Source organism: Pogona vitticeps, chromosome 4 (assembly GCF_051106095.1).
Source record: "Pogona vitticeps strain Pit_001003342236 chromosome 4, PviZW2.1, whole genome shotgun sequence".
Classification (NCBI taxonomy): Eukaryota; Metazoa; Chordata; class Lepidosauria; order Squamata; family Agamidae; genus Pogona; species Pogona vitticeps.
In genome coordinates this window covers 3,662,729-3,785,146 of record NC_135786.1, presented here as the reverse complement: position 1 = coordinate 3,785,146, position 122,418 = coordinate 3,662,729, and the positions used below count along the sequence as shown (strand labels likewise).

General features: G+C 49.1%; 5 protein-coding genes and 1 long non-coding RNA gene across 11 annotated transcripts; 3 read left to right on the top strand and 3 right to left on the bottom strand.

Annotated features, from left to right (window-relative positions):
* Positions 1-7,358: 7,358 nt before the first annotated feature.
* NRSN2 (neurensin 2) lies at positions 7,359-13,335 on the bottom strand. Its single transcript, XM_020814659.3, has 2 exons — positions 13,147-13,335; positions 7,359-10,009 (listed from the first exon to the last, which is right to left on the bottom strand). Exons 1-2 carry the CDS (start codon positions 13,333-13,335, stop codon positions 9,605-9,607), a joined length of 594 nt encoding a protein of 197 aa, XP_020670318.3. The 3' UTR covers positions 7,359-9,604.
* A 17,982-nt stretch (positions 13,336-31,317) lies between these two features.
* SOX12 (SRY-box transcription factor 12) lies at positions 31,318-48,275 on the bottom strand. Its single transcript, XM_072996633.2, has 3 exons — positions 46,190-48,275; positions 45,167-45,463; positions 31,318-40,020 (listed from the first exon to the last, which is right to left on the bottom strand). The coding sequence occupies exon 3, from the start codon at positions 39,571-39,573 to the stop codon at positions 38,599-38,601; it is 975 nt and encodes a 324-aa protein (XP_072852734.1). The 5' UTR covers positions 39,574-40,020; positions 45,167-45,463; positions 46,190-48,275; the 3' UTR covers positions 31,318-38,598.
* Positions 48,276-53,151: 4,876 nt separating this feature from the next.
* On the top strand, positions 53,152-80,716 carry LOC110090826 (purine nucleoside phosphorylase). Of its 2 annotated transcripts, XM_072996631.2 has the most exons (8): positions 53,152-53,277; positions 61,327-61,476; positions 70,231-70,407; positions 74,529-74,692; positions 76,313-76,416; positions 77,260-77,435; positions 79,052-79,242; positions 80,318-80,716. In XM_072996631.2, the coding sequence occupies exons 3-8, from the start codon at positions 70,385-70,387 to the stop codon at positions 80,575-80,577; spliced, it is 918 nt and encodes a 305-aa protein (XP_072852732.2). In that variant the 5' UTR covers positions 53,152-53,277; positions 61,327-61,476; positions 70,231-70,384; the 3' UTR covers positions 80,578-80,716. The 2 variants fall into 2 exon arrangements, with proteins under 2 accessions (XP_072852732.2, XP_072852733.2); XM_072996632.2 differs by lacking the exons at positions 53,152-53,277; positions 61,327-61,476; positions 70,231-70,407; positions 74,529-74,692 and adding an exon at positions 74,949-75,143.
* Positions 80,621-82,510, bottom strand: LOC140706466 (uncharacterized). Its single transcript, XR_012086088.2, has 2 exons — positions 81,544-82,510; positions 80,621-81,423 (listed from the first exon to the last, which is right to left on the bottom strand). It is a non-coding gene; the product is annotated as an uncharacterized LOC140706466 (long non-coding RNA).
* Positions 82,511-82,568: 58 nt separating this feature from the next.
* C4H20orf96 (chromosome 4 C20orf96 homolog) lies at positions 82,569-95,913 on the top strand. 5 transcript variants are annotated; one of them, XM_078392268.1, is made up of 11 exons: positions 82,569-82,789; positions 85,580-85,666; positions 86,711-86,849; positions 87,104-87,231; positions 87,546-87,704; positions 89,796-89,895; positions 91,053-91,210; positions 91,324-91,425; positions 92,966-93,052; positions 93,898-94,016; positions 95,616-95,913. In XM_078392268.1, exons 2-11 carry the CDS (start codon positions 85,601-85,603, stop codon positions 95,674-95,676), a joined length of 1,119 nt encoding a protein of 372 aa, XP_078248394.1. In that variant the 5' UTR covers positions 82,569-82,789; positions 85,580-85,600; the 3' UTR covers positions 95,677-95,913. The 5 variants fall into 5 exon arrangements, with proteins under 5 accessions (XP_078248394.1, XP_078248393.1, XP_078248392.1 ...); XM_078392267.1 differs by having other exon boundaries at positions 82,569-82,793; XM_078392266.1 differs by lacking the exon at positions 82,569-82,789 and adding an exon at positions 82,811-82,987.
* Positions 95,914-98,014: 2,101 nt separating this feature from the next.
* Positions 98,015-118,688, top strand: REM1 (RRAD and GEM like GTPase 1). Its single transcript, XM_072996625.2, has 5 exons — positions 98,015-98,466; positions 103,251-103,776; positions 106,528-106,610; positions 112,246-112,456; positions 113,859-118,688. Exons 2-5 carry the CDS (start codon positions 103,410-103,412, stop codon positions 114,134-114,136), a joined length of 939 nt encoding a protein of 312 aa, XP_072852726.2. The 5' UTR covers positions 98,015-98,466; positions 103,251-103,409; the 3' UTR covers positions 114,137-118,688.
* The last annotated feature ends 3,730 nt before the right edge of the window (positions 118,689-122,418 follow it).

Here is a 122,418-nt window from a genome sequence, read left to right as displayed (position 1 = left end):
TCCAGCAAAAAGGGGGAAATCTGACCCTGGAGAAGGAGGAGGAAGGAGGTTGCTGGGGTCACTTGAAGGGAGATTGCTCCCAGTCAAACAACGCTTTCCATCATATTCAAACACAACCCTGCATCGCCATCCTGATTTCACCTGGAGTCATCGGCTGTTCAAGGCAGAGCTGCGCTGTGCAGGAAAAGACTTGGCAACAGAAACATGTGCTTAACTCCCCGTCCGGTGCAAGTTTTAAAGAGCAGAGGGGCCTGTTTCTGTAGCGCATATGGCAACAGAACCTGAGAGGGTGGGGCAAGGGAACAGGAAAGCCCTTTCCTTCACCGTAAGCCCCCCCCCCAATTGCTAAAGGAAGTTCTCCCTCTCCCACACAGCCTGACATCCCCTTTAGAAAAGCCCAGCCAGGCCGGCTGGCTTTTTCCCACATGGCTTGGGGTCAATAGCACAGCCCAGGAAGTGACCTTTGTGAAATCCTTAGAGGAGACACTCCCCGTTCTGAGATGGGGAGACTTTTTCCTGTCTAACCCCCTCCCCCAGGATTTGGGTCAGAAAAACATCTAGATCTCAAGCAGAGAGGATGTACCAGAGTGGAAAGGATGAGGCCCCCTCCCTGCTGGCTGCAGGGAGTGGGAACTGACCGATAGCAGCAACCCTAAGAGAGCTTTCGAGCTTGGCGAGTTATTTAAGGAGTGGTTTTACCAGCTCCCACTCTCCCAGTGAGTTCCTATGGCTGAGCAGGGGAGTCGAACCCTGGTCTCCTAAGTCCCCTAGCCCATCGCTCTGTCCACTGCACCACACTAGGTAACCCATGAGACACCCGCCCGCCACTTCTTGTCATTCCCTAGGAGAAAAGAGCGGAGCTGCGTCACTTACTGCAGAACAGTTCAAAGCACATGGACCTGCAGATCTACTCCCTAGAAAAGGTTTTGCCTTGACGAGGCCAACCTCTGTCTACGGAGGCTCCTAACAGAAGAGTCTGGGAAATTTAGGGTGCAATCCGTTCACGAGAAAGGCGAATGCTTGGTCATGCCAGAAAGGTCCACTTTGCAGAGAGCCAACTCCCTTCAAGCAACCCTTCCGCCTTCTGGGGAATCACTCCGGCCCAGCCCCAAAAAGCAGCCGCCCGATGGCTTGACCAGAAAGGTCTCGCTTGGGCATGGATTGGGGCCAAGCTGGAACCCTAATCCCCAAATGTCATGTGATCACCAGGAAAAAGGTCTCACCATACCATGCTACAAGCAGTCCCAAATGCCAGGGGTATGCCCGTGGGATCTGCCCTTCCGGGTTTTTTTGGGGGGGGGGGTTAATGACCGCCGAAGAATTGATGCTTTTGAATTGTGGTGCTGGAGGAGGCTCTTGAGAGTCCCCTGGACTGCAAGGAGAACAAATCTATCCATTCTAAAGGAAATCAACCCGGAGTGCTCCCTGGAAGGACAGATCCTGAAGCTGAGGCTCCAATCCTTTGGCCATCTCATGAGAAGAGAAGACTCCTTGGAAAAGGCCTTGATGTTGGGAAAGAGGGAAGGCAAAAAGAGGAGAAGGGGACGACAGAGGGCGAGATGGATGGACAGGGTCACCGAAGCGACCAACATGAATTTGACCCAACTCTGGGAGGCAGTGGAAGACAGGAGGGCCTGGTGTGCTCTGGTCCATGGGGTCACGAAGAGTTGGACACAACTAAACAACAACAACAAATTCCCAAAGTCCCTTAGCCAGCCAGCTTCTCCAAACCCTGATTCAGAATGCTTCGCTGTGAAAGCTAAACGAATCTCCAGTTTCTGGAGCAGTCTATCTTGAGATGTCAGGCAACAGGGACACAACAAGCCCCCAGGGGTGGGTGGGCTGTTGTTAGAAAGGTGAGATTGACAGATGATATGAGCCCCCAACCTCCCCCAGGTCACCGCCAATCCAGCATAGCTGCCGGTATTTTACAAACCTGGAATATCTGAACACTTCTCCCTCACAGATTTGGCCCGAAATCAAGATGATGAGCAGTAGTTTCTATGTCCAAAACACGCTGCGCTTCCTCCTTGGCAATCGACAGAGAAAGGGGAGGGCCGTATCCTGCCCCTTAACGCCTTTAACAGCACAAAGAAAATCCAGTTCTGCAGGAGATCCGCATTTTGCTTCCAAACAATAAGCCATGTATCACATGTTGGAAGTACAGTACAGAAGCCAAAGCTGGTTAAAAAGAAATTAATAAAAGTTTGGCCACCCTCTTCTCTTCTTTGAGGCTAATTGTCTATCACTTTCACGTTAGCCCAAATCCTGTGGCTGAGCGTATAATCAATCGCCCTGTAGCAGGTCTGTTGAATCAATGAGAAGTGGGTGAACCAACTCCTCCATAAGTCCCATTGATTTCAATGGGCCTACTCTAACGGTGACTTACTACGCTAAAGTGAGTCCTGCTTGGAGCAGGCCCCTGTGAATCCATAGCAGGAGCTGATCCACCAAATGTCATCGTAAAGTTCACTAGAGTAAATGAGATTTACTAGGCGAAGCAACAGGATTTTGGTTGTGCGGAGTATGAAATCTCTCATTTTACAAACATGTTTATAAAGATCCTTAAACAACCAGACTTTTGATATGTACCTTTTGGGAGAAGCGGATGTAACTTATTTTGGGAAGAAGGACGGCAGTCTGTTAAGATTAGACCAGGAAGTGAGTCTTGCACCACCTTCATGATGGAGGTTTTCATCATGGGTGATGGCTCACTTTGCCAGATATGATTCTTTTGAGTGTTGTGGTACCTTAAAGAGGAATGAGTTTTATCTGGTGTAACCTTCCGTGCCCGTCTTGAGATGCACAAAACAAGGGGACACGATCCACGAGCACTCAGGTCGAATAAAACTTTTATTTCCCAAGTTCCAGGTTCTAATTGCTGTTCAATGCAAGAGCCGGCGGTTTCTCTTTCTGCTTTTCTTTGCAGTTTTCTTGCAATTCAGCGATAACGGGCTGGTTTGCTCTCCTGCCTTTCACCAGATGAAGCCGTGAGCGCCTCTTTGCCCTCCACGAACCGAACTCTCTTTCCCCCCAGAGGGGTTTGAACCCTGCCATGAAGCCCTGACTCACCTGTCCACACCCTCCCCTCTCGTCTCAGAACAGCGAACAGGATGTGGCCAACGTGGGGCAGCAATGGGTCTGGCCATGGTGGCCCTGACCCCATTCATCGCCACCCATGTTGAAATTGGACTCTTTCCTGGGGAGTGTAAGGTCTGTTTGCACATCCCGGGGTCAGACGGGGACCAAGCGAGGGCCGGCTTTATGGGGAGAACTGCCCGCTCGCCTGCTGGACCGGCAGAGATTTGTCAGGAAGCTCGCCCGGCAGTCTATGCTTCAGCAGGTAGAACACAACCGGTGGGGAATCAGTGTGTGCGCTCACTGTGGCATAGTGGAAAGAGTAATGGATGGGAGACCTGGGTTCAAATGTCCACTTGACCCTGGAAATTCACAGGAGTTTGGGGTGGCCCTGGTAAAACCCGACACCTTAAAAGATCCCACATACCTGGAAAATCCTGTTAGGGCTGCCAGAGGTCCGAACACATCCTGATCCGGCACGTGAAAACAACAACCAGAACCGACATGCTGTGGCACCTTGAGGACTAGCAGATTTATTTCAGTGTGAGCTGCCTCTGAGAAAGTGGATTTTAACACACCCACACCCAAAAAAGTCAACCTGCTAGACTTAAAGGTGTCAAACTAATCCAAGATGGAAACCAGGGACCCAGCATTTGAAACTCTGTGTGAATAAAGTGTTTAAATGATTTATGGGGGGAGGGGGTATTATTGTGAGGATGAAAGGGTGAGACGGAGACCCATTTACCTCCTACCTTGATCTCCATGGGGGAAAGTGGGGAAAGGTAGGGTGTAAATGGAATTGATAAATAAGGGCAGTGTTTTGGAATTATTAGTTATAAATAACAAGTAGTTTGTAATGAGTTCCTTTCTGCCATAACTAATAGGGATGTAACACTGGGACTGTAGTGTAACTCTGATTTTTTTAAAAATATATTTTTATTTTGAACCACAAGCCAGATGTTTGTAGCATACTCTTTGTTTTTTTAAGGTGGTAATTAGAAATTTTTCTTGTCATGTTTGAAAAACAAGAGAGTCCAGGGTTAGTTTTTCTTTTTTTAAAACGGCAACTATAACTGTCTGCTTTGGAGTGGGGTTAGAATTTGCAGGCCTAATTTCTAAAAAGTAACTTTCCAAGCTGGTAGAAGAAGTGCAACAGGTGGTGTTAACGACAGGTTCTTTTGGAAGTCATTAATTCATAGGATTCTTCTGATGGCACAGAAGAATTATAAACTGCGTCCCACACAATGATATTCGGGAATTAGAAGCATCTTTTCCACTGTTGGAATATGCAAACCACTTTAAAGGATCAGACCAAGAGTTAATTGTTCTACTGAAACCTTTTGTAATGAGGAATTCAGTGGCTGTTTTATTAATAAACAGAGTGTGTCTTTTAATTTTTTAAAAATCCAGAGAAAATTGGGGATGGTGGTATTTTTAACAAGCTGTGGAAGATGTTCCCCAAACTTTTCCTTTCCTGTGGGAAAATTCAGAGAGAAGGCAACGCTTCCGCCAGTCTCTATAAACAGGGCAATCCTGTGGGAAATAGCAGAGTTTCAGCTCAAAGCAGTTGCTAGATTTCTTCACTTTGACCCTCCCAAGGGCATAAAAGAGCATTTTAGCAAGTGCGGGTTGTCCCGGATGCCCACAAGCTTCCCCCTCGGCTGGGTGAGTCGTGTGCCACCAAGCCATGTCCAGCCAATGGCAACCCTGCTAAAAACAAAACAGTCTTTTGACACCTTTAAGCCGAACAGGTTTATTTTAGGGTGAGTTTTTTGTGGGTTAAAATCCACTTCCTTCTCAAGGGATCCCATGGTTTTCAGCCCTAATTCAAGCTCTGCCAATGAAGAGCTGTGGTTTTCTTTATCGAGTCAGTGCATCTCACGTTCAGACTTCCTCTTCTCCTGCTACCGCCTGTTTTCCCCAGCATCGCTGTTTTTTCCTGTCCGTCTCGTCTTCTTACCGTCTGCGCAAAGTATAAGAGCCTCCGCAGAAGTCACAATCACTTCTGATGAGCGTTACACCCCATCTTTTCAGGAAGTCCGAAATCTCTCTAAAGCCCTGTTCCAACATCACATTTCATAAGAAGTGGTCCCTCCCCCACAACACCTATTTTTTTTTCCATTTTTCAGCTTCCTGCCACCCGGATGCTAATGCGAGGACGAGAAAGGGACGCTCGACGATCACCCTTCACCGCTGGTTTGGACCAAGGTGGCTAACTCCAGACTTGGAGCATTTTCTCGTCTGGCCCCCAAACGATGGAATTCCCTTCCGCAAGACCTTTGTGCGGAACCAGAGTTGGACAAATTCAAACGGGACCTAAAAACTTACTTGTTCAACTTGGAACCTTTGGGGCTGACCATGGAAATAGGCAATTATTGGGATAGAATTACTGTATTTTTAATCACTAGATTGTTATAATATAATTATAATTATAATATAGTTATAATTATAATTTGTGGTTTTTCATTCTTTGTCATCCTTTTTGGGTGGGCGCAATTTTGTGCATTTAGATCTTTATCACTTTGTGTTTTGATGTGAATGGTTCGCCCGTCTGGGCTCCGTGAAGAAGGGCGGCTATGAATGAAATTCAGTATTACAACAACGAGGAAGAGGAGCAGATAGATACAGGGCCTGATCCGGGACATCCCATGGCAGCTGCCATCCAGATCCTGGGCGGGTTTTGGGCTACAGCTTGAAAATCCTTTCCTGAACCTTTTTGGACGTCCGGCGTGAGGAATCCCATCAGTTCTCGCCGCAGAAAGGAAGAAGCCTGGTCTAAATGGGCAGTGCTTCCAAGGTCTCATCAGAACTTCATGCGTGGTGCCCTTTCCTCTGAGCTACAGGGGAGCTGGCTTGGGAGCAGGATGATGACCCCTGGCAAGAACCCACCAGAGCCGCCCTGTGGCTAGGGGCCGAGGCCAAGGAAGAGGGGATGTTCCCGGAAAAAAAAACTGCCATGGAAAGCATCCAGTCCCATAGAAAGCAAACTCTCCAGCAACCTGGAATGGATGGAATTATTGGTGTAAGACCCCCAAGGCCACCAGTTCCACTGGGGGACAGGAGCGGGGGACTTCAAAACCACAGGGGGGCAGATTTTTGGGGGAACATTTTTCTTCCTCCCCTGTCCCATGTTTGCACCATCTTCCTGCAATCTGGGAAGCTCACCTTGTTCGCAAAGGTTTAGCAATTCAGTGCAAGGATAACACAACATTTCGTGGAACGAGAGAGGCAATGTTAATCCGTTTCCACTGGTCCTTTTTTTAGTGCTGGAGAAACACAACGTACAGAGATAAAATAGCTGCCGATCAGTATTAGAAACACCAGCTACCCCTTGCCAGCTGTGCTGGATGGCAACATCCGTTCCCTTGGTCATCCATGGGCCACCTGTGAACATTCTGGCTGGGGATAATGGGAATTGTCATTACCCATCCAGAGGGGGCCAATGGTAGGGAAAGGCGATCTATAATGAGGGACCCAAATATGTGGGCCCCTATCAGGGCTTGGACATGACACTGTACTACAAATCCCATAATCACCAGTTAGCTAGCTAAGGATTCTGGCAGTTGTAGCCAAAAAGAGGGGAAAAGAGCCAGCCGTAACCATTCAAATAGGAGGAAATAAATCGGTATTGTTGAAAGTTCTGGGGACGTTCGTCCCAGGATATAAACCACATGGCCACAAATCAGTACAACAGAAGGTATGGAAAGTATGGGAAGAAGTAGAAAACCTTTCCCTCCTATGACCAGGGACAAAGTCAGCTTCTGCTACTCCTGCGTCCCTCCTCCAGGATTCGGGGTAAAGCTCCCCCTATTGAAGATGTGTTGAAGCTGGAAGGAAATCTGCCGATCAGATCTGTTCCCGGATAGATCCTGTTTGGGTTACCCTCCTCAAGCAGATACGACAGAAACAAAATAGACACCTTGAGGACCAGGAGATTTATTTCACTGTGAGCTTTCCTTGGTTACAGTCCCCTTCCTCAGACAGAAGGAGTGAAACGTTTAGCCACAGGTCTGTAGCCACTGGAGATGTGGCTGTGGCAGTGAAGACAGAAGCAGTTCACAGGTTGCAAAATTTGCAAAGTGTCTGTAACACAGCAATGATCTTTCAGCCTGTTAATTACATAAACATCCAGGCAGTAGGTAAAGTGATTAGCGAGCACATATTGGCTGCCAGGTTGTGGGTGATTTGCAGAGAACGTGATTTTAGCAAGTGGCTTGTTCTTCTGTCTGATTCCACATTTGATCCTGAGGTCAGAGTTTACCCAAAGGAAAAACAAAGACTGCAAAGAAAAGCCAATTTATTTATTTGGATAGTGAGCCAAAAGCCTTGGTCTTTATTGAAACCTTTAGATGCGTACTGAAATTTATGGATGTAGGCCACTTCCTCTGTCTCCAAAGTGAAGGCTCCTTTTGTAACTCTTCTCCCCCACACACACACACACATACTGTACTACTTTGAGAACACGGATGGAATATCCTGAATGGCTGAGTTCTTCTGAAACCAACTTTTGTGGGGGTTTTTTCTTTCTTTTTCTTTTTCTTTTTTTTTCTTTCTTTTTTTTTTTTTTTTGCCTTTTTTGATCTTATTTCTGATGTCAAGCAAAGTGTCTTTCCAAAAGAGCCGCCTGGCTTGCTTTTCTCTTCCAGCAGAGTGTGTGTTTTTAAAAGGTGTTCCTGAAGGCCTTAGGCTAACAGTTCGTTAAAACTTGCACCAGATAAAAACCACAAGGCTCCTGTTTTTACTTCTACCCCCTTGAACTTTACAAGATGTAGAATTCTCTCTCTCTCTCTCTCTCTCTCTCTCTGTGTGTGTGTGTGTGTGTGTGTGTGGGAAACCAGCTAGATCAAGGTGAGTCAATAATGTCTCTGAATATCTCTCTACTCTATTTAAGGACTGTTTAAAAAACAACTAACCTGCATCTTACAGAAAGTCAGAAAAGAATAATGATTTCACAAAGACACCCACACACTGTCTATTTGCATCCTTCTGTTCTGTCAGCTGACGCACGGGATGAAATTATGGTTAGCTGACAGCTCAAAGAGGAAGCGAAGAGGTGCTATATGAATCGATTGTGGGATGGAATTTTAAAATTTTAAAAAGAGGATGAAAGGACCAGAAGCTTCAGCAATGGCAAGCGAATAAAACCCAGGATTCTTCCCTAGCAGGTTCACTGCTCCTGAACTCTCTACATGACCCGAAAGGAAGGAGACTGTGGTCCAGGCCCTGGTTTCCGTCTGCGGTTCTTCAGCTGAAGATATTAGACCTGGCGACTGGGGCCCACAGGGTGCCCTTCATGGCTGGACAACAGGCAGGAATTCAACTGGTGTAGGCATTTCTGGAGCAGAGAGGACGTCTGGTGCCATGGACGCTTTGCCAGTTGAGTTTCTGCTTGTCCTACGGCTGCCGTAGACTTGCAGCTTCTGACCGGTGGAGCTGTGACAAGCTCTGCGTCACACCAAACAGAAAGCTTTTGTAGGAAAAGCAGACGGAAAGAAAAATAATCAGCTACTTTTCTGAGAACTATTTGTGTGTGCGTGTGTGACAGAGAGAGAGAGAGAGAGAGAAAGTTTCTTTTTTTAGGTAACTATAGTAACTTCCTTTAGGGAGTCGGTCCATCTTGTATTCGGCCTTCCTCTTTTCCTACTGTCTTCCACCTTTCCCAGCATTAGGGTCTTTTTTTGAAAAAATCCTGCCTTCTCTCGAGGTGCCCAAAGTAGGACAGCCATGGTTCCAACCTGTTTGCCTCCAGAGATAGATCAGGCTTGATTTGATCTAGGACCCACTTGTTCGTCTTTCTTGGCTGTCCAGAGTATCTGCGGAGCTCTCCTCCAGGGCCACATTCCAAATGTCCAAATTCCTTGTCACCCTTAATACACAGGGACACCATGACTCAGAAACGACTGGACAGAGCATAACCACAGTTTGAGATCACATCCGTAAATCCGTTTCCCCTTTCCCTGCTTTGCTCCTTTGGCTCTCGGGTGACCCCAAACTGTGACGTGGGACCCCAGGTGACTGTGGGAGTCTTATCCAGGAAAGATCAGAAGAGAACCTCCCTTTTCCAACACAGGCTACCAGCAACCTTCAGATAAAGCCACCATGCAGGGCCCTACACTAGCAAAGGGGATAGCTAGGAAAAAGACTCTGATCCCTCTGATGAGAAGGTGAGTTTCCAGTTGTCCAGCTGAGCCTTTCCCGAGATCCACCCAAACGCACAGGCTGGTGAAGTGGGAGACTCTTTTCTTCTTCATTCATTCATCAGGATCCCACCATCCTGGCTGCTCCACTAGGAGATGATTGCTTGAAAGATAGCTGTTCCGGATGGACACCAGAACTTTGGGGGAAGTCGCTTTTTCAGACTCCAGCTCCCTGAAGCCCCCCACCCACCCAGCCAGCCTGATCGGTTCCCCTCTTGGGGTTCCAAAAAAAGTAAATTTTGTCACAGCTCTGCTTTCACGCCATGACCCAAAAGGAAAAGAAAAGGGGTCTGGGTTGTTCTCGAAGGGTTCCCTCTGGGTGCCTGGCATTAAGGGTCTCTGCTCGGCTGGATCCGCTGCGCCCAGGATGCTCGGAAGGGCACCGGTGGCCCCTCAAGGAGGGTGCCCCATCGCCTGGAGGACGCCTCTCGCGCCAGGATGGGAGAAAGCTGGTCCTCCTTGCCAGCCTCTTCCTCACCCCTCTGGACCCACGGGCTCATTTTGCTCAGCCCAGAGGAGAGAAGGCAGGTGACCAAGAGAGCGGCCCCGAGGGCACACAGCGCCAGGCCCACGGCGCGGCAAACCCCCAGGGCGTGGTTGTACTCCGCCGCCTCTTGATCGAGGACCAGGAACTCGGCTTCTCCAATCCTTTCCAGTTTGTGGGGCAGGAGGGATCCTGTGGCCAGGGCGGCTGCTCCAACAAGTAACAGCAGGCTCCCCGCCGAGAAACTGACCTTAGAGTGGAAAGGAGGCTGTTAAAAATGACTTTCAGGTTAAACGCGGCATGATTTCAACAGGGTGGCTTGGATGGCACAGAGAGGGCCCCCCCCCAAAGCATTCACAACAAACAGAACAGGCACCCACTTCTCCATCACTTTCAGGACACAAGAAAACTCACTTGCCTACGCACCTCAGTGCACTTTGATGTTGTTCAGTTAAGTTAATGCACTTGGAGTGGAGTCAGCCAAAAGGGAGACAAGAGTAGAAAAGATGTATGTTTTATGGCACGACGGGAGTCCTACGTGGGCCCTTCTGTGAGAGTAAAACATCCATGTAAATAGGGCTTCACTCCTAATCCTACTGACGAGGGGCAAGATCCAGTGTCTTCGGTAGGTCTTAAATTTATTTATTATTTGATTTGTTTGTTTTATTTACAGGTGGCCTTTCTCCCGAGAAGGGGACCCAAGCCGGGTCACAAATATGAAAAGAATACAATGAAAAGCGTAATTAAGTTGAACATTAAAAAAAAACTAGTTAAAATGGACACTCATTAAAACGATTAAAGGATGAAAAGCAAATAAGCAGCAAAAACTGTCTTGCACTTGAGTAGATCTCTTTAGCACTGCTCTGAAAATCGAACAAACCGGCCCACGCTGGCTCATGAGGGCCAAACAATAAAGGTTAAGAGGAGAAGCGTTCCGTATTTAGGGTTTTGAACGGCAGCTCCTAGAAATGGAATCCAAGAAATGGAATCTATTTTCAGCCCTGCTAGATTTCAGCAAAGGGACATGTCGCAGGTGAAGGCACAAAAAGAACAAGATGATATCTGAGAATGTGCAGAGTGCTTTCCCCCCAACAGAGGAACCCTTCTACCCCTCAACAGACCAAATGATATGGACCAAGTGGATTCCCTAACATAACATAGGTTAGGAGAAATTCTTCCAGGTGAACCGTGGGCAGCCAAAGATCTTGAGCCGCCTGACGGAGAGCACCCCTTGGCATCTCCTCGTACTCAAGTCAAGCTGGGCTGTGACGACCCCAAAATGCCACAGGCACCTTTTCTTCATCTCCAGCTGTAAATCCACAAGCGGAACAACCATGCGCTTCCCTTTCGCAACATCCCCAACCAGATGCCAGATGTGGCCCGCCTCCTTATGTCTGATATGAGGGCTGGAGACCCATCCATCTTTCGCCTCCATCTCTGTTTCAAGCCACTCTTGACCATCCGCACTCCAAACCTATCCGTTGCCCATGTCCGTGGCCAAAGGACTTGCGGAACTGGGGTTCCAAAATCTAACTTTCCCCAGCTCTCCAGAGGGATTCCAGCAGGTGGAGGTGGCCCGAGTCCCCCCCCCCCAATTCTTCTGTGGGCCCCATATCACATGACCCAAGCATAGACCCATAGGGCAGTGAACCTCTCCAGGCACCCCGACAGGATAGTGCCAGCCACAGCCGGAGAGCTCAAAGTGTGTTCTTGCACGTGGCCTGGCAGGATGTGACCTCTGGAGCCGGGCCCTCCTTCTGGCTAGTGCTAAGATGTTTATTTATTGAAGAGCGGCTAGAAAGCTCAGTGGTTGAGGTCTCCGGTCACAGAGCCAGAAGCTGGGAGTTCGACTGGGCTCCATGATCCATGGGGTCCCTCCCGGCTGTGCAGTTCTACTACTACTACTATTATTATTTATTTGATTTATCTACTGCCCCATTAGTGCAAGCATTAGACTGGGAGGTTTCCAACTTGAAAGCATACCCCGGCCGTGGTCTGCAGGTGGCGCCAGAATCATCCCAAAGACTGACGGTGGGACCTGGCTGGAGGGGGGGGGGCGGCCGCTTGGGCACCCCCAGAGTTTCTGGTGTCATCTGGTCCCTTGGCATCCCTCTGACCCTCACCTTTCCCCCTGCCTCCTGCTCCCTCCCTCCCTCTACCAGACTCTCAGACTCGTGTTTCCTCTTTCCCTAACGACTTCTTAGCTCAGGTTCCGAGGAATGATTTCTCTTGGATTTCATACGGGCTCCTGCCACCAAAGACTGCCCCGTGGGGTCCCTTCCACCTCGGCTTGACCCTCACAGCAGCAGTCCCTGGAAGCTGGGCCAGGCTGAGAAGGACGGCCCGTAAAGTCACCCGCAGAGTTTCACGGCTCATCAGGGGCCAGAACCTGGAGATTCCTCCCCCCACCCCGGCTCCCAGGCCAGCACGCCCAACGGTGGCGCCACGGGATTCCCTCTGCTACCGCTTCGTTTCTACTCCGATCAGCAGCTTTGGTCCATTTTTCCTTTCCGAAGGGAGGATGCTGTCGGATGGGAGTTGTAGGGTATTTGGAATGTGGAGGAGTTAGAAACGGCTCCCAGATCCTCAGAGGTTGCCCGTACCTGCTTCAGAGCAGGCACCGATTAAAAAGACATAAGGAGAGAAGGGCAGGATCAAACCAAGAATCTCTAGAATAGAATCATGAAGTTGGAAGGGGCCTAATGAGGCCACGGAGTCCAACCCGCTGCTCAAGGCAAGAATATAAACCAAAGGAGATTGGCCAGGTGGTGGTCGGAATTTCTCTTGAATGCCTCCAGAGTTGGAGCGTTCACCATCACCTCCCCTTGAGGTCATGGGTTCAATTGCAGCCCCCGCCCCCAGCATCCCTCTACCATGGATCTAACAGAGCTAACACTTTTCAACACAGTGCCACAAAATGGTTTTTTTCCCTTACATTACTCTCCCACGCCCCCAAAAAATGTCCCAGGTCCCTCCCAGATGCGTTAGACTACAACTCCCATCACCGTATTGGCCATGGTGGCTGATGGGAGACATAGTAGATGTTATCTCGAGGCCACCAGGCTTCCAGATGTCGAGGCACGTTTCTGTTGGCCTGCCTGAAAGGAGGACCGAGATCACAAGGAACCCACCACCCATCTGCAGTGCTAGGAGGAAGGGAAAAAACTTGCTTCTGAGTCACCCGGATTAACAAGGCTTGGTGGGAGGCCAGAATAAAACATCCTTCTGCTTCCAAAAGCAGAAACATGCTCAGAGACACCTCTTCAGAAGCCCCTTCAGGATGCTCCTAATGGGGGAAAGGTACTCTGCTCATGCTCAGAGAAACTCGCTCCACCGTTCCAGAAATCAGTGCAATCTCGTATCAGATTCCGGAGTTCATACGCTCACCTTCCAAAGGACGGAGGTCCATCCAGGAGTGGCCGGACCGGGCAGGGACTCCTCGAGGTCATCGTCCAGACTGGCTCCAGTGCAGTCCTCATAGAAAAGATGCAGATAGGAACGGACGCCATACCACTTCCCTCGCTCCACGTTGGGGCCCCGGTGGCAACCGCACAAAGGCTCGTCCGTTGTGGGCATTGGATCTGGGTGCAACACGGACCACAACACGCCAGCACAACTTTAGACAAGTAGAATGGCCAATGATCTTGAGCTTCCAATTCATGGGAAGAGGAGACAGGAATGGTATCGCCTATCGACTTGTATCTGTGGTTTCTGTGGCTGGGAGGAACCTTTCTGGGCTGGGCGGCTGTCAGTCTATCCAGCACGAACCAATCGTTCCTTCCTGCTTCAGAATTCAAAGACAGTCCCGCCTCTCCACTCAGAGACCCTTTCCCTCTCTTTAGCCCTAAAGGGTTCGGGACCTGGATACCTGACAGAACACCTTCTTCTAGTAAAGATCTTCCCAACCTACTCAGTCTTTCCAAGCCAGGCGGTTGAGAGCAGTGGCCCCAAGAGAGACACGGAAAGAGAAGGCCAGAAACCGGACCTATAGTTTTGGCTGTTTTGACGTTGTGTTTGGTGTATGCGGATTGGGATGTTTCATTTTGGGTTTTTTAATATAATTTTTATGTTTAACGTTTCTTACAGTGTTTGTTTTATCATGTTGGGAATTGCCCAAAGTGGCATTGATAGCCAGATGGGCAGTGCAGAAAATGAATGAATAAATGAATAAAGTGTTTGTTAAGTTTTGCTGTTGATCTGTTCACAACTGTAAGTAATGAAACCTTTTTATTCCTTCTCCTATAAATGTTCTCCTATAAAAGTGCCAGTTAATGAGAAAGGGGTGGAATATCTGGGGAACTTGTAACTATTCTCCTCTGTGGACCTCTGTACTTCTGCTGCATAGCACAGGGCATTTTACTAGAAATTCAAAATTCTGCAAGAGAACTTTCTCTACTTGAAATTCTAAACATCCGGTGCTCAGGCTACACTGATCTCCCCAAGAACACTGAAATTTCCAGACCGGCTGGGAATATCATTTCTTAGACTGGAGACGCAGTTGGCATGGGGTCCCTTTGTCCAATGGGCAGAGCACCTGGTTTGAACACACCAACGGCCGTGGGTTCATGAAGCAGCTTTATATTGGAAGAGGCTCTTACTCCTATCTTCCACTGCCGGGAGGCAGTGGAAGATAGGAGGGCCTGGCGTGCTCTGGTCCATGGGGGTCACGAACAGTCAGACACGACTGAACGACTAAACGACTAAACAAAACGATTACTGTATTGATTTATCTCAAGGGAGGCCGGTGGTGAAAGAGCATGAGAAGAGATGCGCTGGATGAGGCCAAAGGTCCCCTTCCTCCACTTTTTATCTTCCCACATTCTGTTTGCAATAGGACCAATTGGTTCTGGGAGAGGGGGGAGTTCACCAGTAGGGCATGAATGTAAGACCATCTTCCTGCCCATGGTCCACAGCAACCAATACATCCCATCATTCGGCTTAAATGGATGACCCCAGGGTCTAGCATTATGGGCTACAGAAATTGTAGAGTTGGACCAAAGTCCAAGGAGCATCCCACCGACCCCTGCCAATTCAGAGATCCAGGGCTTTATAAATACATTATAAATATATATTAAAAATAAACATATATTTATAAATAAATATAGCCACCCACCCTCTGTTTAAACCCCCTCAACCACAGAGAGCTTATTAACAGTGCTTTTTATTTGGTTTTACTTGTTTCAGGCAGTCCTTCGCACTGTGGATCAACGATGCCCACCCAGGAAGGGCCTTGGGATGATAAGAGATGGGAGGAAAGGATCTCTCTGCCTCCTTTTTGCCTGTCCTTCCTGTCCTTTTTATTGCACTCCCTGTGAGCATCTCTCCAGCCTTGGTACCCGGGACCTTTGGCATCTCTCTCTTGCTCAGAGACCTCCCTGCTCAGAGGGTGGGCCAGGCAGGATAAAAAAAGGAAGGGGCGGGAGATATAAATGGGCTTTCCAGGAAGATATTGGTTCTCTCTTTCTCCTCCTCCCCATCTCTCTCTCTCCCCCCCCCCCCAAATACTCCAGCATAACACTTGGGCTAGGGACGTTTTGCTAAACCTCTCAGACCAAAAGGATAGAGAGAACAGCCCCTTGGCTGCCCAGCTCTAACCGCATGGCCAGAGAGCAACGCTGCCTCCTGCTGGCTGGCCATAACTCCCACCCACCCCCTCCCCTTGCAACTGTGCACAGCCCCCTCCCCTCCCCCTGGCTTGCCTTCTGCTCCCTTTTTACCACACCCATCCATTGAGCCTGCCTGGCTCGGCCATGGGCTGGCAGCATCCCACCTCCCTGATTGGCCGTTGCCATGGAAACCGCCTCACACAGGGACCAGGGAGGATGGGTGGAAAGGCAGCCATTCCCTCTACATCCTGAGAAGGAAGGCAAAGGGCTGCCTAAAAAGGATGTCGGGTTGTGATGGGGGGGGGGGGAGACGACGACGACAGGGAGAGAGGCCTGGACTAGGGGTGTCAGGCAGTTTGCCTCGTTTAGGAAGGAAGGGGTGCCATCTCGTGCCCAAATTGTTTGGATGCTATGGGAGGTCCTTCTTTGATCTATAGAAAAATAAAACCGAAATGTCAAGAGAGGGGAATAAAAATCAAGACCGCCAGTGGTTTGAAGGGGTTAGAGAGCTGGACTAGTGCTCAGAAGATCTGGGATCCAGTCCCCCCCACACACACACCTAACTTTGGTCGCAAAGCTTAAGTGATCTTCCACAACGACGCTCTTCTGGATGACGGGTCTAGCTCAAAAAGGGGGCTGTTGTGAGGATCCAGGGGCGAGGGAGTGAGCCGTTCATGCTGCCTTGACCTCACTGGAGAAAAGGCAGGACATTATACCGCTTACAAATAAAGTGAAAGCAAAAGGATAGTCATGGAAGGAGGAGGTTTGTATCTTTGGGACCGGCCAGCAGTCATTGTGTAAGATGGCCGGTCACAACTGCTGGTAGCCAATGGCTACCTTTAATCAGCAGGTAGGAAAGGGGAGATCAGCCGACGGGACGTGCGTGGCATGCCACACCGTGATTTACAGATACAGGAGTCCTGTCTTGATATGGCCAAGTTTTCCCTTTTTGCTCTAGAGCAGTGGTTTTCGACCTTGGGTCACCCAGGTGTACTTGGACTGCAATTCCCGGAAGCCTCCACCACTAGCTGTGCAGGCCGGAGTTTCTGGGAGTGGCAGTTCAAGAACACCCTGGGTTGCCCAAAGTTGGGAGGACTGGCTGGTCTAGACGTTGAGACTCAGAGCCTAGAAGATGTAATGCACGGAGGGTGGAGGCTCTATTTCAAGTATAGCATTGGCTACAGGGAGGAGTGGTTAGATAGTTGGGTCCAAGCCATGTCAAAGATCGTGTCGTGGGTGTTAAGATGGCCAGGAGAGGCAATTCTCTGGGTCCTAGCACCTTCATAGGTGTTTCTGATGGGGACGCCGGAGAGACTTTGGAACTCCCTCCCACAGGAAGCCAGGCTGGCCTCCTCTTGGCTGTCTTTCCAGGCAAAGACCTTTCTCTTCAGGCAACCTTTCCCTGAGTGATGGCCTACATGAGTGACCGGCCACATAGCTAGCTCCATGAGCAACTTTTAGATGGATTGCTATGCATCGCTGCTCTGACTGGGTCTTTAGCACTGCTTGTGTTTACCCTCTCTCAGAGTGGTATTTGTTCATTCCTTTTTAGAATTTGCACACTTACTGTTTTAGCTTTAATATTGCCTTTTAATGATGGGAGCTGCCTCTTTACACTCATTGCGCTTAGCTTTAAATATTATATTTTAATGATGCAAATCGCCGTTGGGTATTCATTGTTTTCAGCTTTAAATGTTGTCTTTCAAGGATGCAAGCTGCCTCAGGTCCTTTTTAAGGAGAAAAGTGGGGTGAAAATATTTTAAGTGAATAAAAAATAAGTAAAGCCCTTTCTACAAAACGGGGACCTGATCGCACCAGAAAGGGCCACTCGAAGGAGAGTGATCTTAGAGCGACGTTTCCGTCTGCCAGGGAATCGCTCCAGCTCGGCCCTCAAAAGTTGTAGCACTACGATCTGGAAGAGTGATGGCTGCCCGAAGACCACCTGGTCGGCTTCATGGCCAAGGGGGAATTGGAACTCGGGTCTCCTGAGATCCTAGTCCATTTCAAAGGCACCCCAACTGATTTCCCTGAATGCCCTGTTATCTTATCTCTCTGGAAGCCGGATCCCGGCAGCGCACGGTCTCCCTCTCAACATGAGTCACAGTCAAACTCACAGCTTGGCTATTTATTCTCACCCACCTTCCCGAGGCTGCTTAAATGTCACAGCTCTTGAAAAGCATCTTCCCCCTGGTTGATCATGGATGTCAGACACACGAATCGTAGCTAGCAGCGAAAGCCACCCTTGGCAGAGATACAGCCGGGCTTTTTCTGCCACGTTTTCTTCCTTACCTGTCTTTGGGTGCTGGGTGACTCTTAACGCATCCTTCCGCCTCTAACCGGCGGGTTGACGGCTGCAGGTGCCGGCTGTGGCAAAACCAGACGGGGCTGCTGCCGGATCACAGGAGATGCAAGCCGTCTTCGATGGCACCAGATGGCGAGGAATCAAAGATCTTTCCCCCCATCGGTACCCACAGAAGGGGGCCAGGTTACACCAATCCGCCACAGGGTAGAGGTGAGTAAGGACTCACCTTTTGCAAGAGCAGTTAAGGGCTGGTAGGCAGGAGAGCCGACTGGCAAGCGCCGCGCCGGAGTGCTGGCTCCGTCTGAGTCACCGTCGGAAATGAAGCCTCCCCTTTTCCATGGAGAGGCAAAGCTGCTCATTCAAAGAGCCGAAAGCCTTCCTCCTGCTCCTGGCTGAGTCACAGAGATTAACCAGAGTGTGCCCACCTCAAGTGGGCATCGAGCATCCTTAGCTTAACCAAGCAGGCCGAAGCAAAAGGCACTTTCTCTCCGGAAACGGATGGACCCAGCTTCTATACAATCCAATTATCTTGTTAACGGAGGCTGAGGGTGTCAGAAGCTGGCCACGCGACATGGCAGGAAAGATTTCATTCTCCCCGGGCGTTAACCAGCAAAGAGCTGAAGAAGTCTGCATCTGGGGGACAATTCCACCTGCAAGTGAAGCCACAGCAGCACCAGAAAAAGATAAAAAGATGGTGCATGGTGTGGGAGAGCCAGCGCACCGTGGCAGAGGAGAAACTTTACTTTGTGGCTTCAGCCCTTCGAAAGTGGGAAGGATGACCTGAGCGAACAGACACCCAATTTGTAAAAGAATCACACCCACACAAGGAAGCTTGTGTTTATCAGGGGAATGCATGTGGAATTCGGAAGCCCTGCTTCTAGCTAACTAACCCTCAGGGGGTGATATCACAATTTGGACACCTTGTCTGGTACGATCCGTTTCCAGGCAATTGCACAACCTATGGGGAAAGTTTCTCCAGCCAGACCCTGATCCGTGGCCAAGTTGGACTTTTTTGGGGGCTGTACAGCTTCTACGTTTTGGAGCTGGGCTGGAGTGACTCCCCGGCTGGTGAGCAGGTCCCTCTAAGGGAGGGGGCTTCCACTAAAGCAACCCTTTCTGGCACGATCGGATGCACGCCTTGGCAGCCGCTGGAGCACACCCTAAGTTGGAGATGCCAAGCACCACACCGGCACCCTCTCATCTCTTGAGGAAAAGGGAAAAGGTCTCTTTATTGGAGGGAGAAAAGAAGGAAGGGAGTGAGATCAGAGGCCTTAAGAATAGCAATGTCAAGGGGGAAGATCAACACCTGCGTCAGGGCAGGTAAAGGAGAGACCATGAAATATGTGGAAGTTCTCCCGCCGTTTCTCCAGGCAAAGACAGCTTTCTTTCCGAGTGTCCGCAGAGTTGGACCTGGGATTACTCCCAGCCCAGAGAAGGGCCAAAGTATATTTCTAGGTGTGGAAGCTTTGCTTCATGTGGAAAAAATAATAATAATGGGACAAAACTTCCATCTTAAACATGTTTTCTCTTACATCAGTCATGTGGAATACTGTAGGATATGTCACTGCTCATTGATAGTGACTTCTTACAAATACTGTAATGAAAATATTCTAGCCGTGACAGAGTGGGAAGCAGGGGGTGATGAGCTCCTATATTGGGGGTGCCTTCTCCCTCCTCCTCCACCACCACCACCCTGGCCACCTCTTGGGTGGCCCTGAATTAATAGGAGCTAGGAAGGTACAAGATAACTATTAAAGATCAGTAACAACTTTCGGAGACATTCTTAGGAAGCCTGATGTTGTTTTAGATGTTAGGTCTTGTCTAGATCAGGCTAATGATCCACATCCCATTCTGTCTCTTGCTTGCAAGTGGGTGTGTTCTAAAGGTAAAGGTAAAGGTTCCCCTTGACAATTTTTGTCCAGTCGTGTTTGACTCTAGGGGGCAGTGCTCATCCCCGTTTCCAAGCCATAGAGCCAGCGTTTTGTCGGAAGACAATCTTCCGTGGTCACATGGCCAGTGCGACTTAGACACGGAACGCTGTTACCTTCCCACCGAGGTGGTCCCTATTTATCTACTTGCATTTGCATGCTTTCGAACCGCTAGGTTGGCGGGAGCTGGGACAGGCGACGGGTGCTCATTCCGTTGCGTGGTGTTCTACTAGATTTAATATCCAAATACCCAGTTAAGAAGCAACTTCTTTTTAAGAAAACCAACTCTCCTTCATCAAACTGTTTTTTTTAAAAACCTATTAAAAGAAATTTAAGAAGTGAACTTCCCTGCTGGAACATCTTCTCTGCCAGTGGAGTCTGGTTTGGGTTTTTTTGTGGGGGGTGGTGGTTGCTGAAGGTTTCCTAGAGGTTAACTGAGACATGACCTTCAATGAGAAGCATCATATTGCTAAACTCTGACCCACCCCACCCCACAGAAGACAGATTGAAAATAAAATCTGAAATAAAATATGCCGAAAGAAGGAACAAAAAGCAAGGAAAGTCATTGCAATGTGGGAGACAGGAGAAGCAGAATGTGAGGGGTGGACAAATATCATTAAAATCACTGTACATAGGGGAAACGAGCGCTCCATCTGGAAGGTCCCATAAAAGCTACCGGCCTGGGTTACAAAGCACCTCTCATCCCATCCATCTCATGGTTGGGTCAACAAAGACCAAGCGAAAACACAAAACCCAGCATAAACAAGTGTTTGAACCATGCAATATTCCGTTTCCACCCATTAGTGAAACCCCATGCCCATGAAATATAAAATGATTTATTTATTTAAATTATTTTACCCCAGCTTTCTCCTTAAAAGCACCCAAGGTGACTCACACCCTTGAAAAACAATATTAAAGCTAACAAAAATAAGTATAAAAATACATTCAATGCAGTAAGGCATAACAATCCATTTTGAAAACCCCACCTGGTAACCATTCACTGAGCGAAAACGTGCCTTGAAGAGAAAGGTCTTTGACAGTTTGCAGAAGGACAGCCAAGATGGGGCCAGGTGGGCCTCCAGTGGGGGGGAGTTCCACAGTCTGGGAGCAACCACAGAGAAGGCCCTCTCTCGGGTCCCCACTATAAGCGCCTGTGAGGCTGGTGGGACCGAGAGAGAGGGCTCTCCTGATGATCATATAACTCAAGCAGGCTCATCAAGGGAGATGCCGTCCTTGAGATAGCTTGGGCCCACATCACTTAGGACTTTATAGACTAGAACCAGCACTTTGAATGGTGTCTGGAAACGGTGGAGCTGCTGGAATGGGGCAGTTATGTGATCCTCATAACTGGCCCCAGGTAGCAATTTGGCTGCTACATTTTGGACCTGCTGAAGTTTCCTGACCCACATAGAGCACATTAAAGTAATCCAGCTGGTATGTACTGTAACTAAGGCCCGTGTCACCATGGCCATATCAGACCTCTCCAGGAATATAACTAAAAGTTATAGTTAGCTCACAACAGGAGTAAGTTACATCTTGCTAAATCGCCCCATAATACAACTTGAGTTACGCATTCGTTGTTGCAAACGGATCATTGCAGGTTATTTGTTTTATCACGTTCAGAGAGACAGCCATGCTGGTCTGTTTCATCAAGACACGAATCACAACACAGACCAAAAACAAGAATTAATGTGGCATGATCAAGACTGGCAAATGTCTTTCATTGGACACTTCCTGCCCATTCAACGGCTGGATAGCCTAGCGGTTAGAGGTTGGGAGTTCGATTCCCACTCTGTGCCTCCTTGAGAGGGGGCGGGACTCTGTGATCCATTAAGGTGCTTTCCAGCCCTGTCGTTCTCAGATTATTATTCCAACCCACTTCCGGAAGGAGCAATGCTTTAGTTTTCATTCAGGTTTGTATTATTGTCTTGGACCATCTAGCTGGCATCTACGGTTTGAAAACAAAGAAAGCAAGAAGCCAAGCGTTTCCTTGCGCATTCCGCCAATGGGGAAAGAACACAAAGAACACACCACACACCAGACAAAGATCTGCACCTCGTTGCTGTTTCTGGATGGTCTGAAATCAGCCCCGATCCCCCTTTGTGAACCGAAAGCTTCCTGAAAATCCACCCAATCCAGGTGGCGGCTTCATCATCGCCAGGTTCATGGCTCTGAAGCCTCGTCTCCCCGTTGCTAGGAGATGGTGCAGCGGATGGTGGGCCAGGATGCTCTCTGTTGCCGGGATGCTGTTGCTAGGAGGGAGGGAGGGAGGCTGTTTCCCTGTTGCCAAGATACTCCTGTTGTGAGGAGGGAGGGAAGGTGTGGCTTGTTGCCAAGGTGCCTGAGTTGAAGCCAAGGGCTTTGAAGTCGTAGCAACAGCCGGGGAGACCATGACCTCTCTCGGGGTCCCCTGCCCCGGCTCTCCAGAGGGCACCTGATTGGTTCCAAGCAGGTCGCCAGGTCGCCGTTACCATGGGACCCCATGCGGCTGAGCCGTGGGAACCTCTCCATCCCATTGCCCCTTTGGTGCTCCGTTAGCCCCGCAAGGTGGCCGTGCTGGCTAGGGGATGATGGGAGTTGTGGTCCAAAAGAGTCGCTCTTCTGCACCTCTTTTTAGACATGCGCCTGGCTCACCAGGAGGAGGAAAGAGGGCTCCATGCTTGTTCTCTGGTGCCCACTCAGAGGGGAAGGGGCAAGCTCTCCCGCTGCCTGAAGCAAAGACCGACCGCCCCCTGTCACCGGTGGTGGCACAAACCGACAGAGAGGAATGGAGGTGGCAGCAGAGGGCGGCAGGTAGAGGTTGTGGCACACCTCCAGGGGAAAGAGGGTGGACGCACTGCCAGGGACAGCAAAGGCAGCATCACCTGCCCCTCCTCCTCCAAAAAAAGCAGGTGGCCACGGTGGCATCCACAGAGCCATTGAAGAAAGTTAGCTTTCTTCAGGCGGCTGTTTCCTCAGTACCTGTTTCTGAGGGTCCTTGAGCAGGTGTCTAGAAATGTCTAGCAAAACGGTCAAGTCCCACAGCACAGATGACCCCCCACGCCACGCCACCTGAGGCAGCTGCCCCCCCCCCGTGAAACATATCACCGGACTGGCTCTGCAGCCAATGACCAAGTACTCCAGGGCTCACTGGACTTAGGACTTTCTGATCATCAGGGGCTTTGCCATTATCCACCCCAGACTCTAGGTTTCCTTGGCCCCTCTGAGCTTACCACAATCCTTCCAAAAGCTATATTGTTCCAGCTGTCCCTGTGGTGATGCAGAGTATTTAAGGGTGATTTGGTCTTGAATCGGCAACTGAGAGCCTTACTCTAATTGAGGTAGACTATCGGCAGCCAATACTATACTTTCGGGTTCTCCTTATGGGAGAACAGTCATCTATGGGGACGGTCATGAGAATCCCCTGAACGTTCACATTTACCATTACACTGTTGGACCCAGCTCGGTTCCTTTCATAGCTAGGAGGCTTGGTTATGCTTTCCTGGGAGGAAGAGGGTGGTCAACGGTGGCCTCTTTTCCTGGGCCATCACAGCCCTTGATCCTTGGCCTCTAGAATGGCCTGGCTGAAGGGGGAGAGGCCAGCAAGAGGATGGCCAGGAGGAGCGCCTTGGCCGTTGGCTCCCTGGTGTCCGGAACATTTTGCCTTGCCTCTTGTTTAAAACTTTGAGTGGCTATTTCCAATCTGTCTCATTGACGAGGAAGCAAGCAAGCTTCTGCTGATGCATTTCTTGCATCATCAGGGCTCGGAACAGGAGAAGATGGCTCTGAGGGGCCTCTTTAGAGACTTGTTAGCAGGGACTCATCCTGTTGTGTTCTAAGCACCTTTCCTATATCAAACCCAGCTTTGTTTGGTCAGCCCGGAAAGTGTGGTGCTTGTTTCTGTCCGGACTTGAAAGAGTCTAAGGGGAGGAAATCCCTTTGCAGTGGAGAGACCTGGAGATCAGGCTGAAGTTCAAAGTATCAAGAGCTTGCGTAGCTTTGCTTGTCTCTTCCCTCTCCGTCTCTCTCAACTTAGCAAAACTACAGGATTAGGCCTTAATCAACCCTGAGTGCTCACTGGAAGGACAGATCCTGAAGCTGAGTCTCCCATACTTTGGATATCTCACGAGAAGAGAAGACTCCATGGAAAAGACCCTGCTTTCAGGAAAGTGTGAAGGCAAGAGGAGAAGGGGACGACAGAGGATGAGATGGTTGGACAGGGTCAGCAAAGCTACCAACATGACTTTGACCCAACTCCGGGAGGCAGTGGAAGACAGGAAGGCCTGGCGTGCTCTGGTCCATGGGGTCACGAAGAGTCGGGCATGACCTTAAGGACTAAACAACAACATGTATGTATGTATGTATGTATGTATGTATGTATGTATGTATGTATGTATGTATGTATGTATGTATGTATGTATGTATGTATGTATGTATGTATGTATGTATGTATGTATGTATGTATGTATGTATGTATGTATATGCTTTGTGTTTTTTTCCCCTGAAAGCTTCCAATGTAGACAAGAACAGTCTTATTTCTTTTCTGACAATTAAAGCCGCAGGTAGCAACATAAAAAACGAGACAGGGTTTTGGTGATGCTTTTGAGCCACAAAGCAAGAACTAAAAATACCTGCCTTTGTGTTTGGTGCTGCTTTGTAGTTTTGCCGAGGGTTAAGATGAAAGCTGAAGCTCCAGTACTTTGGCCATCTCATGAGAAGAGAAGACTCCCTGGAAAAGACCCTGATGTTGGATAAAGTGTGAGGGCAAGAGGAGAAGGGGATGACAGAGGACAAGATGGCTGGACAGGGTCATCAAAGCTACCAACATGAATTTGACCCAACTCCAGGAGAGGCAGTGGAAGACAGGAGGGCCTGGCGTGCTCGGGTCCATGGGGTCACGAAGAGTCGGACACGAAACAAAAACAACACATTCATCCTGACCGTGAACTGCCTCGGAAACTCCTCCAATCTGCATTTCCTGCCTGGCGTGGCTGCTCAAATCGGGCACACAAACAAGGCACCAGCTGCCGGGTTTTAATCCGCTGATGGGCTTGAGGGGGCTTGGTGATTCCCACCCGAAGTCTGCTATGGAAAGCGGGTCAGTTCTTCCCAGATCCTCGTGTCTGTCTGTTGGCTTCGGAGCCCAGCTCTGTTGTCATGAGTCAACAGGCTAGTGCCACCGCCCTGTTGCCGTGGAGACAGCTTCCTCCCAGGGATGCTGATGATGTCACCGGGATGCTGTTGACACAGCCCACGAATGATGCTCCGGTTGTGGCATACATTTTCTAGGATATATATATATATATATTAAAATTAGAAGTGGAAATCTTTTGATTTGGGGTTTCATCCCATAGATTTCATCTAACCTCATAAAAATAAAAGCAACATTGGTTTGAGAATGATGCTACTTGAATGGGATGATGGATCCCTTTTATCTCTTATGATAATGAAACTGAAAAAGGGAGGATTAAATAAACCAGAGCACTGCCATGTTATCTCCATTTATAAGTACAGTCTTTGTATCCCTAATGGTTGTGTTTTATTAACCTTAATAAGCAGACTAGAATTTTGAGGAATCAAAACAGTTATTAATGGATTATTAATTGCATATTAAATTATTCCTCAAAAATATTTTTGGCTTCCTTTTTTTTTTACAAATCTATCGTGCAGCTGTTTGGTGGTATTTATTTCTTGCTGAGTGGTGGTATGGTATCACATTGATATTATACCATACTAATACTATATCAGGATTGTGCCTGTTTTTTTTTTTAACTCCAACCATTCACAGAGCTACTGATGAACAGAGTATGTTGCAATGGAGACCCACCAGCTACTGCCTCCTTCTCCCCTGTCTGCATGGGCTGAGCTAGCTATGGGAAGAAACCCTTGATTTGGGTCATAGGAGATCTCCCCCAAAGCCCCATCACTCACAGGGCCAGCCACTGAGGACTTATCCCCTGCCCATGTTGTCGGCCGGTACAGTGCACCAACATCGCAACTCATGGGCCTTCGTGTTACCCAAGTCCTGGTGGTGTAAAACGAGGAATAAATCTTTCCGTCCGCGACACAGATGGACTGGCATTTATCCCACTTTCGATGAAGCCGTCACCTTGTCTAGGGAAGTGCATTCCCGGTTCCATAAAATGTAGAAGGAGCAAAGGCCGAGGCCTGCCACTGTCAAGTTTTACACAGCAACCAAATCAGACGACACAGGAAGCCCACAACATTTGTCAGGCCTTCTTCTGCTCCCCAGCAAAAAACAGAATGCTCGTCCCTAGAAGAAGCGTTTGGGTGCTACGTGGCAAACCATGTCTTCCTTTAGGATACTATTGGTGTCAAAACAGGTGATGGTGGTTAGGTAAAGATTCCCCTTGACATTTAGTCCAGTTGTGTCCGACTCTAGGGCGCGGTGCTGATCCCCATCTCTAAGCCATAGAGCCAGCGTTTGTCCATAGACCGTTTCCGTGGTCACATGGCCAGCGCAACTAGACATGGAACACCGTGACCTTCCCACTAAGGTGGTCCCTATTTATCTACTCACATTTACATGCTTTCGAACGGCTCGGTTGTCAGGAGCTAGGACGAGTGACAGGAGCTCACTCTTTCACGTGGATTCAATCTTAATGACGGCTGGTCTTCTGACCTTGCAGCACAGAGGCTTCTGCAGTTTAACCCGCAGTGCCACCACGTCCCTCCTTGGTGGTGGTTACCCTGTCCCAAAACATACAGCCTTGAGAAACCTTAAAGTCTACCCAGTTTGCTCAGCATGTTTCTGTGATGTGACTCAAAAGCCACTGAACGAAAGCTCAAGGTTTGTGAGTCTTAAAGGTGACGCAAGATTCTGTTGGTTTTCCTGTAAGAGTTGCTTAAGTTGCTGCAAGTCAAGGAGAAGGCATCAGAGCACATCCTGGCTGTGCAGTTGGGCGAACAACCGGGCGCACAACCAGGGACATGACCAAGATGTATCCCAACACTTCATCAGTGGCCATGAATTGTGGCAAGTTTGACAAACACCAACAGGATTCTAGCCTCTTTTTTTCTGATAAAGGAGTAGACCTCTTTTGTGGGCTGAGGGGTACAAAGCCCAACTTTTGAAGGCCACGGAGAATGTACGTAACATGTCAGTGTAAGCAATTGCTCTATGTTGTCATCCCTCTCCATTTTCCATTTCTCTTTTCTAACCCCCCCTCCCCCAAGATTTCTTGGCTATTAAGCATGTGCGGGTCTTCCTGGGAATGCCTTTTGGAGGACAGGGGGCTTGTTCATGTAACTTCTTAAAAAGACATTCTTTTGCAAACAAGAAAGCTACCCTGCTAACCCCTTCCTTCTTTATATTGTAAAGCAAGCAAGGCTGCAGCAGCAGGGAAGGGACCCCCTCAGGATTGCTCAGGGCCACCAAGAGCAAAGGGACCATCTTGGTCTGGGAGTCGCTGGGCATCTGGACAAAGAGGGAGTGGGTCACACCCAGATAATGTCCTTTGCATCATGGAGCGCAAGGCAGAGATTCTCCCAAGCCTCTGCCCTGTGGAAGAGGATAATCCAAAGCTGTTAGGTGGATCCTGTTAGTATTTTTAATGTCAATCTAAGAGTCTATTTCTACCAATTCTGAAAGTTCTCTCTTTTTTACTACAACTCCCAGAATCCTCCAGCCAGCCAAGCTGAATGGGGGATTCTGGAAACTGTAGTTCATAAAAGGAATGCTGTGTTGTGTGGGGTTTTTTTTTTGTTTGTTTGTTTGTTTTAAACCATATGGTTGTATCACACAGGCCAGAACAATGGCACAGGGTTCTTTGGCTGCCTTGGTGGCTGTGATGGAGAAGCCAAATCTTTTGACAAAAACCGCTGAATTTTGTCAGGCGGAAGCTTCACAGGCTGTTCCCCCACTTCTTCAGATATGGTGGGCAGGATCAGTAGACGGCCATTTGTGCAGTAATGTGCCCCGAGAATGAAATGTAATGGACATGTGGGAAGGTTACGCTGTTGATGGTCAGCCAGTAGTCCTTAAGGGTCATTCGTGGTGGTGGTGAGATTAATTCAAGGGCAATTGCTGGGTAAGGAGGACATTCGCTCATCTACGCTTCCTGTGACCTTGCTAATGAGTTTTCATGACTACTGGTTGATTGTAATTGGGCTGCAGCCCCATCCCATGTCATGTTCCGCCTTCTATGGCTGTATAAAATGTCTGTTCTTCTCCTTACCTGCCATCAAATCGCTTCACAACCCTACGAAGGAACAACCTTAAAAATCTCCCCGTCTTCAAAAAACCACAGAACTTTGCGTTCTTTCGGGTACTATGGTCTTACAGCTACCCTCTGAAAAGGTGATGCTTCTGTTTTCTGATGGCTGTGGCTAGAATCTGGAGTGGACCTCTCACAGAGATGATGGATGGGCCTTTTGGAGATCAGCCCTGATGTCAAACTTGTGGGATCTACAAGATTCCTCAGCCAGACCCTGACGCAGCCCGTTTCCCCCATACACGTAGAATCCCAAGTCTTTGGAGCTCAAGGCTGGGTCAGGAGCACTGCAATCCCAGAATTCCCCAAACCCAATGTGGACTGGTTCCAGTTGTGGTTCTGGTTGTGACATCACCTCAAGTCTCCTCCGACGTATGGCAACCCTTTGAATGAGTGACCTCCAGAATATCCTGCCGTGAACAGTCCTGCTCCGCTCCTACAAAGGCAAGGCCCTCCGTAGCTTCCTTTTTAGGGGGTCCGTCCGTTTCGTGGAGGATGGATGAACAGGTGAGCAGCTGGTGTTCAAAGGGAGAGAGAGAGAGCGAGCTTCAAGGGCTTTCCCACAGAGTTGGCCAAAATGGGAGGCACCCCTGCACCAGTTGGGGGGTGGGGTGGGGAGAGGCCCAGGTGGCCAGAGATGGGGACATAAGTCCTGCGATTCACTGTCAAGTTGGTCTTCATTTACACGGGGGTCTCAACTGGGGTTTTTCTCTTCTCCCCTCCCCCCATGACCTAGACTCGACTCGTGTCTTGGAATCTACCCACCAACCCCTTTTTTTCATAGGAGCTCACCCTTAGGACTCGGGACTTGGTACCCAAGACCAAGAAGAAGACCCCGAGACCTGCCAACCTCCCTGCAGGGGGCTCCTGAGGAATCCTGCTGGTGTGCCTCCAACGACCCCGCTACGGCAGGTTAAAATCAGTTGAATTCCTACGGCTCTGTTCGTCACCGTCTTGGGAATAGTTTTGAAGAGGTCATTAGAAGGATCCCTTAGGAAGCTCGAGTAGGTCCCCCCTTGAACTACGACCACGGACCTCACCAAATCACAAGTCCCAGGATCCTGTTGGGTGAACCATGGCAGGTCATACAGAGGGGGCGCAACTTACTACGGCTAAATGGGGCATATGTGTTCGGCTTGGTCTTTTCATACCTTTGATTCCACCTGCAGTGAAACATGGACTTTATGCAAGCTAATGTTTGCACTAAAGACCCCTTTTTCGCCCCACCCCATGGCGAGTCTGGAGGGCATTAGATAGTCCTGGGGCCTACCTTGCAGGATTATTGTACAGTAGAATAGTCCAGCAAGGTGATGAGTGAATGTATGTGAAGTCTGCTAAGTGGTTTGGCCAGTGGAACAGCCAGTTCAGGGGTGGAGAGCCAGGGGCTTCATGGCCAGGTACCTTTGGGCCCTCACTTTCTCCAGCACGGCATCCTCTCAGGCTTTTAGACTACAACTCCCATCATCCAGAGCCAACACTGCCCAACACAACAGGTGGGCATGATATAGAAGGCAGCCGAAACAAGACCAAAGGTTTTTAAAAAGCCTTCTTTTCTGGAGCCCTCAAAGAGTAGGCTTGTTCAGATCCCCCCTCCAAAAAATATCTTTAATCCAAATAGGCTTTCAGGCAAAGATTTTTGGGCTGCCACTCTCAGAATTCCCCCAAGCAGCGATGTTGCCATTGGGAGGCATAGTCCAAAAAAAAAGAGTAACTTTTCCAAGTGCTGCAGTCTGCGTCCTGTGTCTCAATGTTCACAACACACTCTTGCATGCTTCTGGAGAAACGTGCCTTACACCAGGCCACAGACCGATGGGATCCTGACCCATGTCAATGAGAGAGGGAGAGGGTCCTAGTGGTTGGAGAGCTGGGCTAGACCTGAACGATCATCCCCACCAAGCCACGAAACCAGCTAAGTCACCTTGTGGATGCTGCCCTCCTCTTTCTGCCTGATCTAACTCGCTCAGTTGTTGCAAAGATTAAAAAAGGATAGCGAAAGCCATGAGCATTACCTTAATGCTCATCTGGGGCATGGGGGTGTGTGTGGGGAAGACGGAAGTTGGGTATAAATCTGACTAATTAATACATACCACTGCCGAGTGTGCTGCTTATAGACCACTCCTAGTGCTTAAAGAACTTTCTGAGCGTTTGCAGTTTAATGATGTAAACGACACATTGCGTTTCCCCCTCCAGTGAGCTGGGCACTATTTTACCAACCTTGGCAGGACGGAAGGCTGAGTCGATCTTGAGCCAGGGGCCTTAGGCCAGGACAGAAATTGGGTTGTGAGCAGAGTCGCTACTGCAGTTTTGCAGTTTAACTTCTGTGCCACAAGGCTCACCGATAAACTAGCAGGATTTTGCATCAGCAGGCCACTTTCCAGGAGATGGTAGAGCGAAGAGATACGAGCCTGGTGTGTTTATATGGGGGAGCCTCTTGAATTTAGGCTGCCCCCTAAATCTCCTACTGCGGCAGACCCCTTTGTACCCAGAGACCAAAAAGGCTAGGAAAAAACGGTTTTCAACCTCTTCCAATGCCTTTCATGATTGCTTGATCTGCAGAAATTAAAAGGCAATTCTTTTCCAGGCCCTGGGCAAGTCCTTATTACCTGGGAAAGCCTCTTGCAGACCGTGGGCACTGGAACCATCTCCTGTGAAACATTTGGCAATCTCGCCTGTTTCTGAAAACATCTCGGAGCAAAAGTTAGGGCCAGGCCTCTGCGCAATGTCCCGCTTGTGAGTTTTCCCCACCAAGAACGGGCTTCTGATCCCTGATCCCAACCATTTTATTCTCGCGCTGGTTGACTGTAAAAATGAACCGCAGGAATGGGACTCAGAGACACAGAAGTGGTGTAAGGCAGCGGTCAGTCTGCAAAAATCTTTTTCCACCCCTTTCCCACCTCCTGTTTGATAGTTGTGCATTTTGCCTCCCATTCCGTGTTTCCGTTTTATAATTTATGCCTCCTTGAAGTCTGCTGTTGTTTGTTAATTTCTTATTGAATATGTTCTTTTCCTTGGTTTCAACCTCTCTGTAATCCGCCCAGGATAGTTCGTGCACGAATGGGGTGGGCAGTATAAATCTAACAAATAAATAAATGGGGGAGGTATTGGTTCAAATCTGGATTCAGGAAGCCACGAAGATTGCTGGTCAAATTTGTGGGGTACGTGTGATTTTGCTTGGCATCGCCTGCTTCTTTTTTTGGAACGAGAGCTGCCGGCCTCTCTCGGCAAGAAGTTTGGAGGTGCGTCAGTCGTCCAGAATGGTTTACACCAAATAAAACCTCTTCGTCTTTATAAAACCCTGCAAGTCTCTCTATTCTTACACCTCACAGGTGACCTGGGGCCGGTGATTCCTTGCTCACCTGCCTTCTTCCCACTCCTCTCTCCCTCCACGGGGTTCTTGTGAAGATAAGTGGGAGACCGGCCACCGATGCTACCCTCTAATCTTCGGAGGAAGAAGGGGCAGGGTCTAAATAAAATTGCCATCAGCCACAAAGACACCAAGACAGGAGGCGTTCAAGACCAAGAACACACTTTATTCCAAGATTACAACCACCATTTCACCATTTCCCGAGCTAGTCACATAACCACACGGATGGACTGGGTGTCGCTAACGTTCCCACTTTTCATTTCCTACAAGCCTATTTTTCTTCCAAGACAATGATCACCACTAACACGACATTTACCAAGAAAGAAATCCACAGCGCTTAAAGCACCATTTTGCAGGCAGAACATGATTATTATTTATTATTCGTTTATTTCATTCTGGTTGCTGTTCTTGGCACCTGCAGAAAAACTGTCAAGCGTTGGGAGAGGTTTAGAATAAAGGAGTGGGGCGTCCCCCCCCATAGATGCCCCTGCTGGCCACAATCTGTGGAGTTTGTACCTGAGAAAGAGTATGTTTTTTTTCTTCCAAAAAAATTAACATATTTTATTTTAGTTTCCAACAAACCACACGCCCACACACGCACACACACAGAAGCAAATTACAGGCGCAAGGAACGCAAAGGAAAACTTATGCACAGTGGAAGGAACCAGAGGACCGGGGGGGGGGAGAGTCTCCATACATCTCTAATGCACTAATGTCGCACACATTTTTCCATGTGAATTCACCACTGAGCACCACTTTTGTTTGTTTGTTTTTCTCCCGTTAGAAACAACCCTCACCCCCCCCACCCCCAAACCCACCCACCCCAAACCCAAATTATAAACTGCTCCGAGAGAAAAGTCAGGGCAAGAGGAAGTAAGAGCTTGGAAGTTATTGTTTCAGACTACAACTCCCAGCCTCCCCCGGTGGTCATGCTGGAGGGGGGATTCTGGGCTTTGTAGTCCCTGGAGTAGCATATATATATATACACACAGACATATATATTTTCTCCAGCTCTGAGAGGAAGCGTTGTGAAGTTTGTGCTTGGAAGTCAGAAGGAAGATGGGGACAAGGCTGGGAGAGGCCGGCCCCATCTCCACGGTTGTGTTAGACCGGAGCAGGTTTGGTCCTGTCCGGTCCCGAGTCCTGAGGAAGGTTTTGCCTGATAAGTTTGTAAACTCTGAGTAGCACTTGAGGCCAGACGGAGAGATTGGCCCTGCGGGCAAGGCGAGAAACGCACCAGTTCAAAAAGCGAACTGGGGGAGGAACAGCAACAGAAACACTGGCATAGACGTCAGAAGAGCTAGCGTCGCAGAAGGTGTCCTTATGCACGTTCGGGCATTCGCCGTGGGCCATCTGAGCTGGGTTTCGGGGTCCCCTTGGGGGGGAGGGAACCCATCCCACCCTATTTCTGCAGACTGAAGCTCTTGGCACCCGAGGCCTTTCCTGCACGGGCCCCGGGAGGTCCATTTCATAGCCAGGGCTTTGCCCTGAGATTTATGACATCATGGTTAACAGACAAGAGCACCTATAAGCATGTGCAGAGCGCATCCTCTACACATCAACACAGTGAGTAGACACGGGTTTCGACGGGCAGAGAGAGGACAGGGCTTCCGGGTCTGAGTGTGTGACCTACAAAGCAATGCTAACCCCCAACACCTCACGTTTTAGACAATCCGTCCAACCCAAAAGCAGAGAATGGGAAAACGGACGTTCACTCGATCAGGGGGGCTCCTGGTTTGGGGAAACATGGTTTTGGACATTAGCGGCCGGGAGAAAATGATGCAAGAGATCGGTTTCCTAATGCGGAAATTGGGAATTTCACTCTGGCCACATCAAAGGCAGTCGGGTGAGGGGGTGGGGCAGGGCGATCCGGTGGTCTTTCCCATCCACCATTCCCAGTGGCAAATGGATCCACAGATGATCAGGTGCGCTGCAACATGGCGGGGGGGGTCAGGGTGGTGGTTCATGCAACAGGAGCTGTGGTGGTGGTGGTGGGGGGGTAGACTCAGCTCTGGGTTCTCCCCCAGGATGAAGGGGCCTTCCCGGCGACGGCCCCCTCTTTGGATGAACAATTTTGTGGAACAGCTTCGATGCGAATGTATGTACCGAAGGTGCCTTCTACCGGATCCTGCTTTCTGCTCATCTCTTCTGATCACTGATTGCTCTGCAAAGTCTCCATCACAACCATCTATCTCAGCCTTCTCTAAATCCCATCACTTCCAGCTAGCACCTGAATTAAGGGCCATTAGCTTTTTAAAAGACCCATTGATTTTTTTTTAAAAGACCTTTCCTAAGGAGATTCCACCTCCTTCTCCTCCTCCCACCCATCAGGTGCTTGGCCCTGGCCTCCCTTCACAGGTTAAAAGGATCCACGGGGTTCATTTTTCAGATCTGATACCCCTACCAAAAATTTCACCTCCAAGGTAGCATGCATTTAAATTCTGTGATAGAGTCTTCAGCTTTAAACTGGGGGGCACTCATCATGACCACTCCCAAAGAGAGCGCCCCAAAGCCACCAGCTGTTTCACAAGGAACACCTCTGTTCCAGAGGTTAGCAGCAGGAGCAGGTCTTTTGTAAAGTTAATGGGTCTTAATTCCTCTCTCAAGATTACACCGCTCGTATGTTGTCATCTGAAAGTCCATCTTCCCAGATCCACTCAAACTATTGTGAGGTGTCCAGCCAAAGCAGAGAAGGGACTCTGAAGGGGCAGTGCATAAATTCACTGCATGCCTGCTAATAGTAATATTTTCTTACATCCCAGTTGAGAGATTCCAGAGCTGCGGTCCCCCCTAAAAAGTAAATTCTCCAAGCTCTGCTGCCATTGATGCACACTTATTGTGATGCAAAATAGAAGAGAAATAGCTGGAATTTGGGCTCGTAAAAAATGTGACATTCCCTTTCCATGACAACTGGGGAAAACCAACCATCGCCACCCTCTTGAGTTCAACTGGGATCAGGGAGACCCAGTGTCAAAATCCTGCTCAGAGATGAACCTCGGTGGGTGACCTCGAGCCTTATGTCTTATCTCTGGCCCTAACCCTATCTACTAGGGGTTTTGTGAGGACAACACAGAAGACACCCTGAACATTCCTCTGCACCTTCGGACAGGAGCCAGGATAAAGCATCAATGGATCCATTGTGAGCCGTCTGGTGGATTGCTCCCGGGCGAAGGGGTTGGGTTATAAGGCAACGGTGTTCAAACGAGACCCACCAGCTTCCTCTGGAGGGAAGACCCTTTCAGCGGGAGCACAGCCCTTTGACCTTTGGCAGGGAGAAAATCCAAGTCCCACTGTCCGAATGAACTAGGCCAATGGACACTGCTGGGACGTGGTAATCCTGCCTGGCCTTGCAGCTTAAGGGATCCTCGTCTAAAAGAGGAACTTCCCCAAAACCTTTGTCAGAAGGCATTGGGGTATCCAGGGCTGGCCAGCCTCCCTAACTCTGCAGAAAGGGATGGGGGACTTCCATGCCGGGGCAATGCCTCCCTGTCAAAATCTCAGGGATTTGTCTCACAACCAGGGACCGGATGGGCTCAAGGAGCCAGCCCCCCCCCCCAGTGCCACTACGAAGCCTGGGAGATCCCAGAGAGACAGAAACACAGCCCAGTTTCTAAGATTAGCAAATCGAATTAGCAAAATTACTGGGGCTAAAATTAACCGGGAACGGAGAAAGCCCAGGGATAGGAATTAAAAGCACATTGAAAGCCAGGGGGCAGCTGCTTTGAAGAGGCAGCCATGGACAATCCCAAGGCCAATGTTCCAGCCAGGAATCTTCCCACAAAGAGATGGGAGTTGTAGTCCAACTTATTTGGAGAGCACCCATTGAAAGCAAGGCCGGCTCCCACTGGTTGACCTCTCCCTGGAAGTTCTATCTCCTCCTCCCCCTGCACTTGAGCTCACATCATTGGCTCCGGGCCCTGTGAAGAGTGGGAGGCAACACAAAAAATGGGTCCACCCCAGGGCTTTGTCTTGCTCTTATAAAAATAAAAATGAACCACACAAGGGTTCATCCCAGTCGGTGGTGGTAGATCTAGCAGGGCAGCTAGCCCAGGCTAGTGGGGGTGGATGGCCATCCAGGGGTAGGATTTCTCCATTCCTACATGCGAGGAGGAGAAGAAAAAGCTACGAAAAGCCAGTGATCTTTTTAACAGTCGATTTCCTGCTTTACAGCCTCTGAGCATTTGGGCGTGTTGGCCCAGACTTGGAAACACTCCATTTTTTGGACTTCACCTCCCAGAATGCCTCAACCGGCTGAAAATGCCTTCTCAGGCTGCTCTACGAGAACGCGGCATTTCTGAGAAAACCTGGAAGGCACGCGTGGGAGAGGCATGGCCCTCTCCAGATGTTGTACAACTACAACTCCCAGCGTTCCTCACCACTGGCTATGCTACAAGGAGTGATGGGGGTTGGAGTCAAGCAGCATCCTTTTTGCCTAGCCCTGCTGCAGGAGAATCGGTCCTGCAATGAATGCACCAAGACAGGGCTACCATATGCAGCATTTCTGAGCCCCCACGGAACTGCTGGATAGCAACAGGGGTCCAGAGGTTGGGCGCTCAATTCCTCCCTGGGCCTCCTTGACAGGGAGCTCAAAGGGTCCCCTTTCCAGCTCTGCAGTTCTAAGATTATTACTGTTGTTGTTGTTGTTGTTGTTGTTGTTGTTGTTGTTGTTGTTGTTGTTGTTGTTAGAAAACATCTCACTACAGTTAGCAATGACTCTACTGGGAAAGCTACCCTTGCCACCCTGAAATTTGCTCTCTCGTTGCGAATTCAGTTTCCGAAAGACCGGATTAAAGAATTCGGAAGAGATGAAACCGCACGCTCCCTTTCCCCGGCAACTTTAAAACTGTGCCGAAGTTTTAACGCTAACCTGGAGACAGCAACAGGCCGTGAAGGATTGGCTTCAGACCAACAAAAATTGTTCAGAGGGTGAGAGGGATCCCGGAGGGTGTGAACTGACTCCAAGAAAGAGGTCAGCTTCTTCCTCCAGGGAAAGGGTATTGAGGGCCAGAAACTTGTGCGGGTCCATTCAGGTTCCTCAACCAGGTGCTCTTGCACGCCCAGTCCGAAGTCTGAACTTTGGCCCCGCCCTTGCAAAGAGCTGATTGGCTTGGCTGGTGGTCCTCCCGTCCCCCTCCCTCCCTCTATTCTAGAGGCAATGGCATCCATGAGGATTAAACTGGGGGGAGGCATTATGAATACTATTTAAATAAGATGCAAAGGCCAAGTGTCTCGGAAAAGCAAAAGGTAGCCTGTATCTTCCACCAGCCCCTAGACAGCACAGCCAACGAAGAGGGATTCTGGGAAGTGAAGTCCATCAGCACCCCTGCCTTTATGAGATACATCCGTTCCAACACCCGTTCGGGTTCTCTCGGGAAAATCCCGGGATCTGCAGCTTCGAAAGGGCACGGTGAGGTCTGCTGAAAGCCATTCCTGGGGACCCTTTGCGGAAGGAGAGGAAATCTATTTTAAAATCCCCTTTCAGCTTTGGCTGGGCATGCCCGTATATGGGAAGGGTGCAGAGAACCAGCGATGGAAGGTTTCCAAAAAATATAAAACCTTGCCTTCTTTTGCAGCAATAGAAGGAACCTGGTCATGGAAGAACCAAAGGCTACCTGGAGACTGTAAAAAAAAACACCTGATTCCATCTTGGGGAAATAGTTACGCACCAAGGAACTCAGCTTTCTCTGCCTTCCCTCTTTGGACAGAAAAACCGAGACCGCAGGGCACTCAACCCCCACCCCCACCACCACCACCACCCCCCTGGTTGCTTCCAAAAGGGAAGGCTTCCGACAGGGGACTCTTACCCTGGCTGCAGCTTCTCACTGGGCTTTGGGACCCTTTTTTCCCTCCTTCTCCTCCAGCGGGGCTCCTGGGTTGTTGCGCCAAGCCTGTAATCTACGATCCACAGCTGGCAACCAGCTCTGGGGAGGTGCGCCCACTGGCGCAACCCCAGATTCCTCTCGAGGTGGCTGGCCGGAGGAGGTGGAGAAGAACCAGCAGCCGGAGCAGACGGGAGGAGACCCTACCCATCAGGCAAGGCTGCTCCCTACTTAACCAGCTGCCATGACCTCTCCTATCCTCGGCGCCACCGCTCGGGCGGACAACTCCGCAACCCTGCTCCCGGGAGCAATCCAGGCAGCTGGATTTGACCTTCAGTGAAAGTCACGCCTTCTGAGAGGGACAGGTGGAGTGCTCAGGTGTTTCCAAGTGGGCTTCAGGGCAGAGATCCGGCGGTAGGCATCTCGAAAATCTGGAGGAGGTGGCAGCTCAGGGAGTGGCAGGGAGCAGGTTAACAATATGGTGCGTGGGCATCAGCTTTGAACAGAGCATGCAAAAAGGAAAGGACCCCTTCTTCCAGCTGGGTGGCACACCTCCGGCCAAAAAAGGGTGGCGGTGATCCTGGGGAGTGGCAAAGCTGCCACACGTATACACGAGGGATGCGCCTGCGTGTCTCCGGGATCCATGTGCGCACCACGTGTGCGCAACTTCGCTTCACCCACCCCAAAGCGAACGCTGCCCACCCGGGCACAGGAATGAGTTTCCGTGCATTGGCGACGCCAAAGTCTCGTGAAACGAAGACCCGGAAGCCCTACCCACGTTGGGTGCCAGGGAAGCTGGCGAGCCGAGCGAGCGAGCGAGAGACAGAGAGATATCTGCTTGTCTATAAAACGGGATGCATTGCAGTGAAATGGGAATCGTTTGGTGCGCTGTGCGGGGTTTTTTTTTTCCTCTTCTCTTTCCTGGGAGCCATTTCAAATGGAACAGAAGGCAGAAAGGAGAAGGAAAAGGGAACCCACCCACCCCTTCCATAAGTGACAGCCTACTCTCCAGACAAGCCTCGAAATGGCATCGGAATCAAAGCCAAACGGAGCGTCAAGCCACTGCCCAGGGGGCAGAAGTGGACGGGGTGAAGGAGAGCGAGGGAGCCTTAAAGGGGGACCCTGGAAGGGGGAAATGTGGGGTGGAGGCTGAGAGCGTCTCTCAGCCACGGATGGCAGCGCAGGGAGGAAGCAGCTGCACCAAAGAGGAGGGGGATTCAAAGGGGAGGGGGGGTAGACGGCTGGAGCGGGGTACAATGAAAAATCTGATTAGACAGTCAAATTTCATGGGTAAATAAACACTGCGTCAAGCCAGGAGCTCTCTGTGGCATGTTGGGGGGGGGCGGCAAGAGGTGAAGAGACGCCCAGCCCCACCGCCAACGCCAAGGCGGCAGATGCCGGCAAAGTGGGTGTGTGCCGGATGGGGGATGGGTGGATGAAAAGCTTGCCTCTGAATGCAGCCAAGGCAAGAGAATGGAGATATACCTGATTCCTGCATTGTAAACAGCTGGCATTCTTTTCTTTTCTTTCTTTTTTCTTTTCTTCTTCCCTATTTTCTTTCTGATACAACCTGATTGCGGAGAAGTGAGAAAGTTACCTGCTGGGACTCAGTATGTGAACACCAAGTCCGAAATACTGGACATCAGCCAGTCTCCGGCTATCATCTCAGTCACCTCCGGGGTGCAATAGTCCGGGAACTCGAAGTGAGAAGGGGTCCCCCCCAAGGGGAAGAGGTCGAGGTCCTTGTCAAAAAGGGACCAGTCCGGAGTTCCGCAGGGCACGTTCGGCTGGGCTCGGCTGGGCAGGAAATTCAAAAGCTCCTCTTCCAACTCTTCGTCCGAAGAGGCGAAGGAAGACGGGGGAGACCTGGTGGACGCCGGAGAAGACAGCTCGGAGGACCTGGCGGGTTCCAAGAAGGGTTTGGTCAAGGCAGCCGCTTCGTGCTCTTTCAGGTCCTCCGCGTGGGACCCCCAGCCTCCTCTCTCGCCCGTGGCCGGCAGCACGTGCCAGAACTCCTTGCCGGGGGTCTTGGGGCTGTCGTCGAAAGCGGCCTCCAAGAGCCGGGCTTCCAGGGGGTCGTCGCCCAATTCGGGCGTGGAACGTCCCGCCTGGCCACCGGAGCCGGCGTCCGGCTTGGGCGGCTGCCTTCGTCCGGAGGCCACGCGGCCGAGGAGGGAAGGCTTGATCTTCACGGGGACTCTCGGGCGGGACTTGGCGCTCCCCATCTTCCCCTTCTTCCTGGGACGGTACTTGTAGTCCGGGTAGTCCGCCATGTGCTTCAGCCGCAACCGCTCGGCCTCCTTGACGAAGGGGATCTTCTCGGAGTCCTGCAAGAGCTGCCAGCGCCGGCCCAGGCGCTTGGAGATCTCGGCGTTGTGCATGTCCGGCCACTGGTCCATGATCTTCCGCCGCTCATTCTGAGACCACACCATGAAGGCATTCATGGGGCGCTTGATGTGCCCGCTGGGCGTCTTGCACCAGCCGGGCTCGCCTTTGGCATCTTTCAAGAGCAGAGCATCCCTGGGACACACCTCCCTCTTGGCTTCCGTCCCCCGGTTCCTCACGTTCCTTTGCTGGACCATGCTGTGGGATGCTGGTTTTGCTGCCGCTCCTCAAGACGCTCCCCAGACACAACCCCCCCACCCGAGCCGGGGTTATTTTTTCATCATTTGCTGCTGGTGGTGGGGGTGGTCCAGCGGGTGGGCGGGTGAGCCTCGCCGGCTGCCAGCGGTGGGGAGAGATCGGCGTCCTCGTCCACGCCCCCCCCCTTTTAACTCAGTCTCTGAAGCCGCTGGCTGGCACACTGACAGGCGCGGCGGTGGCACCCTGAGAGCGTCGCCAGCGTGCCTCCGGGAAAACCCCAGACGGTCGGACGGTCGGTCGGTGGGGGAGCGGAGTCTTTGGCAAAAACGGCAGGAGGGCAGAAGACAGGGGTGCGCGCGTGTCAGCTCGGGGCCGGGGGCTCTTCCCGGCACGGCATCGCCCACAGATGACCGAAGGAGTCACGCCTTCTCGACAGATGCTCAGCCCTTGGAGTAAGAGGAAGAGAGGGGAAAAAAAAAAGAGAGAGAGAGAGAGAGCAAGCAGAGAATGAATGGGCGGGCAAAGGAAAAGGGGGTCGCGCAAGCAATCTAAGGATCGGTGCCCTCTTTGCTCCCACTGAAGACGGCTCCCTTTCCTAGCCCTGCCGGCTCACGCCCACCTCTCTCTCTCTCTCTCTCTCTTCTCTGCTGCCTTCTCTTATAGCCCAGCCTCGCTGACAGCCCCCTCCTCTTCCTCCTCCTCCTCCTCCTCCTCCTCCTCCTCTCCCCCCCCCCCTCCCAGACACTCTCAGCCCCTCCCCTCCCGTCTAGGAGCTGCACACATTGCTGCTCAGAGTAAACACCAAGGTGCTTATTCTGTCAATGGGAAGCCCCGCCCCGCCCGGGACGTCATTGGTTGCGGGGCAGGAATGGAACATTTGCATCCCCCAATAGGGTCGCGCTTGGAGAGGAGTTGCTGGAGAGAATGCCAAAAACTTTCTCCTGTGCAACCCCCCCTCCCACGCCCCCCCACCCCCTTTGCTCGCTCCCCTCCCCCGGACACAGGAACCCTCTCTTCCCAGCCCTACCTAAGAGGAGACCCTCCCCCTTTCTCTCTCTCTCCCCCCACTTCCCTGCCCCTATTAGATGACCAGGAAGGAAAGCTTTGCAGACAGACAGATGGGGGGCTCTGGTTTTACAGCCCCATCAAGTTACTTTTTTTGGGAGGGGGCAAAAAGAGGAAAGGCAGCAGAAAAGGGGTGCTGCTCTTTTACCAAGGTAGCTCATGCAACCCCGGCGGGGTTTTCCAGGCAGGCCTGGGGAAAAAAATGCTTCCGATTCCTAAATGCAAGAAAGGGAGAAATCAGATGGGACGGGGACTAGAATCCCTGTTTTTAGGGACGAAGGGAGCAGCGGGGTGCGTGTGTCTGGCTGGGCCCGAGATTGGGAGCCAGTTTGATCGGCCAGCAAGAGAGAGCAGGGTTTGCGGCAGGAAGGAAAAATAATAATCATCCACCCATGTCCCGCGGATGTTAAAGCCAAAGTTGCAGAGAGCAACAGATGCTGGTAACTGTATCTGCCCAGAGAATAGGAAACTGACATTTTCAGATGACAGCATCCAGCATCTCCCAGCCAACTATGCTGGGAGTTATAGTAACCCCATGCTGGCTAGGGCTTTTGGAAGCTGGAATCCAAAAATCTCTGGGGATTCAAGGCTACGAAGCACCCTGGGTAGCTGCTCTAGCCTTTATTTTTGCATTAACAATAAACACACTTCTATCCGTGTTGGATAGCTCAGTGGTTTAGGTATCTGGCTGTGGAGTCAGAGGCTGGGAGTTTGATTGCCCCACTCTGCCTCCAGGGAGGAAGCCAGCCTGGGTGGCCTTGGGCCAGCTGCACAAAGTCCCAGGGCACCCCAGGAAGAAAGCCCTGGAAAAGGGCCACCATAATTCCGAACCCACTTTGTGCCACTTGATTATTTTTAACCCTGTGCCTTGGAATGGTACAGGGTTAAAAGCTTGTCCTTCAGCCATAAAGCTTCTAATCCTTCCAATAACCCCGCAAAGCACAGCAGTGCTATTTTCTCCATGTTGCAAACTGCAGGTGAGAAACTGTGACTTTACAAAGGCCCTCTGGGAAGTGTGTGGCAGAGATGAATGGGGAAGAGGTGATGACAGACCGATTTCAGCCTGACATCAATCCGAGGGAACATTCTGGAGTAGATTATAAAGCAGTCACGATGCAAGCATCTTTTAAAAAAACCCTGCACTAATAACTAGAAGGCACCAAGGATTTGTCAAGAACAAATCCTGCCAGTCTAATCTGATCTCATTTTTTATAGGGTAACCTCCCTGGTAGACAGTGGGAATGCTGTAAACATAATATATCTTGATTTGAACAAAGCTTTTGACAAAGTGCCCCATGACGAACAAAATAACAAGGTGATTACTAGAAGCCAGCATGTGTTTGTTAAGAACAGGCCATATCAAACAAATCTTATTGCCTTCTTTGATAAAAATTAGTGGACCAAGGAAACACAGTAGATATAGTATATTTAGACTTCAGTAAGTCATTGGATAAGGTAGACCACAACCTACTTCTGCGTAAGATAGAACAAAAGTGAGAGATACACAGCACAACTACCAGATGGATTTTCAGCTGGCTGACCAACCGCCCTCAAGGTGTGGTCCTCAACGGAACCACATCGACGTGGAGGGACGTGTGCAGTGGGGTCCCTCGAGGTTCTGTCTTGGGCTCAGTGCTCTTCAACATCTTCATCAATGACCTGGATGAGGGGGTTGAAGGAGCACTCCTCAAATTTGCTGAGGACATCAAGCAGGGGGGAATTGCTAATCCTTTGGAAGATGGACTCAACATTTAGCAGGATCTAGGCAGACTTGAACCTTGGGGCCGATCCAATAAGATGCAGCTCAGTGGCAGGAAAAGTAAGGTCCTGCACTTAGGCGGGAGACACCAGAGGCACAGGTACAGGATAAGGGGTACCTGGCTCAACAGGAGTACCTGTGAGGGGGATTTAGGGGTCCTGGTTTACGGGACCACTGCCTAAGGATGAGCCAGCCATGCGCTGCAGCTGCCAAGAAAGCCCACGAAGTCCTAGGCTGCATCAACAAGGGGATGGAATCAAGGTCACGGGAAGTGAACGTACCCCTCTATACCGTGCGGGTGAGGCCGCACTTGGAATGCTATGTCCAGTTCTGGTCACCACAATACAAAAAAGACGCTGAGGCCCTGGAAGGGGGTGCAGAGAAGAGCCACAAAGATGATCTGGAAACCAAACCCTATGAGGAAGGACTGAAAGAAATGGGCCTGTTTAGCCTTGAGAAAAGAAGACTGAGGGGAGATAGGATAGCAATTTTCAAATACTTGAAAGATAGTTCTACAGAGGAGGGGCAGCATCTGTTTTCAATCGTTCCAGAGTGCAGGACATACAATAATGGGCTCAAGTTACAGGAAGCCAGATTTCAGCTGAATATCAGGAAAAACTTCCTTAACTGTTAGAGGAGTACGACAATGGAACGCATGACTCTGGGAGGTGGTGATGAGTGCTCCAATGCTGGAGGCATCCAAGAGGAAACTGGACAACTCTGTGTCTGATCTGCTTTGAGCAGGGGGCTGGGCTTGATGGCCTTACAGGCCCCTTTGAACTCCATTGTTCTATTACAGTATTCTATGGTGGAGCAGCTACAGCAGACTGGAGACTGAGGGAGCTCATTCTAGCTTCTCAAAGCAGCTGACAATATATTCAGCAGTAACAGGAACACTACTTCAAAATTAGAAAAGTCGCAAAATCCATGTGATCAATCCCTCCCCTAAAAAAAAAAAATCACCCCCACCCCCACCCCCAAGGCAAACCACTGATGACTCCAAAGTCTGGCAAATGTTTTCACTCCTTGCTAAAGAAGTGCAGGAAAAAAAATCTGTTTTTGAGGACAAAAGCTTTTCCTCTAATGGGGGAGGAGGGACTAAGGAGCCCTTGGGACGGTGATTGGGGGATTTTGGGAATCGTAGTCCAGCCAGGAAAGGATGCCAAGCTCTGGATCAGGGTAGGAGAGTTGATGGGAAAGGAGTACGACAAGGAGTCCCCTGGTTTATTTAACTTGTATGCAGAATACATCATGTGAAAGGCAGGACTGGAGGAATCCCAAACCGGAATTAAGATTGTCGGAAGAAATATCAACAACCTCCGATATGCAGATGATACCACTCTGATGGCAGAAAGTGAGGAGGAATTAAGGAACCTTGTAATGAGGGTGAAAGAGGAGAGTGCAAAAAACGGTCTGAAGCTCAACATCAAAAAAACTAAGATCATGGCCACTGGTCCCATCACCTCCTGGGAAATAGAAGGGGAAGATATGGAGGCAGGGACAGATTTCACTTTCTTGGGCTCCATGATCACTGCAGACAGTGACAGCAGCCACGAAATCAAAAGACGCCTGGACCCCTTATTTTCTGGCACCCACAAGCTTAATTTGCTTTCATTCAAACTACAGAACTGAATGCTTCTTCACTGGGAAACAGCCGCCAAGTAAGAGTCCTTCTACTGAAATCTAACCCTGATCCCTCAACACCCGGACCACGTAAAGCTGTTTTAAGCAGGAGAGAGTCTATATAGCGAAGAGTCCCCAGCAAACCAACACAGAGAATAAACCCCATCCATTAAGCCTCTTTCAGGGAAACTGATATTACATCTGGTTGTAATAGAGTTGACGGCACAGTCGTATGCAGGCATCCAGTGTTGGAAAAGTTCTTTTTTTGGGGGGGGGGGGGGAGATCAACAGCTCACAACGTCCCTTAGCCCCCAGAAGCTCTGCCTCCATATTTAGGGCCAGTTTGTACCAAATGCTGGAGGAAAAAAACAAAGAAAGGGTACCCAGGCCTTCAGCTTGCCTATAAGAATCATGGCAGAGAAGGAAACTAACACCTTAAGGCTTAGAAGGGTGTAGAAAGTTACTGCCAGCCAAGATATGCAAAGGGGGTGGGGTGGGGGGTAAAGAGGTCTGGCTGGAGCATCCATAGCAGAAGGAGGCCTCGCTCTGCAAGCAGAGTCTGTGGAAGTTAAGCTTTGCATTCCCAGAATATCCATCCTTTCTGGATTTGGGGGAATTGTATTTAAAAGAGAAGCGGGGCACCATTTCAGACTGTGTGAGAAAGAGATGCCGCTCCTTTCTAGATCTAGGAAATACAAGATCCAGTTGCAGGTGGCTGATATTTTTCCCACCCTAGCAAGGCTCCTGTGCCTTTAGCAGATACCTGTTAACCCCCCTACATTTTGCTCTTGTGAAAAAACCACGAACAATGAGCAGGCTAGACCCAGCGCAAGAAAACCATCGCTCCCCATCCCATCCCACGGGCAGGGAGCAGCTTTGGTCGGGCCCTAACTGAGCAAGGCCAGTTGCTCAAGTTTTTGTTCAGGTGCACTCTTAGGTCAGTGGTTCCTAAAACTGGGGTCCCCCCGAGGTTCTTGGACTGCAAGAAATCCTGGCCAGTGGAGTTCGTGGCGAAGGCTTTTGGGAATAGCAATCCGAGAACATCTGGGGATCCCAGTTTAAGAACCGCTGCAGTGGTCTCTACCCCCCCCCCCCACTCTCTTCTCCCTGCAACCTCCACTGCATTCTGCACATGTGTTTGGTACCTCCGGCCCCTGCATCTGCTGGTCTTCAACGTGCACTCTTCCTTCCTCCTCTTGACTCCATCCTCGTGCTTTGGTGGGGTCTTCTGGTCCCCTCCTTGGAGTTGCTAGCTTGGCATCCTCAAAGCAGGGCAGCCGGCCACTTCCCTTTAGACCCAGACTTTTAAAGCTCCTTCTTCCTGGCTCATCCTTCCCCTCTTCCCCAGTGCATAGCCTCAGGGCAGCTCCTCCTCTGCTTGGGGGGCTCCACCTCCCCAGCTCCCATTCTTTAACCCTTCATGGCAGCTGCAGAACTTGGCCCTTTAAAAAAAAAAAAGAAAGAAAGAAAGAGAGAGAGAACCACCACAGCTAGGAAAACCCCACCTTCAGGGGATTCTGGGAGTTGTAGTAGAGAAAAAGAATGATTCCAAACTCCAAAAGCAGGAGTTTTTTTTCAGGCTCCGACCAGATGTGGCCAAGCATGGTTGGGTCAAGGAGGCAGGCAGGATGGGGAAAAAATAAACTCTAATAAAGCAGGGGAACTCTCTAGATTTGCTCCCCAGCTGACAGGGAAAAAGTCCGTCCGTCCTGCTTGTTTCTCAGGACCGTGGAGTCCATGCTGACTTTCTGCAGAGCAAACTTGAAGGCATTAAGTCTTGCAAGTGCTCTTTCCCGGCAACTGGGGTTCAGCAAAGCTAGTTTTTAACTTGTCTCGTAGGGAACCGCAAAGCTCAGCGAGGCTCTGAGTTTGGATCCGAGGGTGCAAGCAGCTTTCATCCGCTCTTCTCCCGCACTTGTATCTACGGAGGCTCCCTTTTCCAGGCAGCTAATCCAGAGCCAGAAGCTCTTCCCTTTTTTTCACCTGGCCACTGTACAGACCTGGATCGGTTTTGCCGTTGGATTCAAATTCATTTCAGCCCAGGCGCCTCTCCTGCGAGAACCCCCAACCCTTCTTTTCTATTTATTAGCTGGCTGACCAGGGAAATATCAGTCGGTCCGATTGCTGGCCTTGATCTCCAGAAAGCAGCAGGTTAGCTTTACACCTACCTGAGGCTGTGCTCCCAATCGTTTTCTCGTTGCCTTTTTAAAAGGAAAGCCCAGACCTCCGTTGTCAACCGGAACACAAGGAAGCACATCCTGTTTGGGGCAGAAGAGAAAAGAGTGCATCAGGGACCTGTGGACTTTGATTCGTGTTGCTTTAAAGTCAGATGTTCCTCTGTGTTCCAGGGGAGTTTAATAAAAAATTAGTGGAAAATGTGCATCCACCATGCTTTTCTCTTCTATGTTCAAAACTTATCACCCGCTAACAGTGATGCAATCCTATTGCATGTTTATGCTGACGTAAGTTCTGGGCCAAGTTCAAGGTGCTTATGTTAACTTTTAAAGCCCTTGATGATTTAGGACCTTGTTACCTGGCTGAGCAACTCTCCCTCGAAACATCTACCTGTCCCACCTGTACTTCTTAGATTAGGAGGCGCCAAGTGGCCACCCCGAGGGAGGCCTGGAAATGGGTCACTCAAAAGTGGGCCTTCTTTGTGGCGGCCACTTCACTTTGGAACTCCCTGCCACTAGAGGTGTGATTAGTCCCATCCCTCGTGGGTTTTAAGGAAGTAACTCAAGACCCGGCTGTTTCCCCCAAGTCTTTCAATAGCTTGCCCCTAATAAAGTCATTTTATGTTTCTCTTCTGCACCAGTCTGCCATTAATTTTCCTTTTGTTTTCCTGTTGTGGTTTCTGTAGCTATTTCTGGAGCTTACTGTTGTTTTATTATTGATTGATTGATTGATTGATTGATTGATTGATTGATTGATTGATCTGATTTGATTTGATTTGATTTGATTTGATTTGATTTATAGCCCGCATCTTTATGCATCTGGTCTAGTCGACCACTCTGAGCGGCTTCCAATTAAAAAATATATATATACAAGAAATGATAGAGATTTTACAGACAGACTATGACATATACGATAATAAAAGAAATAATAAATAAAAAGAGAAGAAATTAGGTGTTGACAGGAGGGAAGGCCTGAACATACAACCATGATTTTAATTGACTCTTAAAAGTGCCCAGCATAGGGGCAGCACGAATCGCCGGAGGAAGGTTATTCCAGAGGCGAGGAGCCACCGCCGAGAAGGCCCTATTTCGTGTTCGTTCATTCCAGGCCTCTCTCGGCATCAGGCTCCTCAGCCTCACCTCCTGGCTGGTGCGGGTGATCCGGGTAGATCTAGTTGGGAGCAGGCGTTCCGCCAAGTATCGGGGTCCTAAACCGTTTAGGGCCTTATATGTAAGCATTAACACTTTGAAGTCAATGTGGAAACGGATGGGCAGCCAATGCAGCATGGCCAGAGTAGGAGAAATGTATTGGTGTTTTCTCACTCCCGTGAGGAGTCTGGCCGCCGCATTCTGCACCACCTGGAGTTTCCGCATCAGCTTCAAAGGGAGCCCTACGTAGAGCGCGTTACAGTGGTCTAATCTGGAGATTACAAGCGCATGTACTAAGGTCGTGAGCGCCCCCGTGTCTAGGTAAGGACACAGCCGGGCAATCCGCCAAAGGTGGAAAAAGGCGGTGCAGACAACAGACAACACCTGCGTTTCCATAGTGAGTGTCGGGTCCAGGTGTACCCCCAAGCTGCGGACCCCACTCTTGTTATAAATCTTTATCGTTTGCGTGTCCTTCTGTCAGCCGCTCAGAGCAGTGGCCTACCTACTAGTTGGGCAAGATAGAAATGTAAATAAATAAGTCCATGGGCCTGGCTTTCAGCAGAGAGTTGCTACCAGTGAGCAAGTTAGTGTAAGGGTTTCCTATCACACGTCAAATCACACGACTGGGGTGTGATAGGAAATCCTCCTAATGGTTTCTCAACTTGCACCAGTTTGCCAATAACAGTTATGGTGGTGGCATTTAACACAGGCAGAAATCACAAAAACATGATTCTGGTGGTTATCTTCTAGGTTGAGATAATCTGACGTGAAAAGCAGAGCACCACGCGATGTGGTGGTATTTTTTTTTTAAGAACCAACCCTATTGAAGAGCATAAAAAGATCCTTGATTTCCCGAGACAAGGAAAAGCTGATCTCCGAGACCCTGCCACTAGAACCGAACAGGAAAATGTTTGGGGGCTTTGGACTACAATCCCCAGAATCCCACAACAAGCATGACCAGCTGCCATTGCCAATTGTGGGATTTGGGGAGCTAAACTGAAAAAAACAACAACAACATGTGTTTGGACTGCAGCTACCAGAATTCCCCAAAAATCCTCCAGGTAGAATTCTGGGAGTTCCAGCCCACAAGCACACACATCAAGAAACACCTCAATTTCACTCACCTGGTGTGCTTCAGAGGCTGCATGTTTTCTCCAGCATGGCTTCCTGTTGTTAATGTTCAAAAAAAAGGACACTGCTGTGGTAGCTCCCAAAGAGCTACAACTCCCAGGAAGCACTGTGCCAGATTCCTTTCCTTTCCTTTTTTTTAAGGCTGGAGAACTCCATGTAGCCTCTGAGTTGGAGTCTGGAGGAAGGAAGGATGGACACGTCTATGGACAAGACTAGGTGAGAGAGAACAGACATGCGGAGTACATGACAACTTTAAATGCATGTGCTTTGAAAGGTGATAAAAAAGATATACAAGCTGGATGAGCAAAGATGTACTGTATATTATTCACTGAAAATACCTGAACCCCTTTCCTGGTATTTGAGGGTTGAGATTTTGCCATCTGTGGGGGCAACACAGACCTACTTACAGCATACAAACCCTTCAAATATGCATACATTTTGCACACAAAATGGAGGAAGATCGGTCGCTCTCATGTTTGCATACCTATTTGCTAACTGCACATGCTTTTTCAGCCTCACTGCTTTCTGCAATTGTCTCCTGTCAGGCTGAAGGCTTTGCTGGGCGAGTTGTAGCTGATAAATATGTATCAGGCTGCCCATCTGGGAGTTCACATCCATCGCCTGATCGTGCAGGGTGTGGGAAGCCAGCGGCCATAAGAGCAATCGCCCTCTCTGCTGGTATGACCTGCACCGTTTGCCTTCTCTGACCCCACGGGCCCTCTGCTAGTGGCTCCCAAACTTGGGCCCCCAGAGGTTCTTGGACTACAGCTCCCAGACATCCTAGCCAGCACAGGTAATGGTGATGACTTCTGGAAGTTTTAGTCCAGGAACATCTGGGGACCACTGGAGGAATGAGGTTGCCAGGTGTCTCAAGGTGATAGCTGACATATTCGGGAATTGCTAGGCTTCTCTGGCTCTCCAGATAGGGTAAGATTTGCCGAATGAGGAAAAGAAAGTTAAGTTTTTGTGTGCCAGCGCCCCGATCCACCCATGCCTAAGGCTCCAGCCCTGACTCGCTCACTGCAAAGGCGTATCGTACAGGTTTCATGCTTTTTCTCTCTCTTGCAATCCATGCCTGCACTGCCTCTGTGACATCACAAGGCCCCCCACTCTCTGGTCTCAGGTTTGGCCTTGGAAATTTCATGGTAAAGGGTCCTGCTGAACCGGCAAGAGGGGAAGTGTTTTGCCCCATTGCCGGCTGTGGGATTCTGGGAATTACAATTTTCCAACGACACCTTTAATCAGGCATTACCCTGATTATGGAGTTTGGAATTTAAGTACATTCTAGGGTCCCTCTGTTTCAGAGTGTTTCAGGATCACGTAGAGATTGGCTGCCAGGAATGTGCCTTGCTATCTCATCCAGAGGGGGAAAAATGAAACTGCTTTTGCGTGGATTTGTGGCATTTCATGTAAATAAGAGATACAGCTTTCTTGCTTCCCATAAAGGTGCAAGGAGACACTGGATCCTGAGTCTATATCATTCTATAGGGGAAAACCCACAAAACAGCATGTTCCTGTGCATAAAAACGAGAAATGCCACTGTACGTAAAATTAGACAGCAAAGTGAAGATTCATGTTGCTCTACTTTCTCCCAGGTTTACCCATTTTCAATTTGCAAAGAAGGTTATGGATAGAGGGCCAGCAGAGAGAAGTGGTTAGAGTTGAGTATTGGGGCTCAGGAGTCCCAAAGGGTTCAAATCTCCACTTGGTAGTGATTAGAAGCCTGAACCGGGGTGTGTGTGTGTGAGAGAGAGCATTGCAGCGTTTTGTTGTGAGCAAAACTCCTATAATATATGCTTTATTCCCAGCTATTCATCTGTACAACCTATAAGAACATTTACGGGTCAATAAAACCAAGACAGTTCCTGCCCTTAGGGTCTTACAATCTGAAAGTAGATTGCAGCTGTTAAAATACAAATTTAAATGCATTTACATTTAATAGGTAAGCAACTATCAAGCTAATCCCAGAAGACCCCAGCCTTGCTGAGTCACTTTCCCTCAACCTCAGTTACCTCATGTGCAGCATGGAAAGAAGCGCTCCCTTACTCACAAGGTGTTGTGAAGGCTGCCATGCATCCTGCCAGTATAAAACTGAGATGCTCCATGCTCAGACCAGTTAGCAGCCTGAAGCTAGCGGATGGATTGTCCCAATAAAGGAAACCGTGGTCTTGAGTTTGCAAGAGCTGAGCAGAGCTGTGGAGAACAGGACATTCTGGAGGTTAGGAATTCATATTCTTGCTGTAAATCAGAGTCAACCCGGCAACACAGAACAAGTTAGTGACTAACATGAAATCCGTTTTCGACGACTCAGCAGCCTTGCTGTGTCTGTCCCTGCAGGTTCGAGTATCGTAGTAGCTTAAAAACTAGCATATTTATTTCGGTATAAACTTCAGTGGCTTACAACCCTCTTGCTCAGACATATCTGGTTAATGTCAATCCAGACCCTGACATGGTTCAAGTCTCTGAATTTATCCCCTTCCTTTCCTGACACAAGCCACACAGTTGCCGGTCCCCCCTCCGATGTGGCTACCCCTGTCTGGCCCATTCAACTCTTCATCAGCTCTATCCCCACATTTTTAATTTATTACCATATTTTGAGCAAAGGGAGACAGCTCCTTTCTGAAGGAACGCAGCTGGTCTTAACAGCAAGCCGTTGAAAGGTTTCTTAAGTCCTTATGCTCAGATTTCTCTTCCCCTTATCTCTTTATTTCAACAGGATGGGTTGAAGGGGGGAAAAAACACTCCCAGGCTTTTTGCCTGCGATTTCTCACTACATTTAGAAGATCAAAAGAAGGAAGAAGGGCATTTCAGTTGGAAAGGGGCAGAAGAAAGTCTGCCAGGGCAAAAGCTGTAGATACATATTGGGTGTGTATGTGTGTGTTGCTTTAATGACCAATATCACTGAATCAGTTTGGTATTAATGATTTTTATTATTAGTTGTTGTGGGTTTTTCGGGCTCTTTGGCGGTGTTCTGAAGGTTGTTCTTTCTAACGTTTTGCCAGTCTCTGTGGCCAGCATCTTCAGAGATGATAATAATCTTTATTATTATTTATTTAATCCTCCTAATGATGATCCAGGATTGGGATTTGCTTAAACCACTTGTTTTTGGGAGGACAAAAGAGCCATTACTTGAGGGTGCAGACAAAAAAAACCCCTCCAGGTGTGGCCAGCTGTGATAAGATGAATGACCCCGACCCCCCCCCCTTTCCTGGACGCCTCCAGGAAGTGCCCAAGGCGCCCTCCTGATGTTGCCTGAGCGACTGGGAGCTTCCTGGGTCAGGTGCGCCTCCCATTGGCTGCTCGGGCGGCGGAGGGCTTCCCGGAGCAAGAGAGGCTCTGATTGGCGGCTCGGGAGACGGCGAGGGACGTCGGCTTGGCGGGCGCCGCGGATTGGCTCACGGGCGAGTGATGGGCGGGTGGTCCGATGGCCGCCTCCTGCGGAGGCAGTTTCCGTGGCAACAGGAGTTTGCAAAGGAGAAGGCCGGGGCCTAGGCCACGGCGGGGCGAGGGACGGAGAGGGCATGGAGTGGGGAGTGGGGAGCTGGCGGGCTGGCCCTCCTCCTCCTCAACAATCATTGAACAGTTTCCAAGCACTACACAGAGATTATTAAATGAGGCAAATCTGTAGTGGTCCCTCCATAGAGATAGATGTGCTTCTGAAAAAGCAGGGGAAATTCTGGTGGCCTGCTAGCCTGTGTTCAGATGTGACCTAACAGCACCATACAGGATGTGCCTTCAGTGACTGAGGAAGGGAGAAAATAGATGCAAGTGCAAAAATCAATGCCCAGATCCTTACAGCTTCCTGGAGATGGAAAAAGGCAATAGGAAATAAAGCAGATTAGATTAGGCCTCCTTCAGTCTCGAGAGACTCTGGTCACCTGCTCCGTATGGAGGACTTAGAACAACATCTAGTGTGGCTGAGGAGGCCAATTCGAGAGTGACCCTCCCTTCCACACTGAAGACAAATACAATCTGTACCCCATCCAGCTCCCCGATTTTGCTGGTTTCGGGGCTGCCTCTATACCTCGGCCTGCTGGACAAGGGTCTCTTCAAACTGGGAGAGGCCGTGATGCACCACCTGCCTCCAGGCTGAACACTCGGATGTCAAGGTTTCCCGTCCGTTGAGGTCCATTCCTAAGGCCTTCAGATCCCACTTGCAGATGTCCTTGTATTGCAGCTGTGGTCTCCCTCTGGGGCGATTTCCCTGCACAAATTCTCCATACAGTAGATCTTTTGGAATATGACCAGCAGCCATTCTCAGGACGGAAGAAGCTGGTGGTCCTCTTGGAAGATAAGGTCCGGCAGCTGGAGGCCTGTGTTCTAATCTCCACACTATTAGGGAGCGGGCCGGGTAGGTGGGGCTCATCAGCCTTGGAAGGCAGCCCATCTAGGAGAAGGAAAACTCCAATTCCAAACCTCCACTGCCCTGTGGCTATATCCCCTGATGGAAAAGGCTTCAGGAGTTAACCTCGAGGCAAAATCCGGAGCCGGAGTCCCGGAGGCAGTTCGTGTCGTTCTGGCAACTCCTGCGACATTGCTGGAACCAGTTGTTTTGGCTCTTGCCTTTCCATTGGACTATTTCAGTGACATGGAGAGGGAGAATTTGCTGCTTAAGTAACAACCTGTCCTCCATATTATTTTACCCAGGCTTCATGCTCTGGAGAGGATGCTCCAGCTTCGCATACAGTGTTGAAACAACACAGGAAGTAGCAGTTACTGGTTATAAGTCTTTGCTCAATTGGCGTAGAGCATGATGCCAGGGGCTACTTCTGATGGTGGGAGAGAACATTGCACCTCACTAGGTAAGCTACCTCCCGTCTTAAGCTGGGCAGCCCTCAGCCAGTAAGGTGCTACCTCGCCATGGTCTGTTAACCTCCTGGGGTATGTGGGATTTAGGGTGAAAGCCGACAAGCAGATTGATAACTCTGCACCATGCAACAATCATAAGAAAACTGCCCTAAAGTTGGGCACCTGGAACTTAAAGCAAGACTGAAAATTGGTGTCCTCATATTTCCAGGGCCTGAGGGTGGATGCGTTTAAAAATGTGGATTTATTGTGGGATGCTGAGCATGGAGATGGACTAAAGCAAGTGAATGAAGACCAAGGAATTTTAAAGCAGGTCAAATGCAAGAAAGGCCGTGCTCCCATGTAGTGGGAAACAAAAAGCAATGATGGTTCCAGCTGATTAAAAAAAGTAAATGGGAGAAGAAGTGTGGGATGAAGAAGGTATTTCTTGAAAAAACCTGGGCGGCTGGTTGGAATGAAACACCCCCTCATTGTGCAGAGCTACAGTATTTAAAGTCAGACACCCATAAAAAAACACCCCCACCATGGAGAAGCCTAAAAATTTTATTTAAGAGTTTTTTTCATAACAGCAACAACAACAAAATGTTCCCCTCTCATCTAAATTAGGCCTTGAGGAGAATTAGGGAGGAAGCCATGAAATTCTAACATTTTTAGAATATTTATTTTTTTTATTTAAACTGTTTTTAATCTGCCTATTTGCTTAAAAAGGGCCCAAGGCAGCTTACAATAATTAAATTATAATATTTAAAGGTAACAACAGTGAGTATACATATACTAAAAAAGATGAAATGAGTACAATATTAAAAAAAAAAAAAACACCAAAACACATTCAAAGAAGTAAGGTGCAACAAACCATTTAAAAACTCCACTCAGATTATCATGAAGGGAAAGTTTGCCGGAAGAGACAGGTCTTGGCCTGCTTGTGGAAGGTCAGGAAAGACGGAGCCAGGCTGGCCTCCAGTGGGAGGGAGTTCCAGAGTCTGGGAGCAGACCAGAGAAGGTCCTCTCCTGGGTCCCCACTCTAAGCGCCTGTGCGAGGGTGGTGGGACCAAGAGGAAGGCCTCCCCTGATGAGGCTCATAAAAGGAGTTGCCGTCCTTGGGCCCCAGCTTTTTAGAGCTCTATAGGTTAGAACCATCACTTTGAATTCTGCCCAGGAACAGATTGGCAGCCGGTGGAATTGCTGTAACAGGAGCGTTTTGTGATCCCTGTTGTGTCCAGCCTCAATCAGCAATCTGGCTGCTGCGTTTTGGACCCGCTGGAGTTTCCATAGGCAGCCCCACGTAGAGCGTGTTCAAGTAATCCCACCGGGATGTAACTAAGGCATGTGTCACCAGGGCCAGATGAGACCTCTCCAGGAATGGGCGCAGCTGGCACACTCATTCTCATTGTGCAAAGACACTGGTGGCCAAAGCCAAAACTTAGACTCAGAGATGAATCCAGGAGTACCTCCAGGCTGTGCACTTGGGCTTTCAAGGGGGGGGGGTGCCATCCCCTCCAGCACAGGCTGCATCCCTATTTCCTGATCTATCTTTTGACTGACCAAGCGCATCTCTGTCTTGTCTGGATTAAGTTTCAGTTTATTCATCCTCATTACTGACACTAGACACTGATCTAGAGCTGAAGCAGCTTCCTTAGGTGGCAAGGAGAGATACCCGTGTCATCTGCACAGTGGTAGCAACAAACCTCAAAACTCTGAATAATCTCTCAGCAGTTTCGTCTGGATGTTAAATAGCATAGGGGTCAAACGGGAACCCCCCAGCACCACCTCTTGAGTTCTCTCCTCCTGGAAGGATATGTGCCACTGTGAAACAGTGCCTCCAAGTCCCATCCCAGAGAGATGGGCCAGAAGGAGTTCAATGGTCTCAAAAGCTGCTGAGAGGTCCAGTGGAATCCACGGGGAAGTACTCCCCAGGCATAAATGCTGTGTATGCTAAACTCCAGTAAACCTCCCAAGGGCAGATTATAAAAATAAGATAAAATGCAACATAACAGTGCCATCTCAAGGGTGCAAAGATCAAAACTTGGGCTCTAACAATGGGATTAAATTCCTAGGTTGGGCATCTGCTCAGACACAACCTCTTCCTTTAACTGCTAGATAGCTCTTAGGTCTCTGGCTATGGAGCCAGAGGTTGGGCGTGCAGTTCCCCGCTGTGCCTCCTTGAGAAGGGCCGGACTCAGTGGTTGTAGGGTCCCTTCGAGCTCTGCAGTTCAAAATACATCATTACGATTTTATTATTATTTCATCCAGATATCCAGTCTCACTCCTTGAAAAGACAAATGGGAAGGCTTGCAGGTCCGTTTCCAGCCTCCCGCTGGTGTATGTGTATATAGTTAGTCTCTATAGCTGTGTCCTTAAACAACATGTTAACATGTAAACATTAGCAAGGGACACTAGCTCTGTGCATCACTGTTTGTAAAGCAGAACTGCACTTTGAGTTTCTTTCAGTTGCACTGCTCACCCAGTCTGAATCAGAATTTGGAAATGTTATCTTTCCCAGACGACAGCTCCCAGAATCCCCCAGCAATTATTCCTCTTCCCAGCCTTCACATGAAGGCTGCCCTTCTCTCACATGGTGTATAAACCATAAAAATTCAAGTGGCCCTTTTAAAAATGACCAATTCATTTAGCACATGGTTAGGTAAACTGTGCCCTTCGCCACGTGCATGAAGTACTACTTCAAATGCATAGGGTGCGCCAGAGCTTGTGCCATAATAAATTCATTAGTTTTGTAGGTCACGGCAAGCCTTTTTTTGCTGTTTTTGCTGGAGCAGACGAACTTAGCTACCTCCCACGCACCTCTGTAGGAAATTGTTACGCTATGTGTAGTCATTGGTAGCATGCTGTGGGTGCAGGATTGTATGCATGTCTTGTGTGTGGGAGGGGATGATGTTGAAGAGCATAGCTTTGGGAATTAAATGTGGTGAGCCATTGGTTAAAAAAAATCATGGAAAAAAGCCTCTTCTGCCCAAACGGTACTTAATGCTGTGCAGAGATATATCCAACGACTGTACCTTATTTTTAATTGCCATGCTGATTGCTGGAGCTGCCTGCCATGCAGCTGAGCCTGCAAAGGTAACTTTATTAGAGCAGATAGCCCAACTGAAAGTGACGAGGTTTTAGATGGACAGAGGATGCTGCTCCCTTTCTTAGCCAACCAAAGATGGAATCAGAAATATATGAGCAACCATTTCAGGATGGTGCTGGGGGCAGATTAATGTCGATAGGCCCGTTGCAGAACTTCCAGGTTAGGTTTTGACAATAGGGAGGGCATAGGTGGTTTATGGTCAAAGTATAGGTGACATCTCACTTCAAATATCAAGGTGGGGTGCCCTCCCCCACCTTCTAGTCACAAGCCGACTCTGGAGCTGGCCTTCAAGCCACCTATGACTGCTCTTATGTCTGATAAAGTGGAAATGTCCATGAAAGCTCACATTAAAAATATATAAAAGTTAGTCTGAAATGTGCCACCACGTTTTGGTATTTTTTAAACTTTTGATTTCTATTTTGCTTTTACCTATAATGCTATGACTGAGTGACTTCCAAAAGTCGTATTGTTAACAGCCCTGCTCATCTTTGGCAAACTCCAGCTTGTGGCTTCTTTGATGTAGTCAGTCCATCCCATATTTAGTTTTCCTCTTTTCCTGCTGCCTTCAACCTTTCCTAGCATTACTGTATTGTATTTTCCAGTAGTCTTCACGTGATTTGTCCATGGTAAAACAGCCTCAGGTGGTGATTTTTATTTTTATTTTGCCTTTAGAGAAAATTCAGGCTTGATTTGATCTAGGATCTACTTAGTTGTCATCTGGCAGTCCAAGGTACCCCACAAAGCTCTCCTCCAGCACCATATTTTCCTCTCTCTTCACTGATCAGCTTTCACATCTCTACATAGTCATTGCAAATATAATAGTATAGATTTTATTTATCTATCTATCTATCTATCTATCTATCTATCTATCTATCTATCTATCTATCTATCTATCTATCTATCTATCTATCTATCTATCTATCTATCTATCTATCTATCTATCTATCTATCTATATCCCACCCATCTGGTATATTTATACCACTCTTATATTGGCCTTGGTCTCTAGTGAAACATCCTTACTTCTTTTCTACTTCCTTCACATCCACCTTTCCAAGTCTCTCTCTTCTTCTAGGTTCTTGGCTGCAGTCTCTATTTTGACTGATGGTTGAACCAAAGTGTAGAAAAATGTTTTACTATTTCAATGTCTTCATTGTGGAAAATTAAAATTAGGTAGTTCTTTTGTAGTAATGGCTTTTGTCTTCTCAGTGTTCAACTGTAATCCTGCCTTTGCACTTTCTTCTTTAAATTTCATCTCTAGTTGCTTCAAATAATTGTTTCTTGCTGCCAGTAAGATAGTATCATCTGCTTATCTGAAGTTATTGATGTGTCTTCAACCAGTTTTCTCTTCCATTCGATCCAAATCTAATCCAGGTTTCCATATGGTATGTTTTGTATATACATAGGTCAAACAGATAAGCCAATTAAATCCACCCTTGTTTGACACCTTTGCCTTTAGGAAAACATTATCTCCATGTTCTGCCTTCCCGATAGCTTCTTCTCCACAATTCTGGTGATGCATCAGGACAATCGAGTACTGTTTCTTTCAGAATAGTTGTACCTGAAATATTCAGGAGACCAGAGATCAGACCCCACTTTGCTATTTTGCATCCTTGGTGACTCCCAGACAGTTGCTATCTCTCGGACTGACCTACGTCAAAGGCGTTGGAAAGATAAGGTCAGAAGCAGGAAAATAACATATGCTGCCTTTTGCTTCTGGAAGAAAAGGCAGGATGGAAAAAGAGGCTAACCAATAAATAATGAAGAAATAAACACCAGAACAACTAAACAATGTCCCAGGGGGGCTGAGAGGTCAAAAGCAGATTCTTTGGTGCCTTGCTTGTCTTTCGGCTTCCTTGAAAACATCCAGCTACCCTGTTTGGCTCTACATCTAAAGGACCTCTGGATCCATTGGCAAAATGGATTAGGTGCAGCTGGTGCAACGGCTGCAGGCACAGGTTTGTGGAATTTGTATTTTTAAAAAAATCCATGTATTTCATCTCTACACCATTTCCCTAACCCTGGAATAACTTGCAGATGCACACCAAGAGTAGCTTGTTTATTGTTGTTATTGGTGGTGATTATGATGGTGTTCTTATGTTGTTCTATTCTCGAAGGCTTTCACAGCCTGGATCCGATGGTTGTTGTAGGTTTTTCGGGCTGTTTGGCTGTGTTTTTAAGATTTTTATTCCTAGGAAGAAAAACCTTAAGAACACGGCCAACAGCCTGAAAAACCAACAACAACCATTCTTATGTTGTTGTTGTTTTGGGTTTTTGTGGGTTTCTGGAATTGCTCCTGCTTTAATCTGGCCTTAACTTCTGTTGTGATCTAGACTGGCTTTCTCTTGTGTCCTTCGGCATGCAGCACCGACAGCTGCCCTGCTGTGAGAAAGGCTCTGTATGTTTCCTTCTGAAACCAAAGCCCTGGCATGGAGCGTCTTTAGCTGCCCCTCTCTTGGCCGGAGGGAGACCGACGACTCCACCCCAGGCGTCTGCTTGACACTGCAAGAAGGCCTTGGGAAACCAGAGTTCTCTGGGTCAGCCGTGCTGCAAGATGCCTGCTTTCAGACAGCTCCGTGGGGCTTTTTCCGCCCCCTCAGCCATCTGAGCATAAACTGGGGCAGAAGAGAGCTGTGCTCCATTACATCTCTTTTGACATCCAGGCAGCCTTTCGGAGGAACATGGAAAGGAGCTGCTTCTCCCTGTTGCGTCCCTGGCTGCACCTGTCACTTTAAGTTAACTCCTTGGGAACTGAGGGTTGCAGCAGAGCAGAGCCAATCTGCTTTTTTCTTGAAATGGAGTTTATGGGAAATGGACGGGGAGGGGTGGTGGTGGTGGAACAGAATAGCAAGGAGGGTGGGGGTAGTCCAGGGCAGAACCTAGGTGACTCTAGGATGACATCACCCTCAGCCAATCACAGCTGTCCTGCCAGGCTCAGGGTGCAGATCCCCTCTCCAGCTAATTTTTTTTTAAAAAGGAGGCACCTTTTTTGGGGTGGTATGCCAGGATCCCCTGGAACATGGTGGTGGGACACAAGCACCCTAATTTCCTAACCTAGATCACTCAACATGTCAGCGGGTGTGAGTATGGGAAGCAGCCACCTCGAAGATGCCTAGTCAGCCCCTGATGGGTTCTGTTCTCTGCAAAAATAAATAAATAAATAAATAAATAAAAAATAAAAAAAATCTAGTGTCCTGGTTGAGATCCTGATGTGTTTCTACCGCTATTCAGTCTCTCAAACAAGGGGCTAAAGAATTGGAAATAAAAAGGATCAAGGACGCGCAAAGGAAAGAGAAGCGAGAAAGCACAGATGTAACATCTCAACGGAATCTGGAATAAATCTGAGAAGCCCCCACACTGTTTTCATGTCTTCTGGGCTTGTATTGGGCTAGTCAGCCACTGCTCAGCCTTAGCCGCTCACTTCTCTTTCCCCCCTAAATAAATGGTGAACCTGACTCTGATGGAGGTGGTCATCTTCAAAAATGAAGGATCCGCTCGCTGTCTGGTTCGATCTGGATTCCTGCCTTGAGCAAGGGGGTTGAACCCGATGGCCTTATAGGTCCCTTCCAACTCCATGGTTCTGTGATTCTATGAATCACAGCTCTGATAGCAATCGGTTTCTCCCCAGCAGTCCACTGGGTAGAATGGAGAGGAGACAGCGCTACCCATCCGGCTTTCCCTTTAGCCACCCAGTGGCCAGATTTGCAGAAAGGGGGTGGGTGGGAGGTAATACAGCAAGCACAGAAGTCAAGGAAATATGGCAACTAAAAGTAAACATATTTTATAATGATAAACAAAATGCAAAAGCTAAACAAAAATATCTAGCTGTGGCCAACAGTGATCAAATGAGAGCTGAAAGCCAAATATGGATGCATTGATATACCACCCCTTTAGTGCAAGCGCTACTCTGGGCAGTTTACAGATTAAAATTTAAAAACCCCGCAAGACACTCATGACAATTCTGTCGATTCACAAGTATAGGTCTAAAATGCATACAAAAAAGAAAAATAAAGAACAAGAAAATAAAATAAATATTAATAGCATTTGGAGGATCAGTTACTGAAGACAGCTTTGTATAATTCTGTTTTCACCGGTTTCTTGAAGATAAGGAGGGAAGGAGTCTTACATACCTCAGTTGGTAGCTGTGACCAGCTACCTGGCTAATCGCCTCTGGACCTGCCTTGTGTTTTTTCCCCCCAAGGGCTTTCCTTCAGCCCAAATCATAAGAGCCAAGCAGTTTTAAAGTGAAACATAAAATAAAATTCTTTATTTAGTAAGCATAACAGTTATAAACTCTCATCAGCTTGAAGTTTCATGTATGAACAGTATCAACTTTTCATTTTAGAACAAGTTCTCTTATATACAAAGTAACTATAATAAATGCGGCCCAGAGTAGACTATGTCTAGATGGGCGGCATATAGATGCAATAAATAAATAAATAAATAAATAAATAAATAAATAAATAAATAAATAAATAAATAAATAAATAAATAAATAAATAAATAAATAGCTCTGTGGAAACTCATACTGTACTGTATTCCTACTCTGAGACACTCTCTAGCTGATGCATCTTAACTCTCTCTTAATGGTCAACTGACCAAAACTCTTCTCTTGTCTTCTCCAGATTGGTTCTCCTTTCAGCCAACCATGTTCTTCTTGCATAGATGAGGGTTCTCTCCCAGTGGCTTATTCCACTGATTGGGGGCCACCACCAAGAAGGCCGAGATCCTTGTTATCGCCTTTTTAGCCTCGGTGCGGCCTCTTTTAGCACATTGGTTGAGAGAATTGGGTGAAACCAGTAGCTGGTTTTCTGAGATCTAGTAGAAATTATATATCTGTGCAATGCACACGCAATGATCAATAGTAGGAATATGCTGAGTAATCAAGCTATGTGACATGCACATAATTAACAGTTGTGTGTCATCAAATCAGTTCTGACTCATGGTGACTTGTTCCAGGTTTTCCTAGGTACAGATGACTCAGCAGTGGTTTACCAGTTTCTTCTTCCGAAGGCGTTCCGGGGCCGTGTGGCTTGGCCAAGGCTATGTAGGCTGGTGCTTCTCAGAGGAGACACAGACAGACATTGGACTCCCTGCCTCGGCCGCCAGGTACCCAACTCACTGAGCTACCCAGACAGCTATGCACATAATGTGAATTTACTAATGCTAAATTACTAAACGGTCATGCAGAACATCTAACAGATTTCAACCTAATGGAATAGGCCGTAAACATCCTCCCCAATGCACACTCTCTAGAGTATGTGTGCCTGCTTATTATTATCCTTTTCCAATTCTGTGCAGTCTGTGTTATGCACCTCACATACAAGGTGATAGCAGAACCAATGTTGCCGTAACCAAAAGGTACTTGAGCCCAACACACTCATGGGAGTGGCTTCCATTACTGACTCAATCCATCTCTTGTCTTAGGTCTTCCACATTTTGTACTGCCTTCAGCTTTCCTTAGCATTATAATGTTTTCCTAACGCCGAGGGAGGCCCGGAAAGAAAAAAACAAGACACCGGGCCTTCTCGGCAGTGGCTCCCAGGCTTTGGAACACGCTCCCCCCTGAGATTCTCTTGGTCCCCTCACTGGGCATTTTCCAAAACCAACTTAAGACCTGGTTATATATACAGGCCTTCCCTCCAGATTCTACGTAATTCTCTTTCTTTCTTTATCTATTCTGTTTTTGAGTTAATGTTAGGAACTGTTATCTTATATTGATTGTTTTTTATTATGTGTTTGTGAGCCGCCCAGAGTAGACTATGTCTAAATGGGTGGCATATAAGTTCAATTAAACGAACGAACGAACGAACGAACGAACAACAAACGAACGAACGAACGAACGAACAAATAAATAAATAAATAAATAAATAAATAAATAAATAAATAAATGTCCAGTGAGTCTTGTTGTCCTATGATGTGCCCAATGTAGCTTACATAATTAAAAAGACAATATGTAGAAGCTAAAAATAGTAGGTATACAAATATTTAAAAAGAATTAAACAAGTATTACATTAAAATCAGTAATAAAATCAATACTAGAACATATTTAAAACAACAGAGCACAACCATTAATTTAAAAAACCCTCTCAGAGCACAATTTATTAAGGAAAAGCCTGCCTGAAGAGAAAGGTCTTCACCTGTTTGGGGAAGGTCAGTCAAGATGGGGCCAGCCAGTGGGAGGGAGTTCCAAAGGCTGGGAGCAGCCACAGAGAAGGCCTTCTCCTGTGTCCCCACCAAATGTACCTGTGAAGGTGGTGGGACCGAGAGAAAGGACACCTCTAATTATTTTAATGCCCAGGCAGGCTCCTAAAGAGAGATGCCCTCCGACCAGGAGCGCCTTTGTCTTGTCTGGATTAAGCTTCCGTTGATTCGCCCTCATCCAGTCCATGACTGACACCAGACACCAATTTAGAACCAAGACGGCTTCACTGGATTTAGATGGGGAGAGAGAGTTGGGTGTCATCCACATACTGCTGACACTGAACCCTAAATTCCTGAACCACCTCTCCCAGCGGTTTCGTGTAGATGTTAAATGGCCTAGGGGACAAAACAGATCCCTGAGGGACCCCACAGGCCAAAGGCCCAAGTGTTGAACAGGAGTCCCCAAGCACCACCCGCTGAGTTACCCCCTTGGAAGGATTTGAGCCGCTGTAAAACGGTGCCTCCGAGCCCCATCCCAGAGAGATGGCCCAGAAGGATACCATGGTCGATGGTATCAAAAGCCACTGAGAGGTCCCGCAGAACCAACAGGGACACACTTTCCCCTGTCCAGTTCCCAGCGTAGGTCACCCACCAAGGCGAACAAAGCCATCTCTGTCTCATAACCAGGTTTGAAGCCAGACTGAAGTAAATCTAGGGAATCTGTCTCATCCAGGAGAAGCCACAAGCCACTCTTCCTTTGCAGGCCTGAGGGGTGTTCGAAATATGGCTCTAAATATGGCATTTTGTGTCTGCCGTGACTCTAGCCAGCTTCCGGTGGCGAAGGACCACGGCTGGATTCTGTGTTAAACCCCTTCCTAGACAAAGACCTTGATTCATGGCTCCCTCTCCTGGCCAACTCATTAACTGCCAGGCGCTGCTCGCTGGAAACTGGCTGGACTGTTCCATTTTGGAACTTAAGAGGCTCACTACATGGGCTGTTTGGAGTGCTGCCGGAGCAGGCTGCTGTGCTCTTAAAGACGGTGATCGGACAATGTCTTTCCTAGAGCACACACAGACACCCGAGCGTTCTTACATGTACCTTTTTGGTGCCTGTCCAAGGGTTTCTGCGTTTCTGGTTTGGATTGGTTTCCAGTGTCTGTGATCCCTGTGGAAGGGATGGCCACTCTCGAATTGGCCTTCTCAGCCACACTAGACACTGTTCCAAGACCTCTATTCAGATCAGGTTACCAGAGTCTTTCAAGACTTGAAGGATGCCTACTATTGATCACATCATGGGTCTGTGATCCAAAGCAAGCCTCCCTCCTTCAATTTTTCCACTATTTATTTATTTATTTATTTATTTATTTATTTATTTATTTATTTATTTATTTATTTATTTATTTATTTATTTATATCCCGCCTATCTAGTCGATAGACCACTCTAGGCGGCTTACAACAAGGGATACAACAATAAAAACAACAGAATTACATAAAAGAAAACTTTTGACAATTGGGTTAAACATTAGGAAAGAAAAGAAGAGGGGATCAGGAATTAACTAGGAGGGAAGGCCTGCCGAAACATCAATGTTTTTAATTGCTTTTTGAAAATACCCAGCGAGGGTATTAATAAGTGAGCCACTTCAGGATATTGGCAAATTAATCACTTCCCCTGTCTTGGCAGAGGAGAGGGGAAGTTTGTTTGGCTGTTTGTAGACTATCGCTGATGCACTACATCAGATATATGGCTCTGGCTCCAGGCGCAGGGTCCATCCGCGCTGCTCACTTCCCGGATGGGCTCCATGATGCAGAGTGGTGGGCGGCTCCTGGGCTGCTCTTTGGGGCCAAGGACTGACCGTTGCTGGGACAACGGCCGGCTGCGTTGGGCAAGGAGCCCCGAAGAGCAGCCAGGAGCCGCCCACCAATGGCCAGCTGCGCTCAGTTCTTGGCCCGGCAGGAACGGGACCCAGCAGTGGCCCGGCCCCGCTGCATCCCTTTCCCGGTACAGTACTTTCCTGTACTGTAAAAGTTAAACATCTCCCTGACCCCTGCTCTAACCATTGGGGCAAAAGAGCTACAAAGAAGCAGCCTCTTCGCCACCAACAGTTAGTATATTTGAATTTCCTGCCCCTTTTTCCTGCCTTTTTTCCCGTTCCTAAGTCAAAGCTCCATTGGCAAATGAAAGCAAAATTTTGCAAACGGAGCGATTCGTATCTCAAACTGTTCGTAGGTCAGAGCATTCGTAAGGCAAGGCGCAACTGTAGAAAGAAATGTAGTGCTGCAGTTCAAAACTGTGTAAACACGGTTAAATAAATAGACCATGTGACCGCTGGAAAAAATGTATCTGTACAACAGAGGGGTGAAAAGAATCAGTATAGCTGGGGTCCTTTTCTCTTGATTGAGCTCATGGAGTAATTAGGCTTATCCAGGGATCTTCAAGTTAGCAGTCTGGGAAGAAATTATTTGTTCAGGCTGCGGAGACCTCAGTTGGTTGTGACCGATCTACTACCAGCCAGATCAGAAATGCAGTGCATAGTGTACAGAAAGCTTGGCTGAGAGATAAGAAAAGCATCCAGCCAACATGACCAGCCTATTTATCTGGATTGTTGGGAGAGAGACAAGCCCTATTGTAGGATTCAGATGTTGTGATGAACCAACCATGGGGATGGAAGGTCCGTGTTTTGTTCACCTCACAAGAGGAGCCACTGGGCAAGCATGCACCACCCCCTGGGCTTGCTCTCCGCAAACCAGAAATAAGCTGAATTTTGGCTTAGGAACTTGAGTGCAGCCACTTCCATAGAGAAGAAGAGAGATGTGAGCAGCCTTGAGGTTTGGAGGCAGCTTTGCCTGGAATAGCAACTTGGTGACAGTGGGTTGAAGAAGGAAGAGGTCTTGTCTTCCTGTCTTGCTTCTCAAACCTTTGCCTGCTCACGCTTGGAAAGAAGATGCTTCACTAGCCCTTAAGCGGAGCTCCGAGACAGTCCCTATAGTCAGGAAACTAGCCACAGGCTGTTACACTTTCTCAAAGAGAGACTCTGATGGCTCGAAAAAGCTGCAGCAGAAACGACTAGTGGAGAAAGCAGGACATTTTCTGGAAACCCACTAAACACATCTATAAAGATGCCGGTTACCTTACAGAGCGCAGCGCAGTTTGAAGAGGGTTTGACTAAACCTTGGAGGCATCCGTTCCTCGTTCAAGGGGCCGCTTATCAGTCATGCACATTTGCTAATAATTGTTGGCCGAGTTATTTCCTGCAAACTCACATGTATAACATTAACTTGAAAACAGACTCATGTGCTGCTACACCCTAGAACAGAAATTGGTTTAAGAGCCATGGGCCTTTCATTTAACATGCTTTAAGTCTGCAAGAGTTCAGCAGCGCTGTAAATAATAGGAACTCGGATGTTCGGAAGTTGCCATGAAGTCAGGAGGACTTTGCCACAAGAATCATGGGGTATACTGTAGTGCTTTGTGTTTTTTTGGTCTGCAACAGAGCTGCCTGAGGATCAGACAATACATAAGAGAAGATCTATGATTGCCATTTTTGTTGGTTAGATGCTACTTATAACATTATTCTAGAGCTTGGAAGCATTAACCTCATGAAGCCTTGGAAGTAAAACTAATTCTCCTTAAGACAGCCTCCTGATCTTTGCCCGTGTCAGAAGCAGCATTCATTTGGATTGCAGCTTCCAGGAAACAGCAGCAAGAAGATGCTGTTGCAATTGCTTGTAAATGTTATTTTTTGGGGTACAACTGCCAGAATATCCAGGTAGCGAGGCCCAAAGGCATGCTGTGCTTGGATAGTAAAACCATAGGTTGGATCTGTTAATTTCCTGGGCTGGAATTAGGAGAACTCAAAGTGAGTTGCTATGTTTTGGGCACTTAATAAGAAGACAAAATTAGCTGCAAAAGACAATATTGCTAGGAAGAGTTGGAGGCAGCAGGAGAAGAGGAAGACTGAACACGAAATGGATTGATGCAATAAGGGAAAGCATTAACCTTGAGTTTGCAAGACCTGAGCACGGCTTTTAAGGGCAGGACCTTTTGGAGGTCAGTTCATAGAATCACTAGGGGTCAGAGGTGACTTGATGACAGATTGACAATTCCTAGAATTCCCGGGCCACCTTGGCTGGCTGCGCAATTCTGGCAGTTATAGTCAAAAACAGCAGTGCTTTCAAGTTCTGGATAAAATGCAAGTACAGTTTCTAGATCTCCCGCATCGTGTGTACTTTGGCCTTCCATAATGCTCATTCTGATTATCTAGAGCAGGGGTCAGGGAACTTTTTTACCTTTTACCCCTAAAAAATTTATATACGTATATACATTACCCCCCCTTGGCTCTTGCCATCCGCAGCCAACCCCCCCCCTTGCGCTCACTCGGGACCTGCCACCGCCGCCTGGGCAGCCAGTCTGGAGCCACCACACCACTAGGAAACCACGTCCTTGGCAAGGGGAGGTGGGCCCCGCAGGACCAGCAGGTCCACCGGCCATGAGCTCAGGTGAGGCGGGGCAGGAAGGGGGCCTCCTCGCCAGAGCACCAGGCGGGTGGGCGCGGCCAGGAAGGAGAGCCCTGACCAGGGCTCCCACCTGGTCAAAGAGTCCAGCTGGCCCGGTACACTGCCCTCCCCCCCCCCCACTTTGGAGGCAAGGAGGGCAGGTGGGTGCCCTGTGCATTTCCTAGCCGGGGCTCACTCTCCCCACGACGGAATGTCCGCCTACACACAGCATCGTCGGAAATAAAATGCCTGGGAGTAAAATGCCTGCCCCGCCATCCTCATTACCCCCAGGATTTTCATTTTTACCCCACTTGGGGTAATTTATCCCTGTTCCCTGACCACTGATCTAGAGCCTCCAAAAACTGCCCCATCTGTTCTCCTGTCTATGCATCTGGAGTTCCTTTCTGCTGCTGCTCTTGCATGATGGGACCTCCTCTGCAGTTTATGAGCCCATGTGATCCCTACCCTCCCAAGCACCAGAAAGTGGGATCACAAGAAGCTTCTTAGGGCCTGCATGACTATCTCCTGCTGCTGAAAGCTAGAGGCATGCATGGCACCCGGCAGGAGGCAAGTGGAGGCAGTTCCTTTCTAAAACGAAGCACGCTGAGGTCTGAGTCAGCATGCTTCATTTGAGTCCAGTCTCTTGGACAGAGATGGTTTTGCAAACGCTTAATTCCAGATGCATGACACCGAGCTTCATGGGGAAGGAGAAGGTGGCACTCAGTGCATGCTTAGAGGCATGGCTGGTTGGGGAGATTTGGGGAACTGTAGTCCAGAGAGCTCCTTCACGGATTGCTGCCTTGTTGTGGCGAAGGGGCTTGAGTAACTCAGAGAAGCTATGGGCTTTGCCGTGTAGGGACACCCAAGATGGACAGGTCCTAGTGGAGAGTTCTGACTCAACTGGCAAGCCACTCCAGTGTCTTTGCCAAGAAAATTCCATGGACAGAAACAAAAGGTTAAAAGATATGAAGTTGGAAGATGGGCCCCTCAGGTCGGAAGGTGTCCAACATGCTACTGAGGAAGAGCGGAGGACAAGGACAAGGCAGGCGGTGCATCACGGCCTCTCCCAATTTGAAGACACCCTTGTCCAGCAGGCTGAGGGAAAGAGGCTGTCCCGAAACCAGCAAAACCAGGGAGCTGGACAGGGGACAGATTGTATTTGTCTTCCGTGTGGAAGGGATGGTCACTCTCAAATTGGCCTTCTCAGCCGCACTAGATGCTGTTCCGAGACCTCTAATTAATGTGTCTCTCCAAGAGGGCAAGGTTCCCCTTGCCCTCAAGGAGACACTCATTAGGCCCATTAGGAAGAAACCAAATTTGGCGGCGGATGACATTGGAAATTATAGGCCCGTCGCCAATGTTTCCTTCCTTAGCAAAGTGGTGGAGAGGGTGGTAGCAGACCAGCTTCAGACGCTTCTGGACGAAACCAATGCCCTGGACGCATTTCAGTCGGGCATCAGGCCACGCTATGGTACAGAAATGGCACTGGTCGCACTGTTGGATGACCTGTTGAGGGAGGCCGATGGGGGCAATACGTCCTTGTTGGTCCTCCTTGACATCTCAGCCGCCTTCGATACCATCGACCATGAGCCGCCCAGAGTAGACTACTGTATGTCTAGATGGGCGGCATATAAATGCAATAACTAACTAACTAACTAACTAACTAACTAAATAAATAAATAAATAAATAAATAAATAAATAAATAAATAAATAAATAAATATCCTCCTGGGGAGGCTCTCCAAGCTGGGAATCGGTGGCCTGGTGCTTGCCTGACTCCAATCCTTCTTGGAGGGCCGTCCCCAGAGAGTACAGCTTGGTGAGAATGTTTCGGCCCCGTGGAGTCTTAATTGTGGGGTTCCGCAGGGGTCGATCATCTTTCCAATGTTGTTTAACATCTATATGAGGCCGCTGGGTCATCAGGGGGTGTGGGGCATATGCTGATGACAGGCAGCTCTACATCTTCTCACCTACGTCTTGAGGGTGGGCGGTCCCTCCATCAGCGGGTAACTCCCTTTCTTTTGGGGGAACGACCATCACCGCAAAGAGCGAAGATCGCAGCTTGGGGATACATCTAGACCCATGGAAGCCCAGGTGGCATCCGTGGCCCGTTCCGCCTATTTTCATCTATGGCGGATTGCCCAGCTGCGACCATATCTTGATGGGGGGGCTCTCACTACTCTAGTCCACGCGCTCGTAATCTCGAGATCAGACCATTGTAACGCGCTCTACGTGGGGCTGCCTTTGAGATTCATGCGGAAACTTCAAATGGTGCAAAATGTGGCAGCCAGGCTCCTTAGTGGGGTGAGAAAATATCAGCATATCTCCCCCATCCTGGCTGCTCTGCACTGGTTGCCCATTCATTTCCACATTGATTTCAAAGTGCTAATGATGATGTACAAAGCCCTAAACGGTTTGGGACCTTGATACTTGGCAGATCGTCTTTTCCCATTCAAGTCTACCCGAATCACTCGACAAAGCCAGCAGGGACGGCTGAGGGGCCTTACGCTGAGGGGCCCGGAAGGAAAGAACAAGAAACCGGGCCTTCTCGGCAGTGGCCCCTCGGCTATGGAATAGCCTCCCAACTGAAATCCGTCTGGCTCCCTCGCTGGGCGTTTTCAAAAGCCATTTAAAAACCTGGCTATTTAGGCAGGCCTTCCCTCCAGTCCATTAACTGACTTTCTGTTTCTTTAACTATTCCATCTTAGCAGTGTATATAGAAATAAGTGTTGTAGGATTTTATTATGTGTGTTATATCGTTGTATTTTATTATTTATGTAAGCCGCCCCGAGTAGACTTTGTCTAGGGGGCGGGGTAGAAGTCTAATAAAAGTAAAAGTAAAGTATTCAGAGCACGTTACCATAGTCTCTCGAGACAGAAGGATGCCTACAGAGATATCAGCTTCCTTCAAGCCAGTGCCCTGGGCTCCAGAACTTTTGGACTACAGTTCCCATCCCCTTAGCCAGGTAGGGGTCAGGCTTCTTGGGAAACCATGGCACGTCAAGAATTCCTTCGTAGTGCTGGTAATACAAAGGAAGCCAGTTAATCATGGGTTGATCACAAGACCTTTCACTCCTCTGGGACCCACGGGACAGCTTGGCTGCGTCCCAGAGAAAACTGAGCGGGTGGTGGAGGAAAGACCCACATGGAAAGGGTCTCGCCTTTCAGATGCACAGGCTCCCAGAACATCAAACCCTGAGTAATCAATGGCATGTCTTTCTCTAAGGAGTGGCAGGAGGAGGGCACCGAACCCTCTTTATATATCAAAGAGCTGGCTTGCATAACGCACGGAGACAGCGGAGACAGGCTGCTATTGTCGGAAGGAAGGGAGTCCCCGACTCCAGTTCTCTGCTTCTCTCCTCTTTCTGCTTCTGTCCAGGATGGAACCGAGTGAGCGCTTCAGGTAAGCAGAAAGGGGCTCGTTCTCTCTGTTGCAGAAATCGTGGAGAGGGGGGCACGGAATTAGCTGTGTGTTCTTGCGGCATCTTAAAAACAAACCAGCTTTATTTGGCATACACCTCTCCCTGGTAAGCATCCTGTTTCCCAAAGAGTCTAAGTCTCAGTCGAAATGCTCAAGGCAGACATTTCTACAGAAATATTCCTTGCATACAAATGTCTCCTCCTGAGACTTCACTCCGTGCCTCCAACCAAAGCTTAGAGCAAGTGAACTTTTTTTTTGTCTTTGGGTTTCTACTGAGCTCTTTCTTATTTCCTTCTGTTTGCCCCTCCTTTCCCTGGGAGGGGAGTTTTACTTAAAAGAAAGCTTTCTGTCCCATTTTCTAACCTTGGGATTTGCATTCCACTAAAGAACACCATAAGAACTGTCCCGCTGAAATCATGGTGGGATAACGGTTGATGTGCCTCCGAAATGATGCTCAGTGGGGGTGGCTCCCAGGGAAATAGGGGTCGGGGGCTGGACCCTGTCGCTTCCCCTCTGCAGGTGAGTGGCAAGGATGGTGTTTCTTATTTCTCAAGACCATTCAGCGGCTCAGGCAAATCACAGACAGGAGAGAGGGGCATTTCTGTTTTTCTTTCCCTTTAAAGAGAAAGAAGATCGCTCTAGGCGGTGCTAATCAGGGTTGCTTGAAGTGCAGCGTGGAAGCAAGGATCGCCCCAAACGACATACCGCAAAACCTCAACATCACCCTGTTTTGGCACAAACTGGACCAATCCAGGGCTGGGAGAACTGGGCCATCGACCGGCACCTGAAGAAACCTGGAGGAGGGTTGTGAGAGCAGACACAGCAGTTCCAGGTCGAAATACACGGGTGTAAGCGCCCCCCCCCCCGAATCTCCCAAGGTTGCTCACTTCTGTGTTTGATCCTACCTGAGATGTCACTAGAGATGAGCTACATACACACACTCCTGTATCTTGATGAAGGCTCACTTTGTTCTTCATCATTGCAATTCTTCAGGGACTTTGCTCCCCCTGCATGCGATTCAGTTAACAGAGGTACCAATTACCAAATAAATAAATAAATAACTTCATGGTTTAAGGACTTGAGATCAAGGGAAGAAGTTGACAGTCTGGTGTCCTCCAGATGTGCTAGATTTGCAGCTCCCAGCTGACTTAAAAGCCCAGGCAATATCAATAATTTCCTTTATTCAGGCCTCAGTTTTTCCTCCTGTAAAAATGTGATCTTCGTTATGCATTAATCCAAGTGTCTTTCAACTTATTTTTCAGGCCCATTTCTCTGTCCTTCACAAAGTGCAATTTAAGCAAAACTTACTTGGTGGCTGTGTGCTGTGCAGAAGGTCAGAGTGCATTTTTCTACCTTTGGTAATTTGTAGGGCATGCGAACCTTCACAGAGCAGCAATGCCACTCCCCATGTTAGGGCGAGACATACTTTTTTTTTCATATTAATATTGCAACGTTTTGCAGAGGGAAAGGGACAGAGGGCAGAGAGGCAGGAGGGAACCATGGGTTAGTGCTGGAGACCTTGACCAGCCCAGAAAGCTCCCTCCCAGCCTAACCTACTAAAGGCAGCATGCCAGGTTGCAAACACTCCAAAAATATATAATACCCGTGTGGTGCGCGAGCTGGAGTGTTAGGACACGAGGTGTGGGTTTGAATCCCTATTTGGCCATGAGACTGGCTGGATCGGTCACACACTCTCTGAGCCTCGCCGACAACACAAAGTTCTTGTGAGGATGATGTAGGGAGTTGCAGAAACCTTGTCTGCTTACTTGAGCTCACTGGAGGAAAGTGGTGGGGGGATAAAAACACAACTAACCCTAAACAAACCAATGTTGTATAAAGAATGCGGGATCACTGAGGCTGAATCAGATTGAGGCTCTGATCCTACACCGTGTTTCCTATAGTTGCCAAATGGGCACCCACAAAAGGACAATCGTTTTTGGAAACCACTTCTTTTGGTGGTGATGGTTATGATCATACTGGCCAGAGGATTCTGGGAGATATAGTGTAAAAAACAACTTTTCCATGCTTAGTGGCTTCCTTTTGTTCACTGCCTTCCCCAGAAATCAGTGTTCTGAGCTATCACTATCTCGTGGGAATGCTAGAAAGGATTAAGTGTGCTTAAATCTCAAAATGATCCTTGTACTCACCCTTTGTTTTGGGAGATGTTGCAGAAGTGGACAGGGCAGGGCAGTGGTTTTATTTTTTTAACCTTTTAAAAATACTGTAAGCCAGTGCTTCACCTTGGAACAGCCCCAGCTTCAGAAACATGCTGTGCTGATTTAGCAGTGAATGATTCCCTGTTCACAGTCTGAAGCTGTTGCATCACAAACAGTGAAAGGGAAGGAGAAAGAAAGTGTGTGTGTGTAGAGAGAATGAGAACAAGGCCAGAATCCGGTTGGGTTTGTGCAATGTTAACCTCAGATTGCATAACGCCCATCCTTCCTTCCTTCTTTCTCCCTGTCCTTCCTTCTGTCCTTGTTTTCACCTTCCTTCCTTCCTTCCTTCCTTCCTTCCTTCCTTCCTTCCTTCCTTCCTTCCTTCCTTCCTTCCTTCCTTCCTTCCTTCCTCCTTCCTTCCTTCCTTCCTTCCTTCCTTCCTTCCTTCCTTCCTTCCTTCCTTCCTTTCTTCCTTCCTTCCTTCCTTCCTTCCTTCCTTCCTTCCTTCCTTCCTTCCTTCCTTCCTTCCTTCCTTCCTTCCTTCCTTCCTCCTTCCTTCCTTCCTTCCTTCCTTCCTTCCTTCCTTCCTTGTTTTCACCATCCTTCCTTCCTTCCTTGTTTTCACCCTCCTTCCTTCCTTCGTTTTCACCCTCCTTCCTTCCTTTCACTGTCCGTCCGTCCGTCCGTCCGTCCGTCCGTCCGTCCGTCCTTCCTTCCTTCCTTCCTTCCTTCCTTCCTTCCTTCCTTCCTTCCTTCCTTCCTACCTACCTACCTACCTACCTACCTACCTACCTACCTACCTACCTACTTGTAAGCTGCCCTAAGTACATGCTGTCTAGGGGGGCAGGGTAGAAATCTAATAAATAAAAATAAAATAAAAACTCACCTACCTACCTACCTACCTACCTATTTATTTCTTCTTCCTGGTCTCCGTGAATCACACATATGGGCATTTCTGAATATTCTAGAGCTTAGGAAAGAGATCTGTTAGAAGAGCAAAACAAATCACAAAAAAACCTCCACTGTGCCTGGCAGCACAGGCGCCCTCTCTCCTCCGTTCCTGCGAAGGAAGCCCCAAGCTAGAGATTTCACAGATTCTTTCTTCAACCGGCCTTCCTTGTCTCGTCTGCTTTTCTTCATAAGTTTAGAGAAAGAGAGACAGATTTTTTTTTTATGGTCTTTTTCGTTCCTTCCCCCCCAATCTTTCCCGCCATTCTTTTCTGGCCTCGAAGGGACCATTTAAGAGGTACATGGCATGCAGCTACAAGATCGCCCTCACTGACAGCTGTGCAAGGTACTTCTACTCCCTCAGTGAGGGGCACCAGCCTCAGTTGTGCCCCAAAATCGACAGTCCCGCCTGTGGCCAGCAGGCCTTTTGACATACTCAAGCCACACGCTTGGTTGTGCATTCAGTTGCGTGCTTGGTCACACAACCAGAGAAGAGCAGGGCCGAAGGGAAAGCAGACATGCACACCCACAAATCACATGTGCCATTTTCCTTATGCACGTAGGATTCTAGCCCTCTGGGTCTATATCCTGCACGGTAAATAGTTTTCTACTGTAAAGTTCTGGGTTTGCAATACCCGTCTGCATGAGCATAATACAAGGAGGGGTGGTTGTTGCGCACACCGGGTGTTGGGTTGTGGATGGATCACTCCATCAGATGCTGCAGCTGGGCATGTGCAAATCAAGCCAGAGAAAAATGGCATGGTTCCACAACAAGATAAAGATATTTGCTCTTCTTGTGAAATACAAAAGGTTCCCAGTAGCAATGGGCCTCTGGTCCTCCATCCTGTTGCATGCTGTCTGGGGGATACCAGGAGAGACCTAATTTTTCAAACTACTGTATCTCCATCTTGAATGCTGAAAACAGATTTGGGGCTAAGCCCAGCCCGACCCTGACGGTTTCAACCTGCAGATCGCTGTGTTTTCATTCTGTCTTTCCAGCTTTGAACGCTGTCGAGAAACAGCAGACTGGCTGCTCTCCCGTACCAGCCTTCGGCCTGAAATTGTCATCATCTGCGGCTCCGGGCTGGGCCCGCTCGGGGACAGCTTGAAGAATCAGGAATCTTTCACGTATGCAGAGATCCCCAACTTTCCACACAGCACAGGTACTACGCAGGTGAACAGCTCCTTGCACTGCCATCTCTCACTGTGGTTGGCCTCTGCCTTGCCAGCCAGGACTGATGGTGCACCATCGGGGGGGGGGGGGGGGGAGAAAAGAGAGAAAAAGAGATTGGTTCTGTGTCGCGGCTGGGTTAGCTGTCAGTTTTCGATGGCATTCTGACACAGGATGCTAAAAATCCCTTTTTTGCCTTCCTTCCTTCCTGCCGTGCAAACTCCAAAAAGCAGAACTTCTCTGGAATCTACCTTCTGATTTAAAACTAACTCCGCTTTGTGCTGAAGTGAACACAGGATGCCTGGAAGACCACATTTGCTGAGAATGGGGTTCAGGCTGAAACTGGAATGTGTGAGAAGCAAGGCGGAGGTTTGGCATGGCACACATGTTCACTGGAAGAGTAATGAAGCTGCCTAAAGATACCGGGGCTGGAAGCAAATCAGGTGCACAAACGCACAGCTGGAAACACACAAACACACAGCAGTCAGTGGGCGGGGGGTGTCCGAGGCGCCTGTTGCCTTGGTCCAAGACCTGTAAAAATGCAATAAAATTTGCACATGAATTCAAAAGTCTTGAGGAAGGAAAACACTGTGTTTTGAAGTGAGGGTGCAAGCAGCCCTCTCGGTCTGTTGCCGCAAAGCTAAGGACGAAGGCTGAGGCACCTGAACACCTTAATAAATTATAATAAAATGATTCTAAGTAAGACACTCTTTTAAAGCAATAATGTCATTTTAAAGAAATAGGCTATCAAAGGGTATCCCCTGGTGGAAACTCCTTTCTTTGCTACCCACACAGTTGCCAAAAGCTTACCTGAAAAGGAAGGTTTTTACCTGCTTTTGAAAGGCCAGCAGGGAAGAGGCCAGCCTGTCTTCCAGTGGAAGGGAGTTCCACAGCCTGGGAGCAGCTGCTGAGAGAAACTCTCGCTTGTTAACTAAGGAGATGTGCCTGGGAGGAGGATGGGACCGAGATAAGTTATAGCTCAATAAATTTACGAAGGCCGCTTTATCCGGTAACAATGTCCGTCCTGCACCCCCAGAGGTGGGAAATGTTTGCAGGGGGTGAGCTGGGGTGTTAGATTACGGCTGCCAAATTCTGACAACCCAAGTGTCCACTGGGATTCTGGGAGCTGTAGTCCTTGATACAAGCATTTCCCATCTCAGCTTTTCACCCTCACGTCTGGCAGGGAAATCTGCATTTCACGCTGAAAAAGATGGAGGATGTGCTCTGTTTAGGTTTGGTTTTTTTTAAAAAATGAATATGTGTGATGTGTTGCCAAGTCAAACCTAAATCATAGCATCCCTAATACAGCTATGAAGATACATGAGATATTTAAGGAGTGGTTTTATTAGTTCCTTCCTGCAGTGAGTTTCCATGGCCAAGTGGAGATTTGAACTCAGATCTTCTGAGTAAATAGTCCATCATGACATCACCTTTGGTATATGAAAAACAAAGCACTGGGGATTATTTCTCCCCCCCCCCCTTTCTCAACTTCTACTTGTTTTCAAGAAACTGAATGCCTAAGTTCAGGCTTAGGAAGGGTGTGGTAGAGAGATAAAAGCCACCCCCACTTCTCCCCCTGAGCCTTAATGTCGTCTCTTCCCTCTTTCTCCAGTGGTAGGCCACGAAGGGCGGCTCATCTTTGGGGAGCTGAAGGGCACGCCGTGCGTTTGCATGAAGGGGCGCTTCCACATGTACGAGGGGTACCCCCTCTGGAAGGTAGGTAGGTGGGTTGGTCGCTGTGATATTATGGCTTGGCTGCCTCCATCATGCCCAACTCGGGTCCCCTCCAGAACTAAAGACGCCAGGATCAAGGGCCACCTAGAACAATGGGATGCTCTATGGCTCCCATTAGCTCCTGCTAGCGTACGGCTGGTGGCCATTTGACTGGCTGGCCACCGCCTCCGGAGATCTGCCCATATAGGGAAAGCTGAGATTTCTTTTGAGACAGCCTCGCTCAGATTGTGGCACAGAATCTCTGCTGACTTGTGTACCACATTCAGGGGCAGCGACTACAATATGAAGCGATTATTTGTGCACGTTAAATTGCCACGGCTTGGGGAAAGTTACTTTTTTAGACGGTGGATTTCCAGAATCTCTGGCAGATGGCATTGGCCGGAGGATTCTGGGAGTTGTTGTTTTAAGAAAATGGGGTGGGAAGGGGAGAGAATTAAAACACACGGAACCCGCTGTGAAAATCCAAAATGAGGGTTTCTTTTCTTGTGGTCCTAAAAATATACTAAAATATGAGCTTTCCAGGCTTGTGAGAGTCTGAATCAGGTTGGGCGGTAAAAAGAGCAGAGTTGAAATTTAAAAGATAAAAAAAATTAATCCTGGCTGGATTTTGGAGGCTGCAGTTTTCTGTCTTGTCGTTAAAAGTTCCTGAATGGGGAGGACGAAGTTTGAAAGAAAGCTGCTCTCCAGAACTCTGTCAGTTGCCTTGAAACAGACCAGCACAGCACGTCTGCACTTTGTCTGATGGATCTGTGGAGAAAAGGGCCACTTTGTCCCGTTACGTGGCCGCTGACGTTCCTTTTCTCCCCTGCTTGCTCCCTTGGCCAGGTCACCTTCCCGATCCGTGTCTTCAAACTCTTAGGTGTCGAGACGCTTCTGGTCACCAACGCCGCTGGCGCCTTGGCGGACTCCTACCACATCGGCGACCTCATGATTATCCGGGACCACATCAACTTGCTGGGATTGACCGGGCAAAACCCTTTGCTGGGACCCAACGAGGAGCAGTAAGTGAGCCCACACAGAACAAGAGTTCTCAGTCAGTGGAATACAAACAACTGAATAGTCCGGGTATAGAATGACAAAGATGTGATTATCTTTTGGCAGAATTGCGTTAGGAAGCACACAGCGCAACGGCCTTGCAGTTTGCTCTCCACACGATCTGCACAATCTCCAGCATGCAACTGTGTGACTTGGAGATTGGCTTGTTAAAGGCAACAGCGATTCTGTGGGCATATGTGTGCCTGCCTGTGAGTCCTTCCTTACACAAACATTGGCGGCGGTGGGGGGGGGGAAGGTAGCCATGTGCAACACAGAGGGCTGATGAACAGGATTTGGGCCTTTCGTGTTTAACAATGACCATAGCAGCAAAATTTATCCTCAGCACAGTTATTGCAGCTTCCCACTAGTAGCAAAATGATTATGACAGTGTTTTTCTTTTTGTGTGTGTTTACACTCAATAATGCTACTGTAATTTTTAAGTCCCAAGAACTGACTATAGCAAGTGCCTTTTTCCTGAATGGCTCCTGACACAGTGGCAAGAAGGAGAGCCAAGAGGGGGCCAGGCGGGCCTCCCGTGGGAGGGAGTTCCACAGTAGGCTCATAAAAGGAGATGGGGTCGTTGAGATCGCTTGGACCCAAACCATTAGAACCATCACTTTGAATCCTGCCTGGGAACAGATCGGCAGCCAATGGAACTGCAGTGACAGAGTGGGTTTTTTAAATCTCTGTGACCTGCCCCAGTCAGCAATCTGGCTGCTGACATTTTGGGCCCGCTGGAGTTTCCTGACACTTTCCAGAAGAAGCCCCACATAAGACTGTGTTGCAGTAATCCAGTCCGATGACTGCCAGGGGTGGAAGAGTTCCATCGAGGGGTGTGTGAGGTTCTGCCACTGGGTACAAGTCATGCTCACCCCAACATTTAAAAAGGTACTGTTTCATTAACCGTAATCAGCTGCTGTCAGTGACGTTGTTCCCACTGCCCTGGCAGAGCTCCATAAGAGGATACAGAGCTATCAATTATAAATATAACAATACCATGCCTGTTTATAACAATAGCATGCCTGTCAGCACATTACCGGACATTTTGGGGGGAGACTGGGCTTTTCGTTTCTGTAATGCAGGGTTATGTATGGTTTTTTGGCACAGAGGTTACTGAAAAGCACAAGGCCAAAGGCCGAAAACTCGTGACTTAGACCATTCCGTTATTTATTGATGAATTGGTTGATTGATTGATTGCTTTAATTTATATTCTGCTCCCATTAGTGCCGTGGCACTACTCCAGGTGGCTCACAATAAAATACACAACCGTAATAACATAATAAAAACCACATGACACTCTAACGAATGAAAACAGAGGGCCCCAGAGCAAGGATGACACTAAGAATAAAATAAAACATGAAAATAAAAACCGAAAGTAAGTTACTGGACCGAGATGCAAGGTCAACCTCAATTCAACCAGGGCCAGGGCAGAAAAAGCCTCCCTGAAAAGCCCTGTCTTCCATACCCTCTTGAAGGTCAACAGGCGAGGCGAAGCAACTCTGGCAGCTGGCTCCACAAAGATGGAGCAACTGTGGAAAAGGCCCTGCCTTTTTCCCCCCTTCCTTCTTTCTTTCTCACCCAGGTTTGGGCCCCGATTCCCTGCCCTTGTGGATGCTTACGACAGACAGATCCGTACACTGGCCATGGAGATAGCCACGCATCTGGGCTACGCCTCATTTGTCAAGGAGGGCGTCTACTGCATGGTCGGAGGCCCCAATTTCGAATCTGTGGCAGAGGCTCGCCTGCTGCGCTTACTCGGGGCAGACGCTGTAGGTAAGAAAGGGCACAGCAGAGCTTGGGGAAATCTGCCTTGACCGTAAACCTCCTAACATTAAATTATTAATGAAAACTCAACCATTGGACTCCAAAGAAAAATCCACAGTTCATTCACTGCTTCGGCCAGAATCCTACTGGTGTTAGTGTAAGTTCTGCATAACTTACTGCAGCTAATTGCGGCTTACTGATGAGAAGCCAGGACATGTCTCGGAGTCAGGGGATGGTCTGTCTCTAGTCGCGTCTACCTGACTGTGTACCTGAGGCATGCCCTGGGACCTCATCCCTTAACTGTGGCAAGTTACACAAACCTTGTGTAAGCATCAGTTCAATTCTGTCCATTAACTAACTGGTCATTTTAAATTTCAAAAAAAACAAACTAACACTATTTAAAGTAGCCTCAAACGCCCAGCCTCGTAAGAACAAATCTCTTTAACACATGTTAATTGTTTCTTTAAAAATCAATTCTATGGGCATTGAATGCCTAAGAGAAGAATTTTCAATACTGTGGGTTCTCCATAATTTTCACAAACTCGTCCTGTGCGAATGGGTGCCCTGACCCTTTCAGAAGTAAAGCGCACAAAGACAGGAAACACGGAACGGAGAGATGATTGCTAAAACAGATGCAGAACCCCTCGTGTACTTCCCTGATCCTCAGAAACCTAAGCTGCAACGGAGGAGCCATCCACACAAACAATTTACATAACTTGTGGAATCTTACTTAATTTGTGCAAAGAAAAATTCATTCATTCTCTTCTCTTGTAAAAACAGCCACCAAATCATTCTTTTGCCAGGCAAACAAATAATTTTGTGTTGCCTCATGCTCACATGCAAGGCTCAAAAAAAAAAAAAAAGCAAAGACTTATGACTTTAGTTTGGAATAGCCATTAATAAGATTGGATAACCTCTAAAGGCCTGGACAAATTAAAAGGTGATGTACTGAGATATAGCAAGGTGCACCATGGCACGGGGGCGGAAAAAGGGGGATCAGGCAGATTCATGCGGGACAAAGCAATCGGTGGGTTTTCACTGTAAAGTCCTGAGCATATATAAAAGCCTTGCTATCTCCTTGTAGGCATGAGCACGGCAGCAGAGGTGGTGGTGGCCAGGCACTGTGGATTACAAGTCTTTGGTCTCTCGCTGATCACCAACAAGGTGACCATGGACTACGATGCTAAGGAGAGCGTCGACCACCATGGCGTGCTGGAAGTGAGCCGGAAGCGAGCTGCCATTCTCCAGACGCTGCTCACAGAGCTGGTGGGCAGACTGGCCTCTAGCAAAGGCCGCAGCAAGGAGCAGAAAGGAAGCAAGGCCAATTACCAGAATGGAGCCTAAAGGCAGCTCCGGAGGTCAGCCTTGGACCCCAAGACACTTCGGATGGAGCTTGTGACTTGGGTGTGCAGAGCCACACACCCCTTTTTTAATTTATTTGTTTTAATTTCCAAAACAAAAACAAATACAAAAATACAAAATACTTACTATGCAATCTAAACCATAGTGCACCCCCATACCCACAGGACCCTTTGGAGCAATACTTTTAATACGAACCTCCTTCCCCAAATTGTACTGATTGTTGCTTACAGGCTTTCCCCTTTCCTTTCACTAATACAAATTCAATAAATCTACCCCAAATAGCATAAAAAATATTTGAACTTATTTCCCCTCTTTTCATCTTAAGTTCAGTAGTCAATTTATCATTTAATGCAGTGTCCCATACTTTATTATACCAATCTTCTAATTTAATATCATTTTTATCTTTCCGGAATCTAGCTATTAATATTCTAACCCTTGTCATAAAATTGGAAATCAATTCCTTTGAGCAATAATCAAGTTCTATCTTATCAAAAATTGACAACAAAGCAATTTTAGAATTAAATTCAATATCTTTCCAAATATATCACATATTTCCTTAACAATCAGTTTCCAAAATTTCTGAATCCATTTACACTCCCACCACATATGATAATATGTGCCAATTTCTTCATCACATTTCCAACAGGCCTTAGAATACAAGAAGCGCCCCTTAGAATCCAAACAAACCCTTTGCCGAAAATCCCAAATGTTCACATCGCCTGATGGGTGTGGAAGGTTTTCTTCTTTCTTGGTTTTGCCATGAATTGTCTTTTCCATCTGTAGTCTTGCAAGGCCTGTGACATTCAGAACTATAAGCCACTCTGCTCCCTAGATAAAGGGTATAAAGATATATTTAACAATAATAATAATGTGCCATCAAGTCATTTCTGACTTAACAGCAACCCTTTCCAGAGTTTTTAAGGTAGAGAATGCTCAGACGTGGTTTACCCTTCCCTTCCTCCAGGGGGAGCCCTGGGACGACGGCGCAGCTGGCCCAAGGCCCCCCGGGCTGCCACTACTTCCCAACCTCTGGCTCCACAGCTGGAGACCGAATCCACTGAGCTATCCAGCAAGCTAAAGATATATTTAAACTGGTTTAAACTGTAGCCGCTTCAGACCAAAAGAAGCTGGCAATGTTATTGCCCAGGTTGGGCAGGCGGGTGGATCTTTAAGCCTGTTATAGCAAAAATAAGCCCAAGCTGCCTTGTTCCTTACAGAGTAAACAATAGGACACAAACATTCCTGGGTCGTCGCCCTTCCTCGACATCACCTGCAAACATATCCAGGACTCAGGAGTTTCCTACAGTTCGTCAAGGGAGGGGGGGGGGAGTCACAGCAATTAAATCATTTCCCGCTCAGAAATGTAAAGCCCTCCTTGTTTTCAGCTTTAAATATTGTCTCTTTGGGGACAATATTTAAAGGACCTCCCTGGGGTCCTTTTTAAGGAGAAAGCCTGGGTAAACATATTTTAAATAAATCAATAAAGACATTTTCAGGGGGAGGCAGCGATGCTGGACAGCCGCAAGCAGGAACAGAGGAGTAGGATCCTGCTGATCACTTTGAAGCCCGTTTGTGGTTTTCTGCTGCATTTCCCACCCTGTGGTGTCCTTTTCGGGTCGACGGGCAGAAAACAAGGGGGCTCTCCAGCTTCTCCCTAGCCTAAGACGGACTCCAACTCCCATCGTCGTCCCTCCCTTCGCGTTTGGGATGATGGGGGCTGTAGTCCACCCCACTCTGGAAAACACCGAGCGAGGGCGGGACCCCATGTTGCTTTACTCCGCAGCCACCCCTTTTCAAAAAAGGCGACGTGGGAATGGGACCACCCAGACACGTGCCCCAAAGGGGGAGGGTGCGCATGCGCGGAAGCGGGGGCGCGGCCAAAAGCTACTGGGCGGGGCCTTTTCCCACAAGCCACTCCCCCCGCCCACCTCCTCTCAAGGGATTGTGTATTAATTATTATATTTGATATTAAAGGGGCCGTCGTGTTTTTCTTAGCCGTGGGGGCGGGGAGAAGGAGACCCGAAGAAAGGGAGGAAGAAGCGGGGTGTCGGTGGGAAAGGCGTCCGGTAGCGCCAGGCGGGGAGAAGGCCGCGCCGGGCCCGCCGATGTTTGCCACAGAGTGAAGCACTTTGTAGACGGTCCCTGAGGCCGGGCCCCGGAGGCGAAGCTCCGCCCGCGACGCCGCTCGGCTTCCGTAGGTCCGCTAGTCGCCATGGGAACCGGAGGCTCCGACGCTTCCCGGGTTGCTAGGAGACGCGGGGACGGGGAGGAAAGAGGGCGGCGGGGAGGCGGACGAGGGGCCGGGGCTGAACTTCGCGAGGGAGGATAAAAGACCCGCGGAGGAACAGAAGGGCGGCCGGTGGGCCCGCAAGTAGAACCTCTACGGTCAGGGGTAGGCTACCTGCCCGGGTGGGGGGGAAGAGAAGACAAGTGGCAGGGGGAAAGGGCTTTTGGCCCAAGGCCTGCTCGTGGGCCTCCCCTTCCCCCCCACCCGGAGGGGGCTCTCTTGTTGGGAAACCACATGCTGGGCCTTTGGTCCCCTTTTTCCCCGCAGTAAGGAAGGGGGGGCAGCAGGAGGAGGGGGACTGCCTCCCCCAAGGTGTTTAGAAGGCAAGAGGTTGGGGAGCCCCGAAGGACAAGGGCTGGACTGTAGAAATGTGTGTGTGTGTGCTGGGGGGGGGCAACAGTTGGCTTATTTCTGCCTGCCCCCCCCCCTGCCTCTGCCTTTCTGCGTGGTGCCCTCTGTCAACTGGGTCAGGGCAGGGTGCTTGGGGAGGATGGACAGGGTTCCTGGCTCCTCAGGGAGGGGTGGGCTGGGGGGGTTGACCTTGTTTTCTTGGGTCAAGAAGCCACAGGAATCCCAGAATAGAAAAACAGAGAAGGTAAAGGAGGCAAGGAAGGATCCAGATGGTGTGGTCTACTCGCAGCGGCAATGTTTCTGAACGGCTAGGTTGGCAGGAGCTGGGAGGTTAACCCACTGAGCCGCCGGGCTTGTTGTTCGGAAGGTCGGCGGTTCGAATCCACACGACGGGGCGAGCTCCCGTCGCTTCTCCCAGCTCCTGCCAACCTAGCCGTTCAAAAACATTGCCACCGTGAGTAGCCGAACAGGTGCCACCTCGGTGGGAAGGCAACGGCGTTGGATGTCTAGTCATGCCAGCCACGTGACCACAGAAAGTGTCTACAGACAAAGTGGGCTCCGGCTTACAAAAACAGGGATGAGGACCGGTCCCTAGAGGCGGGCACGGCTGGACTTCACGGTCAAAGCGAAACTTTACCTTTGAAAGGGGTGATCGGGTGGGCAGTTAGCAGAAGAGGCCTGAGAAAGGAGCAAATAACCAGCAGTTATTTGGTGGCAGATGCTAAAATCTGGCACATTGAAAGGGGCTAATGCTGGTGGTGCAAAAGCCGGGGTAATAACTGTGGCTGAAGAAACTGAGCTGAAGCAGATGGCTAGCAAGCCTCTCCATCAAGAAGGGGTGCTTGCACCTTCCCCGGGGGGGGGGGTTGGACTCTGGCTGCCCTAATCCCTTTTGATTGGCTGCATTGGCTGGGGGCTGCTGGGAATTGAACCCAGGAAACCTAGTGAGCCCAAAGCTCCCCACCCCGGCTCTAGAGAGTCCTCGGTAAGCTAACAATGCTAGACTCGCGTGAGCAAGAAGGCATACTAATATTGACTTCTGTGCTAGGCTCCTTAAACCTGGTGCCCTATAGATGATTGGACTACCAATGGGGGTGGTGAGCCCACTGCTGGCTGAGGAATGGCAGGAGATGGAAGCCAACACATAGGGAGGACCCCGAGTTTCGAGCTGTAACAAGATATAAATGAATCATGAATCATCAGAGTGCTCTGGTGTGGTTCCCAACCATAGGCCACTCAATTTTTCTTGGACTGCAATTCCTAGAAGACTTCACCACCAGCTGCATTGGCCGGGGCTTCTGGGAATTGCAGTCCAAGAACACCTTGGATTACCCAAGGTTGGGAAGCACTGCACCAGAATATTAGTCTATAAATTGGGGTGGCACCAAGCTGGTCTCGGGAGATCCATGGTTTATCAGCCGCCAGACACCCAATTTTGAACCAGGGCTTGGAAACATTTCTAATTGGGGGCTGAGGGGCCATGGTGGCTGTGGGGGAGGCCATTCAGAGGGGTTTAGTCCAAGCAGTAACTGCTCCAGGCTTTGTTTTGGACTCATGCTGTCATGCTTCAGAACATTTCCAGGACCGTGCTTCGGAAAGGCTAGACTGAGGTAGGATGTCAAAGACAGCACCCAGATCCAGTTTGTGCCAGTGTAATTATGCCCTGGAAAAGCCCCTGATGTTGGGAAAGTGTGAAGGCAAGAGGGGAAGGGGACGACAGAGGACGAGACGGATGGACAATGTCACCAAAGTGACCAACATGAATTTGACCCAGCTCTGTGAGGCAGTGGAAGACAGGAGGGCCTGGCGTGCTCTGGTCTATGGGGTCACAAAGAGTAGGACACAACTAAACAACAACAACAATTATGCCAACAGAATTTTGCCCAGTGCTTTAGAGTTGGTTTCTTAGATTGTACTGCTTGTTTGGGTACCCAACTCATTCCATGTGTCATATCCCTAGTAAATAATTTTGCAATGCTTATGTGCTTGTGACACTTAATCTAAGGGGCTTATTCATCACAATGTCAGCCATGGAAGCCGAAGGCACAGAGGATGCATGCTGTCTCTTTTAAGCATTGTGTGGTTGCTGAGACAGGACCGCAAACCTCTGTTGCTTTTGTTGAATCTCCTCTTGGCTGCGCTTTACCTGACAGACTTCCTTGTAGTCCCTGCTTGTTTTAAAATACGTCAGAATGTAGAACTGGAAATGTTCTGTCGTAAAGAAACAAGGGTCTTTCTCAAAGGAACTCAGCTATGCTGCATCTCCCTATCAGACAGTCACGAACCTCAGTGTCTTTTCCTTTTCTTGGAGAGATTGGAGTGTTGTTTATATGTGTTCTTTTGCAGTGTCTCTTTCTGGCTCAAAAAATGTCATCCAGCAATCCAAACCTGAATATTCTGCCCAGAAGTGTCCTCAGCACCTTAAAGAACCCTGTGAGTCCCAGAAAAGTGGGGGGGGGGAGGTGGCTTTGCAGCCCTAAGCAAAGAGGTGTATGCGGTGGCGACAGCATCTTCTTTGTGGATTGTCTCCTGCCACCCGTGTTCTTTGTGTTTTGTTCTGGTAAAGATGTTATGGATGTATTTCCTGGATTTGTATTCTGTTCTCCCTAAGGTGGCTCACAGTAATATTAAATGCTGTGCACTAAAGGGTCAGTATATAAATGTGAGAAAATGGAAATGAAAAGAGAATAGAGTTAAAACAATAGCCACTATTAAAACAGAATCGAATTAATAGCTCAGTTTACAACATACTACAGTTTAAAAACAAAACCTTAAACAAAATACAGCCCCCAGCTGGTAACAAGACCCATCCTTAGCAGCTGGTCAGTCGGCAAAGGCCCGGTTGAATGAAAGAGTCCTGGCCAGCCTGCGGCAAGACCACATGGAGGGCTCCAGCCGAGCCTTCCTCACTAGAGAGTTCCAGAGCCTGGAGGAATTTCCAGATGGACAAAGGAAGCTTTCCTTTCAGAAGGGAAAGGCACCTGGCTTGTCATTCTCCTCACAGGCATTTTGTTCTTAGTGTATGCCTTGAGTGGTGCCTTGAGTTGCGAACTTAATTTGTTCTGGGATGATGGTTGTAACTCAAAGCACCATTTCCCATAGGAATACATTGAAACACGATCAATCCGTTCCGGCTGTTTTCTGGCTGTATCTCAAGGCGCTGATTGTATCTCAAAGCATTACAGTGGTGCCTCCACTTATGACCATAATCCGTTCCAGAAGATGGACGTGACTCGAAATGGTCATAAGTCGAAGCACCATTGCCCATTTCTGGTCATCTCTCAAAGCACCGGTTGCAAGTCAAAGCAAAATTTTACAACCGGAGCTGGTGGTAACTCGAATTGGTCGCAAGTCAAGACGTTCGTAAGTTGAGGCACCACTGTACTTGTTGTGCATTTACAGAAAAAAATAGTCTGTTTCGTTGTAGATTGTCTGTTTCCTCTCTGTGAGCTCATCTTTTTCTTGTCCTGGGTTTAGGATTATAGTCCGTGGCAAAGAAAAAATGTGGCCAAGAAACAAGCCTTAAGGTTAGCTTTGCCCCCCGTCATGTTGCCAGAAAGGAAAAAAGAAGAAAAGAAGACGGGAGGAAGATGGACGCCCGAAGACAAGAGACCAGGTGGGCAACGATTCAGGACACGTCTCTCTGACCGCGCGTCTCTTAACGGCAAAAGAGCTGCCGTTTGTACCACTTTTTCTGATACAGAAAATGGGTTCTCCATTGGGGAGGAGGGTATTCAGCCGATCACGTATGGGAAGCGTCCCGTGTTTTCCTGAGATCCTTGTAGCTCTTAGTCCGTTTCCTTCCCTGTTTTGCACAGGGACTGTGAAAGGGGCCACGTCGAAAGGGAATAATGTTGTGTTCTGCTCTAGTGGGGAAAACGGGCCCAGGCTTCACTCTGAAAACAACATCCTCCGTGAGACAGAAACCTGGCTGGACACAAACCATGACAAAGGAAATGAAGATGGCGAGGAGTCTGGAGAACATCAAAATCTTGCAGGTACGTGAAGGTCCTATCCTAAGCTTGAACTGTAGGATCTGGTGCTGTTGATACAGGTTTAGGAAGGGCCTGGTGAACCAACCACCTGTGGCTGGTTGCCTCTGTGTGTGGAAAGTTTCAATGGTGTCTTTCTGGATTTTGTGATGGGACACCCCTGTTTTGGTGATTGAAGCCCCTTTTGCAGGGAACGTAGTATGGGGGTAGAGATTTCTAGGCATCCTGTGGCATCCTTCAGTGTGTGGGTGGGCTAAAAAGAAGCAGAGAAGAGGAGACGCAGGCCCTTCGGGTCACCCCTTCCTTGAAAAACATTTCAGCAAATTTCCAGGAGCAAGACGTTCAGCCTGGAAGAACTGAAGCGACACTGCAGTGTGCTTCTGGAGAAGAACAAGGCGCTTGTGGAGAAGATTGAGATGATGGACGCTGACACTGCCAGCCGGGCCAGGGACCTTCTCCAGCAGTATGACATGTTTGGGGTAAGTAAAGCTTGGTTTGCCCAGAGATGTAGATTCTAGGTTCTTCCCTGATCAGCCGTGGGCACATTTGGATGTCAGCTTTCCATCCGCTCGGCTGGGTCCTATCATGCCAAGCAGGGAGCCTGGGAAGTAGGCCTCTGTTTCCCTAGGATGCTCTTGTCCGACCACCGTCTGGATGGCACAGTCCATGCAGGTCCCACCCCAGCCCTTGCCAGCATCAGCCACAATCTGCAATGACGGCTCAGTCACTGAGAAATGAGACAGAGGCATATTTATTTATTTAAAATATTTCTATCCCACCTTTCTCCCTGAAAGGACCCCAAGGTACTAAAACAGTATTTAAAAGCTAAAAAAATATATACAAATATTAAAGTGTTATATTCTATTGAAAGGGTAACTAAAATCAGTATTAAAACACATATGGCTGTAGTTGGTGGGGAACTGTTTTGAAAGGGTAGCTCCTGAAATTTAGACCTCCTCTTCAGCAAGTGGCTCTCCCACAGTATGAAGCTGTTTTATATTAAGACATGTGGGTCCATCCGGGGTCTGGTGCTGGCTCCCTAGGCTTCCAACAGGACCAGCCGTAGATTGAGAATTTTCTGGTATTCATAGCAGCTCCTCTTCAATAATGCAGGAGTTCCTGGAAGCTCCAAAGAGTTTTCTTTTCTCTGTCTCAACCCGCCTGCACTATCCTCCACACTCTGTCCCCTACCACTGGCTGATCTGCTGCAAAGCCATGGAACATTCAGGCCAAAAATATCTCAAAGTAGCAAAAGTATTTAGTACAGTGGTGCCCCACTTGACGATTACCTCGTTAGACGAGGAAATCGCTTTACGATGAAGTTTTTGCTATCACTTTTGCGATCGCAAAATGATGTTTTAATAGGGAAAAACCCCTTTACGAAGATTGGTTCCCTGCTTTGGGAACCGATTTTTTGCTTAACGACGATCAAAACAGCTGATCGTCGGGGCTTCAAAATGGCCACCCACTGTGCAAAATGGCTCCCCACTGTGTTTTAGGATAGATTCCTCGTATTACAGGCACCGGAAAATGGCCGCTCTATGGAGGATCTTCGCTGGACGCTGAGGTATTTCGCCCATTGGAACGCATTGAACCGGTTTTCAGTGCATTTCAATGGGATTTTTACTTTCCCTTGACGACGATTTTGTTCTACAGTGATTTTGCTGGAACGGATTATCCTCGTCAAGCGAGGCACCACTGTACATACTATCTGTTGCATAATACAACTCCTTGCTTCTAAACATGCAAGGAAACCTGAAAATGGTTGTTCTGGGTTTTTCAGGCTCTTTGGCCATGTTCTGAAGGTTGTTTTTCCTAACGTTTCACCAGTCTCTGTGGCCATGGGCATCTTCAGAGGACAGCAACAACCATTAGATCCCGGCTGTGAAAGCCTTCGCGAACATATTAAACCTGAAAATGTTAACTCGAACACTTTACGCATTAGGAACAGTTTAAAATAGATGAAATGGCCCAGCAATGCAATATTGTGATAACTATTCAGGTTTACCCCAAAATTAGGTTGTCTTATTATTGAACCCAACGGCATCTTTGGAAAGGACCAATTGTCTCGTTCTTCCGATCCGATAAATGCAGCTTTGCAAATGCAGCTTCGTACAGTGCCTGGGAAGAGAGATTGAACTGGAGAAGCCGTTGGAGCTGTTGGTCTCTGTAGTCAAGCTTTGAAACTCCTCAGGGGCCCAACCCCTCTTCCTTTTGATTCCTCACTCTCTCCCCTCTGTCCCCACATCCCGGGGTCTCTTTTGCCACTTTCTGAGCTGTGCTGCAGCATTTCTTCCATCATCCCATCAGGCTATTACTCTTTGGAAACTTTTATTCCACAGGCTGCGTTCACTGATTTCCTCCCCATCTTCGCTGGAGGAAGTGGCTGTAAGAAGAGGGGGGGGGATGTGGAAGGACAAGCCTCTGTCGCTTGTTGTGCTCAAACACACGCACAGCTCTTTTCATTCCTTTCCTCCTGGCTTCCTACAAGAGCCACTCGCAAGGGGATGTCTTTGAAATGCACGGGGATGCACTGAGTAGGTCTTGCCTTTTGACTTCTGTCTCCACAGACAATCATTGCGACGCTTCAGGACTCCAATCAGAACAAAGTTGGTGTCACAAAAGCAGAATACCTGGCTTCCGAGAAAATGGTGGAGAAGAATATGGGAAGTAAGCTCTACGTGGCCTGCCCTACAGCTGGTCAGCCAACGGAGACCTTTGGCCTCACGCACAGGGGCCAAGCTTTAGGGGAAGCTGTTTGAGAAACAAGGCTAGCTTGAGTAGAGCTTCTGGGTGGGGTCACTTGTCCCCTGGTGCCTGGTAGAAACGAGGCTGAGAATGTGGTCTTGAGAACAGGCGATGCATTGGCAATCCAAGCATGTTTCTGTAGAATACAGGGGAACAAGGAGAATCTTGTCCTTAGTGGGAGGGATCTTGGCAAAGAGGCAGAACACTTCCTTCATCTGCAAAGACTCCCATTTGAAATGATATGGTAACAGGTGATGAACCCCACCACCACCCCAAGGAGCATGCTAGTCAAAACAGACCTCGCTCGGTTAGACACGCAGGGCTTCTGACCTACCCTAAAACCATTTCCAGTGTTCTTATGCCTATGGAAAAGATGGGATATCAGATATCCTGCAGATATAATCGGGGCAGATGTCAATACTTACTTGCGTATTATAGCGCTGTAAAGGTGCAAATTGCCCCATTTCTCAGAGATCCAGGCTCTTTGGTTTTCCAGTACCCAGTCTTGGGCATGCATGGTTTTGCTGAAGATGGAAGGAAAGATTTTCTCAAGAGGCGATGGAAATAGCTTTTAGACCCTCTAACCTGTAGGAGATGCAAAGGGATTTTGGCAAAGACATGTCTGAAGTTTGAAAAATCTCCCCTTCCCAAGGCTGGAGAAGGATCTTCACCTAGCAAATGGTTTCTTTTGTTGGTGTGGCATTTTCTCTGTTAGTGACTGGAAGATTTTTTTTAAAGGAAACCATGTGTGTTTGGTTTGAAGGTTCTTTCGTGTTGATGTTTGCCTCTGTGTCTTTCTTGTGTTATTCACTAGGTTTATGGTTTTGTGCTCATGGCCACTAGAAGGACAAGACACAGATGCCAATTAGACATGAGAAACGGTTTGGTTTTGGACTGCAGCTCCTGGAATGGATGTTTGCAGCCAAAACGGAAACATTTCCCATCTTTCTATATGATGGAGATGTACCTGCACAGAACAGGGCCATGCTAGTTCCCTCTTTGCGTGGTAGGATCCTGGGCCATTCCTGTAGAATTTGCATTTTAGCCTCTTCCCTTTTATTCTTCCCCCCTCCCCCAAGAACTGGACCTGGAGGCGAAGCGCATGCAGAGCAAAGTGCAAGCCGTCCAGGAGGAGCTCAATGTCCTGCGGACTTACATGGACAAGGAGTATCCAGTGAAGGCTGTCCAGATCGCATCCCTAATGCGCAGCATCCGGAACCTGAGTGAAGAGCAGCAGGTGGGAGAAGGGGGCGTCTACAGGCCTCTGTCTTGCTTGGAAGCAAGGAAGTGTGTAAAAGGTTTGGAGATACCAGTTTAATCTTTCTTATCCTTCTGTGCTGCCGTTTGAAGGATGAATTGGAAGATATTGAAGATCTGTCCAAACGGTTTCTGGAAGGCTTAGCAGCGAAGGCCCGCGAAGAACAGGAATGCATTTTGCAGGCTGTCGCAGAGGTTAGCAGGATGGGACTGGATGACCGTACAGTACTTAAAAGTGGCTGTTTGGATTTATTTATTCAGTTTGTACCCCACCCGTCTACCAAAGTCTATTCTGGGTGGCTAACAACAATACATAAAAGTAAAAACAATGTACCATAAAACAACAGTATTAAAATAATTCAAGACGGCAAATAATAGATTAGGTGATTCGGGTAGATCTAGATGGGAGGAGGCATTCTGCCAGATTTTGAGGTCCTAAACTGTTTAGGGCTTTATATGTCATAATTAATACCTTGAAATCAATGTGAAAATGAATGAGCAGCCAATGCAAGGCAGCCAGAGTGGGGAAAATGTGCTGATATTTTCTCACCCGACTGAGAAGTCTGGCTGCCGCATTCTGCACCATTTGAAGCTTCCATATCCATCTCAAAAGTAGCCCCACGTAGAGCGCATTACAGTAGTCTAATCTCGAGATTACAAGCGCATGGACCAAAGTGATGAGTGTCCCAACATCAAGATAGGGATGCAGCTGGGCAATCCGCCACAGATGGAAATAGGCAGAGTGGACCACTGACGCCACCTGGGTTTCGCCAAGCTGCGAACCTCACTCTTTGCAGTGAGAGTCACCCCCCCCAAAAAAAAAACAGAGGGAGTTTCCCAAACCACCAATGGAGGGGCCACCCACCCTCAGAACTTCCGTCTTGTCCGGGTTCAGCCTCAGCCCGTTCTCCTGCATCCATTGCAGTACAGTCTCCAGGCAGCGCTGAAGGGACAGAACGGCATCACCTGCAGTTGGTAAAAAGGAGATGTAGAGCTGGGTGATGGCACGAAACTCCACATCCCCCGATAACCCCACCCAGTGGCCTCATGTAGATATTAAACAGCATTGGGGAGATCATAGAGCCCCGCGGAACCCCACAATTGAGGCTCCATGGGGCCAATACGCTCTCCCCAAGCTGGACTCTCTGAGGACGGTCCTCTAAGAAGGACTGGAGCCAGGCAAGTGCCAGGCCACCAATTCCCAATTCTGAGAGCTTCCCCATGAGGATACCGTAGTCAGTGGTATTGAAAGCCGCTGCGATATTAAGGAGGACCAACAGAAATGTTTTGTCACTGTTGTTCTCCCTCAACAACTCATCAAACAGGGTGGCCAGTGCCATTGCCGGGCCGTGGTGCAGCCTGAAACCCGACTGGAACGGATCCACGGCATTGGTTTCATCCAAAAAGAACCCAAGTCAAGTCACGGCTGTGACTTAAGTCCGACTTGACAGCGGGTCCTGCGACTCGAATTTCCATCCATGGGATCTGTCAGATTTATCTCTGCCCTGGCCTGCTTTTCTCCCTTCTCTAAGCATTCCCAGACTTCTGTTTTGTGTTTGTTACTCAACAAAATGCCCTTTACATTTTCAACTAAATCCTAAAAAAAAATAGCAGCGCGGTTTTGGACCCCAGCTAACTGGAGAAATAAAGTTAAGTGAGCTGCTGTTCTTAGGAGGGAAGGTGTTTCGGAACATGTGGGCCACACAGGGGGTGACGTTATTTCTTCTCTGTCCAGGAGAAGCTGATGCAGTACCAAGAGGGCCTGGAACAGATGAACAGGAACAACCTGGAGCTGAAGAGACAAATAGAATTGCAAAAGGAGGCAAGAGCTGCAAGACGTGTCTCGGAAGGGAAGTTAAAATGGCAGAGACAGCTAGATGCTGTACTCCCGGGCCCTGGGCCATCACTGGCCCCTTCCATGGGGGAGGTCTCACAGTGGAAGTGAGCCCAGTCAGTGCCTTCTACAAGGTGCCAGTGGGAGCACGCATGGCTTCAGTTGTGGAGAGGCCCTGGCTTCTGAGATGAACATGCCCCATGCCCAGCCTGGATGAATGGCTGAAAGCTTGAGTGCTAAACTCTATGGGGACAGGTCATATTATAGAGAATTGTAGTCCTGCGGAGGATAGGATTGTCCTGAAGTCGAGGAGGAGGAGGAGGAGGAAAAGGGTAGCCCTCTCCCTCCATCTGTATGTCTGAAAGGAACCAGGCTTTCCATGAAGACGCAGCTCATGTAGGGGGCATGCTGTCCAAATGAGGTTGTCACACCCCATGAAGATGAAGGGGTGTGTGGGGGGGGAGCCTGGGGTAATCTGTTCCCTTGACTCACACACTCAGTTTAGCCCTGTCCCAAATGCCGGAATAGGTTTTATATCCTAGGTCCCCAGCTGGCCTTTTCAGGAACTGCTAAACCTAATTTGGGAAAGTGAACATTTGCTTGCTGAGGCTGAGGAGGGGAAGCCCCTGGTGGAAGCAGGGCCTTCAAATGTGTGAGGAAGCTCTAGGCTGAAGTCAAGAACGCCGGACACTCCGAGGAACAAAGGGAAGTTGAATGGCTGGACTGGCATGTGCTCAGAGTTGCTCTTGAGTCTTTTTACGGGGTCAGAACTTAATCCAACAGATGGAATTGCTTTGCTCCCGGCTTGCTAAAATTTCCCCTCACTGTTTCAGGTAATTGATGAGCTGAGGAAAGAAATCGGCGACTTGCACAAGAGCATTATAAAGCTGCAGCACTCCGTCGGAGATCCACGGGATATGATTTTTGCCGATGTCCTTCTCCGCAGGCCAAAGTAGGTTCCTGAGCAGTGTGTGGCAGGCTTCTAGGGTTGCTGACTGTGCCGGGGCGTTTACAAGCGCCAGGAGTCCTTTTCCCCCTTACCTCATGGCTTTACATTATGTGAGCAAAAGGGTTCACTCTGGAGAATGAAACGGGCTCGGGGGGGGAGGGAGAAAAGACCCAAGGGGGCTTTCATTCTAAGGAAATCCCTGAGGGCCAGATGAACTGTGTCCAAGAGTATTCAAGGAACCAGCTGAAGGACTCTCAGAACCACTGTCCATTATTTTCTTGAAATCATGGGGAATGGGTGAGGTGCCAGAGGATGGGAGGAGAGCCGATGTTGTCCCTATCTTTCAAAAGGGCAAAAAAAGAGGAACCTGGGAACTACAGGCCAGCCAGCCTATCAATCTCAGGCAGAATTCTGGAACAGATCGTAAAGTGGTCATTCTTCAAGCACCTAGAAAACAAGCCAGTAGTAACTAGAAGCTAACATGGATTTGTCAAGAACAAATCCTGCCAGACTAATTGGATCTCATGTTTTGATCAAGTCGCCTTCCTGATAGACAGAGGGAATGCTGTAGTAGTATATCTTGACCTCAGCAAAGCTTTTGACAAAGTGCCCCATGATATCCTGATAAGCAAGCTAACTAGATGTGGGCTGGATAGATCAAGTGTCAGGTGGATACACAATTGGCTACAGAATTGTACTTAGAGGGTGAGGATTAATGGGTCCTTCTCAAACTGTGAGAAGGTAACAGGTGGGGTACCCCAAGGCTCAGTCTTGGGTCCGGTGCTCTTCAACATTTTTATTAATGACCTGGATCAGGGGGTGCAGAGAATGCTGATCCTATTTGCGAATGGCACAAAACAGGGCAGAATAACTAATACCCTGAAAGACAGAAACAAAATTCAAAATGATCAAGATAGGCTTGAGCACTGGGCTGAAAGCAACAGTATGAAATTCAGCAGGGAGAAGTGCAAAGTACTGCACCTAGGGAAAAGAAACCAAACACACAGTGACAAGATGGGGGATGGACCACCCCCTGTCTAATGTCCTTTGACTTGGACTCCTGCCTTGAACAGGGAGTTGGACTTGATGGCCTTTGGGGGCCCCTTCCAACGTCTTGATCCTGTGAGTCTATGAATAATGGCACGTCCAAGAGAGTGGAGGCTGGAGATGAGATCGCATGTAGTACCGTTGTCGTGCATCACCAGGAAGCTGCTTTGGGCCCTGATCTGATTTCAGATAATTCCTTAGCAAATTTGTTTTGAAACACCCACTCTCTTGGCTTCCAAATTCCGTGCCCCTCCTCAACTTCTGCGCTTCCTCAGAGAGACTCATTTAGTCATTGGCAGTGAATTGAGTGGGCCACTTTTCTCCAGGCATCGCTGTACACTCCCTGGTTGGCGACCAGTCCCCTTGGCATGATAGTGGCTTTGGTCTTCTTTGGACCGTGGCCCACATCAAGAGGTGCAAGGGATGGGGAGAAGCCTTAGTGAACAGACATGATGCATCCGCGGGGAGTCGAGAAATGTGAAATATGTGCAAAAAAACAGTGTGGTGATGGTCTGGAAATCCCTGATTTCTTTCTTCCGTCCTTCTCTCTTCCAGATGTACTCCGGAGATGGAGGTTGTCCTCAATGTCCCCACTGATGAGGCTTCATTTCTGTAGCCGATAAAGGTGTGGTTGGCATGACGCATCTCTCTCCTTGTCATCTCTCAGATGGGCCAGGTCCCCTCCTGCTTTGCTGAAGAATAGTGGAGGTCTCTCCAACCGGCCGTGTTCCAAGTTCAGAATTTTTTAAACCCCCCCCCCCAGCCAAGACCTGTTGGAGTGGCTTCTTGGTCTCCCCTCCCTTTAAAACCTTTTAGGGTTGGGTTGTATTAAAGTTAGCCTGCTCTAAACCAAGCCAGCTTCTGTTTCGTATCACTGTCGTGAGACCAGGGAATGGTAGAACAGTTGGATTGCACTGTTTCTCCCTTGCTCGGTGCCCCTTGTAAGGTCACATCAAAAGGATGCTCCTTGTCTTTGCTACACAGTTATGCCAGGGGGAGGATCGCCAAGAGTTGCCTTCCCCTCTTAGCTCCTTACCTTCTTGGGACGCTCTGCAGCAGCAGACAGGCAATCATGCAGGGTGTCTGAGAAATGTTGCCACCTTCTTTCATGGAAAATGCCTGAAACTAGCATGGGGAAACCTGCCACGAGCCTCACAGGGTCCTCGTCAGGTGGATGGATGAGGAACACAGCTGTGCCCCATTTTTTTTGCATGCAGAGGCATGTGTGGCAGGCCACGGCACAACCTAGTCAAGGAGTGGCAGAGGAAGGACCTGGTTCTTAGTGGGGCCGTTAAAGTGTGGGTCAGGTGGAGGAGTTCCCTTGATATGTGACCATCTGTAGCTTTGCAAGGGGTCTTCTGATGGAATCTTCCAGGGCAGTTCTCTAAATGGCAGGCTGGCAGAGATGCATAGAAACAGTTCTGCCTGCCCCCTGCAGCAGAGCCGCGGAACCATCAGCCCTTTAAATGTTGGCCTTGGAGTGCCGTTAGCCTCAGTCAGCCTCTCCCAGGGTCAGGATGGCAGGTGTTCCAGTCCAACGGGCAAGCAACCCTGAGTTTGAGAGGACTCCCTGGAAAAGACCCTGATGTTGGGAAAGTGTGAGGGCAAGAGGAGAAGGCGACGCCAGAGGACGAGATGGATGAACAGGGTCATCGAAGCAACCAGCATGACTTTGACTCAACTCCAGGAGGCAGTGGCAGACAGGAGGGCCCGGTGTGCTCTGGTCCATGGGGTCACGAAGAGTCGGACATGACTAAACAACAAAAATTTGGGAACATAACAGAGTTTGTGCAGGAAAGTTTTTGCCATTAGCTGAGCCCCTGCTGCCGTTTTCGCACCACTCTGGGGAACCGAGGGTGCACTTGTTACATGGGTCTGGCCAGCCATAGGAAACTCAGGAATGTAGCAATGAGGTTTCATCGGCATGTGCATGCAAGGCAAAGCCTGGGCAGAAGACACTGGCATCTTCTGGGCGAGCCCGCCTCTGGCTGCAGCCTCTCCATCGGCCACAGGGTGGAGACTTGATCCGGCCAGAGAGACGGTTCGGGTGGGCCTGCAGGCAGAGATCAGAAGCAAAGGATATAAATGAAGGCTCTTCAAGGATGAAAGGAAACCCTTATCCCAATTCATACCTCTGACGACAGGCTGGACCTTTCAGATCTACTGAAGAGGGATCTTGGTAATCTCTCTTTCTCTCTTAGGTTTCTTTGATTGGCAACAGCTGCCTTGAAGGCTCCTAAGAGCCCGTCCTAAAAGGCTCAAGTATCGCCCCCACCGGTGTTCTAATGTGGCTGTTTCTGACGCCAAACTTCTATCCATTTGTTGTGGTTGTGTAGCAATTGTCCCATTTGTAGAAAGCCAAAACATCAACGTGGAGGCCACCAGCAATTTTATATTATATTTTATTTGTTTGTTTTAGTTATATATAGATTGCTTTTCTCCCCATAAAGCTACCTGAGACTATTAAAGAATATTAAAAAGAATTAAAAACATAACATTAAAAAACCCAATTAAACCATGTGCTAATTAGTTTCAATACAATTGAATACTTTAAAGAAAGTACTGTAAACATTTTTTAAAAACCCTCAACTTTTCCAAAGGCAATCCTGCATCCAAGTGAAGACCATCCTCAAAGGGGAGCCCAGGCATGATTTATAGGTAGCAGTTAAAAATGCAGGCCGGCATTCCTGCAGCAGGTGGGCAGCGGTGGCTTTCCAGCTGTTTTTAGCATGTTCCCCCACCCCACCCGTATAAACACCCCGGGCTGAGGGGCGAGGTCGCTGGAAAACATCTGGAGGGCCACAGGTAGGGGAGTGGCCCAAGTTCCTCACCCTTTTTGAGGGTGGGGGGGAGGAGGAAGGGAAGAGTCGGGGGGGGGGGCGGGTTGATCCAAAGGACTTGGAGGAGCCGCCTCTCTCTGGGAAAGAGCTGCCTGGGTTCGCGGCAGTCTATCAGGCAACATTTTGGGAGGGGGGGGACCAAAGCCGGCGAGGCGCACGAATACAAAGATAAAGAAAGAGATGGGTTTTCTCTCCCCCCCCCGGGAACCCGGCGGGGCTCCGTCCGGGCCCTCTGTGCGCGCTCAGAGGCAGCCTCGTCGGAATCCCCCCCCCTCCGGCTGGGGACTCTAGGGGGCGGGGCGGGTCTTCGCCGCCGGACGGACGGAGGGATGGATGGACGGATGGATGGACAGACGGACGGGGGTGTGTCCGGCGGCCGGAGCGGCGCGCGCGGAGGGGGCTCCTCCTTCTCCTCCCCCTCCCCGCCCCCCCACCGGACTTTAAAAGGACTTCCCCCGCGGCGACCGCGCGGCGCGACACAGCCGGACGGGACGGGACGGGACGGGACGGGACGGGCGGCGGCGGCTGGGGGGCGCCCGGAGCCCCACCGGGAGAGGCCGGCCCAGGTGAGGCAGGCGATTGGGGCCGCTGGCCGCGCGGCCGGAGAGGGGAGCGGGCTGGGCTGGGCTGGAGGAGGGACGGGGGGGCTCGGCCAGGCTGCCCCCCCCCGGGCCCGATCGGCCCGGACGGATGCGCAGCTTGTCCGCCCTCCGGGAGCGAGGGCTCCTGCCCGCCCCGCGATCCGCGCAGCGCTCCCGGCTTGCCCGCCCACCTCCGTGGGAACGTTTGCGGAGCGGGTTCCTGAGCCTGTGCAGAGTTCCGCCGGGGCCGATCAGCTGGCGCTGGTGGTTTTCTCTCCGCCGGGTCCCCCTCCCCACCCGCTCCGCAGGCGCCGAGCCACAAGGTGGGTCGGGGGAGAAGCCAGAGGGCGGGCGGGGGGTTCGGGGCCTCCCCCCAGCCCGGGAGACCCCGGTTGGCCCGTGCGCGGTTGCTGGAGAGAGAGAGAGAGAGAGAGAGCGCAGTCCGGGAAATGCTCTCTGCACGTGCTCAGGGGAGTCCTCTTGCAGGGAGCAAACTTGCAGCGAGCGAGCGAGAGAGAGAGAGACGGTGTGCATGTGTGTGCAGGCGTGCGTGCGTAATTCAATCCCACCCCCGGGGTGACAAACAATGGCCGGCTTCTCTGCAAACAACTTTCCTTCTGAATTTTTAACCATGTTTTGGAAGTTGGCACAAGCCCGCCCGGGCATCGGATGACGGCGACAGGGATGAAACCGGACGCCGGGTCGGAAACAAACCGAGGCTCCGGCCTCACTTCGGGGGGGTTCCACAAAAGCGACCTTGGGAGGCGGGGGCGGGGGCGGGGGGAGACCCGGTCCCTTTTGGTCCCTTCTCCTTGGCATCCATCATCCTGGGGCCGGGCCGGCAGGGCAGCTGCTGACAACGGACCCCTAAACCAGGGTTCGTATAGAGAGGAGCACCCCTAAGGCAGCATCTGCGGGGAGCCAGAAACCCCCGGAAGAGGGGTGAGCAGAGCAAAGCCCGGGGGGAGAAAGGATGCTCCTAAGCCATCCTAAAAAAGGCTTTTGCTGACTTGCTGCAGGGCTGAGGATCGGAGCCTGAAAGGCCACTGCTCCCGAGGGCAGCCCCAGAACCCTTCTTTCTCTCCGGGTAGCAGTCCTGGAGATGGAGAGGGAGCTGCTCCAAAGACTATTTATTCTTTTATGGGTTTCTTTTTTCCAGCGAAAACAGCTGGCCTCCTCTCGACTCTCCTTTCAGCCCTGGCATGGGGGGTGGGGGTGGCACCAAACAAACCCAAAGTTTGCCCAATGAGGTGGAAGCGCGGAGGCCTAAATTCGGGCAAAATCCAAAGAAGCAGGAAAGCTCACATTAAAATATAAGAATTAGTCTTTAAGGTGCAACATGTTTTTATCGTTTCGGTTTTGTTTCTTCCAGTTTTGCCTGATCGGCTTGCACAGACGATGTGTGGCTGCCTCTTCTGAAATATAAATGCAAGACATCATTTCCCCTCATTTTTTAGCAAATAGTAGTGGTGATGCACATTGAGATCAAACAATTGCTCTCCGGTTTCCTTCTCTCCTCTGCGAACACTTAAATTTCTGGGACTTCTGCAATATTTAGGGTCCCCTGCAAGAAAATACTGTTTTTTATGGAGCAGTTTAAAGGGGGAAATAGAGCTGGCCCCACTGAGGTCAGCTTGCACACTGGTGCTTTCTGGGACTGCATCGGCCATCATCCTAAAGCGAACATCAGCCTTAGCATTGAGTGGCTTTGCAATGATGCGAGATACAGTCCACAAGCCAAGAAGAAATCAGGGCGGAGAAGCAGGGCGAGGGTGTTCCAGGGAGGGGGTTATAGTTAATTAGCAGGCGGGGGGAACATTCCTCTTTTTCATTTTGATACCAAAACTTGTGAAAAAGACAGAAACACCAGAGTACCATTTTTGTAAATAATGAGAAAGAAAAGGGTAAAAGAAGAAAAACATACATGAGCATGGTATAATATTCAAATTAATCTAAAGATTAAAGCAAAAATGGCTGATTGAAGCTGCTCCAGAGTAGGACGTCCCAGGGATGAAATAACGGAATGTATCATTTATTCTTCAAGCACTTTTTTATACCTTACAGAAAGGAAGTCCCTTTAATTGCAAGAATTTCCCCCCAGTATGTTTCTTATGGTTTGTTTTATTTTCTCTAATAACTTTTCTCTTAATCTCTTACATGCTGTACTTTATTTTGATTTTGCATGGAGTTGCCCGTTCGGCAACTTTCCCCCCACTTATACTGGGGTTGAGGCTTATCTCCGTTAACCTGTTGCCTTGTTTGTAGTGCCTTCACCTGAAATTTAAACTCCATTCCGAGAGTAATAATGATGATGATGATGATCATCATCACTATCTTAGAATTCCAGGGCTGGAAGGGATTTTATGGCTCACTGAGTACAGCCCCTGACCTGGGGGGTGGGTGGGAGAAGGGAATCAAACTCCCAACCTCTGGCTCCGAGATTCTTGCTCATAAAATAGAATCACTTCTGTATTAAAACACAACCCAGTCTTGTCTCATCGATTGTTCTGGGCTATAAATTGGTGTTGAAATGAGCCCCAACTTGGGAACATATGTATGCTTCCCTTTTACCTGTTTCTACATTATGGAGACTGATCTGTGACAGTTACCGGGCCCTAGAATGTACGTTATGTGCAGAGATGGCTGTTAGGGCACCAGAGTATCGTAGCAGAGTATGGCACCAAAGGAGACTGGGCCCTTGTGTGTATGGGATGCTGTTCAGAAGTGGTATGTGTGTGTGTGTGTGTTTTCATGGGAATTGTGCTATTTAAACTGGGCAACATTTTACAGCCCAGTACAAAAAGGGAAGTTGCAAAACAAAGCCAGCACAACTGGAGGGACAGCTTGTTAGATCCGCTTTGCTTTTAGATTCAAACGACCACCTACAGCCGGATGGATGGATGGATGGATGGTGTCTGCTGGAGTCTTGAAGTCACCTGTTATTGTTTAATTGTTAAGTCGTGTCTGACTCTTCGTGACCCCATGGACCAGAAGAGCATGCCAGGCCCTCCTGTCTTCCACTGCCTCCCAGAGTTGGGTCAAATTCATGTTGGCTGCTTCGATGACCCTGTCCATCCATCTCCTCCTCTGTCGTCACTTTCTCCTCTTGCCCTCACACTTTCCCAACATCAGAGTCTTTTCCAAGGAGTCTTCTCTTCTCATGAGATGGCCATGAATATTGGAGCCTCAACTTCAGGATCTGTCCTTCCAGTGAGCACTCAGGGTTGATTTCCTTCAGAATGGATATGTTTATTTTCCTTGCAGTCCAGGGGACTCTCAAGAGTCTCCTCCAGCACCACAATTCAAAAGCATCAATTCTTTGGTAGTCAGCCTTCTTTATGGTCCAAGCTCTCACTTCCATATATTGCTCCTGGAAAAACCATAGCTTTGACTATGCGGACCTTTGTCGGCAAGGTAATGTCTCTGCTTTTTAAGATGCTGTCTAGGTTTGTCATCACTTTCCTCCCAAGAAGCAGACGTCTTTTGATTTCATGGCTGCTGTCACCATCTCCAGTGATCATGGAGCCCAAGAAAGTAAAATCAGTCACTTCCTCCTTATCTTCCCATTCTACTTGCCAGGAGGTGATGGGACCAATGGCCATGATCTTAGTTTTTTTTATGTTGAGCTTCAGACCGTTTTTTGCACTCTCCTCTTTCACCCTCATTAGGAGGTTCTTTAATTCCTCCTCACTTTCTGGCATCAGAGTGGTATCATCTGCATATCGGAGGTTGTTGATATTTCTTCCGGCAATCTTAATTCTGGTTTGAGATTCATCCAGTCCTGCCTTTCGCATGATGTATTCTGTATATAAGTTAAATAAGCAGGGTGACAGTATACAGCCTTGTCGTACTCCTTTCCCAATTTTGAACCAATCCGTTCTTCCATATCCAGTTCTAACTGTTGCTTCCTGTCCAACGTATAGGTTTCTCAGGAGATAAATAAGGTGGTCAGGCACTCCCATTTCTTTAAGGACTTGCCATAGTTTTTTGTGGTCCACACAGTCAAAGGCTTTTGCATTGTCAATGAAGCAGCAGTAGATGTTTTTCTGGAACTCTCTGGCTTTCTCCATAATCCAGCGCATGTTAGCAATTTGGTCTCTACGAAGTCATCTACAAAGACCAATTAGAAATATTCAGAGCATTATTTACATGACAAATTGAAAACATTCTTCACCAGCCAATTGCATTTACAGGCAAGTGCTTAGAATTAAAGGACCATGTTAAATAATGTGGGAGGATGCTGGATGTGCTCTGAGCACACATTGAATTTAATGCTGGAACCAGAACCACCACTGAAGTAATGAGTTTGCAGTTCCTTCCTGTGCAGCTCAAGTCTTAAGTGGCGGGGGTGGGGGGAGGAAATCTCATGGTTGTTGCTTCTTTTAAAGAAAAAGTTAAAAACTGTTAGGTCTCAACATTTTGGCTGTTCTGCTTTCCTTCTGCTCACCTTCACAGTACAGAAAGGGAATACAAACCTGAGTCTGGTCCTTGATCTGCTGACGCTGAGTTTATTTATAATCTGTCTTTTATTTTTATTTTTGAGTGCGGTCTCTGCCTCCGAAATAGGCCAGAAAACGCTGTTAAGCCCAAGGACCAGTAAAGACTCCAGTTACCTGTGGCTGCCAGTCTGCCCGATAAGCTTTGCACAGCTGGTTTGGAAATTCACACACACACACACACACGTGCTTTTAAAAGTTCCTTAGATGTAACAAGTTGAAGGAGGATTCCCCAGATAGACTGTAATGTATTTGCTTTGGGCTTCTTTGCAGCCGAGACAAAAGAGGAGTTGAGCCGCTAAGAGGAGTTTTTTCTCTTCCCCACCGCTTGCGGCTTGGGCCCTCCCGAAGCTGGCCAGCTGCTGCGCGTTCCCTGGAAAAGAGGAGCTATTTCTGGGACTCTCCCTCTCTCTGCTCTTCCTTTGGCACAAGATGACTCTCAACACCCAGCGAGGAGGCAGCGGCCGGGGCAGCACCGGTGGCAACCTGAGTCCTGGCCAGAGGAGGGCCAGCACGCCGCTCCCTGCCCCTTACGGGTCTCGCCCGCGGATGCCGAGTGTTCGCCCCAACCGGGCCGGGTCCTGCCACCCGCAGCTGGGGCACTCCTCGTCCTGCGAGCCACCCCCGAGTCGCCTCCCTGCGCCGCGTGGGAGCTGGTCGCCGGAGTCCTCCGATTCGGAAGAGGCCTGGGAATCCTTGTACCGGGTGGTGCTTCTGGGCGACCCCGGCGTGGGCAAGACCAGCCTGGTGAGCCTTTTCGCGGGGGTGCAGGATAAAGACTCGTCCGACCAACCGAGAGGTGAGCCTGCCTGGGATTTCGGGAAGCGGGAAGGAGGGAAGGAACAGCAGCTGGGGCCTTAGCGCCCCGTTGCACCCAGGGCGATACGGATCAGCAGAGGCTTCCCCTGGTCATGCTGAATAACCAGGCCCACCTGAACAGATGGCAAAGCTCAGGTTTTTGTGGGCGAAGGATCCAGAGTGTGGACTGCGGATGTTTTGTGCTTTGCATCCCAGAACCCAGGACGGCTTTTTAAATTGACACGAACTCCCAGGATCATCTAGCTAAAGCAGGCCTCCTCCTTCCCAAACTTCTCTAACATTTTGGGAAGGGCGAGGACGGATTAAGCGGAAATAATTTGTGGCCTCCATCCCGTTATGAGTCCCGGTCAGAGCAAACCTACTGAATCCTTTGGCTCTTTGAGTCCAACCCCTTGCCCGAGGCAGGAATCCAAATCATATTACGTTGCTCGGACTGTAAGCTGCCCAGAGTAGATTCATTTAGAATCTAGATGGGTGGGGTAAAAGCCAAATAAAATAAAATAATAAAGCAGATCAGACAGAGGGCTGTCCAATTGTCTCTCTAATGCCTCCCATGTTGGAGCGCTTACCATCTTCTGAGATCATGGGTTCCACTGTCGTACTGCTCTAACAGTTAAGAAGTATTTTCCTGACACAGTGGAGTCTCAACTTATGTTCGGCTCTACTTACGAACTTTTCGACTTACAGACTTCTCCGGCCGCAAAGTTTCACTTCGATTTGCGGCCGGAGAATCGAAGCAGAAGGGTGAGGTGGGGAAAGCGCCAAATTCAAATTTGGCACTTTCCCCGCCTCCGACTTCCAGTCCGTAGGCTGCAGGTCTAAGCCCCGAAAGCCCAAAGCTGACAGCGGGTGCAGGGCGGCTTTCAGCTTCCAAAGCTGCGAGTGAGGGGAGGCAAGAAAGCTGAAAGCCGCTCTGCGCCCAGTCTCAGGTTTTCAGGGCTTAGAAAGCTGGACCCACTGGCCTCTTGTCTCTTGTCCCCGGTGCCCTCTGCCTCCTGTCCCCGCGGGGATGTGAGGCAGAGGACAGTGGGGACAGAAGGCAGAGGGCAGCGGGTGCAGCTTTGGAAGCCCCGGATTTTTTCTCCTGCCAGTTACGGATTAATGGGTTTTCAATGCATTCCTATGGGAAATGGATCCTCGACTTACAGAATTTTCGACCTGCGGCCACAGTTCCAATATGGATTAATTCCGTAAGTCGAGGATCCACTGTATTCAGGCTGGATCTTGCTTCCTTTAAGCTAGAGCCCATTATGACATGTCCTGCACTTGGGGGTGATGGAGAACAGATCCTGCCCCTCCTCTACAGGACTACCTTTCAAATCTTTGAAAAGTGCTGTCCTGTCTCCCTCCCCCAATCTTCCCCCCCCCAAGGCTAAACCTGCCCAGTTCTTTCAGTCAAGGCACACATCGATCCTCTGGATTCCGGCTGGGCTTTCTCTAGTTGGAGCTGCTGCTTGGATTCAGGACGGAGGATTCTGTGGCTCCAGAAAAGCCACAGGCGAACTACAGCAGCGGAAAGGTGGCAGTGGGTCCTGGATTTCAGATTGCTGGGTGGGGAACGCTCGGTGGAAGGCCCCCTGCCGAAGGACAACAACGGGCAAAGCCAGCTCCCAAGGGGCCACGTTACTGTCCTCGCTTCATAGGACCTCCGCAGGCACGAAAGGTTCACAAGACCGGATTCATATCTAAAGGAAAGGAAGGGGCCCCTTTGTGCCTGGTGAGAGAGGGTGGTGGCAGCGGCAGCATTTAGACTTGCGGTTCCCAGATGTTCTTGGACTGCAACTCCCACGAGCTCTACCTGCCAGGATTCCTGGGAGTTGCCATCCAAGAATATCCGGGGAACGACCCACTGCTTTAGAACCATCAAGGCAACTGCAGGAGGGATTCCTGTGTGGATCGCTCTGCTTGAGCTGGAGGAAACCTCCACCCGATTCCCCGTCAGGCTTTCCAGCTTTCTTTGCTGTCCAGCTTTTCCATTCAGACATTTTCCTGAGCATTGTGCGAATGGTAACACAACCAGCCGCACGTTTTAGCTGTGGATTTCCTGCTTCTGGCAGGTGTGTGTGTGTGTTTGTGTGTGTGTGTGTGTGTGTGTGTGTGTGTGTGTGTGTGTGTGTGTGTGTGATTGGACTCAGTGGCCCTTGGGGCCCTTTGCCTGCTCCGTGATTCAATACAGTTATTGAACTGTTTTTAAAGTAGAAATGATTGTTTTTATTCTATGATTTTCTGCATGCTAGAGACCGCCTTTATCCTATTTGCTTTTATCGTCAACAGTGTTGGGAGTTTTCTTTTATAAAAAACAGAAAAGTGGCACAGAAGTTTTGGATATAAGTCCATAAATGACAGAACCAGAACATTGACACCACAACAAAACTAAAATAGATTTAGACTGAAATGTGAGTCAGATACCTTCCGAGGGGACTAAATGGCAGGAAGGGAGACGAGCTGTTTAGGCCCCACTTCCCATGCTTTGATGATGGACGTGAAAAAAAGGGAAGTGTGCCCCCCCACGTTCCCCTCCCCTGAATATCAGGGGGACGGAACGGCTCCCGTTTTGCAAAGTGTCACTTTACGAAGCCTTCCCCCAGCCCAGGCCCATCCGTTTTGCTGGACTATGACTCCCATCGTCCCCAGCTGCCAATAAGGAAATGGTCTGGTGCACTGCAGGTGGGAAAAGGATGCCCTCCTAGATAACGGATCCCAACTCCCTGTCTGGCCTTTTTTTTTCCAGAGGACACCTACGAACGGACCCTGTCCGTGGATGGCGAGGAAATGACGTTGATGGTCATCGACACCTGGGAGGCTGACAAGCGGGTAGGTAGCCGATCTGAGTCAAGGGGCAGATCCTACCTGTCACCTTCCCCCCCACCCCAAAAAAGAATGAGAAAGGGGGACAGGGGGCTGAAACTCCTGGTGCGCTGCTTTATGTTTACAAATGGAGAATGAAAAGCGATTTTTTAAGAATGTAAACAGATTTTCCCTCTGTCTTAACTGAGTGGGGAACCCTTCACCAGGTGTTCAATGCGTCGGCTGTCGCTCCCTGGGGATGATGGGTATCTTTTAAGGCACTTGAGATCAGCCTTGGGCTAGTTGTTGTTTAGTCGTTAAGTTGTGTCCGGCTCTTTGTGACCCTATGGACCAGAGCACACCAGGCCCTCCTGTCGTCTACTGCCTCCCGGAGTTGGGTCAAATTCATGTTGGTCGCTTCGATGACCCTGTCCAGCCATCTCGTCCTCTGTTGTCCCCTCCGCCCAGTCCTTAGGGGGAACCACATCCCCAAGAGCCATTTTCAGAAATGAGCAAACGAATTTATTCAGTCATGGATGCTTTGTGGTTGCTGTTTTTTCAACGGTACTTTTAAACTTGGGTTGCACCATGACTTATTTGGTCCATGTTCTTCTTCAATTCTGCCCGTTTATGCCTCCTCCTTGTACTAAAAAACACAACTATGCTGGCCACTAGGAGGCATGGAAAGAAGGCTAAAAGTGTTTTAAATCAGGGGTCGTCAACCCCCGGTCCACGGCCCCATGCCGGTCCATGGGCTTGCCGGAACTGGGCCACGGATACCGGATCTCCGGGGGCCCCTGCACACGTGGTGGGTGTGTCACGCTTGCATGGGGAGGCACCCCCTGTGAGCACAACATGCCCATTGCACGAGCGTGACATACCCCCACCCCCCGTGCAGGGAGCTTGCTCCCCCCCAGTCGGCCCGCGGCCCCAAAAAGGTTGGGGACCACTGTTTTAAATAAAGAAAAGGGGGTGCCCCTAACAAGCCTGTGGAGGAAACTAGGGAAAGATCACTTTGGGAGGACCTCAAACAGAATTCAGGCCCAAGATTTGCAGGTTTAGCTCAAGCTCATCAATGTTCTTTTTTGAACCATGATGTCCGAACCTGTAGTCAGCATAACTGATCTGGAGATTCTGGGAAGCGTAGTCGGAAAAAGCAACTCTCTCAAACTCTGCATTAAATACGCAGGGGACAGAGTGCAGCTGTTTTCTTTTTGGACAAGTTATGCTTCTGTTTAGCAGATGCTGATGATGACTTTAACAACGGCTGTGAAGGATCCTCTCCCTTCTGCTGTTCCTCCCTCTTGGTGCTGTGCTCTGTCCAGTTCTGCTTCCAGTCCTGCCCGGTCCATCCCACCAGCTGCAGCTGGCAGAGAAACTGCTGAGCTAGATGGACCATGGGTCTGATCGGGCGTGACAGTGGGTCTGGGCTGCCAGGCCAACCAACATGCTCATGCTTGCATTTTGTAGGAGAGAGACGCCATTGATTGGCTTAAATGTGTCAGGCCTGCTCCGTCTCAAAAGCTTTGGGCTCAGCTAACAATCAATTGCACACAAGTGGAAAACATTCCATTAGATTGAGAGCTGGCAGGGCGGAGCACCAGAGAGACCGGAGCGGCAACTTAGGAAGTTCCCGGCTGAAAATGAGTGTCTCCTATTTCAGCCTCCGTTCCTCCCTCATCGGAATCACGATGCTAATACTGGTCTGCTTTACAAAGCTCAGATAATTGACTGGAATGGGCTTCAAAGGCTCTCAAGCCGTTCGTCAAGGATAATGGATTTTGGCCGTACTCCAAATCCCACCAGCTTCAGGTGCTGTGGTTAGGTGCTGTCAGGGTTCCTCTGGCCCTAGGACCTCCCAAATGCCCTAATGTTAGCTGTTGTGGGTTTGATCCCAGATATTTTCATTTGAAAGGGTCGGGTATCCGACGGCAAGATGGAACAGGCCTTCAACCAAGATGGAGGCTGGTGCCTGAGAGGCACAAACAATAAATACACATCTATCAAGTCTGTGATTCTAGGTGCACATCGGCAGCCACACCCCAGTGTCACCTGCTTGTCTTGTAGCGACTGCCTGTTGTTGCCTGTCCTTCTGCCCGCCCGTGAATGAATCATAGGACTGTAGAGACCTGCATTCTGCCTCTGGGGAAGAAGGAACTGGGAATCAGGAACAGCCATGAGGGGAATACTTCGGGAGAAAAGGTGTCTGACAGCGCCTGAGCTGACCTGGGTGTTGCCTGAGCCTCCATCGGTCAGTAAAAAAAATGATGACAAACTTGTAGTGTGGGAAAGTGATTTGCCTCTTTACGACAACGCCCACAACCCCTTCCAGACAGTGTGTCTCCCAGAATTTCTTAGGCGATTTGTCAATGGCTATGTTGCCTGGAGGACTTTGGGAGCTGTGTTTTTAAAATTATCTCTTTCCTCAGAATAGCAATACCAAGCACTCCTCTTGCCCGGGTATGAAGTGATCCACCAAGAGCGTGGAACGTGGCCTCTGCAGTGGTCCAGCTCTGTCAAAACACCCGAGCCCAGATATACCAATATTCAGAACAGATGTGTGTAAATATCTTCTCCCTTCTTTTCCTACACAGGTGTGTGAGCAGAGTTTCTAAGCAGCCCCGTGTACAAAAGTAAAAATGAGTCTGATATTAGCAATGTTCCTTCCTTCCTTCCTTCCTTCCTTCCTTCCTTCCTTCCTTCCTTCCTTCCTTCCTTCCTTCTCTGTCTCCCCCTCCTTCCTTCCTTCCTTCCTTCCTTCCTTCCTTCCTTCCTTCCTTCCTTCCTTCCTTCCTTCCTTCCTTCCTTCCTTCCTTCCTTCCTTCCTTCCTTCCTTCCTTCCTTCCTTCCTTCCTTTCTCCCTGTCCTTCCTTCCGACTTCTAACTTCCCAACTCGCAGAATTCTGGAATTTCCAGCCCACAGACCCACATCTGCTGACATCAATATTTCACTCAACTGGGAAAAGGCCCAGCTCCAAGGCTTTCTTTGGCCTTGCTTCCTGTTAAAAAATGAATCGGCCACAGTGCATCCTGTGAGCAGTAGTTTCAGTGCTCTTTAGGTTCTATAGGAGATGCCTCCCAAAGAACTACAATTCCTAGGATGCACCACAGCCACTTCCTGTTTTTACAGAAAGTAAGGCTAAAGAAGGCTTTGAAATTTTAAAAAAGCCACTTCTCAAATCTCTGCCGTAAGACTTACATTTGAGTAAATGTGCGTCGGTTTGAGTTGCGTGTTTTACGATGTGAGCTTTGGACTTGCATTCCTCTGAAGATTTATGATTGTTTGGATTTTATTTCCTTTTTATTTACATAGCTATTTATTTTCAAAGAATGTGCTTAGAATTGAAAATGATAGGATATACAAACTGCACATAGTAGGTTCTCTCAATAGATCCTTTTGCCAAAAAATAAAAAAATAAAAAGTGCATCTCCTGCCTGACACTAGTTTGTGCTCCACATTCTTCATGGATGCTGAAGAAGGATTAATTTCCAAATTGGGGAAGTGTTATAACCCAGTCTTCCGAAGCCCTTTCTGTTTACAGCCGATATATAGGATGTGTATGATGGCAAGAGGGAGTGCGCTCTGTACATGCTCAGAGATGCCCTTGAATGAGTCTGTGGTCAAGATTTCATGGATTAAGTCCTCAGAATTCCAAATAGATTTATCCTTGACTCAGAGTTAAACCTCGGGACGTATGTGAGCTGAGCTGAAGATTTCCAGATGGTATCTCCCTGCTCTTTCATTTCCCGCCCTGATGGGTCTCCCTAATGTGGGGCGGCTTCTTGGCTTTAGTGGGCTCAGACGCTTTGCTCTGCCCCCACATCGAACAGACAGAGGCCGTACGGAGAGAGCTCCGCGGGGGCTTATTTGCTGCCGACAGATTCACTCGGAGACTTGTGTCAAATGCAGCCTGGAGGCAGTTGCTTTTAATCCGCAGATGGTCTGTTCAGCGGCGTGGAAAGGCGGTGGCACTTCCAGCCACAAGGTCGATGAGATGGAGTACATCGGAGACGACCCTGTTGCTCTGAAAGCTGGAGATGAGTGCCGAAGCCCCCCCCCCTTTTAAAACTCCTTTTCCAGATCCAGGGCCGTGAAGTTGGTGCAAGGCGGTGCTGCTAACGGTTGCCTTTTTCATTGATCTTTGTGTGAAGCAAAGCTGATGCTCACACCTCCATGTCGATGTTGAGTATGCGGGGAGCAAGGCGCTATGCAAAACTTAAGACGTGACCGGGTGTCTCTTGTTTCCTGTGGTCGTCACCTGGACTTGAGGGGGGGACCAGACTGGCGGAATTCGCCGATGGGAAATGTGTGGGCAACAAAGCAGGGAAGCCCGAAAGGCAGAAATTGACTCTATGGGATTTGGGGGCCCAGCATCCTCGAGCCGGCACGTGCATATTTGATCGTCCAAAAAATATGACTTTTGGGGAAAAGCTAATTCTCCAGGAGGAAGGCTTGGTGCTTCCAAAGAGGCAGGGGTGGTGGGTGAGCGGGAGGGTTTGGCTTTTCTGCTGCAAGACAAACATCACAGGTTTCTTCTGCAATTCTGGCATCGGCTTTAACGAGTTAAGAGTCCGTTTCCACCAGACGTAAAAAGTCTACTGCGCGGGACGCCTCTGCAGTCTTCACTCACCCTCTAGAAATGAGCTGTTTTTTCCCCACTTTGAGTTCCAGAGCAAAACGCAGAGGCTGTTAAAAGTCTAGAGCAGAGAGTGGGGGGCCAGGTAGCCTTCCAGAAGTTGCTGAGTTCTAGTTCCCATCATCTCCAGCCAGTGAAGCCCAGGAGAAGGAATGATGGGAGCAGAGGTCCAAGAAAATCTGAGAGGGAGGGCACACCTTGATATTCTTGGACTACAACTCTCAGAAACCCTGGCCAGCACAGCTGAAGGTAGGTTGGTGTGGGGATTTTGTAGTCTAAAGTTCCATCTTGTGGCTATTAAGGGATACATCACTGGTGTTTAGCATAATCAAGCTATTGTAGTATAAAGATGCATTGTTCTATGATTCTCTCTCTGCGCAGGCGTGGAATGCCTTAAGACTGATAACCACACGACGCCTCTATGGCCAAATTCTTATCTTATGCTAATTTTGCTTGTTTTGCGTGCTTAATAAAAACGTCTGGGGTGAAGAAGGTAGCCATCTTCTTCTTCTTCTTCTCTACCGGTACCTGAATACTAACAAGATAAAGTCTGCAGTGTCTTTTTTCTCAGAGAGTTCTCTCATCAACTGTTGCCAGGCAGGCCTGGTAATAGTTCCCTGGCTATTTCCCCACAGGTTGGGAGTTGTAGTCCAAGAAGGTCTGGTGTAGACTCTGTAGAGCCATCAGCTGTTCATGTCCACAGAGAATCATGGTCAACGGGGGTTGTCAGTTTGGCTGAAATCTAATGTTCCGGCATTGCTCTGAACCTTTGGCACCCCAGATGTTTTGAACTACAACTCCCACTTCTTTATCATTGGCAGTACCGGCGGGTGGGGGGGGTCTTGCTCTTTCTCTGACTCAAGTTGGGTGCCTCTGTTGATTGGGGACTTGGGTCTCTGGAGACCTTGGGACCGTGCCAGTCTATGGCATTTCTTCTTCCCCAGCTTGTTGTGTGTGCGAATCCCGCTCAAGCCCGCTGGCCTTTGGGTGCCTTTGGTCAGCTCCTCTTCCCTGCTTCCCTGCAGCCTTCCGAGGAAGACAACTGGCTCCACAATTACTGCATGCAGGTGGGCAACGCCTATGTCATCGTCTACTCCATCACCGACCGGGGAAGCTTTGAGAGCGCGTCGGAGCTGCGGATCCAGCTGCGCCGAACTCGCCAGGCGGAGAACATCCCCATCATCCTGGTGGGGAACAAGACCGACCTGGTGCGCTGCCGGGAGGTTTCCGTGGAAGGTAGGTGGAAATTTTCTGAGTGATTTCCCCCCCCCCCCCGGGGCAGGCCAGAGCGGCTACTTCTTCCCATAATTCCTGTTGACGGGCTGGACTGGATGACCTCTGGGGTCCCTTCCAGCTCTTCACGTCTCAGATGGTGGTGGTGGCTGTTTATAAAAATACAAATCAAGTTTTCACCTTGCTAGATTATGATACTAATAAAGTACCAGTAAAAATACAGTAAGTTACGGTATAAAAACAGAATATACTATAATACTAGAGATGTAAAATTTCTGGAAATTTTGAATCCAACATAAGACAGCTTTGGAAAAAAAAACACCACTGTTTTCCCCTCTAATTTTTTCAGGTTTTTTTCCACGCCTTCTCATCTCGACATAATACTGAAAAGTTTTCTACTTTTAAAATACTGATGCAGTATAAAACCCCATTCTCTTGCCGTTCAGTCTTCAAAACCAGTTTCAAAAGGATGGTCTTTGCCGGCAGAGAAAGAGGGGTGAAAACCTAGCTTCATGTTGAAGGGTGTTCCCTAATCTGGGAGCAGTTACCAAAAAGGCCCTGTCTTACATCCTCACCAAACATGCCTGTGAATTTGGTGAGACCTACAGTAGAAACTCTTTCCTTGAAGATCTTAAAAGCCATAGAAGTTCCTGCGGGGAAAAAAATATCAGTCGTTCTAATTGTAGAATGAGATGGAAGCAGAAGAAAGTACATAAGTGTTTCCCTTCTTAAAGTCATTCTGCGGGGGTGGTTTTTGTAATGCGAATGCTTGTGAGGACAGCCTTCATCACTGCCCAACCCTGACGCTTGCATTGCTCTACATAAACCTCCTGGTTCGAGTGGTTTCCATCCGCGTGGGGGGGGGGAGGCGTCATGTAAAGCTAATGGACCTTAATGGCCCATTGAAAACCAAACTACGCCAGATGACTGATCCAGGAAAGCAGGGTATAATTCACAGTATCCTTATTCTGAAAAGCCATCCTCCACCTGCCAAGATACTTAAAAAAGATTGTAATGGGAAGAGGGAATCCCGAAAGAGCGTGGCAGCAGGGGTCACGGCGAAGCCGAAGGCCACAGGGCTCCGGTTCCGTGAGCTGGGACTCCCATCATGCTACTTTTCCAACATGTGTTTGCATGGCTTAGCTCCACGCAACGGCGCATGGGTGGGTTTGATTCCGGATCACTCGGTGGGCGAGCAGGGATTTCTAAAGGTCCACGAAGAAGAGGAAAGAGGCACTTTCGCCTCACTGACCGATCGGCCGCTGGGTTGGTCGTCCGGTTGCAGGATTTGCTCCGGCGATCGGGGTGCGCTTTGGGTTGTGCTGCTTTCCGGTCACTGTTCAGTATCTCTCTCTCTCAGCAACACATGTTATGTTGTGTGTGTGTGTGCTTTTTCTCTCGGCAGAGGGCCGGGCCTGCGCCGTGGTCTTCGACTGCAAGTTCATCGAGACGTCGGCCACCCTCCAGCACAACGTGACGGAGCTCTTCGAGGGGGTGGTGCGGCAGATCCGCTTGCGCAGAGACAGCAAAGAGGCCAACCAGAGGCGCCTCTCGCTCTACCGGCGCAAGGAGAGCCTCAGCAAGAAAGTGCGCCGGTTCCTCGACCGGCTGGTGGCCCGCAACAACAAGAAGGCAGCCCTCAAAGTCCGCTCCAAATCTTGCCACGACCTCTCCGTGCTCTGAAACCACGGGGCACCCCCTCCTTGCCTGCCAGCTGTTCCCGCCCGGGATCCCGAGGGTCACCGCCTCAGTCCTCCGCCCCCACCTGCACGTTGGGGGGGGGTTTGCAAATGCACTTCTTTGCTAGCATCTCTTGTCGGACGGGACGTATCCAACGGAGAAAGCAAGGAATTCTAGGTGGCCGAGAGGAACAGCCGGGAGAGAAAGGGAACACCACCAACCCCCTCGAGCTGAAAGAACATCCCAGCATCCTTGGGCAGGGGTAGTTTGGAAGGGGGTGCATTGAACCACAATCCCTTTGCAAAGCTGGCGAGGGACGGCAGGTTTCTCCCTTGGACTGAACGGACATAGGTCACTGGGGGCCAAAGCCCTCCTACCAGATTCTCTTGGCCCCGAAGATGCTCAAGGCTGTCATCTTGGCTCTGCAGAATTTATTCCGGGGTCTGCCGTGGCGTGTCTCATGCTCAGACCTGCAGCTGGTGGCAGGTTTGAAGGGTGACCCATTCAGAAGCCTCTGCTTGGCAGCACCACCCTGGATCCACACGGCCTGGACTTGATTCTTCTTCACCCTAAAGGCGGTCTGGAGGGAGAGAGGGAGCCGCCTGTTGTATTAGGGTCACCGGGGAGCTCCCGGATGGGCACGGCATTTCCAACCAGCTGCCAAGGCTGTAACGTTTTCCATAAAGCGGCTGCTCTCTTACGACCGGCGCAAAGTGTTGCCGTGTTTTTCTTCAATCGCAACCTGAAGTGTGGACACCCTTGTCCAGAGGAGAAACGGAATGCCTTCCAGAGCGCAGATCGTTCGAAGGAGCTGCAGAGTTTTGGAAAACCTTCCTTTTTATGCACCCTAACCCCGAGAACTTCTCCGTCCGCCGTGGCCATTTTTTCCTTCTCACTGGGGGAATTCCAGGTGTTGGGGTCTTCATCAGGAGGTGGGAGGATGGATAAGTACATTTGTCTGCAGTCATCTTCGGATCTGCCTGCTGACAGATAGGAGGGGGAAAGGTTAGGGGATGTGGTTTTTATTTATGGATCTAAGGACCGGAAAGAGGCGCGGTCCTTCATTTCTGACCCTTGGGCACTGGGGAACATGACCTTCTTGGAAGCATGCTCAAGGGCTGACCCTGGGGAATGATCCGATGGGGTGGAAGACCTTGCATGCTTCTGAAAGACTTCCATTAGAGTGGCAGGACAGGCTGAAATTCAGCAGGTCAAGCTCTTCTTCAGCATTAGACATGGGATGGCGGCTGCCTCTGTTGAGCTTCTGCCTGCTCTGCTGTTGTTAAAAGTAAAGGAACCAGGAAATAACTGGTGTGTGGGAGAGTTAGAATTCTCCACATCTTCCTGCCTCCAGCTATTGGATTTTCCCCTGTTCCAAGATCTTGTGCAAAGTCCATTTTACAGACTGCTGATACGGGTTTATGCTCTCATTTCTCATTCTCTGCTGGTGTTGAATATTTCATTCTCTGAAGCAGGACGGTTTGCATTCTTCACATATGTGCAATGAGCAGCTTTCTTCAGTTGAAAAAGAATACATCACAGCCAGAAAAAAAATACTGTTTTTCGTGGCTGTACAGTTTCAAATCTGTTTATTGCAAATATAGGCTTCAGACAGGGGAACGGAGGGCTGTAGATGTGGACCTCACCAGAGGGCCAACATAGAAACCAAATAAACTCTCAAATAGGAAGCAGGAGATGGAGAAGCTGTATTCTCTCTGCTAAAACAAGACCAGGAGTGGATTGTGGTACTGATCGTGAACTGTTGGGAGTTCCAACATTAAAGCTGTAAAAAGAACCATAAAAGAATTGCAATGCCAAAATATAATTTAAACAACATTCCTGATTAATTTAAAGTTCAGATAAGGAACAGATTTATATTATCAAACTAAATTAACCATGAACCAGAAGAGGTCTGAGTTGAAACAGAGATATTATTAGGGAAGAATGCAAAAAGACCAGAATGCAAAAAGAAAAACGTGGATGGATAATGGAAGAAACACTTGGAATTATACAGGAGAGATAAGAAGCAAAAGTAAAAAGTGACAGAAAGAGGGTCGGAACCCTGAATGCAGTTCTTCAGTGATTGTCACACACAGAGAAAGGGAGAACTATTACAATTGTCAGTGCAAAGAAAGAGAACAGTGAAAAGGGGAAAGCAAGAGATCACTTCCAGAAGATTCAAGAAATCAAAGAGAAATTTAAGCCTAGATTAGGAATGCTGAAAGACAAAACAGGGAAGTACACTGTCTGAGCAGCAGAAAATAAGGAAGGTAGAAACTGTACATTGAAGGCCTGTACAAAAGAGAGAGTGGAATTATAGGAATCTTATGACATAGAAAGTGTAGTTCCAGAAAGTGAAGTGAAAGCTGCTCTGAAAGCACTAGGAAGAAACAAATCACCTTGGGCAGGTAGAACAACAATAGAACTATTTCAAGTCACAAAGACTGAATCTGTCAAAATTCTGACAATGGAAAACAAAACAATGGCCCACATTCTGGCAACATTCAATAAACATTCCAGTCTCCAAAAAAGGAGATACCATGAAGTGCAGTGACTACAGGACCATTGCTTTAATTTGCTATGCAAACAAAGTGCTTGAAGATGTTGCAACAAAGATGTTTACCTTATATGGAGTGAGAAATGCCTGCTGTTCAAGCTGGATTCCGAAAAGGAAGAGGCACTCGAGATCATATTACAAATATCTGCTGACTACTTGAGCGCACCAAAAATTTCAGAAGATTATCAGTCTATGCTTGATTGACTACAGCGAAGGCTTTGACTGTGAGGATCATGAGAAATTATGGGTTGTTCTGAGAGAAAAAGGTATGCCTCCACACTTGATTGTCCTGATGCCATAGCCAATATTTTGGATAAGAAACTACCGATAGGACAGAATATGGAGAGACTGAATGGTTTCCTGTAGGCCATGGTGTTAAGACAAGGGTGCATTTTATCCCCTTATATGTTCAATCCATACACAGAACATATCGTATGGAAAGCCAGACTGGATTCAGATGAAGGAGGAGTGGAAATTGATGGAAGAAACATCAACAATGTAAGTTATGCAGATGGTACCATCTTAACTGCAGAAATGAGCAATGCCTTGAAATGTCTTTGAATGAAAATTAAAGAAGAAGGTGCCAAAGCAGAAGTGCAGTTGAATGCTGAGAAGACAGAAACGACTATGGAAAAACTACACAACGTTAATATTGACCATGAAGAAATTGAGCTAGTTAGAGATTTTGTGGACCTTGGTTCACCCGTCAATCCAAAGGGAGAATGCAGCCAAGAAATCAAAAGACGGCTGAGAAGACTCGGAATGGTATCAGTAAAGGAATTAGAAAAGACTATCAAGTGGAAGGAGGTGTCACTGGAGACCAAGATCATTCAGGCTCTTGTATGTCCAGTTAATGTGTATGGGTGTGAGAGCTGGACAGGAAAGAAAGGGGATGAGGGGGGAAATTGACTTGTTTGAAATGTGATGTTGGAGGAGAGCTTTGCAGGTAACCTGGACTGCCAGAATGATGGAACCAGTGGGTCCCAGAGCAAGTCAATCCTGAACGCTCTCTGGAGGTGAGAAGGTTGAAACAGAGGCTGTCCTACTTTGGGCACCTCCTGAGAAGGCAGGATTCTCTGGAAAAGACTAGATAAGGCTGGGAAAGGTGGAAGGCAGCAGGAAAAGAGGAAGACCCAATGTGAGAGGCATTGACTCCCTAAAGGAAGCCACAAGCATAAGACTGCAAGATCTGAGCAGGACCGTTGAGGACTGGACATTTTGGAGAGTGCTCATCCATAGGGTCGCCCTGCCGCGGAGGCAAACGGGTGGACATGTCACAGCAAGAGCAGCCTTATTCTGATCTTCACACCCTGCCTCCTCTACGATGCCTACTATGCATATATAGCGACCGGGTGATTCTGGAAGCAGTAGCCCAGTAAAAGAACTTTGCCAAGCTCTGCTCCAAGCAGCTTTATGCAAACCTCTAAGTCGATGGGGATCTTCTCTAGTGGTCTTCAGGCTGAATGGCCTGCGATGATCAAGAGCTCTGTGATGATCGCTTCTCCCTTCCTGAAATAACTCTGGCTTCCCTTCACCCCCCCCCCCCCAAAATTGAGGTTTTTAACCTCTCAAATGGCACCTAAACTGGCTTTGGCCCTTCTTCATGAGACCAAGGGACTGGTGAGGGCATTCGGACCATAGGCTCCTTCGCCCCTTGTGCTACTTTGCCTTTGGGAAGAAGGGAGCCTCCCATAACCCGGAGGTCTTTCTTGAGTGTTTTAGAAAGAGAGGGCTGCAAGAATTTGGAAAGATGACAAGTCTCCAGTGGAGTAAAGGGGAGGAGGAGGAGGAGGAAGAGCCGAGGGCAGAGAGAAGACCCGGAGGTCAACTTGAAGCAAGCGGAAAGCTCTCGGCTGGGCCCCTGTGTTGTTGCTGTTCTTCTTCTCTGGCAGCTGCTGCCCTTTTTTGTAAAAAGCATCCGCAGCAGAAGGACGCCTGCCCTTGTTTGCAAAAGGCCCGGCTTGTGTACATTTGTAAATAAAGGAGGTCTGACCTGGACACACCCTGCGTCTCTCTCGCACTCTTTCCTCCCAAATCCAGTTGTGCAGCTGCTGCCACCTCTGGAAGGCCTTCTTCCAGGGAGAGGAACCGGGGCTGAATCAGAACGCGAGCCCCCCCACCCACCCCCCTAGCCAGGGCCGATTTCAGCTCTCCGAGATGCTCTTTTTCCCAAGGTCAGGTCAGAAGTTTCCATCGCTGGTGGGAGCAGCAGCGCAGATGGTTTAAGGAGGCGAGCAGGGAAGGAGAGACTCAACCCAGGCCACTCCGCAGGCATTTGTCTTGTCAGAACGGAGACAGAAACCCTGCCAGCTGGGCTGGGTCCCCGTGCCCCGGTCCCAGCTGTTGATCCTGTTCAAGCGGCATTTGAGAGAGAAAACTGGACAACCGCCTGGCAGACCTCCTTTGACTTTAATTCCTGCCTTGAGCAGGGAGGGGGGGGGTTGGACTCCTAAGAACATCGGAAGAGCCCTGGGCTGGATCAGGCCAAGGGCTCCTCTAGTCCAGCTTCTTGGATCTCACAAGTGGTCCCACCAGATGCCTAATATCAGAACCAGGGGACATCCACTCCAATTGAAATACTAGAAACAGGGGACATCCGCCCCAATGGAGCGTTGGGAGAGGAAGAACAGACCAAAGAAAATATTTCTTAGCCTAGCGTATGGTTAGTCTGTGGAACTCCTTGCCACTGGATGTGGGATTGGCATCTGGCATTCTAGAGGCCTTGAAAAGGGGATGGGACCGATTCCTGGAGGAAAAGTCCCATCGCGGGTGACAAGCCATGATGGGGAGGTACAATCTCCAGGCTTCGAAGGAAGGTCCCTCCAAAGGCCAGATGCCGGGGAAGAGGGGAATCAGGAGACCAGGATCTCGTGGTCTCCTGTGCTCCCTAGAGGCAGGCCATTGTGAGATCCAGGGAGCTGGGCTGGATGGGCCCTTGGCCTGATCCAGCAGGGCTCCTATGCTTATGTTCTTATGTTCATATGAGACTCAATGGCTTTAGAGGCCCCTTTCAACTCATTCTTTCCCAGATTCTGTTTGCCACTGTGCCTTTCTGTTATGGCATTTTCTGAATTTGGATAAGTTAATTTATGGTCCCCAGGATGGAGCAGCCAGCATGCCTGAGGATGAGAACCTTTCTTTCATGGGCCAAACAGGATGACGGATCACTCTTCGTTAGAACATCGTGGGAGTGCTCCAGAGGCGTGATTTAGGCAGGCTTTAATGTCTCAAGAACTAAAATTCACCAACGGAGCCCACGTTTCATTCCCAAAAAGAAATCCTAACACAAGGCCAGTTAATGTCCAAATCCCTTGGGTGAGAAAAAATCTCCTACTGTGGCCATCTGATGCTTCGGACAATTAAGGAATTCTCTCGCTGTCCTGCTGGTTCCAGCCCCCCCCCTGATCTGGCACTTTGGCTGGCATTCCCGCCCCCCCCCCTTCAGTGGCTGGACTAGGTGGCCCTCCAAATACAGATACATTTGCCTGCCTTTATCTGCTGCAGAGTTTGCGGCTTTTTTCTGAAGTCAACATCCTCGCGCCGAAACAGCAGCTCAGGGATTCTGGGCATTGTGATCCAAAAATCAATCAACGAATCGATGCACTTTTCCACGCTGTGCTCAGAGACAGTACTACTGTGTAGCTTCCCCCTCCACCAACCCCCCAAACATGATTTCTGTGCCATGTTAAAATTCTGGAACGTTTTTTTAGGGTTGCCACTGCCTTCCCAAAAATGCAGGTCCCGCTTCTCCCTCTCTCCATCAGAAGAACATCCAGCTGGCCTGATCCTTCCAAGATGTTGAGGGCCCTCTTCTCCCGGGAAGGTCATTGGGCTGCCCTTCTTTCTTTTTTCTTTTCTTTCCTGCTTCCCCACTCCACCCCAGCCCTTAAAAATGAAGAAGCAGCAGAAGCATGTTCTCATCCTGCCATGGGAGGCGAAAAGGAGGAGAGGGAGGGAGGAGAACGAGAGCGGGAGGCCGGCCTGCACTGCTGTCCTAATGGAAAGTTGGCAAGGGGCGGGTGGAAAGAGTGAGAACCAGTCCAGAAAAATGCAGGTCCCAAAAGGCAGGAGGTCAGGCGGGAGATAACGGCAAAAGCGCTTGGGGTAAACGCAGGAGAAAGAGAAGGGCCGTCGCTTGAGAGGCAAAAGTTTCAAGCCCCAGGATTGTGGCTGAAAAGAGGTCAAAGCAGGAAGGATTTGGGAAAGGCTTTGCTAGCCAGGGTTGCCTGCAAGAACTAGACCGGATCGTTGGGTCTGCTTTAAGGAAAATCAGCCCCCCCCCCCACATTTCCCTGCATAGAAATAGAAGAGGCCCCAAGCAAGTTTTTTCCTGAGAAGGAAGGTTAAAACTTTCCCAACAGATTTTTTGGGATCAGAAACGCAGATGTCTTTTACCGTTTCTGCACCAGAACCGGTTCTGGCCAGAACTCAGTTCTGGAGCCTGATGAGAGAGAGTTTCTGAACATGTCCAGAGTGCCTGTTGCTCTTCAGGTGCACACTTACTCCCTGGCCAACCTTGCCTGGATGTATTGGACTTCAACTCGTGTAAATCTGTGCCGGCTGGAGGTTATGGGAGTTGTAGCCCAGCGCATTTGGGCGCTGGTTTGTGAGAGGATGTCCTTAGCCCAGGACAGAGCTTGGTCTTTTAAGCCAGTGATCCCCAGCCTTGGGCCTCCAGATGTTCTTGGACTTCAACTCCCAGAAATCCTGGCCAACAGAGGTGGTGTTGAAGGCTTTTGGGAGTTGTAGTCCAAGAACATCTAGAGCAATGGTCTTCAACCTTGGGCCTCCAGATGTTCTTGAACTACAACTCCCACAAGCCTTCACCACCACCTCTGCTGGCCAGGATTTCAGGGAGTTGAAGTCCAAGAACATCTGGAGGCCCAAGGTTGGGGACCACTGCTTTAAGCTTAGGAGGATGTTGGCTTCTCACAGTGGGCGACTCCCACAAGGTTTGGCAAGCCGAGCCAGGCTGTGCCTTGTGGCACAGGGTTTAAACTGCAGTCCTGCAGCCAAGACTCTGCTCATAACCTGGGTTCAATCCCTGGCAGCTGGCTCGACGTTCACTCAGCCTTTGAGCTTTGTGAGGTCAGCTAACTGAGCGCCCAGCTTGCTGTGGGGCCAGTGTGTAGCCTCCATCCTTTAATTCTCAGCTGCCCAGAGTGTGCTTTAAGCGCTATGGGGCAGTTTAGAACACAACACGTTTTTGTTTCACATTTGTGCCAGGAAGGGGACAGAGGCTGGCATCTAGTGACCCTGGCAGCGGGGATAGCGAAGGGTGAAGTGCTCTGGCAAAACAGGACGCCCGTTCAAGAATCCTAGAAGCTGTCATCCGAAATGCAACTTCCCCCAGATCTGGGCTCAGCAACGGTACTCCTGCGCTTTTTGGCACACGGTTCCTATTCCTTGGCTGCTGTGGCGCTCACACCAAGCGCTGTTCCTGACAGGTTTGCAGCCTGAGTGATGTGGGTTTCGTGGAACCCGGACGGCTCGAGGAAATCTCTGAAAGACATGCCATTAAATAAAGCAAAAAAGCAAGCAGATGGCACATGGCCAAATATACATCATTTGTTGTCAGGCATTGGTTTGAGTGTGCACGAGCGCACATGCACATGCACGCACACACAAACACAAACACACACATGGCCTGCTGTGAGATCAATTCCTATCTTGTGCTAATGAGCACAGGCTGGAAGGAGTGATGTCCCGTCAGGGGCCAGGAAAAGCA

Bases quoted from the DNA above. Each gene is read 5' to 3' on its own strand.
- NRSN2 (XM_020814659.3), bottom strand. From the start codon at position 13,335: ATGCCCACAACGGACGAGCCTTTGTGCGGTTGCCACCGGGGCCCCAAC. The intron at 10,010-13,146 runs GTGAGCGTATGA...TTCCACTCTAAG, and splicing joins GGACCTCCGTCCTTTGGAAG to GTCAGTTTCTCGGCGGGGAG.
- SOX12 (XM_072996633.2), bottom strand. From the start codon at position 39,573: ATGGTCCAGCAAAGGAACGTGAGGAACCGGGGGACGGAAGCCAAGAGG.
- LOC110090826 (XM_072996631.2), top strand. From the start codon at position 70,385: ATGGAACCGAGTGAGCGCTTCAG. The intron at 70,408-74,528 runs GTAAGCAGAAAG...CTGTCTTTCCAG, and splicing joins GAACCGAGTGAGCGCTTCAG to CTTTGAACGCTGTCGAGAAA. The intron at 77,436-79,051 runs GTAAGTGAGCCC...TTTCTCACCCAG, and splicing joins CTGGGACCCAACGAGGAGCA to GTTTGGGCCCCGATTCCCTG.
- C4H20orf96 (XM_078392268.1), top strand. From the start codon at position 85,601: ATGTCATCCAGCAATCCAAACCTGAATATTCTGCCCAGAAGTGTCCTC. The intron at 87,232-87,545 runs GTACGTGAAGGT...AAAACATTTCAG, and splicing joins AGAACATCAAAATCTTGCAG to CAAATTTCCAGGAGCAAGAC. The intron at 94,017-95,615 runs GTAGGTTCCTGA...TCTCTCTTCCAG, and splicing joins GTCCTTCTCCGCAGGCCAAA to ATGTACTCCGGAGATGGAGG.
- REM1 (XM_072996625.2), top strand. From the start codon at position 103,410: ATGACTCTCAACACCCAGCGAGGAGGCAGCGGCCGGGGCAGCACCGGT. The intron at 106,611-112,245 runs GTAGGTAGCCGA...GCTTCCCTGCAG, and splicing joins CCTGGGAGGCTGACAAGCGG to CCTTCCGAGGAAGACAACTG. The intron at 112,457-113,858 runs GTAGGTGGAAAT...TTCTCTCGGCAG, and splicing joins CCGGGAGGTTTCCGTGGAAG to AGGGCCGGGCCTGCGCCGTG.